Source organism: Gossypium hirsutum, chromosome A13 (assembly GCF_007990345.1).
Source record: "Gossypium hirsutum isolate 1008001.06 chromosome A13, Gossypium_hirsutum_v2.1, whole genome shotgun sequence".
In the NCBI taxonomy this organism is placed as follows: Eukaryota; Viridiplantae; Streptophyta; class Magnoliopsida; order Malvales; family Malvaceae; genus Gossypium; species Gossypium hirsutum.
In genome coordinates this window covers 110447641-110591819 of record NC_053436.1, presented here as the reverse complement: position 1 = coordinate 110591819, position 144179 = coordinate 110447641, and the positions used below count along the sequence as shown (strand labels likewise).

Genomic DNA, 144179 nt, shown 5'->3' with positions numbered 1-144179 from the left:
GGGATGGCGCAAAGAACAACAACAACGACAACAACAAAAAAAGTGAACCGGCTTGACAGCAGCCCAAGTGGTATGAATGAATGTCGTTGAGATAGCTACTGATTTCAAAGCACAGGAATGGGTTTTACAAAGAGAGAAATGATAGAAGTCCACTTAATTTGTTTGAATGTTGGGGTTTCAATTCAACGAAATGACGCCATTGTTTCTTCACTGGGAGGTTTCTGCTTAAGCCATTACCTATCTACATTGCTGAAGCAATGGACTGCCAATGTTGTTCTTCTGGTATTGGTGAAGTAAGTAATTTTCTTACCGGTTAGAAATTATGTCAAATTTTGTGTTTTGAAATCGAATAGCTATGGTGATCGATTGGTTGGTCTTGTTACGGAAATATTGAATCTTCTGATTCAGTTACTTTTTGTGTTAATTTGTGATTGGTATTAGTTTAGACTTGTGGTTTCTTTGAAGAGACAATAGGTCCATCATGAGAATTGCTTACTTGATTAATCTTTAATTACTGTTTGACTTTTTTTTAATGGAAACGATTTAAGAACCCAGAGACAAATTTGTGTTTTTTTTTTTATGTTACATACTAGTGAAAAATATTTATTCTTATTTTTAGTGGTCTCTAGTTTTTTTTGATTTGGTAGCAGAACATAATCTTTATATTTGATATTTTTTTTAATTTTTTTTTCTTTTCTTACTCAATACATGTAAAGTCCACTAGGATATACAGATAAATGCTTGTTAATAGTACTATTAAACGTGAGTTCAAGCACACTGATGGAATACATGGTATCTTATTCTTAGTTCATCAGTGACATGTGACTACTAGGGAATGGCTTAGGATATAGAGATAAATGATTGTTAATAGTAGGCTGATGGAATACATGGTATCTTATCTTAGTTCATCAATGACTTACGAGACTACTAGGGAATGGCTTAGATATATAGATAAATGTATGAAGATAAATGCTTGTTAATAGTTCAATTAAATTTGGCTAATTGAATACACAATATCTTATTCTTAGTTCATCTATGACATATGAGGCTACTAGGAATGACTTAGAGAATGGTAAAGGCAAAGGGGTAAACTCTTAGAAGAGCTATTTTACGAGCAATTCTGAAATTGACCCATCATTCATTCGTGAAGCCGATTGCTGATGATGAAGTGTTTTCACCTTCACTGACGTTTCCATCTTTGCCAGTGTCTGTGTGGGAGGATGATGAAGGAGAATAAAATGCTACAATTGCATATGAAACCTCCAACCTCTTCTACATCTTCCTCTTTGGCCTGCACTTTCTTGTCCCTCTCAGGCAATCCTGAGACCATTGGAAATGCTAACAATGGTCTAATTTTCATGATGAAGACCACTTTGCTTTCACCAACTACACTCATTGCTCTCCATGAGAAGAGCTTGGACTGGAAGGTTTATCTGGTAAATCACTAATTCGATATTTATGCCCTTGCTAGAAGCAAGGTAGTTTGGACTCCATAAATCGTGCACAAACCATTTCTGCTAACTTGAGGAAATTGTATCTGTTTGACAGGAAGATATTAGCCATTGTGATGGCAATTTATTGGAACTCTGGTACAAGGAGAGTTGCATAATCTCTTATTTATAGCGCTGTTTGAGACCAACTATTCTTAATCTTTAATACAAATTTGGAAGGTATTTTCAATATAGGAGGTATTATCAAATATGGAAGATTTCTAATATGGAAGGTATACCTTCCATATTTGATTATATCTTTTATATTTGAAAATACCTTCCAAATTTGTATTAAATGTATAATATATACCTTCCATATTTGATTATATTTTCTATATTTGAAAATACATTCCAAATTTGTATTAAATTTATACAAATATGGAAAGTTTATTAAATATAGAAAGCTTATTCAAATATAGAAGGTATATTCATGTATATCTTGATGTTTGAATATTTCCACGCGTGGTAGATCTATTTGTAGCAAATAATTGGTCTCAAACAGCTTTACAAATACAAGATCGTGCTACTCGCCTTGTATCACATTTCTAGTCAATTGACTTTCATATATGGATTTTTATGTGAAGATGCATGAATTAAATATTCGAATATTAGGTTATACATAAATATACTTTCTATATTTGAATATTTAATACTAGTATCTTTACATAAAAATCATATAAGCATAGCATAAAAACAAATCATCTAAAAGACATTTAGGAATACAGCAAAGTTTCCATACATAGAAGATGTATTAATACCTAAGCACTGCATTGTACCCAAAAGATAGAAAAGCATGGATAAAATGCTTGGTCTTCTTTTAGCAACTTGTTCTGTATGTCTATTTCTTTATGCCTATTATGGTATGTCTATAATGATTCGTATGCATGCCATATAAGCATATAAACCTTTAAACATAAATTGCAAGTCATAAATTAGATATTAGCTGGCATAGACGAACTCTAGTCTGCTTGGAACTATCCTGTGTGCTATTCAATTTATCTGGTCTAAGTAGATGGTGGCATTGTTCGGTTCCCTATCCGAGCACGTCAGCATTTTTTAATCCCTGCATAATTAGTTTTCCTACATAATATAAATATATTTCTGTTGTTTTACTACCAGTCTAGAGAACAGGACCCATAGGGAGGGGAAACAAATTATTATGGTAAAAACACCTTTATGGTCCCTCTCAATAAAATTAGAGCAATTTAATCCCTATCAATTTCGAAAGTGAGCAACTAAGGACAATTAATGATGATGTTAATGTTTTTTGCCAATAATACATAACTTTTATAGGTATAATAACAAATTTAGCCCCCAGTGTTTGTTGTTATGCATAAGTGTTAGAATCTATAAATGTTGTGGGTTAAATTTATTTATTAAGATCAAATTAACAGAACATAAACTTTGAGGGTTAAATTTGCTATTATGTCAATAAAAATATATACAATTGACGAAAAGCATTAACATTGTGATTAATTATCCTTAATTGCTCATTTTTTAAATTGACAGAGATTAAATTACTCTGATTTTTTAGAGGGACCAAATTACTCAATAACGAAATTGAGAGGGATCAAAGAGGTCTTTTTACCAATTACTTCTCTTTGGTTTTGGAGTTAAATGGACACCCTAAAACTTATGTGTAAAGTTTGAAATCCTAATGCTAACATCAAAGACAACACTTTATCCCAATTCAACAAGAACTTTTTCCATTCATATTTTACACCAAATTGAAGCAAGTGAAGGACAATAATAGTTTATTACTTTCAAGAAATCTATTAGAAATGGCATAAGTCAAGTTTCCATCATTTTGAGGTATCAAAGAATTAGTTAAATGCATAATCTAATTGGTAATAACACTATCATCATTTGACAATCTGGTTGACTAAGAATTGTTTTCTGGGGAATTCTATGAATCAATTCAAGCAGTGTGTGCAAAGAGAACCGATACTAGGAACTATTAGAGAGTTAAAGGCAGAGATTCAGCCAGAATGTACTTAGAGATAGAAAAAACACGAAGAATATGTATTCTAATTCTCTATAAATGACATGACCAGATTTTTATGTGTTGTTACCACTAACCAGTCAAGTTAAGCATAGGCATGAATACATTTTTTCTTATGTTGTCTCGCTGTGTTATTTTTATTTTAAAACAAGAAAAACAAAAAGCGACTCGGAGCTACGTACGAGAATGCTTTTGAAGGGCCATTTTCATGAAAGGAAGATCCAATTTAGTACCTCTTATATATTGTTGATATGCTTTAGTAAACTAGGTGGAGCTTGATAAAAAAATAAGTTAGCTTTACTGACCTCGTTGGATTCAGTAACTTTATGAGCAGAGCTGATCTGCTTAAATTCGGGATTATGCAGCCCAATCTTTGTGGTATTTTCTTATTTGCCTGCGCTAGAACCCGTAGGTGCACAAGTGCAAAATTTCTTGAGAAGTAAGAACTCCGGCCGACAAATAACACCTGCCAAAATTCTTATTTATAGTCGGTCATAACATTTATGGAAAGCTGCATTTGTGGATTGTGTTAACACGTCGACACTACGAAGTCTTCTATCCACGTGTAATTGTTTAGTTTACATATTGAAGTGATTTATATGGTCTAGGTAAGTGGTAGAATAATTTAGGTAATCGCTCTTTTTTGCACCATAAGTTATTACTCTCACTAATTACACTTTTATTATTATATTTATAGATAAAAGTGTTACTTGGGCCTTGCATATTACTTGTGCATACTGCATAGGCACGATCATGATGCATTAAGTGTCATGACAAAGTTATCTGTGCGTTGTAAGGTTTGACCGACTATTTGCTCATGTTTTTTGCATTTCTATTTAAATTAGTTACTTCAAATAGAAATTGCTATGCCATGCTTTCCTTCCTGTAATAGATTTAAATAGACTATATTTTTGAATCAAATGTTGGACTATGGAGTTATTGGAATCCAAGGCATTTTAACCTTACTTTATTTGAAAGCAATACTGTAGAAATTTGTTGCACAATTTTCATGCTCTAATACTATGTCTAAAGAGGTCCAATTTATCATAATTGAGCCTACATATGTTGATATGGACGTGCACGGAACAGGATCGTAAGTTTTTCCAAGTCACGGATTTGGCCTAAGGCTCTAGACGAATGAAGGAGAACTTGGAGTTTGAAACAACTTGAAATACTAAAAAAATCCAAGTCAGATTTAAGAATTAAAAAGGGCAGCAATTAAAACAAGTAATAAAAGATAGAAAAAGAATAAGGAATCCAAATTAAATATTAAAAATAATTAAATAAGATCAAAACAGAATAACAAAGAAACGAAACAAGATAGATTGAAAGTGGCGTGTAGAAGTCCTAAGGAGCCTTGGAAACCAAATGAATTCAGAACCCCCTTCAAACGGCTCTAATTTTCCCTCTAAGAAAGAAAACTTGACAAGAAAAAACTTGAAGATAATCCCATAATCTGAAAAGATTGTTAAAACTCTTTTAAAAGAATGTTAGGTTTAATTCTACAAAAAAAAAAAAAAAACCTGTTTGATGTTGGCCATTCTTTAGGGAAGTTTCCAGTGAAGCCTTGCTAGACAGTTGTGTCATTGCGAAGTATCTACATTGACATCAGTTGGCTAACCATGGACAGCCAGTGTTGATCATATGATCTTCCTAAATCAAGTAATCTTCTTAGCCTATTTGAAATTGTGTGAAATTTTTATGTTTATATAACCAATTAACTTAACTAAAAAGCTGGAGGAAAAGTATCTTAACATACAAGTTATCATCATCTACTGAGTTGGTCTTGGTTTATGGCATAATATATTGAATTCTTTTGAGTTGATTAATGCTGTTGTATCTTTATTTTGGTTTACCTTTTTCTGGTTTAAAACTTTTTATGTGCTATTATGCATACCTTTGTGATTCTTTTTGGAAGAGATAATAGCTCCATTGACCTTGATAAGAGAGAATTAGATTCAATTATTATCCCTTTACTTGACTTGATAATAAGACATTGAATGTAAAGTGGGAAAGCAATTTGAGTTCAAGGAAACCCAAAGAAGACTTGTTGTCAATTCCTTTTTGAACATAATGTTTTTGCATAAAGAACTGATTTGTCCACTATAATATGGTTTTGCTGAAAACAACATAAATGGTCTGGAATTGTTTGTATTGAGTGCAATGGCTTCTACAAAGTTGTTTGTAACTTCATCAGACAACTCAAATTATCATCTTGGGCTGGATTTTTTAACAAATTTCATGCCCCTTTTCTTGCCTTCTTTTTTTTTTTTTTTTGCTTACCATATTATTAGACTGTCATTCAAGTAGAAAAAGGATTTGATTCTATTTTATAAATGTTCTCACATTTGTGGTTCCACGATTTTGCAAAGCAGAATACTCAATGCTTGGATATTTGTTGAATTTATTTGGTTACATATTTTCTTCAATGATTCAAATATTTGTAAAGTCCCTTCGTCGACGATAATGCAGCTTAGTTCATCAATGACATATAAGGCTACTAGGGAATGGCTGAGAGAATGTTAAAGACAAAAGCTAAACTCTTGGAGGAGCTGTTTTATGGTATCTGATCCATCATTCTTTCATGAAGCAACTTGGTGAAGCTGTGAACGTATTGTCACCTTCATTGACGTTTCAATCTCGACTGCAGAGGGCCGAAGCTGCAGAAGATGAAGAAAAATATGCTATAGCTAGCCTCTTCCACGTCTTCCTCTTTGACCTTTACATGGTAGCCTTCACCATGTAATTCTGGGTTTATTGGGAACAGTAGCAATGGTCTTGTTTTCGTGATGAAGCTAACATGCCTTCACTAACTACACTCATTGTTCTCCATTAGAAATGCTTGCAGTGGTAGGTTTATCTGGTAAATCATTGATCTGATATTGATGTCATTTCAAGAAGTGATGCAGTATCTTGGACTCCATAAATTGTACCCTGAATCATTTCTACTATCTTGAGGAAATAATCTGTATGACAGGAAGAAACTGGCTATTGTGATGCCAATGTCTTACTTATAAATAAGGCCTTTTGAAACCAACTATTTCATGATTGTATCAATTTTCAGTCAGAAATGAACTGTTAATTTAGCATAAATAAATTTTCCATACATGGATTCTTAAGTAAAGATGCAAGTATTAAATATTCAAATATCACATAAGAATCCATTTACGGAAGATTTATATTTGTTGAATTAACAGTTCATTTCTAGCTGAAAATCAATGCAATCATGAAATAGTTGGTCTCAAAAAGCCCTATAAATAAGAGATTGCGCTGCTCTCCTTGTATCCAAGTTCTTATCAGATGGCATCACAATGGCCAATTTCTTCCTGCCATACAGATAGTATTTCCTCAAGATGGATGTAGCGAAGAAATAGTTGATCTCAAACAACCTTATAAATAAGAGATTGTGTTGCTCTCCTTGTATCGAATTTCCATTCAATTGGCATCATAATATTTGGATAGTTAATCCCTGCATCTTTGCATAAAAATTCATATATGGAAAACAAATTTGCTCCAAATTAACTGCCTTTTCTGACAGATAGTGCATTCACTGTATCCTAATATTTAAATTCTGACAGGAATATGCCAAAAACACTGCATTTTGTGACCCAAAAGGTAAGAAAAGCATGTGCAGTATGCATGGTCTGTCTTTTAAGGCAACTTGTGGTGTATGTCTATTTCTTTTATGCCATGTATGGTATGTCTATAATGATTCATATTACCTTCTATATAGTCATATAACACCAAAACCATATGTGTATTGCATACCATACTTATGATGGTATAAACATAAAATGGTAAGTCATAAATTAGATATTAACTAGCATAGACCAACTCTAGTCTGGTTTGAACAATCCTGTGTGCTAATTTCAATTTATCTGGTCTGAGCAGGTGGGAACATTATTCAGTTCCCTATCTGAGTCTCAAAAACTTAATTTATGCTGAACTTCGGTTTGAAATGGACACTGAAAATTTATCTGTAAGGTTTAAATCCTGGTACTAACATCCAAGGACAAAGACATTTTACCCCCAATTTGACAATAACTTTTCCTATTAGTAATAGTTTATTTCTTTCAAGAAATCAAATAGAAATGGCATAAGTTTAGTTTCCATTGTTTTATAGTTTCAAAGAATTATTTATATACACCATCATTTGACACTCTAGTTGACTGAGAATTGTTGTCTATGGAATTCTATGAATAAACTCATGAAGAGTGTGGAAAGACAGCCAGTGCTAGGAAACCGGTAGAGAGTTAAGGCAGAGATCGACCATAATATACTTAGAGATTGAATAAACACAAAGAATTTGTATTCAAGTTCTATGTTAGTGACATGATTAGTGTAACGCCCCGTACCCGAGACCGTTGCCGGAGTCGAACACGACGTGTTAATAGACTTAATTCATTACTTAAACAGCTCATACAATTCATTTTAAAATTTCCAGGCAAGCTGGCTAACTGCATCACAGTCGCTTTAAAAATCATATCTCGAGTTCCGAAACTCGAAATCCAATTCCGTAAATTAGTACAGTTTATTAGTTAAAGTCTCCCCTGTTTCAGGGTTCGACTACTCTGACCTCTGTGTATTATGAATCAGATATATCCATCTACAGAGCTTCAATGACTATGCCGTTTGTCTCTAATAAAACTAGACTCAATAAGGAATCTGTACATATAAAGCATGACTTCTAATTATCTTTGTAAAATTTATGGTGAATTTACAAAGTCAGAACAGGGGATCCAGAAATCGCTCTGGCCCTGTTTCACAAAAATTTAAACATCTCATAAAATATAGCTTATATACCTGTTTCGATTCTTCCATATGAAAATAGACTCATCAAGCTTCGATTCCATATATTATTCATCATCTGATTGTATCTCTACTATTTTTAGTGATTTTTCAAACTCACATCACTGCTGCTGTCTGAATCTATTTTATGGTAAATTTTACTTATTTCATGGTTTCCATGGATTAGCTAGCAATTTAGCATACATAACAGCAAATATGATCATGATTAGCCATTCCAATGGCTAATCATTACCAAGCATTTCCATACCACTCAATAACCATATCATAAGACCATATACACAAAATGATTATAATGCTATACATGCCATACTCAAAATATACAAGCCATTATGCCAAGATGGTATACGGATAGTGTGAGCGAGCCTCCGACCGTTCTCGATTTCCGAGCTGGCTTGTCAAAACTACAAGGAATGAAAAGGAGGGAGTAAGCATAAATGCTTAATAAGTTCACATGCAAATAGCAAGTAACATAACCATATAAGCAAACATAAAACATCATTTGCATAATCATCACCAAGACATTCATATCACATTTTCATTTATCATCTTACCATATTGTTGTTATATCGATTTTTCAACCCGAGGGTTAAGTACATACCTGTTCAAAGTACCCATTTCACAACACTTAACAATACGTCCCTTTTATCTTGAGTATTCCTCCATTTCAGTAGAACTTTACCCGTTGAACACATCGGAATATAATTCGGATACATGGAAAGTTTGCACATAAGTGCCACATATGTAGCCAAGCTACCATGTAACCCGCCCATAAGTGAACTCGGACTCAACTCAACGAGTTCGGATGCCTAGTTACATCTCACGAACTCGGACTCAACTCAACGAGTTCGGACATTTGCATCCATAAGTGAACTCGGACTCAACTCAACGAGTTCGGATGCCCAATTATCCTAGTGACATGTCACTTGTATCCTAATCTATTCCTAAGGTTCAAACGGGCGTTTTCCTCGATCACACATCTTTTCCATCTTCCACGGAATATCGAAATTGATACTTCGGTGATAGTTCATACTCATCAAGTAATTCACATAATTACATATTATTCAACAATAACCACAAAGCATAATATTTCATGATAATAATCAGCATCATATCATATAAACAACATTAAATTGCTTAAAATGACAATTATGTTACTACATTTACACATGAACTTACCTCGTATGCGAAAATGGCTACTTTTACCATTTCGTCCACAACTTGGTATTTTCCCCATTTTAGCCCGAATTTCAGTTTTCCTTGCTCTATCATTTAAAATATAGTCTAATTAGGACTCACATTATTCAAATTGACCCAAAATCATATTTTGGAAAAATTAAAATTTTCCCCTAAACTTTTGCATATTTACACTTTTGCCCCAAAGCTCGTAAATTAAACTTCAGCCTATTTTCTTATGTTTTATGACATGCTGATCATTTTTCCCTTCTATGGAAACATCAAATTTTCACTCTAACATGTACTTATGACTATTAGGTATTTTTACCAATTAAGCCCTTTTGCTCGTTTTCACTTAAAACCGAGTAGCACAAGTTGTCTAACATAATTTAAAACCTCATATTCTATCATAAAACACCAAAATACACAAATTTCACCTATTGGTATTTTTCCAAATATAAACCCTAGGTTGAATTATTGCTAGCATAAGCTTAATTAAGCTACCGGGACTCCAAAAACGTAAAAATCATTAAAAACGAGGCTAGAACGGACTTACAATCGAGCTTGGAAGCTTGAAATGTGACAGCCCAAAGTTGACCCTAGTCGGGAAGTGGTTTCGGGACCGCTAAACCGAGTCACTAAAATGTTTGAATGCGATACTTATTGTCTAGAATATGTAATAATGAATGTGTGAAAATTTCAAGCTTCAATTTGGTTGATTTCATGTGAATTTAGTTAATAGGACTTATGTGAGAAAATTCTAAAATGTGATAGGTCAATGTGTGAGGACCTATTAGTGCATGTGGACAAAGGGGGGGACTTGCATGTCAAATTTCCCCCCCTAATGAGTAGTGGCCGGCCATGACAAGGAATGATGGGCAAAACATGTCATGAAACATGTTTTGTTAGTGGAAGAATAAAATAAGGAGTATGGGTAATAAAGAAATGGAAAACAAAAGAAAAAAAAATGTGTGTGTAGTGTTTGTCCCCCCCCCCCATTGCCGTGAGCTAAAGAAGAGAAAGGGGGAATTTTGTTCATCCTTTTCTCATCTTCATGCTTGCCAAAACTAGAAAGAAAAACAAAGAAAAATTTTCTCATCCTTTGGTTCATCCTTGGCCAAAATTTTAAGGAGGAAAGAAGAAGAAAGGTGAAGAGATTCGGCCATGCATGTAGCTAGGCTAAGGTATGTTTGATGATGTTCCATGAGAGGCATGCATGTTTTAGTTGTTAGCTTGAGTTCTACCTAACCCATGGTCTAAATCTTGCTATGTGATGGAAATGGCACTTGACCATGGATGCATCATTCTTGGTTGATGTTTGATGTTGTGGTGATGAGGCATGAGGATGAGTTAAGATTCGGCCTAGGTGGAGGTTGTGTTAATGCCATTGCATGCAAAATATGAAGCTTGTTAATGATGCATGTGATGATGGCTTGATGATTCTTGAACCTCCTTTTTAGCATTTTTTTTGTGTGAGCACATATGTGCATTGGTTGCTAAATGGAGAAGAATCGGCTAGCAAGATGTGTGCTAAGGCCGAATGTAACTTTGCATGTTAATGAGCAATGCATGTGTTAAATTGATGAAAAGGGGGAGGATGCTTTGCTAGTGTGTATATGTGTGTATTAAGTGTTGAAATCGACCCCAAAAATGGACATGCATATTCGGCCAAGGGCAAAGAAATTAGCTAATATGTTGTGTTGATGCATGATTTTTGCATGTATGAGACTTTAATGTCTAATGTATAAATATGGGCTAAGTGCCTTGTGTTCATCTTTTGATGCCTAAATGATGAAATCAATTTATTTGTTTGATTAAGCTCAAGAGCAAAGGGGAAATAAAACCGATAAAGGGAAGGAAAGAGTGGTTGAATAGCTAGCGGAATCGTTCGACAACACCCGAGGTAAGTTCTTGAGTAAGAGAGCTTAAATTTCGATGTGATTAAATCATGCTCTATGTGTGGCTATTGAGCCGAATGTGCAAGGACAATATGTGCCTTGTGTTTGAGTTTCGTAAACGAAAATGAAATATGAATGTACCATGAATTATTGTTAGATGTGCATGATTAATTGAATGCTGTCCGGGCTAAGTCCCGAAGGCTTTGTGCTAAGCGAATATATCCGGACTAAGATCCGAAGGCCTTTGTGCGAGATACTAAATCCGGGTTAAGTCCCGAAGGCATTCGTGCGAGTTATTAAAGCCGGGTTAAGTCCCGAAGGCATTCGTGCGAGTTGTTAAATCCGGGTTACGTCCCGAAGGCATTGTGTGAGTTACTAAAACCGGGCTATGTCCCGAAGGCATTTGAACGAGGAGCTATATCCGGTTAAATCCCGAAGGTACGTGATTTGGTAATGAATGAGCTTGCTGTAAAATTCCAGCGAATACTCGAAAAACATCCCAATATGGGGATATGTTACGTATGTGTTGAATTTAATCGAGCCCTTACAAATAAATGTTCGCTCAGTTGATAAACGAGCTATCGGCCTTCGGCTAAGTTAGTCTATTGTGTATGTGCATAAGGGTTGTTAATGTTGTGAAGCAAGTTTAATATCGATAAATTGCGTATTATGAAATATTCCGTTTAGCTAAATGTGTGATATTCTTTGTTTATGCTGGAATTCCTTGCTCAAACTTACTAAGCATAAATTGCTTACTCGTTACATTGCTCCTCTGTTTTATAGATTTTTGGTTCTCCAGCTATCGGACTCGGGATCTTGAAGTCGAAGTCGCCCACACTATCAAAGGCTCTTTTGGGTACTATTTTGGTTGAATTTTGTTATGGCATGTATAGGACTACCCATTGTTGTCTTTCGAGTACTTTATGAAATGTATAAGTGTACAGCCATGCGAAAATGGCTTGTAGAAGTGGAGTATGGCATTAGACCATTCGTATTTATGAATGTATAGATGGTTTCATGATGTAACTATAGTTGGAATGGAAGTGTTGAGCAAATGATCAGCCACTAGAATGGCTAAGTATGATCATATGTGGGCTTATGTATGACAAGGCCCTAGTTGGTCCATGAAACCCCAAATTAGGTAAGGTTCACTTTGAAAACAGAAGCTGATAGCAGCAGTGGTGTGGATCGGAAAAATCACAAGAATTCGTAGGAGTGGAATTAAATAGTGAATAAATTATGTAATCGAACCTTGATGAATCTACTTTCATATGGAAGTAACGAAACAATTATAGGAACAGTACAGTAAGAGATATTCGGGTTCTTGTGGAACAGGGCCAGAACAGTTTCTGGATTCCCTGTTCCGCCTTTGGAAATTCACTATAAATTGACCAGAGATAATTAGGGGTCATACCATATATGTATGGATTCCTCTCTGAGTCTAGTTTCCATAGAAACAAACGGTATCAGTATTGAAGCTCTGTGCAGAGAGATATCCCAGTCGTAATGGGAAAAGGTCAGTGTAGTCGACCCCTGTAACATGGGAGACTTTGACTAATAAACTGTACTAATTGGCCCGACCAAAAATTCTAGAAAAAAATACATAGGTGGGGACATGAGTCTAGTTTCAGGGAAAAATCACAAAACTGATTTTCGAGTTGTGAAACTCAAGATATGATTTTTGAAGCGACTAGTACTCAGACTGGGCAGTGTCTGGAAAAATTTTCAAGTTTGTTAACATCTCGTGTCCGACTCCGGTGTCGGTCTCGGGTTCGGGGTGTTACATGAAAAACCCTAGCCATGGTTTCTCCTTGCTATATTCGGCCATGGGGTTGAAGATGAGCAAAATTGGCTTTTAATTTTGTATTTTAATTCATTTTACCCCTAAATGACCAAAATGCCCTTACTACTAAACTTTTCAAAAATTCCATCCATGTCCAATTTTTGTCCATAGACTTAGAAATTGGTAAAATTGCTATTTAAGACCTCCTAATTAATATTTCAAAACAATATCATACTAGAAACTTCTAGAATGCAAGTTTTGCAAATAATTTGATTTAGTCCCTAATTTCAATTTAAGCACTTTATGCATAAAATTTCTTCACGAAATTTTCACACAATCATGCAATCATATCATAGACCTTAAAATAATCATAAAATAATTATTTCTATCTCGGATTTTGTGGTCACGAAGCCACTATTCCGACTAGGCCCAAAATCAGGATATTACAATTAGGTTAGATTTTCTGCTCTTTCGCTTTCTTTGTTTATTTTTCCTCTTAAACAAGAAAAACAAAGAAAGGGCTCGGAGCTGTGAAAGAGAATGCTTACCATTTTCATGAACCAATTAGTACCTCTTATATATTGTCCATATACTTTATTAAACTAAGTGGAGCTTCATAGAAAAATAAGTTAGCTTGACTGACCTTGTTGGATTCAGTGTAAAATGTTATGAGTTTGAGCTGATCTGCTTAAATTTGGGACTATTTTTCCCATTTGTTTGCACTAGATCCTGCAGGTGCAGTAGTGCAGAATTTCTTGAATACTAGATGACTTATCTAGGATCATAAAAATTGAAGTAAAGGTTGTTTGGTTGAGAAGAAAGTAAGAATTCGAACCATTGTAAGATGGTTTTCGGCGAATTAGCACCTGCCAAAGATCTCATTTATATGGAGCTGGTCGTAACGCTAATGGACTATTGCTTCTGTGGATGGTGTTAACACGTCGACATTACAAATTCTTTTATTCACATGTAATTGTTTAGTTTATTTCCATATTAAAACGATTTATGCGCTTTCGATAATTGCTTAGTTTGGTTAACCGGTTTGTGCACTAGTTTATTACAATTAGCATTGTCACTTGGACAATGCATACTTATGCCTAAGGCATTGCCATGATGCATTGTTTTGAGTCTTGTGACAAGCCGAAATTTCCACTACAGTTTCGGATTAATCTTCTTGATTCGTGAACTTTTTCATGTGCAATCCAGTTGAATGAACAATGATTAAAAGAATTAGAGTAAAGTGATATGAAGCGTATTTTTATTAGTGGATTTAGAGATTGATATTCCGGATGCAAATTCGTATAATGGATATACTCGGATTTTCACTTTTTATTTTTTATATAATAAATATGGATATTTAACAGTTTTGGATATTAGACAGAATTTAATTGATTCGGATATATAATTAGAAAATAATACATAAATAAACAGATTAGGATTTTGAATCAAAATTGTGTAAATCGATCTTTTTAGTCTTTCTCAAATTAGACATTGAGCAATTTAATTCTTCTAAAAAAGAGTAATTTAATCTTTTTAATTTCAAAAGTAAGCAATTAAGAACAATTCATTACGACTATTAATGTTTTCTGTTAATTGTCTATAATTTTAATTGACATAATAACAAATTAAATCTTCAATGTTATATATTTTGTTAATTTGATCCTTATTTTAGAAAATAATTAAAAAATGTATAAAACCTCAAAAAATATAATAAAAAAATTAGTTTCAAATATATATATAAATAGACAAAATGTGTACATTTTAATGGATAAAATTGTTATTTTTCTAATCAAGATAATGTAAAATTGACGAAAAAATATTAATGTTGTGATTGATTGTTTTTACATACTCATTTTTGAAATTGGAAAGATTAAATTACTCTGGTTTTTTAAAGATATCAAATTTAAGAGAAGCTATTTTTACCCATTTTTTAATTCCAAATTTATAAAAATTACAAATTTCCCACCCGCTATTATCCTCGGCCAGAATGGCGGCAAAGAACAAAAGAAAGTAACACGGGCTTAACAGCAGCCCAAAGCTGGCAAAGAATTGAGAACGTTGTTGAGGACAGCTACGGATTTCAAATTACAGAAATGGGTTTTACAAAAGAGGGAAAATGATAGAAGCCCATTTAATTTGTTTGAATGTTGGGTGTTTCAATTCAACGGAAATGAATCGCCATTGTTGCTTCACGGGGAAGTTTCTGGTCATTGCGAAGTATATCTACATTGCTATTGGTCTGCCAAAACCATGGACGGCCAATTTTGTTCCTCTGATCTTGCTGAAGCAAGTAATTTTCTTGTCCTGTCTGAGATTATGTGAATTTTTTTTTTGTTTCGAAAACTTAAAAGCTATGGACATCTATTGATTGGTCTTCGTTTATGGAAGAATATATTGTTGAACTCTTTGATTTGATTAATTCTGTTATCTGCTTTTGGTTTACCTTTTTAGCAGTTGAAAATTTATGATGTGTTATTAGTGTAAGTACCTTTGTGGGTCTAATAGGTCCATTGATAAGAGAAATTAGCTTCACTTGATTAAAACCCTTAACGTGACGGGATAATTAGACTTTGTTGTGTAAAATGAAAAAACAATTTAAGGAACACCAGAAAAACAAATTCATGCTCCTTTCCTTTCCTTTTTATTGTTACGCTTTTCATAATTTTAGTCCATCATTTAAGAGAAAAAGGAATTTGATTATTATTTTGGTAGATGGTTTATATTTATGTAGTTGTGATTTGGTGAAACAGAATACTGAATGGTTGGATATTTGATGAATTTCTTTGCAAGTACATGTAAAGTCCCTTAGGATATAGAGATAAATGCTTGTTAATGGTACAATCAAATTAGCTGACGGAATATGTGGTATCTTAATCTTAGTTCATCAATGTCATATGAGGCTACAAGGGAATGGCTTAAGATATACAGATAAATGTATATAGATAAATGCTTGTTAATAATACAATTAAATTTGGCTGATGGAATACATGGTATCTTATTCTTAGTTCATCTATGACATATGAGGCTACTAGAGAATGGCTTAGAGAATGGTAAAGACAAAGGGGTAAACTCTTAGAAGAGCTATTTTACTAGCAAGTCTACAATCAGCCCATCATTCATTCATGAAGATGAAGAGGTGGCATAAGATGCTATGATTGCATATGAAACCTCCTGCCTCTTCTATATCTTCCTCTGTGACCTACCCTTGTTTGACCCTCTCACGCAATCCTGAGACCATTGGAAATACTAACAATGGTCTAATTTTTATGATGAGGCCAACTCTTACTCCATCAGCTTCTTCCATTTTTTCAAGTAAAAAGTGCCTGGAGTGGTAGGTTTATCTGGTAAATCACTGATTCGATATCAATTTCCTTGCTAGAAGCAAGGTAGTATCTTGGTCTCCATAAATCGTACCCAAACCATTTCTGCTAACTTGAGAAAATTGTATCTGTTTGGCAGAAGGAGACTGGCCATTGTAATGCCTACTGAGTGTAACTCTAGTACAAGGAGAGTTGCATAATCTCTTATTTATAGGGCCGTTTGAGACCAGCTATTCTTAATATTTAATACAAATTTGGAAGGTATTTTCAAATATAGAAGGTATATTTAATACAAAATATACCTTCTATATTTGAAAATACCTTCCAAATTTGTATTAAATTTATACAAATATAGAAAACTTATTCAGATATAGAAGGTATATTTTTATGGAAGGTATAAAATATTCAAATATGGAAAGTATTAAACAATCAAATATTCAAATATGACCATATTTGATTATACCTTCTATATTTGAAAATACCTTCCAAATTTTTATGGAAGCATATAATTGGTCTCAAACAGCTCTACAAATACAAGATTGTGCTACTTTCCTTGTATCACAGTTCCTGTCAATTGACTTTCATATATGGATTTTTATGTGAAGGTGCATGAATTAAATATACTTTCTATATTTGAATATTTAATACTTGTATCTTTGCATAAAAGTTCATATAAGCATACCTACTATACTAAGCAGTTACCATAAAAGACATTTAGAAATACAACAAAATTTTAATACATAGAAAATGCATTAATACCAAAAATACTGCATTTTTTATCCTTGCATAATTACTTTTCCTACATAAGATATATTGTATTTCTATTTGTTTTACTACCAGTCTAGAAAGCAGGACCCGTAGGGAGGGCAAACAAATTGGAAACAAATTAGTTTAGTAAAAACACTTTTATGGACCCTCTCAATTAAATATTAAGCAAATCAGTTGCTCTCAATAAAATTGGAGCAAGTTAACCCCTATCAATTCCGAAAGTGAGCAACTAAGGACAATTAATAATGATATAATGTTTTTTCTGTCAATAGTTCATAATTTTTATTGATTTAATAATAAATTTAGCCCTCGATGTTTGTTATTCAACATAAATGTTAGAATATGTAAATGTTGCAGGCTAAATTTATTAAGACCAAATTGACAAACTGCGTAAACTTTGACAGCTAAATTTTCTATTATGCCAATAAAAAATATGTAAAATTGATGAAAAACATTAACATTGTGATTAATTGTCCTTAATTGCTCATTTTTTAAATTGACAATGATTAAATTGGTCTGATTTTTTAGAGGGACCAAATTACTCAATATCGAAATTGAGAGGGACCAAAGAGGTCTTTTTACCAATTACTTCTCTTTGGTTTTGGAGTTAAATGGACACCCTGACAACTTATGTGTAAAGTTTGAAATCCTAATACTAACATCAAAGACTATGACACTTCATCCAAATTCGGGAAGAACTTTTCCCATTTGTATTTTTAACCAAATTGAAGCAAACTATTAGAAATGGCATAAGTCTAGTTTCCATTGTTTTGTAGTATCAAAGAATTAGTCAAATACATATTCTAATTGATAATAACACTATCATCATTTGACAATCTGGTTGACTGAGAATTGTTATCTAGGGAATTCTATGAATCAATTCAAGCAGAGTGTGCGAAGACAACCAATACAAGGAAACTAGTAGAGAGTAGAGGCAGAGTTCCGACCATAAGATTGAATAAACACGAAGAATATGTATTCTAATTCTCTATAAAAGACATGACCAGATTTTTACGTGTTGTTACCACTTACCAATCAAGTTAAGCATAGGCATGAATACATTTTTCCTTATGTTGTATCGCTTTCTATGTTCTGGTGTTTATTTTTATTTTAAAACAAGAAAAACAAAAAGAGACTTGGAGCTGTGAATGAAAATGCTTTTGAAGGGTCATTTTCTTGAAAGGAAGATCCAATTCAGTACCTCTTATATATTGTTGATATACTTTAGTAAACTAGGTGAAACTTGATAGAAAAATAAGTTAGCTTTACTGACCTTGTTGGATTCAGTAACATTATGAACAGAGCTGATCTGCTTAAATTCGGGATTATGCAGCCCAACCTTTGTGGTATTTTCCCATTTTCTTGCACTAGAACCCGTAGATGCACAAGTGCAAAATTTCTTGAGAAGAAAGTAAGGACTCGAGCTGGCAAATAACGCCTGCCAAAATTCTTATTTATAGAGTCGGTCATAACTTTTATAGAAAGTTGCATCTGTGGATTGTGTTAACACGTCGACACTACGAAATCATCTATCCACGTGTAATTGCTTAGTTTACATATTGAAATGATTTATATGGCCTAGGGTATTGGCGGAATAATTTGATAACCGTTCTGCTTTGCACCATAAGTTATTACTCTCGTTAATTACACTTTTATTACTATATTTATAGATATAGGTGTTACTTGGGCCTTGCATATTACCTGTGCATACTGCATAGGCACTGCCGTGATGCGTTGTCATGACAAAGTAACCATTAAGTTGCCATGTTTAGCCAACTATTTGCTTACGTTTTTTCGCATTTCTATTTTATTTGTTACATCAAATAGAAATTGCTATGCCATATTTTCCATCCTGTAATAGTTTTAAGTGGACTATATTGTTGGATCAAATGTTGGACTATGAGTTATTGGAATGCAAGACATTTTAACCTTACTTTGTTTGAAACTGATATTGAAGACATTTGTTATACAATTTTTTATGCTGTAATACTATGTCTAAAGAGGTCCAATTTACCAGAATTGAGACTACATATGTGTTACTGATTGACTGAACTTTTTACACATAATAACCTTATTTATTTAATTTCTTTTCATGTCTTATAGGTGTTTGGCTCCCCTCCATTATTTACTTTTGTGTCTATTACTATCCAATATAAGGTTAATCACCTTTTACAAATATCACTTCCACAATTCATTGATGGATCTTACACATTTGAATGGTGATGATTAGTGCATTTGAAAGTTTTAGATTAAAAAAATAATTGACTGGATCTCAACCCGTTCTATACTAACCTCAGTCCAACCCTAAGCATTCCTAAGTCTAGTTGCACAAGTCCATCTTCTTGTAGTTAACTTCAACATGGTGTGCAACTCTCTAAATATTGGTATACATATACATATATATGCCCTCTAGTTTTTGTATTGAGTTTAGCATTCTGGAATTACTGCATGTGGCTACACTATTTAATCACTCGCTTTCAGTATCCTGATATTAACAATGGCACTTTGACATCTACTGACACTTTATCCAACCATTAATTCTTGTATTTATGTCAGCAGGTAGCAATAACATTAAGATTGAAATTTTGAGTTCTTTTTTTAATGTTTTAGAAAGAAGTAAGAATGACTGCCATTAATAACTTATATTGTGAGATTGCAAGGTAGAACTTTTGCAATATCATGTGACAATCAATTCTAATTTGTTTAAGGTTGGCAAAGACTATTATTTAGACCATTAATGTGTTTCAAATATGGGTACTGATCAATATAAATATTCTAATTTGTTTTCTAAATTCTTTTTCTTGATTTGAAGAATTATACCTTTCATATCCATGTTTGGTTATATGTCAGATATAGATTTTGAATATATATACTTTTAAGGAAAAGGGAAAACTAAAAAGTCCATAAACGAAAATAGGGTGTAGATGGAGTATATTTGTCTAGGTTGATTGAAGTGCTTTGAGTGATTTGGGAGAATTACACTCTATCTACCATGTTAGCAATTATCTCCAAGGGCAACCATAGCTACCCAGAGTAGCTATTGAAAAATATGGACCATGATGAATAAGTGTGTGTTGGAAGAGCTTCGCATTAATTGTATATGTCAAATCTAGCTTCAACAATACTGAGTACTAAAATAACATGAACATGACTTGAAAAATTAGTTAAAACATAATACGAAATAGTAAAAAATTGAACAGAGCTTGGATAAATGAATATATTAAAATCGATATAAAACAGTCTTTCTTCCGGTATTTATATTGGTGCATATGTATATAAGCATGTTTCATTCTATATTTTACATTTATTAGACAAGTTACTATTAAAGAAAATATAATTCTCAAAATTCAAACTTGAAAATTTTTGACATAATATTTAAAATCACAACTTTATATATTAGTTCTTTTATTATATATCTTTTCGGATGTAGTGAGTCAAACTATGAATTGTTTTTTAGCACTCATGTTTTGATGAGTATGAATTGTTTAAGTTGCCTGGATTAATACTTCATTATATTAGTTTATGAATTATGTGGTTGCTTCTTATCTACTCATTTATAGTTTTCAACCCTGAAGGAATTTGGCATTTTTTATCTGCACTAAGCTTTAGAGTGATTCCCTTACAGAAGCTACTTCAACCAATATGGCTAACTCCTAGGAGGAAAATCATAAGTTGACCGAGACCATTGAATTCCACATTGGGCTGAAAAACAATGATCCCTTAAAAGACAAGTGTTTCAGTGTTTGTGAAGCTGCCACACACTCATTGCTCCAAAATAAAGATCTGCATGCTTGGAGATGATCAACTTTTTGAAGAGGTAAATTTGTGTCTTTCTGAGGTGAACTTGGTTTGCCTACTTTGCTAAGAAGAACATTTTATTTCTTGACCTAAGCATAAAACAGATATGGGTATGCATTTGAAATGTGCATGGTTACTTCAAGAAGAATGAAGAATCTGAGCAACATAAAAACTATGTATTTGTAACTTTTGAGTGTTTCCTTTTATGCGGTTCGATTTATATTGCAAGCTGAGAAGATTGGTTTGGATTAAATGGATGTAGAAGCATTGAAGACGCTAAACAAGAACAATAAGTTGCGCATTGAATGGGTTGATCATAGGTAAGGTGCCTTTGCTTGAGGAGTACCACGGCCCTTCAAACAGGATCTTTTGAGTTATGCATAGAGGGAAAGTTGTTGTGGAGATTAATACTGAATCCCTTTTTTTTACTCAGAATGTTTCAAAATATATGCTCTTTGATGTTGGAATTCATAGAAATTATGAATATTTGATACATTAGGAGTTTTCGTTTTGAAATGGACACCCTGAAAATAAGTTACTTCTCTTTGGGTTTGGACTTAAATGAACACCCTGAAAATTTATCTGTAGGGTTTGAGATCCTGATACTTACATCCAAGGACAAAGACAAGTTACCCCAATTTGACAAGAACTTTTCCTTTTAGTAATAGTTTATTTCTTTCAAGAAATCAAATAGAAATGGCATAAGTTTAGTTTCCATTGTTTTATGGTTTCAAAGTATTAGTTGTATACATAATCATTTGACACTCTAGTTGACTGAGAATTGTTTTCTATGGAATTCTATGAATAAACTCAAGCAGAGTAAGGAAAAAAGACCAGTGCTAGGAAACTAGTAGAGAGATTGAATAAACACATAGAATAAGTATTCAAGTTCTATATTAGTGACATGATTAGATTTTCTTTTCTGCTCTTTTGCTTTCTTTGTTTATTTTTCTTCTTAAACTAGAAAAACAAACATATAAAAGAGAATGCTTGCCATTTTCATGAACCAATTTAGTACCTCTTATATATTGTTGAGGTAGTGCTTCATAGAAAAATAAGTTACCTTGTTGGATTCAGTGTAAAATGTTATAAGTTGAGCTGATCTGCTTAAATATGGGATTATGCAGCACAATTATTGTACTATTTTCCCATTTGCCTGCACTAGATCCTGTAGGTGCTCTTAGAAAGATTGAAGTAAAGGCTGTTTGGTTGAGAAGAAAGTAAGAATTCGTACGATTGTAAGATGGGTTTTGACAATTAGCATCAGCCAAAGATCTTATTTGTATAGAGCCGGTTGTAACTCTTATGGACAATTGCATTTGTGGATCATGTTAACACGTCGACGCCATGAATTCTTCTATCCACATGTAATTGCTTAGTTTATTTCCATATTAAAGTCATTTATGCGGTCTAGGTAATCGCTTAGTTTGGTTAACCGGTTTGTGCACCGTAAGTTATTATTCTCTCTAATTTTATTACAATTAGAGTTGTTTCTGGACCATGCATTTTGAGTGCTTATGCCTAAGGCATTGTCATGATGCGTTGTTTCAAGTTGTGTCGAAATTTCAACTGTAGTTTAAGATTAATGATCTTGATTCATGAACTTGTTCCTATTACAATCCGGTTGAATGACATTTTTTTTCAACAAAAAGATTTAGATGTCTAATCAATAGATGCTCGTATCTGCAGTGTACTATTGATCTGCAAACCATTTGCTGTTGTTTCGGCAAGGCAGAGGAATCGGTTCGTTTCTGTTACCAACATGACGTTTAGCCCTTCGCTATAGAACATTTCGAAGCGTCCATTGTCTGGATTTTGTTAGCAAAATTATCCCGTTAAATGATATCCATTAAAGCAGGAGAAATGATATCCATTAAAAGCGGGAGCTTGTTCAAGGTGCTAGAAATTTTGTACTTTGACCACTTTAAACAGATCTCAAGGTGTTGTCTGGAAATTTGCCTATGGAGTCTCTGCCTGAATGTGAGTGCAAGTTCATTGGAAGGTATGTTTTACACATATATTGAAAGATTTCAAGAGAGCTTTGAATAAAATTGTACTTCTCTTATTAACTAAAGAATTGAACTTAAATAGAGAAAAAAAGTCCTAATCCTAATTAGGAAATAGTTCCCTTATTCTAATAAACTACTAAAACATAAAAGAAAATAGTTCCCTTATTCTAGTAAACTACTAAAAGATAAAATAAAAATATTTCTAGAATATGAATAAAACTTATCTACCCAAATAAGATTTATCTACCTAAATAAATTTAAAATATATACATATTTTAACACCCTCCCTCAAGTTGGTGCATATATATCAATCATGCCTAACTTGCTTACAAGAAAATCAAAGCTTGTCTTAGAGAGTCCTTTGGTGAATATGTCAGCAATCTGTTGTTTTGAAGGAACAAACGGCATGCACACTTGGCCTTCTTCAATCTTTTCCTTGATAAAGTGTATCAATCTCAACATGTTTAGTTCTGTCATGTTGGACTGGGTTGTGAGCAATGCTAATGGCAGCTTTGCTATCACAGTACAACTTCATTGGTGAAGTTATTGGTTTCCTCAACTCTTCCATAATTATTTTTAACCACACCATTTCACAAATTCCTTGAGCCATTGATCTAAATTCAGCCTTTGCACTACTTCTTGCTACAACAGTTTGTTTTTTACTTCGCCAAGTCATAAGGTTTCCCCAAACAAATGTAAAGTATCCTGTAGATCTTCTGTCTGTTATTGAGCCTGCCCAATCTGCATCTGTATAAGCTTCAATTCCTCTTTGTTCGAATTTCTTGAAGAATAAGCCCTTTCCCGGTGAACTCTTCAAGTATCTTAAAATTCGAAACACTGCTTCTTCATGTTCCTCCATTGGGGAGTGCATAAATTGACTCACTAAGCTTACTGCAAAAGCTATGTCTGGCCTTGTATGTGATAAGTAAATTAACTTACCAACTAATCTTTGGTACTGCCCTTTATCAACTAATCGACCTTCTTTATTTTCAAATTTTACATTTGGATCAATTGGTGTGTCAACTGGGCGGCAACCACTCATCCCAGCCTCTTTTAAAAGATCAATCACATTTTTTCTGAGAGACCACAAGACCCTTCTTTGATCGAGCAACTTCCATTCCAAGAAAGTATTTCAAAGGACCCTAGTCTTTGATCTCAAACTCTAATGCTAGATGCTCTTTGAGACGTCTTATTTCATCCACATCATCTCCTGTAAGAATGACATCATCGACATAAACTATAATAACAGCTATTCTACCTTTTTGTGAATGTCAATAGAACATTGTGTGATCAGCTTTCCCTTGTGAGTAACCTTGTTTTTTAACAACTTGAGTGAATCGTTCAAACCAAGCTCGAGGAGACTGCTTCAGACCGTATAAAGATTTCTTAAGTTTACATACTCGAGTTCCAAATTTTTTTTCAAAACCTGGAGGAGGATCCATGTAAACTTCTTCTTCAAGTTTTCCATTTAGGAAAACATTCTTCACATCTAGCTGCTGTAAAGACCAATCAAGATTAACAGCAATTGATAAAAGAACTCTGACGGAATTTAATTTGGCCACTGGAGCAAATGTTTCAAGATAATCTATCCCGTATGTTTAAGTGTACCCTTTTGTTACCAACCGGGCTTTGTATCTATCTAAAGATCCATCTGGTTTGAATTTGGTTGTGAACACCCATTTACAGCCCACTGTTTTTTTTCCTACGGGTAATTCCATTGTTTCCCATGTACCTGTTTTTTCAAGAGCACGTATCTCCTCTAAAATAACCTCCTTCCACTCAGGAACCTGTAAAGCATCTTTCACATTTTTTGGTATTTGGACAGTATCGAGACACGAAACAAAGGTTGAGAATGTCGAAGATAAGGCTTTATAGGATACAAAGTTAGACATGTGATATTTGACAATATTTCTAACACCTTTTCTTTTGGCAATTGGAATATCTAAATCAGAAAATTCATTGGCTGGATTATGAGCTTTACCTGGACTTTTGACAGGATCTTGCGGGTCGGATTCTTGGTGATGAATCTGGTGGATTCCACTTTCTTGATTTTGATTTCTTCTTGAGTAAACAATTAACTCCTTTGTTTGTTTTTTATTTTCATGATCAGACTCTACACCTTCATCCTCCTTTTCATTAACATTAACATCATTAATTTTTGTGTTAATTATAAATTTGCCTTCCCCATTATTAGAATCCCTGTGTTGTATATTCCTAGTCTCTTCTTGATCAATTATAGAATCTTCTTTAGTATAATTCCCTCCCTGAAGATTAGAATCAAAATAAGATTGTGTTTCAACAAATATGACATCCATGGTAACTATAATCTTCCTATCAATTGGATCATAACATTTGTAACCCTTTTTATTAGAAGCATAACCAACAAAGACACATTTTTTTACTCTAGGATCTAGTTTACCTTGGTTGTGAAGATGAACAAAAACACTACACCCAAAAACTCGGAGGGATAAATCTGTAATCAATTTAGAGTTAGGAAAGTTATCTTTAAAGAGACTAAAAGGAGTTCTATAATTTAGAATTTTACTGGGCATTCTATTAATAAGATATGTAGCTGTTAACAAGGCTTCGCCCCAAAGATAACGTGGTACTTGACTAGTGAACATCATGGCTCTAGTTACTTCCAAAAGATGTCGGTTTTTTCTTTCTGCAATCCCATTTTGTTGTGGTGTATTTGTACAAGAACTTTGGTGGACTATTCCATGTTTAGTTAAGAAAATACTTAATTGGTCGCTAAAAAATTCCCCACCATTGTCAGTTCGAAATATTTCTATTTTCACACCAAATTGTGTTTTCACCATAGCATAAAAAGACTGAAACACATTTTTAACTTCGGACTTATCTTTTAATAAAAACGCCCAACAAAGTCGAGTATGATCATCAATAAATGTGACAAACCAACGTTTTCCTGAAAAAGTCGAGACTCTTGAAGGTCCCCAAACATCACTATGAATTAACGAAAAAGGTTTGGAGGCTTTATATTTTTGAGGTGGAAAGAATGACCGATGATGTTTAGCCAATTCACAAAATTTGCAATGATATGAAGAAAGACTTTTATTTTTAAATAGATTAGGTAACAAATATCTTAAATAATAAAAATTAGGATGTCCAAGCCTATAATGCCAAATCATAACCTTATCAAAATCAGAAACAGAATTTAAACATAAAGTAGTTGTTGGTTGACTTAGATGGTCGTTTTCAAGAAAGTAAATTCCACCAAATTCTTTAGCATTGCCAATCATTCTCCCCGAGACCATGTCCTGAAACTTACACATAGAGGAGTCAAATATAACATGACAATTTGAGGACTAGGATAATTTACTGACCGATATGAGATTACAAGCTAGATTCGGCACATGTAAAACATCATGTAAAACCAATGAAGATGAAATTTTAACAGTGCCTTTCCCGACTATTGCCGAGAAGGACCCATCTACTACTTTGATCTTTTTGTTTCCAGCGCAAGGTGTGTAAGTTGAAAAAAGAAAATGACTGCTAGTCATGTAATCACTAGCTCCAGAATCAACGATCCATGCGTTTGTTTTACAAGGCTTGACACTGAAAAAAAAACAGAAAAATCAATACCTGATTGGGCAAAAGAGGAAGAAGGATTATTGGATGAGTTAGGAATAGAAGAATTATCCGAAATTGTGGTGATTGAAAAAACCTGTGTAGATGCTCTAATTGTTCCTTAGTGAATGGAGTGTTAGAAGCTCCATGGGAAACCGACAAATGGAAGGAAAAAGAATAGCAATGGTCGTGGTTCACAATCAGGGGATAGCAGAGCTTTCCAAACAACTAATGGAAATTATGAACACGTTTCACGAGTGTGCCAATATTTTTTGCAGTGATCGCACCAAGGTTTTTTCTTTTTTTCACTATCATCATTATTTTTAATAGTTACAAGAGCAGAATTATCATCATTAGCTTCAAACCCTGGCTTTAACATTACTTTTCTCCTTGTCTCCTCTCTTCTAACCTCAGAAAAAATCTCACGAAGTTTTAGAAGTGGTTTTTTCCCCAGGATCCGAGATCTCACTTCATCAAATTCTTTATTTAAACTAATCAGAAACAAATAAGCTCTTTCATTCTCTTCTTTTTTCATAGCTTTTACACCATCTCCGGGACACTCCCATTCATCATTATAACACTGATCCAGTTCTTGCCAAAGAGACATCATCTCATTATAATAAAGAGTAACTTCTTTTTCCCCTTGCCTAGCTTTCCACAGTTTTATTTTTAACTCAAAAATCTGTGAAGCGTTTTCTAAATCTGAATAGGTGTCTTTCACAGCGTCCCAAACATCTTTAGCAGTTGGGAGAAAAAGAAAAGGTTTACCTATGGAAGCTTCCATGGAATTAATAAGCCACGCAATTACCATAGAATTTTCTGACCTCCACTTGCTCATCTTTGGATCACCCACCTGTGGTTGCTCAACTTCTTCATTTAAATGACCTAGTTTGCCGCGCCCATCAATTGCTAATTTTACGGACTACGACCATTCCAGATAATTCTTGCCATTCAACTTGTGAGATGTCAGTTGAAAAGAAAGGTGAGACGCCTCTGTCCCTTGAGTCATTGTACTCTCGGTAGTTGTTTCAACTGTAGAACTTTCTTCCTCTGTTTGATTGCTGGATCTCTTATCTTCAGTGAAGACTATTTTAACCATGATGTAACTAGAGATTTTAACCTAGCTCAGATGCCATGAATGATTTTAAGAGAGCTTTGAATAAAATTGTACTTCTCTTATTAACTAAAGAATTGAACTTAAATAGAGAAAAAAAGTCCTAATCCTAATTAGGAAAATAGTTCCCTTATTCTAATAAACTACTAAAACATAAAAAGAAAATAGTTCTCTTATTCTAGTAAACTACTAAAAGATAAAATAAAAATATTTCTAGAATATGAATAAAACTTATCTACCCAAATAAGATTTATCTACCTAAATAAATTTAAAATATATACATATTTCAACATATATATTATAGTTTTTGTGTTGAGTTTATTATCCTAATATATTTTTTTATACAATATAAGTTTAAACTCACACACCTACTCACTACACTAGTATACAAGTCAATCTGTTGATCGAAACCCTAGTCACCCTAGTCACGGACATAGATAATCTGACTTCAGCCATTACTGTGTGCGGCTATACACTATTTCGTCACTTGCTTTCAATATCCAAGTATATTGATATTGGCACTTCTGAGTGTTTTTTAATTAAAATAATTTGTAACTAATTACAAAAATAGGATGGTTTTTTACAAGTAGCACCATCCTATATTTTTAAGGCGATAGCAGCGTTTATTTTTTTAAAATACCTATATTTCTTTCTAAATACAATACAAATGATATGTAAGTAACAAAAACTATTTTTTTATTTCATTTGACAGGCTGTATTGATACTTTTTTTTAAAAGATGTCTGACAGAAAATAAATTAAAAAAAGAAGTTGAAGCTGTTATAAAAAAAAAAAGTTGTCTTCTCATATTAAATCTTGTTACTGTTTTTTTTCCTTTTTTTTTTTTGGTTTGAAATAATATTAAATCATATTAAATCTGTGTGTTATTCCTTGGAAGTCACAAAACCTTTTTTTTCCGAAACTCATATGGAAATGAATTGAACTAGCTGATGGTTAGGTTAGATATATGTTTTTAGGAAATAATTGCATCATAAACTTTTTTTAATTATTATTTTGAGGGTTTTTTTTATAACATTTTCTTTTAAATTTAAACAGGTATTTCTTGACACATTAATGGGATCACCTTAGTACCACATTAAAAAAATAGTTTTTTTCTTCTCGTATAGTATTTATTTAGCATTTAGGGGGAATATTCGTATATTTTTGAGTTCCATCTGGCGGCACTACTTAGAAAAGGTTTTTTTCTTTCAGTAATGATTGAGAGGTGAGTGTGAAATTTAGGGTGGCATACCTTATACTGTTTTTGCATTTAACTTGTTTTTTTTATATTATTTTGATAGAAAAATATCTGCCATTTTTTTCTTCTTGGAACTGTGAATGTTAACATAGTTTTAAGTTTTAACCATTTTAATAGAATGATTATTGTTCTTGATTTGTTTGAATAATCAGCAAATACATTAAGAATTAAGGAATTTTTTGAGTTTGTATTATTAATAACTTTTGTGTTGTGAGATTGTAAGGCATTACATTTGTAATATCATGTGTCTATCAATTCTAAATTAAGGTTGGTGAAGACTATGTTATTTAGTTTATGTGTTCGATATGGTTAGGTGGTTGAATTTTTTATTTTTTTAAGTTTTTTCATATATATATATATCTTTCGTATCTATTCTCGTATAGACATGGGTGGATAGTAGCTTTGGTCCTCTTAAACTTTAAAATTTTTTAGGTTTTATGAAATGATGAGTTAATATAAAGTCAAAATATACCATAAATTTGTGTACTTTCACAAATTCGAAATTTAATTAATATACTTTTATTTTCAGGAATGTAGTCATTTTATGTTTTAGATTTTAAAGTTTATATCTAATTATTAATACGGTTAAATTTATTGGTGTGACATTTTAAAATTTTAAAAAAAAAATTACTTATTAGATAGTTGTGTAACTAAAAAAAATTGATGTTATAATGAATTTGAATTTTAACAATGTTAATAATTAGATATAAATTTTGAAATATGAAAATTAGATTAACTAAATTCCTAAAGTTAGAAGTATTAAGGTTAAATTCTAACTTTAGGAAATAGTATTTTTTAATACACTACTTAGAATTACACATAGTTTTTCTTCAACACTTAAATAGGAGATAAACGCGATTCAACGCACTTAAACTAATGTCTTTCCAACAAAAATTAGAAATTATGAATATAACTAAAAAAATTATATTTTTTTTCTAAGAAAATTTTTGAGTTTGATTATATGTCATAGCATATTTCGATTTAAATTCTTTGGGGGAAAATCGAATTTTTAAAATGAGAACCAAAATAATATTAACCATTGAACTTTAAACCCATGTTACCATCACAAACCTCGAAATCCAACTTTTAACTCCAAAATCATTAAACCTTAAACTCCCTCCATCATCACATTTCATCAAGACACAACCGAAAGATGCAGCAACAATCATATTAATACCCCACATTATCCGTTCTTTCTTCCTTTCTCTCCTCATTTCTTTGGTTTTCTTCAACAACTCAACTATTTATTTGGGAATGGATGAAATGCGATGATAAAAGGAGTTTAGGATTTAATAATTTTGAGGTGTAAGGTTATCGAGCTCAAAGATAATAACGAGATGTTTAGAGTTCAAAGATTTTAGGATTTAAGGGTTGATTTTGAGGTTGAATTATTTTGAAGTTTAGTGTTTGATTCCAAAGTTAGAAATGATAATAAGAGTTTATAATTAATTTTTGAATTGCTTAGTTACGTGCATAGCAAAACAGTCAATTATCCTAGTTGTCTTTCCGTTTGTACTTTAATGGAACGATGATCAAAATAAAAAAATTTACTAACGATAGTATTATATTTACAAGAGAAAAATTAGAGTGACGAAAACAAAAATGAAATAATTTTAGAGTAATTATCTGAAAATTTTATTCAAATATAATATATATATATATTTATATTTAAATTTTATTGTAGTGCAATACAATATTTAATTTATTGCATAATTGCATTTAAAATTTTTGAAGAAAACCATGGGCGTATCGTACGGCTGATTTGGAAGAATACTTCTTTATTTAATACTTATTTTTTTTTTAACTAAATGCCAAAATGTCAAATCTTTACAAAGTCACCATAGCACCTTGCCATTTGCCAAGTAGCGACCATCACGTGATATAATTTAATAATTAATCCCCAATATAAAAATATAGTTTAAATAAATATATAATAGTTTTAAAATTTCAGAACATTTTAAATGGCGTATTTGATCGCGTGACGTATTTTTTCAATTAACATTTAATATTCAAATTAGTAGTTATTGATTTAATTCATATAATAGATTCAATTAAAATGAATTTTAAAATTTAAAGATTAATTTTAAAAAAAATAATGCAATACTTGTGATAAAATATTCTTTTAAAAAAGTTAAAGAGTTATAATTATAATTAGAGAAAATTACACGTTTTGAAGTTTATGTACGTTTTAAAACCATCTAACTTAAAAAAAATTATTATATAATCGTAAATTTTATTGATTTGTATAAAATTACCATTTAATTACATTTGAAATTCACGTAATTTATTAGACTTTAATTAAAAAAACATAAAGTCAAATTTAACATTAAAGGTTTACTATTTTTTTAGTTAAATTTGGCATTAATCTTTTAAAAAAATGTGAAATAATTTTTTTAAATAAAAATATTAATTAAAACGTAAAATTTTTAAATATAACAATTAGTATAGCAACCCGTGTATATTATGCTAATTTTTTAAATTATATGAATATTTTTATAATTTTGGATTTTTTAATATTTTTTAATATTTTTACAATTTTTATATTAATGTGAAATATTATAATTAAAAAAATTAATATTTTAGTGAAAAAATGTATTTTCTTTTAAATCTATCAATCTAAAAGAGAAATTTTTTGGGGTTGATATAAAATTCTAAATTGAAAGAGAAAGTGCATTAATTGCATTGCAATAATGCAAGCAGTGTGGAATCTTAGAACCTCGAAATGGAAGAAGTCTACGAAATTTTGCACATTTTTTAAATTCTCAGACCCCCACCTACCACGTATTATTATTTATTCATTGAAATTAGAGAATTTTAATATTATATATAATTGTTTGTGATTGTGTTTGCCGTGTTGTGGATTTGTGGATGACAATTTGTGAATTATTTTATTGGATTCTTAAAATTTAATAATCAGATTTTGATACCGCTATTTTAAGGATATAAATAGGGAGGAAAAAAAGAATTGTGATCATCGTCATCATCACTGTCACTGTGTCACTGTTTAGTGCTTATTTAGGGTTTAAAGGCTTTTAAAGCTTAGATCTCTTGTTTTCTCCGCTTCCCAAATTCCTTCTGTAAGTTCTCTCTCTTTTCCTCTAGCTCTAGTTTGGGTTTTCCTTTTCTTTTTCATCATTTCTTTTTTAGTTTTGATTTTGCGTTACATTTATGTATAAGTTTGTGGATTTTGTGTTTATGATCAGTTGTTTTCAGCTTTGTTCCTTGTTTTCGGTGTTGGGTTTTTGTCTTTTTTGCTTGTTTTGGCCTTTTTCAAAGTGGTTTTTGGTTGAATTCTATGTTTTGCTTGGTTTTTTGGTATGGTTGAGCTGTGAATTTTCAGGTTTCTTATTTGGAAACCAAGAGAAAATTAAATAAACAAAAAAAAGGAATAGCTTTAGCTTTTTGTTCTTTGGATTATGAACGGTAAACTTGTCCCCCAAAGTTTAGAATTTTTTTTTTATTTTGACCAATCGTGGAGTCATCATTGTTGGAAGAGTTTTACTTGAATACCACATTGCAAGATACCTTTGATTATATCAAGAAATAGTTAACTTGTTTGAGGCAATGCCTCATTTATGGCAATTTGATTTACCTTTATAAATAAGATCATTTGTTGCATGTGGATGGTTTATATGTAAATGACCAAACGTTTTACCAAATTCACGATGGAAAAAATATGAAAGATGGTATTTAAACTTTTGCATTACAGCAACTTCATGGCCATTTGTTGATAGGAACAAGAGATGAGTTCAAATACACATCTTTTCTTGTAGTTTAGTCAGTTATGCATCTTGGGAACATTCCACATGTGTATTTTGTCATGCACGTTGATTCTTTATGCCTTTTCTGCCAAGTGTTAGAATGTGGTTCTTTGATATTTGCTTCTGGTCCTGCACAAAATGGGATAAATGAATTTGGCAATAAATAAGATCAATAAGCTTGTAAGAACATACCATGCATGCTTGTTTCTATGTTGTTTTTGGTATAAGCAAGTTGTCTATGTCTGTTTTATGATCCATGAAGACTAATTCTTTTGGTAGCTGTCCCTCTTGATTAGGGGCGGAGGGGGGCAAAGAAAAATTGTTTATATAGTCCCTTTAGTTTTTAGAAAATTACAAGTTAGTATAATGGTAAAATTGCATTTTGGCTCTTCCCAAAAAGGTTTATTTAGTTTTGGCCCTCCTAAAACAATTTCCTGGCTTTACTCCTGCTATTGATAATGCTATCTTCAGGATTCAATCTACTTAATGTCTAGCCCCACCCGTACCCCTCTTTCGAACACAAGGAAAAATATTAAGCTGAGTTCAGGAATTCGTTTTTTCTTAGCCTATATGGTTTAGGGTTGCTTGCTTGATTTGTCTTGGTTTAGTTGCCGCCTTTCATCTTTTGTCATTTGTTTCCGAATTTACGTTTTTCTTTAAATGCTTGTATGGTGCAAACTGCAAAGCCCTTATATCATTTTCCATTCTTTATCTAGGAGTCAAACCACAACGAAGGAAGAAAACAAAGATGACAACCGTCAGGAGCCTCACTTCCCCATCTATTGTTAAAGCTCCAACCCCAAACCGATTTACAAGTCCCATCGTCAGGGCCCCAACATCTCTTGGATCTGTTAAAACCATCTCTAGATCTTTCGGCTTGAAATGTTCCTCAAATCAACGAACATCAATGGCAATGTACAAGATTAAGCTCGTAGGACCAAACGGTGAAGAGAATGAGTTTGAAGTCCCCGATAACCAGTACATCTTAGAGGCAGCTGAGGCAGCAGGAGTAGAGCTGCCTTATTGTTGCAGAGCTGGAGCTTGCTCTATATGTACCGCAAAGGTCGTTTCAGGTACGGTACATCAACCAGAAGCCATCTACCTCGAGGACGATCAAATTAAGGATGGGTATATGTTGACTTGTGTTTCAAAGCCAACCTCAGATTGTGAGATTCACACTCACAAAGAACTTGATCTTTACTCTCCATCAAAATGAAAAGTTAAATATTGTTTTCAGTAATTTGGGGTTCCAGAAAAACTGAAATTAGGGTCTGGGGAGTTGTCTGAAACTTCTTTTTTTTGTCCGAGTTTGGGCCTGGGAAGTTGAGGGTATTGTAGGGGCTCTCATGGGCAATAAGTTCGACTAGTGTTTGTTTGTAATGTTCTGTTTATGAATGCCATTTTATCAGTAGTTTTAATGTACCTTGTTGATTGACTGATTGGTTCGAAAAAGGACATTGCATCAGTTAATTTGAGAATCGTTTCTTGAATTAAATTTTTCTTTTTCATGAATTTTTTAATTGATTTTTTTCATGAAATTTTTTAATTGATTTATTTAATTGAATTGAATAGATCACACCAATACATTTGCATTTGTAAGAAAAAAAGAAAGTGTATCAGTGAAATAATTAAATGAACCCAAGAGTAAAACTTCATCTTAAATTAGATTTTTTTTAAAATTAATATTAAATTGGTATAATATATAAATATTAAAATATTAATTTTAAAAATTGTCATAAAATAAAATAATTGAATGATAGAATTTTTTATTAATAATCTAACAATATTTTGTAATTTTTTATAGTTAAGTGTTTACTTATGTAAAACTTCAATTTCTTTGCCCCCACAAAATAGGTACCACAATTTTTTTTTATTCAAACAAGATACAGTAAATTCTAGTGTTTTAAAGGAACCACAATTTACATGAGACCAATGGTTTCGGTTTTGGTTTAATACTTTTTATGGCTTTAAGGTTAAAGATTATTTCAATCCAATGAGGTTTCTAACTTGACTTTTTGATTTAAATTGGTATTTGAATTTAATTTTTACTAATTATTTGAACCAATTTGAACAATTACTAATTATTTGAACCAATTTGAACAAAAAAACCCAAGTTCATATACCAAATTGAACGTTGAGACCAAGTTTAAGTGCCTAATTAGACCAAAAAGCAACCCTTTAAGTAGTAATTTGAACCTTGAACCCAAGTTCAGATGCCAAAATGTATATTTACTCTTTTTCTTCCACATCTCTATGGTTAGGTTTGGTCTAGACTTTAGAGAATATATAACACGTTGATTAATTAAACAATTAATAGTCATTTGAATGATTATTTTGATTTAACTTCAAATATATTAATAACTCAGCTCAGTCTCTTCGCAACTTACAACAACACCTATGACATGAACAAAAATGGAACAAATACAATCCTAAACCAAATTCTTAACTCTATGGTCACTGGAAATTAACATCAACACTGTTACCTTGTCCAAGTTTGAGCCCAATGAAAGGGGTGAGGAAGGATGGCAGTAAAACGTTGAACTCTCCTAAAAACTACAAACCAAGTATATCAGGAAGTACTTTGAAGTCCTCGAAACATGACAAACTTGTATATACCGTGTTTCGGTTTATATCATCTGCTGATGAAGATCGGCAGCCTGCTGAGCTAGCTCCACCACCATAGCCTCGTCGAAGAACTTGTTGATGCTCACATCTTCACTCATTCCCTAAAAGTTGACAGAAAATTAACACATTAATTTTTTTTAAAGGATCTTTGTCCATTATACAGATGGAATGCCTGCATGGCTGTGTGTGTGCATATGTAGCGTGCATAGGTAGAGAGAAGTAGCAATACCTTTCTACGCCTTGTCTTCACCATGAACTCCCGAGCAAGGTGCTGTATTGGTGCGGGTTCAAGAGGTCGCAAAACAATGCTCTTGTCCAAAGGGTCTCCAGGAACTATGGCCCAGTGGTCGAATACTGAGAGACAAAAGGCTTGACCTTGTGTGTGGTACCTCAGGTCTGTCTCAAATCCGAATGACTCTATCACAGGTAAAAATGCCTATATGGAAAAAGCAATAAGTTGAACTAGTAAGCATATAAATGGGATCAGTAGTAAGCTATTAGGCAACTTCATGAATGATAGAACTTGCCAGAAAATATCGCCTTACTAGTCAATGAAATTACGAAAGTAAAGCATGTATAATTCATGTTTACTAACTTTGATCCCTCAGTCATGCAAATATTTCTAAAAGATTTCAAGCTTAGCTTCCAAACCTTCACAATATAGGCCGGGGTTCCTGGCTGTGGCACATCAGCTGTAACATGACCACGCCTACGAGACAACACCGTGTAGATGGCAGAGACACAGTCAATTGGTGTTTGTATCTGAACATAATGTCAAGAGAAACAAGTTTGTCAACTGAGACAGTTGCATATGATTAAAAAGATGCCAGAATAATAAAACTTTCTTTAACTTTGCAGTTTCCCTTTATTGGGCCAAACTAAGCTTGCTTCCGGGTAGTATTGAACCTCTGCATAGCCTTTTCCTCATCCTAGCAGGGAGAGGATACCATTTGCTAAAGACCATAGCAACCAGAGCAAGATTTTACTTGAAATTTTAGAATTATTTTCAGTTTGTCATATGCCAAGGCAAATTAATTTATGGTTTCTATTCTTTTGTCATTAGAAGAACCACTGCATCCAGTCTACCTTGTTTTGCAACATTATTACTGTTGGTCTCTCTTGCATGTTTAATGGGGACAAGCCCCTATTTAATCGCTGAAGTGAGGGATTGATCCCTAGTTCTGGAGGATAACCCCCCCCCTCTTTCTTTTTCCTCTTCTATTCTCTTAAAACAAAAAAAATATTATGTGAGGGAATATGATAAAAGGAACATACCTCCACATAATATACAGGTTCCATAAGCCGTGGGGTCGCCATAAGGAAAGCTGAATAGGCCACACGTCGAGCTGTGGGTATGATCTGTCCAGATCCTCGATGCAATGGTTCAGATGCAATCCTTGCATCAACTATTTTGAACTTCACATTTCTAATAGGTTCATCACAGAGAGGTCCTTCTCGAGCACCCCACTGAAATCTGGCCAACAAAATATGAAATCCTTAATCAGAGGCAGTAGATTAACTGCTTAGAAGACAAGTAAAGAAGATATAATCTTACCCTTGGACAATAGAATCCCTGACAGACCCCAACAATCCCTTGTCAACCTCAGTAGGGAGTGTATCATCTAATAAAATGTTAGGTCCCTGCAAAACAATATTTGAATCAGCAGAGCTTCACCAGAGAAGCAAGGAGCCAGATATTATCAACAGGTATTTAAACAAAATTACACTTTGGTACCTGCTTATCAGGGCCAAATGCCCAGATGGAACGTGCAGCAAGCAAATCCCAGTCATATTTTGTCTTGAAGAAGTCACCAAGTTGCTTCCGACTCCAGTCAACACTTACAACACCATTCTCAATGTCCTCTGCAAGACCTCTCTCCAATGGCTCTGCAATCTAGAAAGGTATATGATACATCCTGAGAGCAAGTATACTTGTATTTATTCCTAAACGTATCCAGGTTGGAAAAAATGATGGTTGTCTTTACCATGGTTATTTTATTCTTCTTGTTGGGTGTTTCAGCAAAGCATTTCATGGATGAAGACTCCACCACTGTTTCACAGAATGAAACAACAGGATCTGCCACCTATATTTAGGAGAACCATAAGCGAAAACACACAAAAACGAAGTCGAGCAAAGCAAATATAAAAGAATAATGAGTTTCAGAAAGGAATAAAACTAGGACAGAACAAAGGGTATCACAAACTAGATACCTTAACTTCCACCTCTGAATAAAGCTCCCTAAGGTCCTTCATAATTGAGTCCAAGTACAACTCTCCAGTACCTAATATAGTGTGCTCACCAGATTCCTCAACTTTAGTAATTGCTAGAGGATAGCTTTTGCTAATCTTCCGAAGCCCCTCCACCATTTTGGGCAACTCACTAGGATTTAAAGGCTCAGTAGCTGTTTTTACAACAGGAAGAGTATTAAACTGTAACGGCCGGAAAATGTATACATCTTCATCAAGATCCATATTACAGAGGGTGGCAGTTTTCATAATTGAAGCATCAACACCTTCAATAAGAACCCAAGAACCAGGAGGAGCACTGCTTATAGGTATTCTGTATCGAGCTTGGTAGATCCATAATTTGGTTACTTCTTTTATTGTCATGTCCTCCTCGTCATCTGGTGAATAGCCTTCTCCCAGTACTCTCAAAGACTGCCCAGTTTGAATTCTACCACTGTAAACCCTACCAAAAGCATCAAAAACACTACAATCGGACTTGGGATATAGTTTGGTCACATTGACCATAAGGGGACCAGATGGATCACATTCTACCATGGCCTTGTAAATTGTAGAATGTTTAGGTCCTGTGTAAGTGTGATCAACCTTCTTAGCTGCAGCATCCTTCGGTGATGGTATGTGTTGAACCAGCAAATCAGTGAAGCCTGAGGCTGAACCAAAAACTGTGCTGCAAGCCAGCCTTAGCAAAGGCCTAACATTTAACTTGTAAGCAGCATTGCTAAGAGTGACACCCAACTCTGCGAGAGTCGACTCTACACTCTTCCTATGTTCACCAATCACCTGGCTATATATCTTATAAAGGGGTTCAAGCACAAATTCAACAAATGATCGTTCTCCTCCGCCAGCAGGGGGTTTCCTTTTAAAAGCCCTGGTATCAGGATGATAATAAATATCACCCCAAAGACGAGATGCAAACTTCTCAGCATCAAATGGAATTCCATGTAGTTTCACATATAATTTTGCAAATGACTGCAAAGTGAAGGACCATCCTGCACTTGCACTAGCAAAACAAACATTTCCAGCAGCAGGATCAATAACTGGAACATTACCAGCGGTTGTAGAGGCTGCAGATATATGGTTATTAATTACTTCCAGGGTATGCCTTAGTTTATGATAAGCATCCTTGGGGGGCAACTTAAGTTCTGTTATCAGCCGGTCAACCTTCAAAAATGAATAACATATGAGCACAAGCAAGATGCGGAAGTATGGAACATCATTTTAATCAAAGGCTTACAATATACAATATAACTTGATGAAAAGTGTTTACCTTGTTTATAACAACTACAATAGGTATGCGTTCCTGTATTGCATGGCGTATAGCCCTCTCAGTATTTACCTGTTTACAACATGAAAGCATAAGCATCATTCTCAACAGCCTTACATAGTTCATAAATTCTACAAAGGGCAGCAATCACCAAACTCAAATTCAAAGATCAGTAAAGCAGTGAATTTGGAGAAGATTTGACTAGCACAACTAAATTTAACTGCAACAGATATCAGAATACTCATTTACTTAGGAGTTCATATTTTACTATTATGCTTACCCGTAAAGTTTGATAAAACGTTTCTACTTCCAACTATAATTCAGGCTGCTCTCAAGCATAGGCATAACCAGAAGGCAAAAATAAAGGGAGCATTAATGTATAAGCTACTGTAATATACATAAAAATATATGCTTACCATCACTCCTTCAGCTGCATCAACAATTAACACGGCACCGTCAGCAAGCCTAAGAGCAGCAGTCATTTCATCAGAAAAATTCACATGACCAGGAGTGTCCATGATATTACAGAGATAGGATTTCCCATTACTGTCCTCAAGAACAAGTGACATCGGGATGGCCTTAATAGATATCCTTCTTTCTTGCTCATCAATTCTTGTATCAGTGTATCTCATGTGCTTCTCACTATTTTGATCAAACGTGTTCATATGGTGGGTTTGCTCAACCAACATGTCCATAAACACCGTCTTCCCATGCTGCAAGTGTCCAACGAGGGCAACATTGCGGATCAAACCTGGGTTTGACATCAAACCAATAAGAAACTGGGTCGACACATAAGTTGAAGAATCCTTAACTCCGACCTCAAACTTGATATTCTTAACAGGCTTGATAATAGGTTGCTCAAGAGGCTGCTCATCTTCATCCATAACCAAGGTCTCAACATCCTCACCATAAACCTCTTCCGCAGTTGGGTAATACTTCTTGTCCTCAGCAAGAACAATCTGATTATCCATATCAACATCATTAGCAGCTGTAATCCATCCATTAGACACCCCATCTGGAGCCTCCCCATCAGATTGCTCTCCCTCCTCTTGGACATGCCTGTCAGGAAGTTCTTCATCTTCTTCTTCCTCACCTTCACTCCCTTGGTCTGACTCGATATCAGGTCCAATATAGTTACCAAATTCATCATACAAGTTATCATCCATTGCTTAAAATCCAAAGTCTGCACCCAAACATATCAATTAAATCATTTAACAATTTAAACCCAAAACCAATCTTTAGTCTATTAAGATTTGGATACAATCGGACCCAAAAGGAACTTATAGTCTAAGCTGTTCGCATGCTTCAACATCAAAATCTATTAACATATATGAAATGCACAGATTCTTAAGCTTATTGGCCAAATTCAATAACAGTGAAGTCCAATATCGAAGCCTATATTGAACATATCTACATAAAATGCTCATATAATCCAAACGCAAAATTTTTATCCAGCTAAAGATCTTGTAAGCTCATAATTTTGTTATTCCATTTTCTGAATTTAATTAACAAAGTTTCAGTTTTTTTTTCCTATAAGAAAGGCCAGAAAGAAACGCAAAATCAATCTTTTTTCAGCAGAGACAAGTCGCGAATGACAAAAATGAATGGGAAAAAATTACACTAATTTCAAAGAGTTAAGTGACAAAAAAAATTAAACAAATCAACGCAGGTGAAAAGAAAAATAGAGAGAGAAGAAGGTACGTCGAAGCACTGAAGAAACAAGAAGAAAGTAGTAGAAAGAAGAAGAAAATGTATGCAAAAGCAAAGCAAGGGTTTACAGTGATAGATTCTCGATACTTCAACTCAATGAAGGCGAAAGGCGGGCGAGGGAGGGAACCACGATTTTGTGTAGTAATTGTAATGTAGTTTAATTGGTTATGGGCTTCTTTTTCTTCTCAATTTGGGTACTCTTAGTTCATTATGGATTTGGGTTTCAAAATTTATATTTATGGGTTATAAAAATACGGGATAATGCAACAATTAGTCCCTAAACTTGATAACTTTTCTTAACTTGATCCTTAGATTTGGTAATTTTTCTCAAGTTTGATTCATGTGATGATGTGACACTTTGAGATTGAGCCCTAACATCATCTGAATTTTGTTAGGTAATGAAATAGCACAATATCAGAGTGTCGCGTTATCATATGCATCAAAATTAAAAACTTTTTTGTCAAATTCAATAACTATGGACCAAAAATAAGTTGAATGACTAAATTGAGAAAAATTATTAAATTTAGGAGTTAAGTGTTGCTTTATGTAAAATTATTTATTTTCGATGCTTAGAGTTCTTGGCTAGTCACTCATATATTTTAATTTTAAAAAATTGTTGTTTTTTTTAAAAATAATTTATTTAAAGACATAATCACTCTCATAATAAAATAAAATAAGTTGGTGTTAAATTTTTTTATTTTTTTCAATTGAATTGATTTCTAATTAAACCAAGTCTCATTATTTATGAATAAATATTATCTGTTTATTTATAGATTCAAATATTAAATTTATTATTGGCAGAAAATTCAAATATTGACTTTATTGTCTGTTTCTTATATCCATTTATCTATTTAAAAATCATTTTATTTTGTATCTTATATATATATATATTCAAATATTAAATCATTTTATGTATTACACGCATGTAATGAAAAGGATAGAAAGTAAGTTAAATTTTGTTATTAACCCTTTTACTTTATAAAAATTTAAAATTTAGTTTGATCATTTTTAATTTCGTCAAATGGTAATTATTAAATTTATTGGAATAAATTCTGTTGTTTCCAAAATTTAATGCAACAAACATATTATCATGTGTAATATTATGACAATTTCAGCTTGTCATTTTCACGTATAATTGAATTAACCAATCGGATTTAATTGTCTGGGTCGAAACTGAAAATTTAAAATTTTAAAAATAGAAGGAATAAACTGATCAAATAAACGTATAGGGACTAAATCCATGGAAAATATTATCAATGTGAAGGGCTAGTCAAGGACTAAACAATGCTCAATGATGTCAATTGTCGTACACAAATTCTTCCACAATGCCAAAACATGAACATAGACTAGTGAATGACATTCTCATGAAAGAACTTCTCATTAAGTTCTTTCAGGCACTTATAGGACTCAGAATTAGTCATCGTAATCTGACTCATCTTCATCATCGTATTCTATATAAGAATTGAGGACCCTTCTGTACTTGTCGGGGCTATCGTACCATGTCGGGGTAGTGATGATTGCTTTTTCTAACCAAAACTTATCATATTCCTTCTTCTCTGTCAGCTTCTCAAAGAACTTGCTCCATTTGTACATGGTGCGCTTCAATCGAACACTTTTGCTTCCTCCGAAGAGATATTTGATGTAGTCCTTTGCCAACCGAGCAAGTTCCTCACCGTTAATAATATATACATACTGTAGCAAGTATCGTCATGTCACAAGCTTTAGAAAGATAAAGGATCAGTTGAAAACAAGAACTGAAAATTTTATCATGTCTGAGTTCAGAACATCACAGTTGCAAGATAGTAAATCGATTATTTCAAAATTTATTAATGCATGCACAGAAGCGAAGAACTTTTTACCAGGAATATGAAGCCAAGGGTTGCTAAAATCACTTGCACGGTCTCGTCTAAGATCCCAGAGAGGCCTTCATCCTCTGATTCTCCAAATCCATCGCCACCACTGCTGCCGCCGCCACCTCCACCACGTGGCGGATTTTGCCCACTGCCTTCATCATAGTAATCTTGCTTCTCAATCTGCTGCCTCAACACATCTTCGATTGATTGTTTCTTCCCAAAGTTTCCAATAGCTTTCTCGATAGATTTCCACGGTGAACCCTGTAAACAATAATACAATATTAGATCATATTCTTTTAGGTTTCCATATCAAAGTACTAAAACCGCATCACACACCTCAAAATTTGCAACAATCTAGTTTTCTATCAACCATTTCCCTCTACTTTTAAACAAAAATTCTAGAACTACATGCACCCATCATATTATCACCAGTACTAAAGATCTGTTCTTTGAGTTGACGAACGAATTGCAAAGACACCGTGAAATCAAAGGGAAGAAACAACGAGTGCATCGTAAAAGGCAGTTTCAGACAGCCATAATAACGGGATAAAAAGTACTTACCAAGATATCATCAATCACTAAACCAAAAGAAAACCTAAAGCTTTAAAAGAGAAAGGAAGCTACAATATAAGGTGTGTGGAGCACATGTATAAGGTTATTTAGTACAATCCAAGGAGTGTAAGCAAATAAACCTGTAAAGGGATTGTCGACTCTTTAGAGAAAAGTATGCAAAGTACTGGTAAAAGTATCATAGTGGCCCTTTTACTAAAAGTTGGATTACATTTTGCCCTTTCTACTCAAAATATAGGCAAATTAATCTTTGTATGTTAAATCAAAGAGCAAAATGACTCTTCCATTGAAAATTAAATCTATTTCTTCGGTTAAAAACTGATCCCTATACATTAGAATGAAGTACAAATACAAATGATATGCCACGTGTAACTGTATAATTATTTTATCAATCACGCCAGTTTTTAACAGGAAAAAAATAGATCAAATTTTTGACAGAAAAGACCACTCTTTGATCTAACAACTAAGTGGTAAAATACAATCTGACTCTTAGTATAAAAGCCTCCATGATACTCTCCCCGCAAAGTACTATCCACCTGAAACCAACAATCGGCCCCTTAATACATTCGGGATTGTCCCTGATAGGGTTTTATCCCTCTACTTCATTCAGAACCCGAATAACAATGGCGGGTTCACAAACCTGGAGCTTCTCAGGAACTACCACATTGATTTGAACCCATGCCCCATGGTGCGGGTGAGTCGCTCCACTTTGTGAACCCGTACAAGCTCTTTAGTAACTCGAGCTTTCGTACTAAAACCAATACCGAATGTATTGGAGGATCCGTTTAAAAACCCTAAACAAAACCTATAGCTCAACTTGGCAATAACTCAAAAACACAAAAGGAATCATTCTCAAAGTTCAAATGAAAACTCAAGTAACAATTCAATCTAAGTTCTTAAAAACCTAAACCCACTCAAATTAATGCTCAACAAGCAACACATTTAAACCCCAAAAAGAAAACAGAACAAGAAAACACAAAATTACAGCTTACATACAAAAACAAAACACATTTGAAGCACCAAACGCCTACCTCATTGTCACCAGCAGGCTCATCTTGGCCTCCAAATTTGCAAACAGTAGTCCCTTGCCGGCATTTCGAAACCGATATACATCTCTTGTGCTTCAATAAAGGAGCAAACTGTTGAGAACATAGTGATGAACTCGCAATCAATTTCTTGGTAACCGGAACCTTAGCGTTGAAGCAGACAAGATAAGGATAGGAAGGGAATAAGAGCTCCGGTTTTCTTGGGTTGGAGCCATTGGTACGAGGTAAGAAGAATGTATTATTAGCTTGAATCGACTTCATTTTTTATTTTTTATTTTTTATTTTTTGCTTTTGGCGTCGCTTTTCCTTGAATTACCTCATTCAAGCTTTTTCATTGATAAAGAAGAAGCAATGAAGATTGAGTGAGTTTGGGTTGGGTCGTGAGTCACAAGGAATTTGATGAAATGATCGGAGAAATGGTGGGTTTAAAAGCGGAGGAGGATAAGGCGGCTGGTGACGATGGGTCTCGAAGGCGCCGTATAAACAAAAGGCTAGTGGGCTGCCTCCATTTTAAAAGCTTGATTTACTATGAATTTGGGTTTTGATCTTTTAATTGCTTAGAAGCCCAAATTTGAAGGAAATTATTTTTTGGGTTAATTTATATTTTAGCTCCTCCACTTAACAACATGTACTTACTCAGTACTTGGGACTTAGTTGATACTTAAACTTGAAAATCATTAGTTAAGTTTGTACTTTATTTAGGTATCTAATTAACGTTATTACATTTTTTTCAATTTCAACTTATCATCTTGTGCCACTACTTTCTCTCCCCTTAGTGAAATTTAGTACTTTAAAAGTTGGATTGCATTTTGCTCCATTTGTTAAAAAAATGGACAAATTAAGCTATACCCGTTAGATGAAAAAGCAAATAGGTCCTTTTGTTTAAAAATCCATCAATTTTTGCTGTTAAAAATCAGCCCATATACATCAACATGGAATATATAACTATTTGGGTATCTCATCATCCATGTCAGTTTTTAGCAATACAATGGATGAAATTTTTAACAAAAAATACCAGTTTATTGTTTAATCTAACATACAATGACTAGTTTGTCAATTTTTTAAGTAAATGAAGCATAATGCAAATTGACTCCTAGTACGATATCTCTATAGTACTTTTATCAATAATCTCTATTTATGAAATTAAAAATACTTAAACTCAGAGGTGCCATTGAGTTACTATCTCTATTAGTAATCATTTATGAAACAATTTGATAAATAGAAAATAATTCTAAAACTCGGAAAGTATAAAGCTAAAATTGATTATTTCAAATGGTAGAGAGACTAAAATTGATCTAATTAAAATATAAAAACTAAATCTATATAAGAACTATTACAAGAATTTGATAAAAAAATGTTTGAAACATGAAAGCTTAAAGGAACGGATGAAAAATAATTATAAACTAATATACTTAAATTTAAATTTAAATTATCAATAATCTCTATAACTATGGGTGAGTTTAACCCTCAAGTCAATTTTAATCGTTGTACTTTTCAAATTTTAAAATTTGATTGAAAAACCAGAAACAGAGACTAACTTCATTAATTTTTCAAGTCGAACGATCAACTAATTGAGGTCCACAATCCTGATGTACCAACATGGCTCCATGTACTCAGAAAATGACAAACTCAAATCAATGTAGGCATATTCTAAGCAAAATGAGAAAATAGAAGCAAAAGGGTAAAGAACCAACCAGCAACTTTATCAGCCTTTTCCTCACTCATGCGGGCTTCAAATAGATCATTAGCCTTATACCAATAGATCATTTTAGATGAATCCCTGTCAAGGTCAAGGGAAGCACTTTTTAGTGTATAGCAAGCTAATACTCAATCTTCATTTAAGTCCACCAAAGAAAGATGTTTAAATACCATTTAAGCATATCTAGCAACAAAACTTTATGATAATCCCGATTTTTCTCATCTACCAAGCTTACTTCATACCACTTCCATTCTAGAATAAAAATATAAAAATATTTTTTTAAAAATGAAATGGGCTATCAAATTGGCCGGATTCGGTTCTTGATCTTTGTTGATTCATCTTAGCTCGTGGAGCTACACCATCTACAAAATCCAACCAAGATCAACTTCTGATATGCTATTTTTCAGTAAAAGTACTGTTAGAATTGTGTGACCTGTTAGAATTATGTGACCCAAATTCTAAGAGATTGCTTGCAAGTCAAGTTAAACAAAAATATATTTTCTTTCTAGAAGATTTAGTATTTATTAGTATAATATATTTAGCATTTATTAGTATAGTTTATTTGACTTACTAATTTAGCCTATAAATAGGCTCCTTTACAATCTTAGAATTAAGAGACACCCATTAGATTAGAACTCATAACACATTCAGAGAATTTTGTGTTTACGTTTGAGGGTTCTTTGTTTTTCGGTTTTTCGGGGTTTAGTTTTTATCTCCATCTTTTGTACTCTTCATTCTTTTGCCATTATAGTAAAATTATCTTTGCCCGTGGTTTTTTATCCTCTTTTGAGGGGTTTTTCCACGTTAAATTTGTGTGTTCATCTTCTCAATTTCTTCTACTATTTTTACTTGTTCGTTGCTTATTCGGGACGATCCTAACAAGTGGTATCAGAGCTAGTTTAACTTTCATAGATCAGCCCGGTCAGAGATGGCAGCAACAAGGTTTAAAATTGAGAAGTTCGGATGATGGCAATTCTAGTTCAAAATGGCTTGAAAAAGGTTGTTACAGGGAAAAAGCCTGAGAATCTAAATCAAACAGAATGGGAAGAGCTTGATGAAAAGGCCTTGTCTGCAATCCAGTTGTGCCTCGCGAATACAGTATTGCAGGAGGTATTGATGGAGAAGACCTCATTTGCCTTGTGGAAAAGGTTAGAAACTCTTTATGCGACTAAGTCTCTGGCTAACCGTTTAGTGTTGAAACAACGTCTATTTACGTTTCGCATGAACGAAGGTGAGCTTCTTAAAGATCACATCAGTCAATTCATTACTCTTTTAAATGATTTAAAGAACGTTGAGGTTCATATTGACGATGAAGATCAAGCTATGCTATTATTGTGCTCTTTACCCTCTTCATACAAGTCTTTCAGGGAGACCCTGATTTATGGCAGAGACAAACTCTCGTTCGAAGATGTGAAAGGTCATTTGTTGAGTAGAGACAAACTCGACAATGAGTTTGATTTGAATAGCAAAGCAGATAGACAAGCTTCCGTTTTGGTAGCATCAAAGAAACGAGACAAAAGGTGTCGCTATTGCAAAAAGTTAGGTCACGTCAAAGCAGATTGTTTTAAACTGCGAAATAAAAGAGCTGCTGAGAGTAACGAGGAAGATGTAGCTGGTGCTAATTTGGTCGATGAAGGCGGTGATGATTTCTTGTTAGTGTCAACGAGCGATAACTCCAAGCTTACGTCTGAGTGGATCCTAGATTCAGGATGTTCTTTCCACATGTGTCCCAATAGAGAATGGTTCTCCACATACAGTTCAGTTGAAGGTGGAGTTGTGCACATGGGAAACGATTCATCTAGTAAAATAATCGGTATTGGTACTGTTAAAATTAGGATACACGATAGGACGATTAGGACACTCTCAGATGTCAGGTATGTACCTGATTTACGAAAGAATCTCATCTCCTTGAGTATTTTAGACTTGAAAGGATGCAGAATCAACATCGAGTCGAGCGACATTAAAGTATCTCGTGGAGCTCTCGTTTTGTTAAAAGGTAAAAGAACCGGCAGTCTTTATATTCTGGAAGGTTCTACAGTGACCGGTGAAATCGGACGTCCCTCGTCCGTTACGGAGTCAAAGTCAACTCATTTGAAGCGGAGGCAACTTGGTCATAGGAGGGAAAAAGGTATGACTGTTTCGTTGAAGAGAGGTTCTCTTTTGGATGCAGGTTTTGAAAAGTTAAGGCATTGTATTCGTGAAAATCAGACCCGGGTTAGTTTTGATTTGGCAGTGCACAAGTCGAAGGCTAGAAGTCTTCCAGCTTCTAAGCATAGATTCGACTCAGTTAATTCCCTGCATAGTTCAAGATAGGCCCGTGGCGGGTTTTGGCAAAGATGGCATTGAAAGAATTCGTGTCAAGGTGGAGATTGTTAGAATTATGTGACCCAAATTCTAAGAGATTGCTTGCAAGTCAAGTTAAACAAAAATATATTTTCTTTCTAGAAGATTTAGTATTTATTAGTATAATATATTTAGCATTTATTAGTATAGTTTATTTGACTTACTAATTTAGCCTATAAATAGGCTCCTTTACAATCTTAGAATTAAGAGACACCCATTAGATTAGAACTCATAACACATTCAGAGAATTTTGTGTTTACGTTTGAGGGTTCTTTGTTTTTCGGGTTTTCGGGGTTTAGTTTTTATCTCCATCTTTTGTACTCTTCATTCTTTTGCCATTATAGTAAAATTATCTTTGCCCGTGGTTTTTTATCCTCTTTTGAGGGGTTTTTCCACGTTAAATTTGTGTGTTCATCTTCTCAATTTCTTCTACTATTTTTACTTGTTTGTTGCTTATTCGGGACGATCCTAACATGACCTAAATTCTTATTAGCAACATAATGGGATTTACAAAGTGGCATCTGTACAAAAGTTTACTTCCTCTATTTGATGTTGATTAGAATAAGGTGTTTTAATCTCATTGCATTACAAACCTATAAATAGACCTAGACCATTGTTTCGTCTAAATAATTAAAATTTAGGTGAGGTATACCTTCATTATACCTCCATTGCTCTTTGTTTTGTCTCCGCTGTGAGAGAATGCTGCCTGCCAACATAATATAGATCTCATGTCTTCCAAAAACAACATACATGATACATTCATATAAGATAAATCAAAGTAAAAAAGTCAAAAAGAAGAAAAGCATATCCATACTAGTCTTTTGTTTCTTTGGTTTTAGAAGACCATTGGAAGTTAAAGACTGGGTTCGTTTTACTTTACTAGCAACCTCTGACATTAAAAGAAAACCAATATCCTCGACTTCTTCTAATTTTTAAACAATAAAAGGAATTGGCAGAAAAATGGTCAGCTCAAAAGAAATGTATTTCTGCATAAAGAAAACTTAAAAGAGATGGAGCAGACTAAAGGAACTAACCGCTTAAGTTCTCAGCCTCATCCAACGTCAAGTAAGCATGAAAATTACAGAGGTTATGAAATTCATATATAGATGGGATTACAGACTTCTCATTGTTGAAGAGAACATAAAATTGTATCATTCAATCTGATACCAAATAATTCAATTAATAACCATAAAAAGCAATGAGCAAAATAAAAGAGGCTTCACTTACCATTTAAACACCTTTAACAACAAAGCTACCTACTCATTACGCTGACATGTCTTCTTCAATCGTACATAACACCACTATAGTTGCATGTGGTGCAACAATAAAATATTAAAAACTAGATAAAAAAGAGTAGAAAAACCTAGTTCCACTTGAAAACTAAAAGCAGCGCAAAAAATCATGTGACACACCTATTGTAACACCCCTAACCCGAATCCATCACCGGAACAGGGTTACGGAGTATTACTAGAGTTTTTAGAATAATTACAGATAATTTATATAAATTACTATTCATTTCCCGACATTAACCATAACATCCTTAGAATGGACCCTCGAGGCCCAATATGAATGTTAAGATCGAGTCAGAACTAAATCGGGAACATAGGTTATTTTTCGTGAAATTTAAAAATTTTTCTCATGTACAGGGGTCACACACCCGTGTGGGTAGGCCGTGTTGCTCGTACACAGCCAAGTGACACATGTCACATGCTGTGTCCCTAACCTGTGTAACTCTCTGACTTGCAAAACGTGAAGATGCAATTTTCACACGGCCAAGACACACGCCCATGTCTCTGCCCGTGTGCTCAATCCTGAGCATTCTGTTTCTCGAATTTAAGGTGCAGGGGACACACGGCCGACCACATGCCCATATGCTAAGCCGTGCGTCTACCCGTGTGGACGAGAATAGGCTATTTTAAGGCCACTTTTCTCACCCTTTCCACTAACAACCTGCATACATAATTTCCTTATACTAATATAGTCCATCCAAGCAACCAATTCAAGTCAAATATCAAGTTTTAAACCTAATGTGTCATCACACTACTCATTTGCATAAACCTACTATGTAATTCCATTCATTGACTACTAATAGATACTATTAAATACATGCACATAAACTAACATATATGTATAAGAGCCATTCATAACCATATTATAAGTTTACTTTCTTTTCATTACATCCTATACATGCCATATAAACTAAAAGTTGTTTTACAAAATCTACTGGTGAAATTTAGATAGTGTGGCCCGATGTGTTGATCCGATCCTCCGTACTCTTTATTAATCTACATGAACATTTAGCACACAAAAGTAAGCTTATGAAAGCTTAGTAAGTTCATAGGCTTTAAAATAAATCTTACAGAATAAATAATAACAAAACATTAAACAAAAAATTTCATTAATATTCCCTACCAATCGCAATTTCAAATGATGAATTTACTTGATTGAGCTCAATATCACAACTGATTGAATTCTATCACTTTAATTCATATAACACTTACCATTTCTTATCAAATTAGAGAACGTCTTACGGATTTGAGTACATCGTTTACTTAATGGCATAGTCCAACTATGGTCTTACACATATATTACCATGGCCTTGCCATAGTCTTGCACATATCACAATGCCATAGCCTCGCTATGGTCTTTCACTTTATTATGATGCCATAACCCAGTTATGGTCTTACACTTACACACATATATACTGCCATGGTCCAACCATGGTCTTTCGTTCACAATGCCATAATTCAGTTATGGTCTTTTCACTGAAATGCCATAGCCCAAGTATGGTTTTACATTCCACACTTTGTCATGGTCCAACCATAGTCTTATCCGTCAATTCATTACTAATCACAGAACGATTGTACTGAATCCTGCGTTCTACTCAATTTGAACTTTTGTTTCGATTTTCATTTTATCTCAATAATCGTGATTCCATAACAAAGATATGAAATAGTACATTATATAATATTTAATTTTAACAATCAATCATAAAAGTCAACCATATGAACTTACCTAGGTTAATTTGTAGAATTTGTAAAGATTTCAGGACTAGTCGAAAATTTTATTTTTTCGGCATTTATCTTCAGATTCTTGATCTATAATATAAAATTTTCAATTCATTAGCATCTAATTCAATTCTAATTCACTTCACACTTTTTCCCTTCAATTTTCAAAATTACTCTTTTACCCCAAATTTTACAATTTTTACTATTTAATTCCTAATCAATTAACCCATCAATTGAGCTTATTTTTCTCAATTGATATTCAGAATTTCAGCACTAAACCCTAATTCTCAACTTTTCACAATTAAGTCCTAAAAATCAATTTCTGTTAAAATCACTTAATAAAATCATCATATAATGAAATTAAAGTTTCAAATCCATGATAATTCATCATAAACTTCCATCACTCATCCATGGTAACTTTCAAAATCACTCATAAAATCCAAAACTAATGAATTAGTTAGTTGGACCTAATTGTAAAAGTCATAAAACATGAAAATTTCAAAGAAAAAGTAAGAATTAAACTTACATGCAACAAAAAATATGAAAAATCAGTTTAGAATGACTCTTCCACGGCTGTTTTGGATGAAGATTGATGAAGATAGCTCTAGAAATTCAATTTAGTCATCTTTTAATTTTTACTTTAATTTAAAAATAACCATTTTGCCCATTGTTCACATTAACTTTGTTATTTTCTGCATACTCATGCCTTCCAGCCCATATAATTTAGGCTCAATTGCTCTTTAAATCCCTCTTATTTAATACTTGAGCTATTTAATCACAATTTAACAAGTTTTGTACATTTTTCAATTTAGTCTTTTTTAATTAATTAACTATCAAAACGTTCAAATTTCCTAACGAAACTTTACTACTAACTCAATGACACTCCATAAATATTTCTAAAAATATTTATGGCTTGGTTTATGAATTTGAGTTCTTGATACCTAGTTTTCGACCTAATTTATCTAATAAATTCTTTTAATTCACAAAATTCACTAATTCACAATTATTTCTAAATTCACATTTGACTCATAAATATTAATTTACTAAATTTTTGAATTTACTCGTTGAATTTAGTGATCTCAAATCACTTTTTTCTGACACTACTAAAAATTACGCTGTTACACCTATTTTACTAGTTTATAGTTGGATAAATTGGAGAAACACCCGGAGTCTTGTCTGATATCATCCTCTGTCAAAGCATGTAGAAAAAAAATAAAAATTAACACAGATATTAAGTTCCAAGATACTTAACATGGTCAAGGGTAAAAGGTTATGTTGTTCTAACTCTTCATAATTCTTAAAATGTCCCTTGCATCCACATTTAACGCATATATGGATATGTAGATATGACCCTCTAAAAATCCAACAAATACATGAAAAAGCCTAGAAGAAAATTGAAAATACCCATGTCAATCCATATTAGACACTCACACATGAGTCAAAGTAAAGGTAAAGGCTAAAGCCAAATAAAATTCGTGCCAAACCAAGAGAAAAAGCTAAACACTGAATCCAAATGCATCCCCCTTTTTCTTTTAGGACCGTCTTATCTTTCCTTAGTAAATAGAAAAAGAAAAAAAAAGAAAAGAAGATGACTACAGAATTCAAGAAATACCTTTGAGTTCCTTATCTTCCCTTTCCCCTTCTCCTTTGTTGCATTCAGGTTGCTTCATCAAGCTAGAGTCTATTTCAATTGCATTTCATATGTGAAAATATTCAATCCATCAAACTAGACATCAAATACAAGGTTGCCATAGAACCCAAGGTTTGACACATGCAAAGTGGGTGGTGCTTATTCAAGCTCAAACACGGCTAAAGCCATTGACAGTGAGAAAGGGAACCAAAATTTAACATGTTGCAGCTCAAAAGACATTTATGGAAATGAGGTAAATATCATAGTTATTCTTTAAAATTAACATTATATCTTTGTTCAGGCTTTAGCCTGTTTCCAAGGGCGAAGTTGAAAAATTTTTGTAAGGGAGACCAAAATTAAATTGTAATTTTTACGATAGTAAAAATGTAATTTTTGAAAGATTAAATTACAATTTTATCATTTTTAGGGGGCAAAGTGCAATTTTATTTTTACTAATTTAAAATTTTAAAAGGCTTAAATAGAAAATTTTCTATTTTAGATGGGACTGGGCCCTGCAAACCCCTAGGCCCCTACATGTTTTTGTAATTCACCAAAAAAGAAAAAAAAAGTGATATATGAATGAAAAGTATATTGAATATAGTTTTTTCAAGTTTTAGAATTAAAATTCAAAAAATTGTGTCAAATATTGAATTAAATTTGAATAATTATGTTTACATTACTTGTTAGTGTCATTGACCATTCTATTAATGAAGATGATATCAGTTGCACCATGCATATTCAAATTTAAAAAAATTATTATAGATGAAGAAGAAAAAAATTGCTTTGAAGATAAAGAAAAAAATTGAAGAGATAAAAAAAGATATGGATCATATGGATTTGGGCCTTTTCTAGATTTGAGGCCAACTTTACAAAGGTCTCCATCTTATTCCTCATAAACAGTCTAGTAAATTTTTACTTTTTTTTTCTCTTGAAAAATAATATGATAAAAATAAAATTAATATTTCATATACATACATATAAATTATCCAAAATAATGAAAAAACTTTAAAAAGTATACCTTCTGTTACTGTTGTCTATATACTTTTGAATTTTAGTGCAATCTTTTTGCGTCACTTAAACAACAAGTCTATGAAGCTCATATGATCGAGAATTACGACATCATTTCCCTTCAAAAATGACTTATATGTCATTAAATCACTGATTCCCTTGTTGAGATCTAATTCGATCTTCATAGATTTCGCGAGATATTTTCTTACGAAGTTATATGAAGTTCTTTACTTTATCACTTAGAATTCGTGTGAAATTAGTGCGATATTCATGGGAGATGAAAGTCTCATGCACAGTTTGAATGAGAGAAAAAAGTGAGGAATCCTCTTTTATTTATGGAGTCGAGTTCTACCCTACACAAACTCTTTAGTTTATCATAGTTTCATATGTTTAGCCATTTTAAGGTACTTTTACTTGTGAACTTGCTAAAGCTTCTTGTAGTATTGGAAGTCAAAATCTAACCACAAAACAACTTTCTAATTGTTGTTGCCAAGTGATCAGGCGACACTAAAAAATATCAATATTTTGTAAATATGAAACATAAATTATACGAATACAATAAAAATATTTTTTATAGTGGTTCCTGTTGAGTATGGCTCATATTTCAATCAAAATTGAGATATAATCTCCTAGGTAAACGTTGTTTATTTGTTTCAGTCAAAATATGATTAGTCTAGATTATTTTATTATTATTTGACCTATGGATTTAGCTTTTACAACCTTCAAAAATACACCCATTAACGATTAGAACTCATAACACTTTTAGAGAATTTTGTGTTTAGTTTTAAGGATTCTTTGGTTTTAGGTTTCGAGGTTTAGTTTTTAATTACATCTTTTGTACTCTTCGTTCTTTTGCCATTATAGTAAAATTATCTTTTTCTGTGATTTTTTATCCTCTTTGGAGGGATTTTTTACACGTATTTTTTGGGTTTATAATTGGATAAATCGGAGAAACAATCAAAGTCTTGGCTGATATCATCCTTTGTTAAAGCATGTAGAAAAAAAAAATGAAAATTAACACAGATATTAAGTTCCAAGATACTTAACATGATCAAGGGTAAAAGGTTATGTTGTTCTAACTCATCATATTTCTGAAAGTGCCACTTACATCCACATCCAATGCATATATGGATATGTAGATATGACCCTCTAAAAATCTAACAAATACATGAAAAAGCCTAGAAAAAAATTGAAAATACCCATGTCGATCCATATCAGACACTCACACCTGAGTCAAAGTAAGGGTAAAGGCTAAAGCCAAATAAATTCGTGCCAAACCAAAAGAAAAAGCTAAACACTAAATCCTTTCATTTTGGACCATCTTATCTTTCATTAGTAAATAGAAAAGAAAAGAAGAAGAAGAAGAAGACTACAGAATTCAAGAATACCTTTGAGTTCCTTATCTTCCCCTTCCCCTTCTCCCTTGTTGCATTCAGGTTGCTTCATCAAGCCGGATTCTGTTTCATTTACATTTAATATGTGAAAATATTTAATCAATTGAAGAAAATAAAAAACCTAAGGCGATGGAAATAAATACATAAATAAATAAAATGATAATTCAAACCTTCTATTTTGGGGAGTTTACATTCCAATCAGTCCTCCAAAATCCAAACTAGATTATTTGAAATTAAATTTATTAGAAACAAGGCGAGGGGTAAAAGGTTATGTTGTTATAAATTTTCATATTTCTTAAAGTATCCCTCACATCCACATCTAATGCATATATCACGTGGACAACCTCTCAAACGAAATGGTTGATTTAGCGGCCCCTTATTCAATTGAGAATGACTAACCAAAACTTAATCATGGGCTAACTAAAACCAAATCATCTCAAAGCTAAACAACTTAATAATAGAAAGTTGCAAAAATAAGCCATTCAATTTTAGAAATGTATGTTTCAAAGGTTTGAGATAAAAGAAAAGCATATAAATACCATTGTTGCTCCATTTTGAACATCTCTTCTTTTGCTGGTTTCAACCAATGTTATTCTTCCGCTGGTTTCAACCATTGTTGCTCCATTTTGGACATAGCTTTTTCCACTAGTTTCAAGTTACAGCCTTTTTTTTTTGTTGGTTTCAAGTTACAACTTACAACCTTTTTTCTTTCTTCTGGTTTCAAGTTACAGTCTTTTTTTTTTTGTTGGTTTCAAGTTACAACCTTTTTTCTTGCATATTAAACACAGAGGGTGTTTTGAGGTGCCATTTCCAAGTAACAACACCATCCTTATTATAGTAGTCATCAATCGTTACATAGCATTTGTAAATGAAAGGGAACTTCTTCTGTACATATTTTGTAAATATTGTGCAAGCATGGTTTATTGTCTGAAACATACATTCTTTCACGTTGATCATTATAAATCTTTTTCTAATGTTTTTTTACCAGTTGTTGTTGCTCCAAAATTGTAATGATTCATTATACTTTATGTACTTTATTTACGTATTTTCCCTTTATAGAATATTGAAAGAAACCTCATTTACTTTTAACATGTTCAATAGGAGGTTTAAGGGAAACAAATTAAGTATTGATAAGGGATTGTGCAAGCATGGTTTACTTGGAGGAGTGTTTTGATTAAATTTTTATCACAAAATCTTCGTAATTTCACTTACATGTTGGTGAAGTTGTAGAATGTAATTTCTTCATGTTGTCTTTTAAACACATGGTGTGTTTTCATTCGTTGCTGCCTTGTAATAAACGACAAATACCAATGTTTATTGTACTTCTTCCCCTAACCTTCTAAATGTTCTACCGTGCAACCTTATTTCAGCCTTTTAGGTGCACTTAGGACAACCTACATTTGTCAGTGTTCTATTAAATATGTATTTTGAAGCTTTATCTAAACCAAACTAAAATTTAGTAAGTTAAGATCCATCCCTAAGATTTTTCTTGCTTCAATGTTTTCCTCCATTAATGTTAAATATTTCAATTCACCCTCATGGCTCAACAAATATCTTCAATACTCCTTAGGAGATATTTCTTATACTAAGCCTGGATTCATTGCTTTTAATGGATTAAAACATCCACTTCCCATTGCTGGCACAATTGCATTAGATGACTTTATCACTGAATTTGCTACAATTATTAAAAGAAAGTTTGTGCCAGATTCATACAAGATTTGTGCGAGATTCAAGCTCAAATGACATCAAATACAAGGTTTCCATGGAACCCAAGGTTTGACACATGCAAAGTGGGTGGTGCTTATTCAAGCTCAAACACGACTAAAGCCATTGACAGTGAGAAAGGGAACCAAAATTTAACATGTTGCAGCTCAAAAGACATTTATGGAAATGAGGTAAATATCATAGTTATTCTTTAAAATTAACATTATATCTTTGTTCAGGCTTTAGCCTGTTTCCAGGGGCGAAGTTGAAAAATGTTTGTAGCGGAGACCAAAATTAAATTGTAATTTTTACGATAGTAAAAATGCAATTTTTGAAAGATTAAATTAAAATTTTATCATTTTTTGGGGGAAAAGTGCAATTTTACTTTTACTAATTTAAAATTTTAAAAGGCTTAAATAGAAAATTTTCTATTTTAGATGGGACTGGGCCCTGCAAACCCCTAGGCCTCTACATGTTTTTGTAATTCACCAAAAAATAAAAAAAAACGTGATATATAAATGAAAATTATATTGAATATAGTTCTTTCAAGTTTTAGAATTAAAATTCAAAAAAATGTGTCAAATATTGAATTAAATTTGAATAATTATGTTTACATTACTTGTTAGTGTCATTGACCATTCATTAATGAAGATGATATCAGTTGCACCATGCATATTCAAATTTAAAAAAATTATTATGGACGAAAAAGAAAAAAATTACTTTGAAGATAAAGAAAAAAATTTTGGTGGAAGAACTTGTTCGTTAAGAGTTCGTGATAAACAACTTGTTTGTTGAGAATTCATGTCAAAGTGGAGATTGTTAGAATTGTGTGACCCAAATTTTTGAAGGATTAAATTAAAATCTATCATTTTAGGTGGTTAAAGTGTAATTTTACTTTTACTTATTTAAAATTTTAAAAGGTTTAAATAGAAATTTTTTCATTTTAAAGGGAACTGGGCCCCTGCAAACCCCTTAGTCCCTGCCAACCCTTAAATTCGCCCTTGCCTGTTTTTGTAATTCACCAAAAAAGAAAAGAAAAGTGATAAATGAATGAAAATTATATTGAATATAGTTTTTTCAAGTTTTAGAATTAAAATTAAAAAAATTGTGTCAAATATTGAATTAAATTTGAATAATTATGTTTATATTACTTGTTAGTGCCATTGACCATTCTATTAATGCAGATGATATCAGTTGCACCATGCATATTCAAATTTCAAAAATTTATTATGGACGAAGAAGAAAAAAATTACTTTGAAGATAAAGAAAAAAAATTTGGTGGAAGAACTTGTTCGTTAAGAGTTCGTGATAAACAACTTGTTTGTTGAGAATTCATGTCAAAGTAGAGATTGTTAGAATTGTGTGACTCAAATTTTTGTTAAAATAAAATATAAGTGGCAACATAATGGGATTTATAAGTGGCATCCTTATAAAAGTTTATTTCATCTATTTGATATTGATTAGAATAAGGTGTTTTAATCTCATTGCATTACTTCTATTTTGACTTTGATCAGAATATGGTTTTACAAACCTATAAATAGAATTGTTCCATTGCTTCATCAAGTTGGAGTCTGCTCTATTGCATTTCATATGTGAAAATATTCCATCAGTTGAAGAAAATAAAAAGCCTAAAGCGATGGAAATAAATAAATAATATGATAGTTCAGATCTTCTATCTTGGGGAGTTTACATTCCGATGGAAGAAAAACCTTAGCATTTGCTATCACATGTCTACCCTAATATAGTTTGCTTCTTTTTTTTGGTGTTGCACCAATTCTCTGTTCCACCTTTCGTTTTCTTGGCAATTCAAAATCATTTTCAAAATCATCATTTGTTTTAGGTCTCCTACAAATACAAGTATCTTAACAATTAGTTTTTGCTCAATTTTAAAGTAAGCAAAAGATATTAACGAAAAGTAAATGGATGAAATATAGATCTTACAATTCCCATGGACTCTTACTCAACATAACAGTAGGGCTTGATACAGTGATGCATTGATTTCTTCCATTGTCTTCCTTCTGTTCACGCTATATCAATGTTGCATGTGCCAATAAAAGTTGGTCTCTCAATGCCATTGAACTTCTTACTATCACCTTAAAACACTTTCTTTCCTCAATGTTGCCAAAGTTTAACACATCTGGTTCAACCGATATGTTAATATACTCTGGAAATGCTTATTGTACTTCTTCCCCTGACCTTCTAAATGTTCTATCATGCAACCTAATTTCAACTTTGTAGGTGCACTTGTGACAACCTACATTTGTCAGTGTTTTATTAAATTTGTATTTTGAAGCTTTATCCAACACTAAACTAAAATTTAGTAAGTTAAGATCCATCCCTAAGATTTTTTTTCCTTCAATGTTTTCCTCCATTAATGTTAAATATTCCAATTCACCCTCACGGCTCAACAAATATCTTCAATACTCTTTAGGTAAAATTAGGTTTTAATGGATTAAAACATCTACTTCCCATTGCTAGCACAGTTGCATTAGATGACTTTATCATTGGATTTACTGCAATTATTAAAAGAAAGTTTGTCTTAAAACTCCATAAGAATAAAAGAAAATTTCATACCATAAACTTAAACAAACTTGTAATAGTTAAAAATGTTTTAATAAAACTAATGAATGAGAAATAAATGTTCAATTACCACTAGTCATTATAGCTAATTTAATTCTTGCTATCCTCCAATCCTTGTGAAATGTCTTAATGTAGGATAGCCTGCTTGCTAGCAACAACTGCATTAGCCATTGAAGTACCACTCATCACCTGGTAATGAGCATACATATTTTGAGCATCGTATTTTTTAGCATATAAAATATCTTTTCCCGGAGCACATATATTGAGTTGTGAAGGTAGAAATCAAAATATTAATTTTATGAACAATTCCAATATATAATTAAATATTGATATAGAAATGGATAATAAACAATAAATTATGTATTCTATTAGGAGATAAAAAAGTTATAATTACCTTTAGTACATATGGATTATATGGATTTGGGCTTTTTCCAGATTTGATGCTAACTTTACAAAGGTCTCCATCTTATTCCTCATAAACAGTTCTAGTAAATTTTTACTTTTTTTTCTCTTGAAAAATAATATGATAAAAACAATATTAATATTTAATAGACATACATATAAATTATCCAAAATAATGAAACAACTTTAAAAAGTATACCTTCTGTTACTGTTGTCTATATACTTTTGAACTTTAGTGCAATCTTTTTGCGTCATGTAAACAACAGGTCTATGAAGCTCATATGATCGAGAATTACGACATCATTTCCCTTCAAAAATGATTTATATGTAATTAAATCACTGATCCCCTTATTGAGATCTAATTTGATCTTCATAGATTTCGCGAGATATTTTCTTATGAAGTTTTGTTATAGCATTTATAACTCCATCAGGTTTAGGGGACAGCCCAGCTAATAAACATCCACAAAAATTAGCTTATCAACCTCCCGAACAGTACTATAAGAATCAATACTGAACATTCCCTCCTATAATTGTACACACGCCCAAAGTAATAACATATTTAGATTCGGGCATTTGTTCATATAATCTCACTAAAGAGGGGGGTCATTTTCATTATTACTATTCCAATTGTTAAAATTAGGTTTGCCTATCTAGGACTCGATCTTGGTACCAGCACATAACGATCAAAGCTGAACCGTGAGCCTATTAATGAAGCAAATTTAATAAAGCAACAACTGGTACTATAAAGAAGCAACCATAAACTCAAGAGTCTTGACCAATTTGAAAGATCATTTAATGTAGTTGAAATAACTGAATTTCGAGGACAACCATTGATGAAGGATTCCTCGAAAGGTTAAGGATTAGTAATCCGTTTTAGAAATTGAATGGGTTCGACCTTATACATACGAGAGGAAGGTAATAGCAAAAAAAAAAAGATAAGTTATTTACTTTTATCACTTAGGAGTCGTGCGAGATTTGTACGAGATGAAAGTCTCATGCACTGTTTTGAATGAAAGAAAAAAGTGAGGAATCCTCTTTTGTTTATGGAGTCAAGTTCTACCCTACACGAACTCTTTAGTTTATCATGATTTCTCATGTTTATAGCCATTTTAAGATACTTTCACTTGTGAACTTGCTAAAGCTTTTTGTAGTATTGGAAGTCAAAATCTGACGAAAAAACAACTTTCTAATTGTTATTGCCAAGTGATCAGGCAACACTAAAAATATATCAATATTTTGTAAATACAAAACATAAACTATACGAATACGATAAAAATATTTTTTATAGTGGTTCCTGTTGATTATGCCTCATATTTCAATCAAATTTGAGAGATAATCTCCTAGTTAAGCTCTGTTTATTTGTTTCAGTCGAACTCCGATTAGTCTAGATTATTTTATTATTATTTGACTTACAGATTTAGCTTTTACATCATTAGAAAATACACCCATTAAAGATTAGAACTCATAACACTTTTGGAGAATTTTGTGTTTACGTTTTAAGGTTTCTTTGTTTTTAGGTTTCGAGGTTTAGTTTTTAATTACATCTTTTGTACATTTCGTTCTTTTGCCATTATAGTAAAATTATATTTTTTTGTGGTTTTTTATCCTCTTTGGAGGTGTTTTCCCAAGTTAAATTTGTGTGTTCAATTTCTTAAATTCTTTCGCTATTTTTGCTTGTTCATTGCTTAATCAGGTCTATCCCCAACAAGTGGTATCAGAACTAGTTTGACTTTCGTAGATTAGCACGTTTAGATATGGAAACAACAAGGTTTAACATTTAGAAGTTCGTTGGTGTCACAAATTTCAATATGTGGCAAGTTCGGATAATAGCAATTCTAGTTCAGATTGGCTTGAAAAAGGTTATTACTGCGAAAAAGCTTGAGAATCTAGATCAGAGAAAATGGGAAGAGCTTGATGAAAAGGCCCTATCTGCAATCCAGTTGTGCCTCGTGAATAAGATATTGTAGAAGGTATTGATGGAGAAAATTTCATCCACATTGTGGAAAAGGATAGAAACTCTTTATGCGACTAAATCTCTGGTTAACCGTTTAGTGTTGAAACGTCTATTTGCGTTTCACATGAACGAATGTGAGCTTCTTAGAGATCACATTAGTCAATTTATTACCCTTTTGAATGATTTTAAGAATTTTAAGGTTAAGATTGGCGATAAAGATCAGGTTATGCTATTATTGTGTTCTTTACCCCTTTCATACAAGTATTTCGGGGAGGCCCTGATTTATGGTAGAGACAAACTCTCATTCGAATATATGAAAGGTCATTTGTTGAGTAAAGACAAACTCGACAATGAGTTTGATTCAGATAGTAAGGCAGATAGGCAAGCTTCCGTTTTGGTAACATAAAAAAAGCGAGACAAAATATATCGCTATTGTAAGAAGTTAAGTCACATCAAAGCAGATTGTTATAAATTGTTAAATAAAAGGGTTGTTGAGAGTAACGAGGAATATGTAGCTAGTGCTAATTTGGCCGACGGAAACGATGATTATTTCTTGTTAATGTCAATGAGTGAAAGCTTCGAGCTTACGTCCGAGTGAATCCTAAATTTAGGATATTTTTTCTGCATGTATCCCAATAAAGAATGGTTCTCTACATACAATTCGGTTGAAGGTGGAGTTGTGCGCATGAAAAACAATTCAACCAGTAAGGTAATCGGTATTGGTACTACTAATATTATGATGCACAATGGGACAATTAAGACATTCTCAAATGTCAGGTATGTATCTGATTTACGAAATAATCTCATCTCATTGAGTATTTTAGACTTGAAAGGTTGTAGGATCAACATCGAGTCTAGTGACATTAAGGTGTCTCGTCGGGATCTCATTTTGTTAAAAGGTAAAACGACCAACAGTCTTTATATTTTGGAAGATTCTATAGTGACCAGTGAAATCAGACGTCCCTCGTCCGTTATGGAGTCGAAGTCAACTCATTTTTAGCGGAGGCAACTTGGTCGTAGGAGGAGAAAAGGTATGACCATTTCGTTGAAGAGATGTTCTCTTTTGGATGCATGTTTTGAAAAGTTAAGGCACTGTATTCGTGAAAATCAGACTTGAGTTAGTTTTAGTGATTTGATAGTTAATTAAGAAAAAAAGACTAAATTGTAAAAATAATAAAAGTTAATTGCTACAAAATTTTAATTAGTTAAAAGGACCAATTGAATATTTTGAGACGTGGGCAACTTTTATCCACCAAATTGATTAATCAAGATTAATGTTAATTAAATATTAGTGAAATTTAGTATATATATTAAGTTAAAGGAAAAATATGATTGTGACCATTAGTTGGGTTTGGTTTAAATTTATTTTATTGAAATATGGTTTTTTATAATTTTAATGTATTTTTTGTAAATATTTTTTAAATAAAGTAAATAAAAAATAATTAATATCTCTTGTTTATAAATATTTTAAAGTATTTTCATTGTTCTAAATTTAAAATATTTGTCTTCTACATCTGATTCTAATTTGCGAACCATCTAATATTATAGTTTGAACTTTTTTATAAAAAGGAAATTACTAATCTCAATTGCCGCATCATCATGCCTTAACAGAATCCAAGTTCATGATCAAATTAAAAAAAAAGCTATCAAATTTGTAGAAAAATAGTTTAAGGATCATGTTGAAAAAAAAAACAAGTTGAGGCACCAAACATTATTTTATCCTTAAATTAACCATTATTATAGATGGTCAATAATTATAGTCATAAATATAAGGAGAAAAAACGTACATAGTATTTATGAGTTTATGATCAACCGCCATGCAATTTTTCGGACGTGAGAAATAATTAAACGTATTCACATAATTTCCGATGCCAGATCCCCATGAAAGCTTCGACGATAACACGGTGGTGGCATGGTGAATTCAGCTCCAAAAAACATTGAAAAAGCTCCTGTAGTTCATCGGCGGAGTAGATATGCTTTTCCTCGATCATTTGCAGCATGGAGTGTCGAAAATCCAGGTACGGATCATGGGAATCCTTCACCACCGCGATGCTGTCCATGATTTTAGGGTTTACCATAACATTGGATGACGGTGATGATGATGATATTGTATCCATGTTGAAATTTGATGCTGGTGATGGTGATGACGGCGGCGGCGGCGGTGGGGGTGAAACTTTGAGTTTTGGTTCATGAACATGACCGTTTTTTACACCCACATCTTGCATTGGCTGTTAAGAGGGATTTCAACAGCTTTTTCTTGTTGGAAGACATTAATGAAAATATGCATAGAAAATGGTGGGATTTATAGGGTTGATGGTAAAAACAAAGGTTAAAATATGCTATAAGTCCTTATATTTTTTTAAAAATTTAGAATTAAGTCCATGTACTTTTGTTTTCAATAATTTAATCCATTCACTTTCCATATTTTGAAAATTCAAATCTAACTTTTAGAACTGTTAATTTTAAAATGTCATACCAACAAATTTAATAATATTAATAATTGAACCTAAATTTTAAAATTTGAAAAAAATAAAGAGATTAAATTTTAAATTTTAAGAGAGTAAAAAACTAATAGATATTTTAACCTAAAAACAAAGAGGATTCTTGGTATAAGTACTTTTCAACATATTTTTTTTATTCTATTGGAAATTATAGCTTTTAATAGTGGCTACAAAGATTGATTTGGATGAGAGGAATGTGATTTTGAGTAAGATTCTTTTTAGTTTTATCTCTTGAATTTATTTTATATATATATTATTCTTTGAGGTGCTTAACTTCGAGGATAAGACTTTTTTTTCCAATTATTTTATCTAATTATTGTTTTTCAATAAAAAAAACTTTTTTGGGTTTATTTTCATTCTTAAGCAATGCTTTATGTGGTAGTAATTTGGTGATAACGAATAATGATTCTAAACAAATAATTTTATTAGTAGAAATCCTTAAAAACTATTATTTACTATTTAGATATTTATCAAAGTCAAAATTGGTCCTAATTTAAGTACAAAAAATATATATTTTTTCTCCTAGCTTAAAAAAAATTGTTGATTATTAAATTAAAAAAACAAATATATCAAAACTTTAAGTCTCATTTCTTATTGTTCGATTATTATATATTGATAAAATTAAAATAAACTATACTAATAATCATTCAACCTTTAATAAATTTCTTTTTTTACCATTCAATTATGCAAAATTTCAAAATGATCACTCAATTATCCAATTTTATTTTTTGATCATCTAACTATCTTGAATTTTTGAGTTTTGAATGTTTAGATTTTTATGTTAACCAATTTGTGATAAATAAAAAACAATTGAATAGTTGGATGACAAAAAAAATAGTTATAATTGGGTTTGTAATTTACCCATAAAATTATTATTTGTGTGCTCATTTTATTTATAATATAATTATTAATATTTATATCTAAAATAATAAGATATATGTTTGTTTATTGTTCATGTAGGTCCTACTCAAAAAAGGACCAATATGATAATGTTTTGCCGTTTAGTCTCGAAATGTAGCAATTTTCTGTTTTGATCTTGATTTGAACAATACCTCAAACATTTAGGCCCAAATTTGATCATTTAGCCTTTCGATCGAGTCTGAAGGGATAGAAAGAAAACCAATTTTCAGTGAAAAATTAGCAAGAAAGACAGTCAGAGATCCCAGAAAGTTTAATTCAATTTAAAATACTTAAATCGCTTCTTTGAATCAAAAGAGGCTATTGTTTATCAATATGCCAAGGAGAACTTTTGTGTCACCCCAAAAATGGATGACGTTTCACATATTCTTGGACATTCTCTGGACCAAATTTTCTGTGATCGATCGCAAATTCAATAATTAGTAAACAAAAACATTCTAGAGGGTGAGTCGTTTTTCACAACCTGATAGGAGATGGTGGAAATCCCCATACAACCATGCCCGACTGGCCCAAATACCCGTTTCACAATTAAAAATAATTATAAACTAATATACTTCCACTGATATTCTTTAATCAACTCAGTGGGTAATATATGAGAACATATTGTAGCAGGGTTTTTTACTAAATTAGTATAAAAAAAATTCCAAAATAAGACACCGAAAAAATTAATTACGGAAATGGTATAGTCAGGGTGGTCACGCCACTCTGACAGGCGGCACCACCCTGACATGACCATCAACAGTGCACAGCAACAGTAAAAAAAAACACTGAAAACAAAAAAAAAGCTGAAAACGAAAAAAAAATAATAAAAAAGGGTCATGTAGGTGCCAGAGGCGACACCAGTGTTGCCTCTGGCAGAGGCAGCACCAGTTGTGTGGGTCCCACAGGCGGCACCTAAGCACTATAAAATTTATTTTAAAAATAAGATACGAAAAAAATACGAAAAAAGTGTCAAAATCAAGGTTATTTATTAAATTAATATAAAAAAATTTACATAATACATTTGAAATATTTTTTGCTAAAATAATATAAAAAATAAAATACGAAAATAATATATTTTAAAAAATAATATACGAAAAAATACGAATAAAGTGCTAAAATCAGGGTTATTTATTGAAAAAATATAAAAAATACTTAAATAATACATTTGAAACATTATGTACTAAAATAATATGAAGAAATAAAATATGAAAATAATATATTTTAAAAAATAAGATACGAAAAAAATACGAAGAATGTGTCAAAATCTGGGTTATTTATTAAATTAATATAAAAAACACTTACATAATACATTTGAAACATTTTTTGCTAAAATAATATAAAGAAATAAAATACAAAAATAATATATTTTAAAAAATAAGATACGAAAAAAATACGAAGAAAGTGTCAAAATCAGGGTTATTTATTAAATTAATATAAAAAAACACTTACATAATACATTTGAAACATTTTTTGTTAAAATAATATAAAAAAATAAAATACGAAAATAATATATTTTAAAAAATAATATACGAAAAAAATACGAATAAAGTGCTTAGGTGCCGCCTGTGGGACCTACACAACTGGTGCCGCCTCTGGCACCTACATGACCCTTTTTTATTATTTTTTTTCGTTTTCAGCTTTTTTTTGTTTTCAGTGTTTTTTTTACTGTTGCTGTGCACTGTTGATGGTCATGTCAGGGTGGTGCCGCCTGTCAGAGTGGCGTGACCACCCTGACTATACCATTTCCGTAATTAATTTTTTCGGTGTCTTATTTTAGAATTTTTTAATTTTTTTTATACTAATTTAGTAAAAAACCCTATTGTAGCATCAATTTAAAAAAAAAAACTTTAATTTTAACCTAAAAATTAATAGGAACCAAGCATTAATTTGGCTTTTTTCAGACCGGATTAGTAAATAAGATCGAAAGACCAGAAATAGAGACGAAGTTCATTAATTTTTCAAATGAAACGTCACCTAATTGAGTTCCATGATGTACCGACGTGGCTCCACGTACTCAACTTCTTCCAACCCTTAAAAAAAAAAAGCGAATACAGTAAACAAAAGATTAAATGTCAAGAAACAGATAGATGTTATTCTGACTTGGTATCAGACATGTCTAACATGTATTGAAATTTTTCGACAAAAAAAACACTACTCAAAATTCCTAGTTTTCTATTTTTACTGAATCGACCATAGACCAATTCCCTTTTTATTTGGGAGTATTGAATCAATACTCCCATAATTTTGAGCTTCATGTTAATCTTCCCAAGAGACATGTCAGATCCAGGGCATCCCAATTCGATTGAATGGGATGACAGTTTCTCATTCCTAATCTGTAAAATAATAATTTCAATCAAATCACACATCGGAGTATACTAGACACTCTGACAAACTCAAAAACTCAAATCAATGTAGCCATATTCTAAGCAAGGAGAAAATAGAAATGAGAGGGTAGAGAACCAACCAGCAACTTTATCAGCCTCTTCCTCACTCATGCGGGCTTCAAACAGATGATTAGCCTTATACCAATAGATGCTTTTACATGAATCCCTGTCAAGGGAAGCACTTTTCAGTGTATAGCAAGCTAATACTCAATCTTCATTAAGTCCACAAAAGAAACATGTTTAGATACCATTTAAGCACATCTAGCAGCAAAGCTTTATGATAATCCTGGTTTTTGTCATCTACCAAGCTTACTTCATACCACTGCCATTCCAGAATAAACAAAAAAGAGGCTATTGTTTATCAATAAAGGAAAATATTGCAGATATGCGATTCCAACTCCAGATCTGTTGACCCCCTTAAAAAATGGTTGCATGAACTGACTGAGCTAGCCTCTAGGTTCTAGCAACAAACTCTTCAGAAACATGAGAAATGAAAGTGAATGATGTCACAATCCTCATACCGGAGAAATGCTCCATACTCAAGAAACTACACCTAAATCAATAGATGTAAGGCCTACAACAACCTATAAAAAGTAGTAAGATGAAGCTCACATATATTCGGTTTAGAACCTGTCTAAGGACCTTGGAAAAGTTTTATTTTAATTCAAGCCGGCTTGGCTTGAATTTTCAATTAATAATAGAAATATGATTTTATTCAATTTTAATATTAAAGTATTAATATAAAAATATAGTAAAGCCAGTTTCCAATGCAAGATGGGTGTACAAGCATAATCAGATAACCATACATAACTATTTAGCCCTCAGAAATTAAAAGCAAAAAAATCAAGCAACAAACCCTTTTCCCAGATGCATCAAACCCATCATAACCCTCGTATCTGCAGGACGAACCATAATCATCGAGCAAATCATCCTCTGTTCAAGTGTTTATTACAAAAAAGAAAAAAAGAGAGAATCATCAACCAAAGCCAAAACAACAAAAAAATTGTAAGTTCCAAAATAGCGAGGCTACAAAATTAACAAAATCCACTAACACATAAAGCAGAGAGGCAGAACAAAAAAAAATCCATAATTTTTTAAGAAAAGTGGGACCTCATACCTGACAAGTCTTCCTCCTCTAAATCCTTAATGTCAGACTCTGGCTCTGGCTCAAAATCTGTTTAAAGTGAGAGAAGAGCAGGAAATCAGCACTCAAATAGTTATTGTAAAAAGTAGTCCTTAACAAGATGGCATTCACTTATTCTAAAAATGAAATTGTTAAAAATTGGTTCATTTGAGAAAAAAAAGAGAGAATCATCAAACAAAGCCAAAACAACAAAAAATATGTAAGTTCCAAAATAGCAAGGGTACAAAATTAACAAATTCCACTAACACATAAAGCAGAGAGGCAGAACAAAAAAAAATCCAAAATTTTATAAGAAAAGTCAGACCTCATACCTGACAAGTCTTCCTCCTCTAAATCCTTAATGTCAGACTCTGGCTCTGGCTCAAAATCTGTTTAAAGTGAGAGAAGAGCGGGAAATCAGCACTCAAATAGTTATTGTAAAAAGTAGTCCTTAACAAGATGGCATTCACTTATTCTAAAAAAGAAATTGTTAAAAATTGGTTCATTTGAGAAAGGAGGAAGTTGGCCTCTTATCCATCTACTAAGACAAATTTGATTGATCGGGCGAGGCACATTTGGTCAGGAGCATTCAAAGCTAGTCCGGACAACAGAAACCCACAGCCTTGTTGGGTAATGCAAATCTGATGAACACGCACACACACACACAAACTCGCTTAATAGAGGTTCTCCTCATTTTTTTTTTATTACATATATCATACTAGTTAGAAAGGAAAGAAACTATCAAACTCTCCTCCTCAATATTTGAGTATTTCACAACAACAAAAATATGCATATTGATCAACAAAAGGGATCACTTTTTAAATTCTATTATCATAATTGTATAATACTAATTGTGTGCATGTGTGTGTATGATAGAGAGAGATACCAAAACATGCACATATGGGTTATAGAGTGCACCCTTGACAGCACAATTGGGTTAAGATTTCATTGAGCATTAGAGCAGATCAAAGACTAATAGAAATACTGAGTGACATGAATTTCCACATCATAAGAATATGCCAGCTGAAAAAGCACAAACACAGAAAATATTATAGGACAATGATAAGTGACAATGATATTCACTACCAAGATACCAAACAACCAGCACCTAAACTTTCTTTCCAAAGCAGTCTCTAAATCATTTTCATTGTTTACTTAAAATCCAACTCGACAACATTTCTTTTTTCTCATCTCTTGTTGTCAAAGCATATCGCTCACTAACCCACCCACGTCTCTTCCGATCATAACATACAGAAATGACCCAAGATTTGCAAGGATTCCAAAACATTAGCAATGAAACATATAACACTCCTGGTAGAATGTGAGATACATAACACATCCAAATAATTAAAATTTAGGTGAGTCATACCTTCATTGTACCTCCATTTCTCTTTGTTTTGTCTCCGCTGCGAGAGAATGCTGCCTGCCAACATAATATAGATCTCATACTAGTCTTTTGTTTCTTTGCTTTTAGTAGACCATTGGAAGTTAAAGACCTGATTCGTTTTGCTTTCCTAGCAAGCACCGACATTGAAGGCAAACCAATTTCCTCGACTTCTTCTAATTCTTTAACAATAAAAGGAATTGGCAGAAAAAGGGTCAGCTAAAAAAAATGTATTTCTGCATAAGAAAAACTTAAAAGAGATGGAGCAGACTGAAGGAACTAACCACTTAAGTTCTCAGCCTCATCCAACGTCAAGTAAGCATGAAAAGACAAGAGGCTACGGAATTCATATATAGATGGGATTACAGACTTATCACTGTTGAAGAGAACATAAAATTCTATCATTCAATCTGATACCAAATAATTCAATTATTAACCATAAAAACCACTGAGCAAAATAAAAGAGGCTTCGCTTACCATTTAAGCACCTTTAACAACAAAGCTACCTGCTCATTACGCTGACATGTCTTCTCCAAGCGTACAAAATGCCACTGTAGTTGCATGCGGTGCAGCAATGAAATAATAAAAACCAGATAAAAAAGAGTAGAAAAAACTAGTTCCACTTGAAAACTGAAAGCAGCACAAAGAATCATGTGACACACAGATTTTACCGGTTTAGAATTGGATAAACTGGAGAAACAATCGGAGTCTTGGCTGATATCATCCTCTGTTAAAGCATGTAGGAAAGAAAAAATGAAAATTAACACAGATATTAAGTTCCAAGATACTTAACATGGCCAGGGGTAAAAGGTTATGTTGTTCTAACCCTTCATATTTCTTAAAGTATCCTTACATCCACATGCAATGCATATATGGATATGTAGATATGAGCCTCTAAAAATCCAACAAATACATGAAAATGCCCAGAAGAAAATTGAAAATACCCATGTCGATCCATCTCAGACACTCACACCTGAGTCAAAGTACGGGTAAAGGCAAAAGCCAAATAAAATTTGTGCCAAACCAAAAGAAAAAGCTAAGCACTGAATCCAAATGCCTCCCCCTTTTTCTTTTTGGACCATCTTATGAAAAAGAAAAGAAGATGACTACAAAATTCAACAAATACCTTCGAGTTCCTTATCTTCCCCTTCCCCTTCCCCTTCTCCCTTGTTGCATTCAGGTTGCTTCATCAAGCTGGAATCTGTTTCATTTGCATATCATATGTGAAAATATTCAATCAATTGAAGAAAATAAAAAACCTAAGGCGATGGAACTAAATACATAAATAAATAAAATGATAATTCAAAACTTCTATTTTGGGGAGTTTACATTAGAATCAGTCCTCCAAAATCCAAACTAGATGATTTGAAATTAAATTTATTAGAAACATGGTCAGGGGTAAAAGGTCATGTTGTTCTAATTGTCCATATTCTTAAAGTATCCCTTACATCCACATCCAATGCATATATGTATATGTAGATATGACCCTCTAAAAATCCAACAAATACATGAAAATGCCTAGAAGAAAATTGAAAATACCCATGTCGATCCATCTCAGACACTCACACCTGAGTCAAAGTAAGGGTAAAGGGCAAAAGCCAAATAAAATTCGTGCCAAACCAAAAGAAAAAGCTAAACACTGAATCCAAATGCGTCCCCGTTTTTCTTTTTGGACCATCTTATCTTTCCTTAGTAAATAGAAAAGAAAAAAAAAAGAAAAGGAAAAAGAAAAGAAGATGACTACAATTCAAGAAATACCTTTGAGTTCCTTACCTTCCCCTTCCCCTTCTCACTTGTTCAGGTTGCTTCATCAAGCTGGAGTCTGTTTCAATTGCATTTCATATGTGAAAATATACAGTCAATTGAAGAAAATGAAAAACCTAAGGCGAAAATACAGAAATAAATAAAATGATAATTCAAGACTTCTATTTTGGGGAGTTTACATTCCGACCAGTCCTCCAAAATCCAAACTAGATGATTTGAAATTAAATTTGTTAGAAACATGGCCAGGGGGAAAAGGTTATGTTGTTCTAACTCTTCATATTTCTTAAAGTATCCCTTACATCCACATCCAACGAAGTTGATAAGTAAACCCTAAAATTGATAAGTAAAGGAAAAGAAAATACCTTTAACGAAGTTGGATCGAAATGGCCAGAACGGGGCCTGGGAGATGAAGAGATTGACGAATGACCGGAGTCAGAGAGCCGTTCGAGAAAATGGGGAGTTTTTTTCCTTTAAATTATATAGCGCTTTTTTTTTGGTAAAAATCCTCTACTTTTTAAAAGTCAAAATAAAACTAGTATGAATAATTCTACATGTTGAATTGTAACCAATCCGAATTAGTATATATACAGCAAATATATTAAAGAAATTATTTTTTAATATATACGGAAAATATATTCTAGATGTTAGAATTATAACCAAACTGAATTAGTAAGAATCAAATTTTTTAATCTTTAATACTTAATCCAACTGAATTTTTTTAAAAAAATTAACTGAATTAAAATATTTCGATTAATTGATATTTATGCGTTTTGTTTTTTAGTTAAAATATCATTTGACTAAATTAGTTGAACTAACCAAACTAACTAATACATATAATATATAATATTAACTATTAAATTAGGTTAATTACCCGATTTCTAACCGAATTAATCGGTAACCGAACTTTCAAAAAATATTAACCGACATTCGACCAAATTAAATCAGTTAACCAACCGATTAACTGAACTAAATCGGTTCAGTAAGTTAATTTAGCTTTAACCGAAATTTGAACACTCTAATATTCGACATGTTCAATATTGTATTCAGTGGAAATTTTACTTTTTAATTATATAGATATTTTAAAAATTCACACGGTAACACATGCAAAATAATGACAAATTCAAAAGTTTTAATTATATAGATTATATTAATTTAAAACTTTCAAGTGATGACATGTTACAATATCAAAATTGCCACATCATTATGCCTTAACCGAATCTAAGTTTATAGATCAAATTAAAAAAAAAAACTGTTAAATTCGTAGAAATTTTTTTTTTAAGGATCATGTGGAAAAATATTATCAAATTCAGGCACCGAATATTGATTTATCCTAAACTTAACCATTATTATAGATGGTCTATAACTATAGTTATAAATACAAGGAAAAAAAACTTACATATTATTTATGAGTTTATGATGATCAACCGCCATGCAGTTTTTCGGACGTGAGAAATAATTAAACGTATTCACATAATATCCGATGCTAGATCCCCATGAAAGCTTCGACGTTAACACGGTGGTGGCATGGTGAATTCAGCTCCAAAAGACATTGAAGAAGCTCCTGTAGTTCATCGACGGAGTAGATATGCTCTTCCTCGATCATTTGCAGCATGGAGTGTCGAAAATCCAGGTACGGATCATGGGAATCGTTCACCACCACGATGTTTGTCTATTGTTCATGTAAATATTCGTGAACATTTCATTTAACTTAAACAAATGAACCTAAATATATACAAAATTTTGATATTTTTAACAAACACGAACAAACTTAAACATAAACAAACATGAACAGATGTCTATTCATTCAAGCACAATTCACTTGCGATCCTATCCAAAATCACCTCTAAAACTCGAATTTCAATATTTGCAAAAAAAAAAAATTATAGCACAATACAGTAAAAACAAGGTACCATCAGATCATTTGTTTGACATCACATGATGTCTTTATGCCCGTGAAAATATTATGACCTTACCTATGTTAGATCATTTGTATTAACTGTACAATGATTGCGCTTCCTATTCGAAGTATTCAAAGTATAAGGAACGATCTCAACGGGAAATATAAAGCCAATGACTCTTTACCTGCCGGTTGAATTACCTGGAGGCGGTACTTCAGCTGCATTTAATGGAGGTGTTTGGGGTTGTGTCGTGCTACCAGCAGCCATGCCAGTGTATTGAAGTATATCAAAATTGCTCAATTCGATGCCAGCTATATAGTCGAAAGAGTCGGGGAATATGCAAAATAATGAGCTAAAAAGAATAGTCTAATGTATTTGAGCGTGTCTCCATAGAGAGGATATGTACATTCGGTTCGCCATATGTCGGTGATGCTAACACTAGGATCCGATAAAAGCCAATAATCAGCATCATTCTGCGTAAAGAAACCAGGAATGAGTACTCGTTACCGATTTATTGGAAGAGTGTATGGATTAAAAACGTCATCGTATGAGTATTTTGAGACGATCAATGGAATATGATCTCTGAAAGACAACGTGTTTGTTTTCTGATCTTACATCAAGATCTGAGGGAACAATCTTCATGATCCAGCTTACAAAGTCCTGTGAGACATGACAATCTAAGCACATTCCATTAATATATTGGCCCTGTGTTTCGACCTCTCTGCTCTCTTCCGTTACCATACTTGCTGCTGGGTTCTCATCCAAGCCTGAAGTAGACGGTAAGTGATACGAGTCACAAAAGCCCAAATTCTTGAAGGCGAGGCCCAATAAGCAAATTCCCAGCCCAATCAAGAAATCCATCCATACTTAGTTGAAAATCAGGCCAAATTGTCAAAGTGGCCCAAGTTGTAAAGTTTTATTTTTATTTTTATTTATTTATTTATTTATTTACTTAGTTTAAATTTTTATGTCAATATTCAGTCCAAGAGTCCCAGATAAAATGACCTTTGACCGAATTTCCATATTAAAATAATTAGGAGTTTTTTTATTTTAGTTTTCTAATTAGATTAGGACTAGTTATAAGGCCTATTTAAAGGCATGGCTGTCCACCTTGTTAAACACTGATCATTATTATTAAAATTTCAGATTTGTTGAGAGCAGAATTTTCTTTGAGTTTTCTCCAAGATTTCTCTCTTGAGTTTTATTTAGAAGTTGTTTTAACAATCTTTTGATTGTGGGAGCCATCTTCAACCTTCTTCTTGCCATTGATATTCTTTGGAGGGGAGATTAGAGCCGTTTGAAGGGAGTTGTGAGATCTTTCGGGATTTCAAGGCTTCTTAGGACTTATCTTTTAATTTCTTACTGTCAATTCTTTCTTTATTTCTGCTTGTGCCGAATCTTTATCTAATTTATTTTCTGTTCTTATTGTGTTTTCAGCCTTTTTTTATCTTAAGGAATTAGCCCAAAAATCCTCAATTTCTAGGGTTCTTACCGATTCATCCATACTCTTTTTTGGGAGAAATTAGATTGCCGAAATTTGGAGAAAACTATCTGGGTGTTTAATTGGGCAGAATCGCAATCTCTTCTAGGGTTTCAAGATTCCTTATTAACACTTATTTCTATTCTCTATTTGATTCTTTACTGTTTTGGGGATTTTATTTCAGATCTGAAAATTCAAAAATCTAATCTTTTAATTTTCTGTTTCGTTTCAGATCTAATTGTTTAGGGTTTTCGTAGGAGTTTCTCGTGACTTTGCAACTCGATCTTGGTCCGCGCGCAACCCCGTATCAGTAAGTTTGATGGCAGACCAACACCTTGTATCTCTTCAAATTTCTCCGCAACTTCAATAGAATAGCACAGAGAGATAAGAGGAATTATCAGGAAAGTCTACCGCTTTAGTGCTAGGATGAACATTTATCATGCCATACGACAAGATTTATATCATACCAAACTTTAATCAACAAGAAGCCGTGGTTACCTGACAAGGTAATCATCTATAGGACCCATTGAAAATTTGAACTTCCAAGAACAATCCGGTATCTCCTTTGGAGAGAATCATCATCCTGCAATAAAAAGAAGGGTTTGCAATTAAGATCGAGCATGGACATGTCAACTGTACATTAATTCTTCAAGCCTTTGAGAATACCTCGTCAGGATCAGGGACTTCCAAAGTGGTTCCGTGCGGAGCTTTAATGGCAATCAACATTTCGTTCTAAACAGGGCAACAAAAACAGATAGTTAACAACCAAAACTAGAAAGCATCCCTAGCAATGGCATTAGCAATGCCAGGCGACCTTATACCAACTCGAAAACATTAATGAAACATTCAAGCAATAAAAAAACCTGGAAACAGGGTAAGCTCTTGATATCTTCCTCGGTAACAAAAAGCCACCTGAGACAGGGAAAGATGAAATTAAGTTGCTCTTCTGAAATCATGCAAAAACTGTAAAAATAATATCTCGAGGGTAAGTAAAGATCTACTTGTTATTAATTTTTGTCTTCACTTAGGTCCCTCAATCTTTCTTGCATCTCTCTGTATGGTATAGAAAAATCGGTAATAATTTAGCAAACGAAATCGATTTAACTGAGGTAAGAATAACAGAAGCCGTAATCGCTTTAACCTTATTTGTCCATCTAATCTCGTTCCTGATTATGAAGGTTTTCAACCTCTGCCTGCAAGGAATGTTACCGTTATGAAGCTCCCACTACAAACTTAACTGATACAAAACAAAAGATGTTTAATCCGCCATGTTCAGGTATTGTATTATTAGTCACGTAAATTAATATGACTCAACAAAGCTGTATTCCGATAAGCTAAATAGCACAAGGCTGCAAGGTGAAAACAGCACACAGATCAAACCATAACAGCTGAAGCATAATCATTAAAGTATTTGAATTTCATTAACAATTTGTTCACAGTTTCACAAATCATACCTGCAAAGCAGCAACATTCTCATCAACCTCCCCTGGCCTCGAGACATAAACCCCCCTGACATTAACTAAAAGATTTGAGTGTTTTCTTAAGTAGGAAACCGTTCAATGCCAATGAGTAGATTAGCAAGGATATATATCATACTTCCACTGAATTCTGTTCTTGAGTTTCTTTTCTATAAGACCAATTCCTTCAAGGACATTGGTTATATCATATATCCTCCTCTTTTGCACCTAGAAGAACAAAAAACCATCAAGAAACGGAATTGTACGATCAATTGAGCAAATAATGAAACAGTTACCTCTTAAGGTACCAGCAGCTTTGTTTAAATCTTGAATACCATCTTCAGCTTGTTCAATCAAATTTATGAACTTCTTTGTCAAAAGTCTTAAGTTTAAATTCAAGAATAAAGTATCTGTTTCATACAGCCACTTAAATTTTCTATAATAGTTTCATAATAAACACCTGAAAAAGAATACTCAGGGGCAACTAAGCTAATGGGGAGGAATTGCCATAACTGGTGGGGGTTTAAGCAATTTCATTCCAATGTGTAATTTGCATGTATATTACTCTTTTTCATGACTTTGTGGAATGAGGTAATTTGTTCCTACATCACCAATGGCCATGACAATAAAAGTTGTGTAGCATCTATAAATTTTCTCTAACTTGGCATGTTCTATCTCTGTAATTCATTTAGGAGTGGTGGATTGTTTGTCAATGAATCATTGGATACCATTTCACCAAAATCTAGGTATCTGGTTGAATCTATTTCTAGGTTCTATTTTATAATTTTTGGATGATTGGTAAAAGGTGAACCAAAGGACGAAATACCTTGCTTCGAGGAAAAGGTAATTAACTGCTACTGAAATACTTTGCAGACTCAATTGTATATAATTCTCGGACATCATTGATCAAGGCATATACTTGACTTATTGAAATTACTCAACTGTTCATAACTATAAGAAAACTTAATACGTAAAGCTTAAACACTTGAGCTAAAATCGAAGATCCATTAGTAATATCTTCGGTTCTCAAAAACAATAAAGCTAATGTCTCTGCAATCAAATACAAGTAATATCTTCCCTTCTCAAAAATCAGTTTAATGGTCAAATGATAGAAAAGCTGAAAGCCAAAAAAAAACTTAGCATTTGCTATCACATGTCTAACTTAATTTAATTTGCTTTTTTTTTTGTTGCACCAATTCTCTGTTCCACCTTTCATTTTCTTGGCACTTCAAAATCATCTTCGGTCTCCTACAAACACAAGTATCGTAACGATTAATTCTTACTCAATTTTAAAGTAAGCAAAAGTAAATGGATGAAATATAGATCTTACCTTTTCCATAAATTCGTGCTAAATATAATAACAGGGCTTGATACAGCGATGCCATTATCTTCCTTCTATTCGCGACATATTAATGTTACATGTGCCAATACAAGTTGGTCTCTTACTATCACCTTAAAATATTTTCTTTCCTCAAAATTGCAAAAGTTTAACACATTTTGTTCAACTGATATGTTAATATACTTTGGAAATGCTTCATCTACTTCTTCCCCTAGTCTTGAGGTATATTTTTTACCATGCAACCATATTTCAACCTTGTAGGTGCACTTGGGACAACCTACATTTGTCAGTGTTCTATTAAATATATATTCTGAAGCTTTATCCAACACCAAATTGAAATTTGGTAAGTTAACATCCATCCTAAGATTTTTTTCTTCAATGTTTTCCTCCATTAATGCTAAATATTCCAGTTCACCCTCACGGCTCAGCAAATATCTTCTATACTCTTCGGGAGATATATCATATACTGAGCCTGTAGTCATTGCTTTCAATGGATAATACATCCACTTGTCATTGCTAGCACAGCTTTATTGGATGACTTTATCACTGGATTTACTGCAATTATTAAAAGAAAGTTTGTTTCAAAGCTCCATAAGAATAATAGTTAAAAAGGTTAAGAAATAAATGTTCAATTACCACTACTCATTATAGCTGATTTAATTTTTGCTATTCTCCAATCCTTGTGAAATGTCTTAATGTAGGATAGCATGCCAACAACAACTGCAGTAGCCACTGATCACCTGGTAATGAGCATACATATTCTAAGCATCGTATTTGTTAGAACATAAAATATCTTCTCCCGGAGCACATATATCAGGCTGCAAAAGTAGAAACTAAAATATCAATTGTATGAACAATTCCAATATATAATTAAATATTGATACAAAAATGGATAATAAACAATAAATTATGTATTCTATCAAGAGATAAAAAAGATATAATTACCTTTAGTACATATGGATTTGAGCCTTTTTCGGATGTGAGGCTAACTTTACAAAGGTCCCCATCTTGTTCCTCATAAACAGTCTGGTAAATTTTTGCTTTCTTTTCTCTTGAAAAATAATATTAATATTTAATAGACATACATATAAATTATCCAAAATAATGAAACAACTTTAAAAAGTATACATTTTGTTACTGTTGTCTATATACTTCTAAATTTTAATGCTATCTTTTTCCATCACATAAACAACAGGTCTATGAAGCTCATATGATATAGAATCATGTATCTGATATACGCACAATATTTTCATTTAAAAGCACATTTATTATCTCTTTTTTTCCATCATTATAAATAATTTTCCCCTTCCCATCTTTTCGAATCTCCATTTTTTTATTTTGCAGTTGAGATGTTTCAGTTTTGGATTCAACTTCTTTTCCTTTGCTTATTCCTACAACTTCAAAAGTTTTTTTAACATATAAATAAAATTTCGTTAGTGTAATTTTTATAAACCAATATTAAAATTACAATATAATCTAAATAGAAATTTATAGGGAACATAGACCAATGAATTAGTTTTCCAATAATCTTCAACTTTATCCATAAATGAATCGAACTCCTAAATTAAAAAATATATAACAAGTTAGTACATTATCATTGAGCTAGTAATTTAATTAGAGAATGATGATTTATCTTAATTTGTATTCCACTTCCTAGCTCAACTTGTGTTATGAATATTCCACCAGAATTACATGATCCGACCTCAATAACCCAATGAGCTAATCCTCCCAATAGAGTGTAATATTTGTCACCATGATTACCCGAAGCTGTAGAAACAACTATATTTTCCCTCATTGCTAGATATCCTCACAAATTCACTGGGTCGCCGAGATAGGAAGAATTGTTTGACAAAGTATTAGTGCTCAAAGGTATCATTATTACATCTATCTTGTCCAAAGTAGCTTTCTTCATAGCATTAAGCAAAGAATTTTTTAAAACTTTAACACTTCTATCAATTATCACCATAAACTTTGTAGAATGCTATTCTGACAAAAAGGTTTGCTCCTTGTATTTTAGAATCGAAAATTCCAAAAATATCTTTCAGCCAATTTATTTCTGTTAAAGTTCCAGTGGCAATGGAAGCACGTGCAGTGCCATGACCATTAAGCTCTTCAGGAAAATTAAAATCAACAAATCCTGTCACTTTTGTCAACACTATTCATTTAATGTAATTTTCAATAGCCACATCTTTTTGCATTAAATATCAATTTAAATCATCATTTTTATTATAAAAAATAAATTAGTAATAACTGAATCAAAATACATACATTTTAAAAGGAGTATTCAAGTGGTTGGATTCCAAAATAGGAATATGTTTATCTTCAAAACATTCATGATTCACATTTATACTTGAATCAATAATCGCAATTATTGATTTCAACTTTTCTTCCATTAAAATTTTTTCTGTCTTCAAAGCAATTTTTTTTCTTCATTCATGATAAATTTTCAAAATTTGAACATGTATGGTGCAACTGATATCATCTACATTAATAGAATGGTTAGTGATCCTAACAAATTTAATTATTCAAATTTAATTCAATATTTAACACAATTTTGAATTAAAACTTGAAAAAACTATAGTCAATATACTTTTCATTCCTGTATCACTTTTCCTTCCTTTTTTGGTGAATTATAAAAGCAGGCAGGGCCGAATTCAGGGGTTGGCAGGGGCTCTGTCCCTTCTAAAATGAAAAATTTTCTATTTAAACCTTTTAAAAATTTTAAATTATTTTTACTTTTACTTTTACTTTTAAAAATAAAAAATTACTTTTACTAATTTAAAATTTTAAAATGCTTAAACAGAAATTTTTTCATTTTAGAGGGGACCGAGCCCCTGCCAACCCCTGAATTCGGCCTTACCTACTTTTTTAATTCACCAAAAAAGGAAAGAAAAGTGATATAGGAATGAAAATTATATTGAATATAGTTTTTTCAAGTTTTAGAATTAAAATTCACAAAATTGTGTTAAATATTGAATTAAATTCGAATAATTAAATTTGTTAGGATCACTAATGAATAATTAAATTCGAACCATTCTATTAATGCTGATGATATCAGTTGCACCATGCATGTTCAAATTCCAAAAATTTATCATGAATGAAGAAAAAAATTGCTTTGAAGACAGAAAAAATTTCAGTGGAAGAAAAGCCAAAATCAATAATTGCAATTATTGATTCGGGTATAAATGTGAATCATGAATGTTTTGAAGATAAACATATTCCTATTTTGGAATCCAACCATTTGAATATTCCTTTTAAAAGGTATGCATTTTGATTCAGTTATTACTAATTTATTTTTTATAATAAAAATGATGATTTAAATTGATATTTAATGTAGAAAGATTGTGGCTATTGAAAATTACACTTAATGAATAGTGTTAACTGAAGCGACAGGATTTGTTGATTGTAATTTTCCGGAAGACCTCAATGGTCATGACACTGCATGTGCTTCCATTGCTGCTGCAACTTTAATAGAAATAAATTAGCTGAAAGATATTTCTAAAGTTTTCGATTCTAAAATACAAAGAGCAAATCCTTTTGCCAGAATAGCATCCTACAAAATTTATGGTGATAAAGTGATAGTTGATAGAAGTGTTGAAGTTTTAAAAAAAAATTTACTTGATGCTATGAAGAAAGCTACTTTGGACAAGGTGGATGTAATAATGGTACCTTTGAACACTAATATTTTGTCAAACAATTCTTCGTATCTCGGTGATCCAGTGAATTTAGGAGGATATCTGGCAATGAAAGAAAATATAGTTGTTTGTACAGCTTCGGATAATCATGGTGACAAATATTACACTCTATTGGGATGGTTAGCTCCTTGTGTTATTGAGGTCGGATCATGTAATTCTGGTGGAAGATTCATAACATAAGTTGAGCTAGGAAATGGAACACAAATTAAGGTAAATCATCGTTCTTTAATTAAATTACTAGCTTAAAATAATGTACTAACTTATTATATATATTTTAATTTAGGGGTTCGCTTCATTTATGGATAAAGATGGAGATTATTGCGAACTAATTCATTGGTCTGAGTATATGCCCTATAAATTTCTATTTAGATTATATTGTAATTTTAATATTGATATATAAAAATTACACTAACGAAATATTTGTTTATATGTTAAAAGAGCTGTTGAAGTTGTAGTAACAAGCAAAGGAAAAGAAGTTGAATCCAAAACTGAAACATCTCAACTGCAAAAGAAAAAAATGGAGATTCGAAAAGATGTAAAGGGGAAAATTATTTATAATGATGGAAAAAAAGAGATAATAAATGTGCTTTTAAATGAAAATATTGTGCATATATCATATACACGATTCTATATCATATGAGCTTCATAGACCTGTTATTTACATGACGGAAAAAAGATGGCATTAAAATTCAAAAGTTTGTAGAAAATAGTAGCAGAAGGTATATTTTTTAAAGTTATTTCATTATTTTGGATAATTTATATGTATGTCTATTAAATATTAATATTATTTTTATCATATTATTTTTCAAGAGAAAAGAAAACAAAAATTTACTAGACTGTTTATGAGGAACAAAATGGAGACCTTTGTAAAGTTAACCTCACATCTAGAAAAAGCTGAAATTCATATGTACTAAAGGTAATTATATGTTTTTTATCTCTTGATAGAATTCATAATTTATTGTTTATTATCTATTTTTGTATCAATATTTAATTATATATTGGAATTGTTCATACAATTGATATTTTAGTTTCTACTTTTGCAGCCTGATATATGTGCTCCGGGAGAAGATATTTTATGTGCTAACAAATACGATGCTTAGAATATTTATACTCATTAGCAGGTGATGAGTGGTACTTCAATGGCTACTACAGTTGTTGCTGGCATGCTATCCTACATTAAGACATTTCACAATGATTGGGGAATAGCAAAAATTAAATCAGCTATAATGACTAGTGGTAATTAAACATTTATTTCTTAACCTTTTTAACTATTATTCTTATGGAGCTTTGAGACAAACTTTCTTTTAATAATTGCAGCAAATTCAATGATAAAGTCATCTAATAAAACTATGCTAGCAATGGAAAGTGGATGTATTAATCCATTGAAAGCAATAAATCCGGGCTTAGTATATGATATATCTCCCAAAAAGTACAGAAGATATTTACTGAGCCGTGAGAGTGAATTGAAATATTTAGCATTAATGGAGGAAAACATTGAAGAAGAAAAAAATCTTAGGATAGATCTTAACTTACCAAATTTCAGTTTGGTGTTGGATAAAGCTTCAGAATACATATTTAATAGAACACTGACAAATATAGGTTGTCCCAAGTGCACCTACAAGGTTGAAATATGGTTGCATGGTAAAGCATATACCTCAAGACTAGGGGAAGAAATAGATGAAACATTTCCAAAGTATATTAACATATCAATTGAACTAGATGTGTTAAACTTTAGCAACATTAAGGAAAGAAAGTGTTTTAAGGTGATAGTAAGAGACCAACTTGTATTGGCACATGCAACATTAATATGGCGCGAATAGAAGGAAGACAATAGCATCGCTGTATCAAGCCCTGTTATTATATTGAGCACGAATCTATGGAAAAGGTAAAATCTATATTTCATCCATTTACTTTTGCTTACTTTAAAATTGAGTAAGAATTAATCGTTAAAATACTTGTGTTTGTAGGAGACCTAAGATTATTTTGAAATGCCAAGAAAACGAAAGGTGGAACAAAGAATTGGTGTAACACAAAAAAAAAAAGAAAAATAAAAGCAAATTAAATTAGGCTAAACATGTGATAGCAAATGCTAAGTTTTTTTTTGTTTTTTTTAGCTTTCAGCTTTTTTATCATTTGACCATTAAACTGATTTTTGAGAAGGGAAGATATTACTTATATTTGATTGCAGAGACATTAGCTGTATTGTTTTTGAGAATCTAAGATATTACTAATGAATCTTCGATTTTAGCTCAAGTGTTTAAGCTTTACGTATTAAGTTTTCTTATAGTTATGAACAGTTGAGTAATTTCAATAACTCAAATATATGCCTTGATCAATGATGTCCAAAAATTATATACAATTGAGTCTATAAAGTATTTCAGTAACAGTTAATTATCTTTTCCTTGAAGCAAGGTATTTTGTCCTTTGGTTCACCTTTTACCAATCATCCAAAAAGTATAAAATAGAACTTAGAAATAGATTCAACCAGATACCTAGATTATGGTGAAATGGTATCCAATGATTCATTGACAAACAATCCACCACTCCTAAATGAATTACAGAGATAGAACATGCCAAGTTAGAGAAAACTTATAGATGCTACACAACATTTCTTGTCATGGCCATTGGTGATGTAGAAACAAATTACCTCATTCCACAAAGTCATGAAAAAGAATAATATACATGCAAATTACACATATACATCCAACCAAAATAATAAAGAGATAAAACAACACAAATATTGCTATAATGACTAGTGGTAATTAAACATTTATTTCTTAACTTTTTAACTAGTATTCTTATAGAGCTTTGAGACAAACTTTCTTTTAATAATTGCAGTAAATCCAATGATAAAGTCATCCAATAAAACTATGCTAGCAATGGGAAGTGGATGTATGAATCCATTGAAAGCAATGAATACAGGCTTAGTATATAATATATCTCCTGAAGAGTATAGAAGATATTTGTTGAGCCGTGAGGGTTAATTGGAATATTTAGTATTAATGGAGGAAAACATTGAAGGAGAAAAAATCTTAAATATGGATCTTAACTTACCAAATTTCAGTTTGGTGTTAGATAAAGCTTCAGAATACATATTTAATAGAACACTGACAAATGTAGGTTGTCTCAAATGCACCTATGAGGCTGAAATATGGTTGCATGGTAAAGCATATACCTCAAGGCTAAGGGAAAAAGTAGATGAAACATTTCCAAAATATATTAACATATCAGTTGAACCAAATGTGTTAAACTTTAGCAACATTGAGGAAAAAAAGTGTTTTTAAGGTGATAGTAAGAAGTGCATTGGCATTGAGAGACAACTTGTATGCAACATTAAAGTAAACTACACTAATAGTCGTCCAACCATTAATAAATTTCTTTTTTTACCATCCAGTTATGCAAAGTTTCAAAATAATCACTCAACTATCTAATTTTATTTTTTTGATCACCTAATTATCTTAGATTTTTGCGTTTTGAATGTTTAAATTTTTATATTAACCAATTTGCAACCAAAAAAAACAATTGAATAGTTGGATGACAAGAAAAAAATACTTATAATTAGGTTTGTAATTTACCCATAAAATTATTATTTGTGTGCTTATTTTATTTATAATATAATTATTAATATTTATATCTAAAATAATAAGATATATGTTTGTTTATTATTCGTGTATGTTTATGAATATGTTCGCAAACATTTCGTTTAACTTAAACAAATGAACATGAACATATACAAAATTTTGATATTATTTATGAACACGAACAAACTTAAAAATAAATAAACATGAACAGATGTCCATTCGTTCAAGCACGATTCACTTACGGTCCTATCCAAAATCACCTCTAGAACTTGAATTTCAATATTTGCAAAAAAAACTTTATAGCACAATACAGTAAAAACAAGGTATCATCAGATCATTTGTTTGACATCACATGATGTCTTTATGCCAGTGAAAATATTATGACCTTACCTATGTTAGATCATTTGTATTAACTGTACAATGATTGTGCTACCTACTTCCTATTCGAAGTAATCAAAGTATAAGGAACGATCTCAACGGGAAATATAAAGCCAAGGACTCTTTACCTGCCGGTTGAATTACCTGGAGGCGGTACTTCAGCTGCATTTAATGGAGGTGTTTGGGGTTGTGTCGTGCTACCAGCAGCCATGCCAGTGTATTGAAGTATATCAAAATTGTTCAATTCGATGCCAGCTATATAGTCGAAAGAGTCAGGGAATATGCAAAATAATGAGCTAAAGAAAATAGTTTAATGTATCTGAGTGTGTCTCCATAGAGAGGATACATTCGGTTCGCCATATGTTGGTGATGCTAACACTAGGATCCGATAAAAGCCAATAATCAGCATCATTCTGCGTAAAGAAATCAGGAAATGAGTACTCGTTACCGATTTATTGGAAGAGTGTATGAATTAGAAACATCATCATATGAGTATTTTGAGACGATCAAAGGAATATGATATCTGAAAGACAACGTGTTTGTTGTCTGATCTTACATCAAGATTTGAGGGAACAAACTTCATGATCCCGCTTACAAAGTCCTGTGAGACATGATGATCTAAGCACATTCCATTAATATATTGGCCCTGTGTTTCGACCTCTGCTGGGTTCTCATCCAAGCCTGATGTAGACGGTAAGTTTGATGGCAGACCTACACCTTGTATCTCTTCAAATTTCTCCTCTATTTGACTAGAATAGCACAGAGAGATAAGAGGAATTATCAGGACAGTTTACCGCTATAGTTCTAGGACGAACATTTATGATGCCATATGACAAGATTTATATCATACCAAACTTTAACAGACAAGAAGCCATTGTTACCTGACAAGGTAAACATCTATAGGACCCATTGAGCTTCTAAGGACAAGCCGGTATCTCCTTTGGAGAGAATCATCATCCTGCTATAAAAAGAAAGGTTTGCAATTATGATCGAGCATGAAAACATAAACCGTACATTAATTCTTCAAGCCTTTGAGAATACCTCGTCAGGATCAGGGACTTCCAAAGTGGTTCCGTGCGGAGCTTTAATGGCAATCAACATTTCGTTCTAAACAAGGCAATAAAAACAAATAGTTAACAACCGAAAGTAGAAAGCATCCCTAGCAATAGCATTAGCAATGCCAGGCGACCTTATACCAACTCGAAAACATTAATGAAACATTCAAGCAATAAAATAAACCTGGAAACAGGGTAAGCTCTTGATATCCTCTTCGGTAACAAAAAGCCACCTGAGATGGGGAAAGATGAAATTAAGTTGCTCTCCTGAAATCATGCAAAAACTGTAAAAATAATATCTCGAGGGTAAGTAAAGATTTACTTGCTATTATTTTCGTCTTCACTTAGGTCCCTCAATCTTTCTTGCGTCTTTCTGTACGGTATAGAAAAATTGGTAATAATTTAGCAAACGAAATCAATTTAACTGAGGTAAGAATAGCAGAAGCCGTAGTTGCTTTAACCTTATTTGTCCATCTAATCTGTGTTCCTGATTATGAAGGTTTTCAACCTCTGCCTGCAAGGAATGTTACCGTTATGAAGCTCACACTACAAACTTAACTGATACAAAACACAAGACGTTTAATCCGCCATGTTCAGGTATTGTATTATTAGTCACGTAAATTAATATGACTCAACAAAGCTGTGTTCCGATAAGATAAATAGCAAAAGACTACAAAGTGAAAACAGCACACAGATCAAACCATAACAGCTGAAGCACAATCATTAAAGGATCTGAATTTCATTAACAATTTGTTCACAGTTTCACAAATCATACCTGCAAAGTAGCAACATTCTCATCAACCTCCCCGGGCCTCGAGACATCAAGCCCCCTGACATTAATTAAAAGATTTGAGTGTTTTCTTAAGTAGGAAACCGTTCAATGCCAATGAGTAGATTAGCAAGGATACATATCATACTTCCACTGAATTCTGTTCTTGAGTTTCTTCTCTATAAGACCAATTCCTTCAAGGACATTGGTTATATCATATATCCTCCTCTTTTGCACCTAGAAGAACAAAAAACCATCAAGAAACGGAATTGTACGACTCAATTGAGCAAATAATGAAACAGTTACCTCTAAGGTACCAGCAGCTTTGTTTAAATCTAGACTACCATCTTCAGCTTGTTTAATCAAATTTATGAACTTTGTCAAAAGTCCTGAGTTTAAATTCAAGAATAATGTATCAGTTTCATACAGCCACTTAACTTTTCTATAATGGTTTCATAATAAACACCTGAAAAAGAATACTCAGGGGCAAAAACAATACCTAAGGAGCTATCATAACGACAAGGACCTGCAGGAGTGAGATTATTGCTAGGAGAACCTGCAAATTTTCATAAGTTCTCACTATCTATTATCCGATTTTTATTCATTTAGCTTCACTAGAACTTGGCTACATTGATACTGACCAAGAGCTGAAGAAGGAGTTTGAGGGCCAAATTTGCTGCTTTTCTGCTTTGTGGGTTGGAGAAGGTTCTTGCGAATCTCCAATGGTGGTTGTTCAAAAGCTTTTTTCTTTTCTGGATCTTTGATTCGTTTTGAGGCTCTGTTTTGCTTGGAAAGGGTTCGGCTGCTGATATTCTCTTGGGAAGTTTTGGGGAGTGGGTTTGGGGTTTGATAGTGGTTTTGATTTCTATGTGCTGTTTACCTATTTTTGCTTTGGTTTTTTCCTGCTTTATTGTTTTTGCTTTGGTTTTTTCCTGTTTTTGTTGTAGTTTCATGTTTTCCTTGGGTGACTTTTTCTGTCAGTTATTTGTCGAACCTATCCCCTCTTTAATGAATATCAGTTATTTAAAGTAAAAAAAAAAAAGAAATTACGTAAATAAATAAATTTCTTTAAGAAAATAAAAAAAAGGGTTCGAATCTGCGGTTCGCGCCTTTTGTTAATGGGTAAAGTGGCAATTATTTAGCGCACGTACGCAAGATTAGGCGCCACATTGTTAGGGCACCGTTTCATTTATGGTATGAAATTTAAATACAAGAAAATATTTAGTCCGAAAAATATATTTAAATAAAAAATAATATTTGTTTTTATTCGATCTTAATTCAAATCACATGTTTATATTTTTTTATGTATTTTTAGTTTGTTGGTAAATATTTATTTTAATATTTTTAGTGTATTATATTTTTTAAAATTTATTTTTATATAAAAATAAATTAAAAAATGTATTATAATCGGCCGAATCAAATACAAGTTTATTATTTTTAATATAGATCAGATTTGAATAAAATTATAAACTCATTTTTTCAAATCAAATTCAACCTAAAAAGTAAGCCTAAAATTTTACATAGACTCACCAATTATTAGTTTTACTATTAAAGTAACTCGAGGGTAGAATTAGAGTTTAGATGGCTTTAGTTTTGTGACAATTAAGCAATGGGATTTTTGGATGTGGGGTATTTAGGTCATTTTCTAGCAAATTAAAAAAACTGACGTATAAAGAGAAAAAGTTAATTTATATGGTTTATATATTAATGGTCTTATAAAGTTTAATAGCTTATTCAAATAAGTCCTTATATTTTTTATTCACCTATATAAATTCCTATTCTTTATAAAAACTTTTAGTTTTAATTATTTTGTTATTTTTTATGACATGAACAATAAATTGACAAAATTACATATAAATAATTTGTTTAATTACACAAATACATAAGTAAAAAAATATTTTTTTATTTTATCACAAATTTATTTGTTGTAAGAATTTCAGTATGAATGTCTACCACCAAATCTATCATAATATTCATATAAATTTGTGGATTTAAATTTGTAATAAGAAAAATGTGGCTAATTTGGGTAAAAAAAAACAAGAACTTAAAATAAGCTATTATAATTTAGGGGTAATATGCAATTTTATATATCAACTTTCTCTTTTTTTTTTTACTTGCAATTTGATCTAATTCTCCTGAATTATATTTATCTATATTATTATTAATATTTTTTTCTATGATATCTGTATTATTATTTTTTTCCAATTTAATACACATACTATACAAATATTATATATTAAGGTGCACTAAAAATCAATCTTAAAATGTGAATTAAACACTAAAAAAATTACTATACCAAAATATGTAACTTAGATCAAATATAAGTATCATATTAGACAAAAAAACACTGTTAGAGAATCAAAACGCAAACATTGAAGGATCTTTCAAATAACTTCACTTTAAACCACTTCAGAATCATTGTTATTAGATTTGCACGGCCCCCTACGCCATGGATTGTTCGTGTTTGATGTTGATGACCGAAAAGAATTTGACTGCTGCGAGCTCCTTTGCCATGTCTGTCCTCTTCCATAACCAAACATACTGCTATGGCTAGGTTCAGATATTTTCATGTCTGCAATGGCTTTAGCCGTGTTTGAGCATGAACCAGCACCACTCACTTTGCATGTGTCAAACCTTGGGTTCCATGGCAACCTTGTATTTGATGTCTGGTTCAATGGGTGAAGATCATTTCTGGTTTTTTGGATTAACTCGAACCTGATATAGGGCGGTCTTGTTCCAAGGTATTCATGCCATAGCTGAGTTTTCTGAATATCAGCTCCAGTTATGGCCTATATTCGATATAAATGTCACAATGATTATTATCGAGTAAATAATTTCTGGACAAGATTTAGGATGTTTATATTACCTTTTCGGGATATTCAACACCCTCTAGAGGGCGTGGGATATGTGGTTTTCCGATAGAGATCTTGAACGGCAACAACCTGTGATGTAAAAAGAAACGATATGAAATCCAGCCTTTCCATGATTTCTACATGCATAGGTTCGAACCGGCTTACATGATAGGTGATGATGATACATGTACTCTAACAGCACCGCTGCATTAGGTACAATGGACGGTCAGATAAATAATATAGCTAAAACCTGAAATGAAACAATCTGACGGACCAACCTGATCAGTTCGGCTTCTGTATGCAACTTTTGATTATCAGGCAAAACTGCCAAAATCTTTGATCCTAGATGTGTTGGTACAAAGAGTTTGTCAGTTTTCTCTGCATTCCTTTCTGTTTCTTCTGGCTGAAGATATTGTAAAATGCCATCTCATTGAATGCATAATAATATATACAAGTGCATGAACCAGTTCTATAGATGAAATGAAGTCTCACCATCAATTCCTTCTCAAGTCTTAGTGTCTCTGATAGAAGCCGTTCCTCATCGATAAAGGGAAGCTTGCATATGCCCTTAACAAGAAGAGCTCATGCAAAATTTTCATGCATTAATAACTGATTCTACAATAATGGGAACCATACTAGCAAGGACATATGTTTTGAGCAACCAACCTGCCATGCGTGGCGCTTTCCATCTATGTCGATTTCAAAATCTAAGAAAAATGTATGAAAAGAAAAGAGAAGACATGTTGTGAATCTGTAATAGGAACACTTATACCAGCATCCACCATCCATAACCCCAAAAACAGGACTAACCTGTAGGACAGAAGTCAATGATTTGGGAATTGGCATCGGTGATAAGTTTTGCATACAGTTTCGGAAGTGCATGAGCACTGCATAAAACCGATAACATATTACGAAAAGCGAAATATCGGAAGTTAATATCCAAATCAGAAGAGGTAATAGGGTATACCTTCTGGGTGGCAATACACTCATTAGTTGATCAAAGGGCTTAAAAGGCTGACCCTTCTGGAACTTTACACTCACTTGAGAAAGACCCTTCATGTCTGACGCAAATGGAGCATAGTAATAGGGATAGTACCTAACATTTTAATGAACCTCTCATCACGTAGCAATACTAATTGTAGAACTAATGTATGTATGTAATGAATTCCACTAGAATGGAAAATTCAGATAGCTAACCGGGACAAAGATGGTACACCAAAGAAATAGTATAAAAACAATCAGATAGCTAACTCTCAGTGTACTCAGACCATGTATGTATGTATGACACCTATGTATGTAATCAATGCCACTAGAATGGAAAATTCAGATAGCTAACCAGGACCAGAATGGTACACCAGAGAAAAATAGTATAAAAGCACCCATAGTTAGAACCTAAGAGTACTCAGAGCAGGTATGAATGTATGTATGACACCATATATGTATGTATGTATGTATGTATGTATGAAACACTATGTATGTATGACACCTTCTATGTATGTATTGAATTCCACTAGAATGGACAATTCAGATGGCAAACAGGGACTAGGATGGTACACCAGAGATAGTATAAAAGCACCCATAGTAGACCCTCAGAGTACTCAGAGCATGTATGAATGTATGTATGACACCATCGATATATGTACGCATGACACCAATTACATATGTATTAAATTCCACTAGAATGGAAAATGGAGATAGCTGACCAAGTCCACGGTGGTACACCCGAGAAATAGTACAAAAGCACCCATAATAGACCCTCACTGTACTTTTGGACCTGCATAGATAAACCAGATTACAATAACAAAATAATGCATGATCCAAATATAAAAGTGTGGATTTCATGTAAGAACACACACTATTTCCTTTCTCATTATTTCAATATCCCGATCGGTTTCTGCAGAGAATTTCAGCTTGTAGTATCTTTTTTTCCATCCAGCAAAACCTAATCTTACCTGTAAACAAAGTACAAAATAAGCAAAATGGTAAGATGAAAAGAATAATATGAAATTCCCAAAGAGATTAATGGTTCGTACCTGATCTCTAATAGTACCATTCTTGAGAAAATCAGATTGGTTCCGTAAGTTCTCTTTCAATTTTTCCTTCAATTCTTTCGTGTTTCTCAAAATCTGCGAAAGCCGTTCAAAGAGACCAAAATCGGTAGTGAAATGCAATGCAAGTGTATAGATGAACACAATGCAAGTAACAACTTACATCATTTATATCAGCCAAGGAATTCTTACTCATGTCCGTGGGAGGATCCAAGTTAAAGATCTCCGTTTCATCAGCTTGCTGCTATAAACAAGATTCAACATTAGCTTAAGGGCTGCAGTGCATACTAATGTATAAGACCGATACACATACCCTATCTGAATTCTGTCATAGTCTTCTAAGACAACGCTCGTGCAATTCAAGGCGTTTCTTGAAAATCTTTTCTTCGAATGATCCAACTAAAAGGATAAATTTCTCCACCCTTTTTAATTTTATATACCCTCCTTTCTTATCATTAATCTGTAATAGAACATGCCAAAAATTGGTTTAAAAAATAGATTTGTATTACTAGTAACAATTAAGTGAAGTTATATAAATTATGTATATTATTACCCTTTACATATCAACTAAATATCCACCAATGTTCTTGAAATTTTGCTTATAAACTGTCAATAGTAAATCCAAGGCTCCCTGTACGTATAAGAAGAGTAATACCATGTTAATATGGTTCATTGTAGAAATGGAGGAGATTTAGGGTTGAATGTATGTACCTCATGAATAGCCAAAGAGGGCATACGAGGAAGGAAGTCATTCCCAACAAAAAAGCACATGAAAATGTAATCATCAATTATTCTCTCAAGGTTGAAAGTTATGTTCTGAGGAACATCTGCGATTTTCATGTCGAGTTCAATGTATTCCCTTAAGATCCAAACATGGAGGAACTGCAAATCATAATAGAAATGATAGCAGATCTTGTTAGTCATTAACGATTCTGCTATGATATTGTCATGTAATAGGTAACAACAACGAAGAAATGGAATGGTTACCTCATAGGGCCTTTTAGCTACCGGTGCATGTTTAAGAGACTCTGATGAATACAGCTCGGTTTCTCTATTGCTTGTTGTTGAACAAGATCAGAAAGCTGGCTGTTGTTCTTGAAAGAGCACATCCTAGTAAAACAGGATTCGATTCAAAGGTTTACTTGTACTGCAAGAAATTCAGGGATTCATTTTGGAAAAGGTAAAAAACTCAAAACCTCTCTCAAAATCGAAAAATGAACTTCATGTGTTGCTAAAGCAAGCATTATTAGATCTGCATCCCGCAAAAAGAACAAAATGAATGACGAAAATGTGTAATGACCCCAAAAAATGAACATGAATTAAGTTCACAAGGCATAGTGTACCAGCCCGTATAAGCAATGGCGAGTATTGCAGTCGTATCCAGGGAGACATTGTTGGTACCGGATGAACGACATAATCTTGTGTTTGCCTTCACCAGGTACATTTGCATCAGAAACTATAACCTGATTGAATACAACAGAGAATTCAGTTCATGCATACATACAAGTAGTAGGACATTAAATTCAAACTTGAAGTCCCTTCCAGCCCGAATTACAAATTCAGTTCATACATACGTACATACACACACATGCATGCATGCATTCAAATAGGAGTAGGACATTATATTCAAACCTGGATTCCCTTCCAGCTCGAATCATCATTCATTCGTGACTCAATATAACCTTCAAGCTTCTTAGACAACCGGTACATGAACTCTGTTCCAGGTGTAATGACGTTCGAATCCTAAACTTCGCAATCTTTTTTCGGAAGGATCAGCTTACCTTCCAACTCAAATTCTCTTCGTAACCGATCCTCTTCAGCTTCCTACAATGAACACAAACGTTTAAACCATAACTAGGTTCTATGAAAGCAAATCATTATAAAAACAAACATACCGCAATCTCATCGTTCTTCGCAGTGCAAAACCTTCTTGATCGCTGTTGATTCATCTTAGCTCGTGGAGCTACACCATCTACAAAATCCAACCAAGATCAACTTCTGATACACTATTTTTCAGTAAAAGTACCATGGAGCCTCTATAAATTGCATTTTGTTCTCTCTATTAAAAAAATTGAGCAAATTAGTCCCTGAATGTTAGATAAAAAGCAAATCAATCCTTACGACTAAAAATTTCATCCATTTTTATTATTTTTATTATTAAAAATTAGGGTTGCTGACAAAATAACCCGAAAGTAATAACTCTGACGTGTTGTGTGTCGTGCTACCCTACAATAGCCAGTTCCAATCAAATTTTTAATAAAAGAACAAATTTACTCAGGACTAATTTACCTCATTTTTAGTAGAACGAGTAAGGCCTCCACACTTTTACCACTATTTATCCAATTTTATTCAAAAATAAAAAAAGCTTTACCAATTGCCATATATAACAGCTTCCTCGGTCTAACAATGTTAAAAAGGGTATCTATGTATTCACGGATACTGGTGAATACATCTTCGTATGTACTAGGTGGTATTACAGACTGCATTTAAACAAACACAAAGTAAACACTTTTTCTTATCTGTGCATATATGTGAGATTTTGAGATATATACATGGATGAACATACCTGATCTTCAGGATGAAAACATGGATGAATGATACCATTCATATCAAGATAAAGGTTATCAAACTCAATAACATTTGGATTTAAAGAGCTTGTATCGACACAATGACCATGTATATGTTCTTCAATGGCTTTTACCCTTATGTTAGGGTACTTATTCACTAACCAACGATAAAAAGATGGAACACCCATTGTTTCTTTTTGTTTTTTTTGGATGACAAGCTAAGGTGTTTGATAACAGGGAAGGGAAATGATAGTAGCTTGTTGCAGTTTTGCAGACGTTTAATAAAGAGACAAGATTGAGTGTCACTGATAGCATGGACTTGATTTGGTGACTCTTCGATATGTAAGTTGATGATTACATGCAATTAATGTTTGATGCTTTTTTTTTCAATCTTTTCCAAAACACAATGTTAAAGAATAATGACTTATTTCGTTTCTAATTTCATAAAAAAATTTAAATAAATTTTAAAAAAAATAAATTTTTTATATCTAATTGCTGACATAGCAATTCATGTTATATCCCACATCAGTAAAAATAACAAAAAGTTAATACTTTTATTAATTTGATAAATAACTCAATTTCAGAGATTAAAAAAACAAAAAATTAAATAAATTAAAATTTAAATGCAAAATGGTAAAATTTTTTGAAATATCCATGTATTATAAGGATCATATTAAATTAGCTTTCTATTATTAAATGAATTAATCTAATCTTTGTATTATTAAAAAAATTAAATAAATTTAATTTGAAATATTTTTAAAATTTTTATAGCTTTGTATAAACTACAGTTTAAAAAATAGTTTTCAAATGTTATTTAATTTATTTAATATTAAATTGATTAAGTTGGAATTTCTTAGATACTTTAACAGTTAATACATGTAATTTATGTTTGATGACTATTGGCGATTTTTTTATACGAATAATTTAAAAAAATTAATTAATTAAGTAAATAATTAAAATTAAAATTTATTTAGAAAAATAACTCGTTTTCTATAATTAAATTCGTTGTTGCCTAACTAACTATAGGCACCATCCAATTTTTCTCTCAATCATCATTTTTTTTAAAAAAAATTATGTCCTCACTGTATCAAACAATATCCATACGTATTTTTTGAAATATCTATAAAAAAAATCCGAATAAGTCGACAAAACCAGCTACCAGCTCTGCGTCTGTCTAAATTCCAACAAAAACAAGAAGTAAATAAATCTCTGTGCACTTCTCTACAGACACTTCCAATCAATCTAAACCAACTAGAAGAACTTCTTTTTCGAATCTCCCTTTGCATGTCCACCCTACGTTCCCTATTACTCCACGTGGCATTTCATCAGCTTTTCCTTATTTGTCCTTGCACCCGAAAACGCACTCCTACCCTTCCTGCTGTATGTAATTTAATTTTTTTTTAAATTAAGGTGGTACCGCCTTGCTACACTCATAATTTTTTTCGTATTTTCTAATATATATTTAAAAATACAAATATTTTTTAAAAAATTTTGCCGGGATTTATTAAAAGAATATATTTTTTTCGTTTTCTTCATGGTGAATATTTGTTCAGATTTTAAAAAATATATATGGGTTATGCCGTGACGATATCAAAAGAATTACTTTTTTAAAAAATTAAAGAAAAAATAAGTGATACTGTCAATTGATCAGGTAACATCGAATTTAACTGTAAAGCACAGATTATTTTTTAAAATAATTTTTTGCTCAATTTTTTTAATTAATTTGTTTTTTAAAATTATTATATAAAAAAGAGACCCTATTGGCTTTTCATGTTTTCCGATGGTTGATGATTTAGGCATCGAATGGATTCTTATTACGATTTGATGTGATGTTAGGAAGATACAAAAGATTTAAGAATGTATAGATTACATTGTGACAGTATCAATTATAAAGTTATAAAAATTTAATTTCTTTTTATATAAATTTTAACTAAAAATTTATTCAAGGTACACGTTATTTAGATATATAGATACATGAAAGATCTGAATTAAACATGGAAAATGAATCGATTTTAGGGTATGATTTTGATAGGCACTAATATTATAAGGGAAAATTACATCTAAAGTTATTAAATCGTTAGTTAATGGTCGCTAATCTCGAAATATTTTATTTAAGTTATTGAACTATTCAAAAAAATTTATTTAAGTCACTTGACTGTTAAGTTTTTTTTTTAAATCCGATTAAAGAACTCCAAGTGACAATTGGTACGGAAGAAGAATATATCTTATATCTAAATTGATTTAATGGTCAGTGTAAAGGATCAAAAGAGAAAACTACTTTGATTTTGGTTTTCAGATCTGTAACATTCAAAGTTGTTTCAAAAATTTTGAATATTTCAATGATCATTTTATAACTTTTTGAAATTAAGTGATTCAAACGTAAATCTACTAATAGGAGGATAAATACGCTTCAAACTTGTGTCATCTTAAACTGACAACAATACTAATGTCAATTAAACTAAGACTCAATCTGCCTTATTTTACAATTTAAAGTAAGCTTGAATAAAACTATATCTAAATACAATGAGTATCAATTTAAAAAAACTATAAAACATAGCCCTATAGAAAAAAGTAACTTAAAAAGATATAAAACAATGAATATAACAACTCAAACAACGGTGCACATTTTGGGACCGCCGGTCATCTTCCCCGATGAACCAATAACCACCACCTTTTTTTCTGGTAAAGTATTGAAATGGTTACTATTGCTTGCTATTTTGATTACTAAATTTTTAATTTTTTTAATTTAGTCACTAAACTAAATGAAATTTAGTGATTCGTTACCATCTTATTAATAAAAAAACTTCTAAACTGTTCAATTAAGTCCTTACAATTAAAAGTGAAAGCAGGTAACAATGTCCATACTAGATACTACAATTATTGTTAAAAAAAAAATTCTCTTATTTGTAATAAAGTGTCGACTATGTACAACAACAAAATGCATTTGAAAGAATAATAGTATGAGGTGAAAAATATAAGATCTAATTGTTGTATGTTTAAAATATCAAATGGAAGTGAAAGGAGAGAAGCAGATCTAACAATGTGAATGGACAAGGGAACTGAAAGCTTACCTCATGAAGAAGAAGATTTCATGAACTTCGTCCGCTATCCTCGATCATCAGTCCTTTAAGACTCTTGGCTAACCAGATAGCAGTCTCCCTTGGGGACACCTTATGTTTCCCGAATGGTTTCAAAACAACCGAGAGCTCTTCCAATCTGTTCTGTTGTAATAACTCTGCGGATAATTCGAGAAGCCCTTCGAGTGCCTCTGCTCTTTGCCTGAAAGACTTGATATCCAACGTTTCCTTTGCTGGTGTCTCTTCGTCTGTTAGAGAAGAGCTTGGCTTCGTAGGGTCTGGTGAATCCAGTTTTGGAGATGAAGAAATGGAGTTCCTGACATCCATTTCTTTAATGCCAGGATAATCTGGAACATTTGATGACCTGAGGGTCATTGGGCTTGTCACGTTTCTTGTGTCTGATTCATCCCTCACAACATTTATGAGTTTCCCAACATCTACATTTTGGACACCTGTATCTACTTTTTCCATCACTGGCTGCTCATTGCCAACTCGGAAGCTACTGTGCCTTATAACATGTATAACATTATCACATGCTTGAGGACGTGATGTTGTGGTTGGATTTGTTTCTTTATCTGGCTGTGAATTATTCTGGATAGATGAAATTGGTGAGGCAATGCAAGATGTAGAATCTACCATGGACGAGAAAAGCTCCATTACAGTGAACTTGCCATCACCACTAGATGTTGAAGAAAGATTCAAATGGAGCATTGTATCATGTCGACTACAAGGTCTGCTTGCCACAGTTTCATCCGAATGGAGCATTGTATCATTACTAGAGATGCTTATCTGACAATCTTCTCCGGTAGTTTGTCCACTTACAAGGGCATCTTCCCCAGTACCCAACCTGATTATAGGGGCATCATCCCTGCTACTTGGCCTGCTTGAAGGGGCATCATCCCTACTAATTAGCCGGCTTATGGACACATCCCTGCTACTTGTCCTGCTTAAAGGAGCATCATCCGTACTAACCGTCCTGCTTACAGAACTAGCATCTTTATGAACAGATATTTCTTCAGAATTCAGGACCGGAAGATCCAAAGGGGCACTTAAACCGACTTTTTCATTAGCTGATGCAAAATGCAGAAGATCCTGGGTTGGAACAGGTTCTTCAGTTGAACACATGACAGATTTATGATCATGCCCAAGGCTTTCTCTTTCAGGTATCTTTGATTGCAGAGAATCAGGTGAGCTAGATGCTGGATGCAATTCCAAGCTCTTTATGCCAGTGGTTATCTCATGATCATGTGTCTGTTCTGTCATGTCAATAAAAGAGGTTGTTGCATCGTCACAAATCTCAAATTCTTGAATTGAGATCGAAGATGAGACAGGGTTGTTTCTATCTGTTTGCACCCCTTTGCAAGCTCCAGTCGGAGCTATCTCAACCTCTTGTGTGACCTCCATGGAAACATTTGTATGGCAGGGCAGTTGACATGGAATAGCTTCACGGCCCGGGTTTATCTCTGTTGATCCTAACTTTGGCATGTTAAGTGCTCCATCTGAAGCATCAGTTCCTCCATGCTTCATTCTTCCCATAACTGATGATATTCTTGCAACATTGGAAGGAGGAGTTCTTAGCCGAGAATTAGAAGATAGTCCATCTTCAGCAACATGCTTCCCAGGCACAGGGGGAGGAATCCCTTCATGTCTAGGTTTAGTCTTCGGGGAGAATTCGAATAAGGGTGACTGGAGAGAAAAAAAAAACACTTGCAAAATAAGTGAATATACCAATAATGAATGAAATTAATAATAGAACAGTCAAGCCCAATTCATACCTGGAGCTTCAAATGGTGGGATCCTGGTATCCTTCTCGCCGAATCTAACGGTAATTTCACTGAAGCAGAAGTCATGGTATCTGCATTAGATTTTGAAACAGGTGTTGATGCCGGCGGTTTGAGAACTTTGGGTGATGCCTCTACATTATTTCTTTGAGTCGAGCCACCTACAGCTTTTGCACGGCTACCTCTCATTGGGGAACCGTTTTCTCTTACTTTCCCTTCTTTCAAAGCCATCATTATACTTTTGATGGTTTTTGGTTGCTTTGACTGAACATTAGATCCCTGTTCTGCATAAGAAGGTGTTCTTGTACCATTTTCATCAACTTTGCCAGAGAAAATAACGGGGCCATTCTCCTCTTCTCTCGGTGGGTGAGGCTCAGTCCCTTCTTCGTCATCATTAGAAATTGAATCTGTGTCAGTGGCCTTACTATTACTATTTGAAACCATAGTGCCAGTGTTTCTGTCACTTGAAGGTAAGCTATCTTTATCACTACATGAACTATTACTATTCTGACTCTCGGCCATATTTTTCCTATTATCACGACCAGAAGAAATATGCTTATCCGGGGAACAATTCGTTGGACAGCTGAAGGATGGACGATAGTGATCCACATATGGCTGCAAATAAGGATGCTTCAAAAGTTCCGATGCCTAAACAAGGTGAAAATTCAAATTGTTATGTTGAATCCTCCATGTGGAGAATTCTTAGAGTTGAGAGAAAAGAAATGCTTACACTGGGTCGGTGCTCTGGATTCTTTCTTAGCATGCCCTTGATAAGTGTTTTCCTACATGTGTAACATTAAACAAAGCTTATCACTACACAGATACAGATTACCTAGTCCCTTGGGATTTTAAAGTTTCCATGAAACTAGTTTCAAATTTCATACATGAGTAAGCCAGAATTTGATTTAAAAGATTTGCACATTATCCAAATATAAAAATATATATATAAAAGAAGATAGAGAACTAGGACAATGAAGAGATATTAAGGCATTAAAAAGTTCAGTAGGAGTTTGAAAAATAATGGAGAGAATACTTGATATCATGAAAACATAATGGCGAGCTCTAAAATGAGCATTAAGACTTACAAAGATGGAGAGTAGCAAGAAGGCAAAGGCCCGATAGAGGAACGATTTATCTTGCTTATTAACCCTGACATGTCCTAGAACAAGAATTTGGATAGAAATTAGCTGAATTAGATTTGTATAATTTACATGGTTAGTGGAGGCAAAAAGTAGCAGTCTTAGAAAAATTTCTAATAGACAACATATACTTTGAAAACATTGCCTAAACGAGTGAAACATAGAACACAAACTTTATAACAGTTGGCTGAAAAATCCAATATAAGATAAAAGTAAGAAAAAGAACTTATACAATTTCCAAGTTCAACATTTTAACTAATGAAATACATGCTACTTGCCAGAATAGGTTATAAAATAAGGCAAAGTTTCAACCAATAGAATTGTAAGAACTCTTACAAAAGCTTTAAAAGCAGGGCGATGAGCAGCCATCTCATAAATACAGCAGCCTGTTCAAGAAGAAGCAATTTAGAGAAAAAAAAAGGGGGGGGGGAGGGGAAGAAAGATCTGCACATATCAAATGCATACTCATTAAAAGGCATACCCAGAGACCAGATATCAGACTTGAAACCGTAAGGAATATCTGCAAGCAATTCAGGACACATGTAATTGGGAGTTCCAACCACCTGAGCCATGTACAAAACAATTAATAACTTGCACTGGAACCTGGCACATTCATGCAAGGAAGAATAACCGCAAAAATGGAAAATGATATCAAGTGCAAATGACTACAAAAAAAATGAAGTTAAATACTGTATGTATTCTTCATTTCAGAGCATTTGGGTCATCCATCACTCAGTCTGAAACACTTGGGTATCAACAGTATCTTTCTTCTTCTTCTTTTTTAGTTCTTTACTTAAAAAGTGATTGTTTAGTTAAATTTGCAGTCTTATTATAACTCTCACTTGACAATTTAGTAACAATTTGTCCTTAGCAGATAAGATTAAAATTAGAACGGAGTTTAATTGCAAGCTATGGCAGACATTATGCTTGTTCAATTTGATGCTTCTTATTATTACTATATCAGTTCCTCAGCATATTAAAATGTGAGAGCAACCTTGATAGGATGGAACATGTACTGAAGAAGCTACTTTATGAGTATTATGCTACCATGAAAGGTCTTTCAGAAAATAAACAGCAGCATTGAGGCATGTGCAAACAGACACAAAGTCTCTTATTTTGAGCTAAATAGGATTATCTTATCAACCAAGTGTAGGAAGAAAAGGAAGAGAAACAATAGCGAAAGAAAAACTCTTTCCCATCCTTGAAGATGGTTCAAAAAGATATTTTAGAGAAAAGGGTCACTAAAGATCATTTAACATATTACATACCGAAGAAGCCAAATCATCTGCCTTCAGAGTTTTGGCAAGCCCAAAATCCCCTAAACCAGTACAGATCAGAAAGAAAGTTTAAGATAATGATCCCAACATATGCAACCAAGTAGAATATCAAATATAACTCAATAATGACAAAAAATAAAAAAGGAAAAAGATAGAGAACATGTAAGAAACAAATAAGAAAAGCAAGAAGACAAACTCACCAAGGCGTACATCTTGATCTTTGGTGAGAAAGATGTTGGAACACTACCAAGAGAGTGCAATAAATCAGTCCATAAATAATTTTGTGATAGAAAGACTAATCCAATTTTACACACATACCTTCAGGTCGCGATGCAGAACAAAATTTGAATGCAAATATTCAACTGCCAGAAGCAGCTGTGCGAACCACTTGCAAAGTTTCTGTACAGTGTTCATGATCATCATTTTTAACTGTTAGTCGTAACTCAGGAAACGAACTTGTAAAATTAAGGGGTATATAGAGAAATTCAATTACCTCCTCAGGGAAATACACCCCATTTGATTTCTTCATCAATTCAGCCCTGTTAAAAAGTAATAAGAGAACAAACAATATCGACAGATTACAAAAATTGCAAAATTTTCAAAAACACACAAAAAAAAACACCTAATCAAAGTTCTCAATTCAACTTAGAAACTTACATATCTCCACCTTCACAATATCCAGTAACAATACAAACATAGCAACCCTACATTACAACAAATAATAATAAAAAACTCGATATCAAGACTAGAAAATGCAGTCACGTACATAACAAGCTACTAGTAGAAGTTCAATTTTTATTCAAGATTAATAGGCAAAAGAAAAAAAGTATGGTATCTTACTTTCTCAACCCAAGCTTCCTTAAATTCAACAATGTAAGGATGCTGAACCCGCGCAATAAGCGCCATCTACATTCCACAAATTTCAAAGACCAATTTATATAAATTGGAAATTAAACTCTATTTACAGATTAAATTGTTCTCCTTTTCTGAAAAATAAACTAACTTGTATAAATTGGAAATTAAACTCTATTTACAGATTAAATTGTTCTTCTTTTCTGAAAAATAAACTAACTTCTTGATGTGCAGATCTCCTGCAACGTTCCGTTTGTCGCGCCAATCTGATCTTCTTCAACACATACCTGAAAAAAGAATTAATACCAAAATTTTTCAAAAAAAAAATAGCGCAAAGTTACACTTCACTAAAATTTTCAAAAAAGTGAGAAATATTTAAAAAATTACTTTTTCTTCTCGGATTTATGATGAACAAGAATGGCAGCACCGAAAGCACCACGACCGATCTGTTCCATGATCTCGTAATGATCCATCCGAGACTCCATTGCTTTTAACTCTTCACTCGATCTTTTTTAATATTACAAACAGAAAATAGCAACTTAAAAAAAAGCGAAAAAATCAATTCATTTTCGTCTTGAAAATTTAATTTCTTCGGATCTCAAAAACCATTGCCGGATTCTTAACTTCAATTCCAATGCTGCTGCCAATGCGTTGTCAATAACCGAATGATGAACAGTTTTAACGAACACTCTTTAAAGCTATTGAAAATCTTCGTCTACGTTCCTCTTTGCCTTTCATTGCTGTTGTTGAGTTTCTAAAAGTTGCTCTCTTTCACAACACTCAATAGCAGGAAATTTAAAAATAAAAAAAAATAGAGCGAAATTTCTTTTTTCAGTTACGAATTTTGTAAAAAGAGAGAGTTGATTAAAATAAATGGACCGTCCGATTTCATCCTAAAGCTGTTATTCGGTGGATCTATATTATCTATTCTTTTTATTAATAAAACTAGTAAAGTTAGTACTATGAATTAATTAGACATCAATTCAATTAGGAAATTATAAAAATATTTTTTCATAATTAAAATAAATAATATTATATTTGAGATATTTTAATCTTTTCACTTAAGGGTGTTTTAGTCTTTTCACTTTAAAAAAATGAATAAAAATAAACTTTCGAGAATATCCTTTCGTAATATCGTACATATATCATTTGCTATTATGATAAAATAGTTTCAAACCATACATTTCATCATTTATTATATGTTATATGTTTTTTTAAACAAATAAAATTACTAATAGCCCCTTCCCAACTCATAAATAGGATAACAATACTCATACCAATTGAAGTAAAATTTAATTAATTATTATATGTTACTTTTAAACACACATTTATATTCTAAAAATGTGATTTTCACATGAATAAATTTTTTAATGCTACTAGTGGATCGGAATAAATTTATCTGAACAAGAATAATTAAAATTTTATTTTTACAAAGTAAATTCTTTTATTTTGAGAATTTTTTTATAACTTTTATATTAAAAATAAAAGAAAAACATGCATGTAATAAAAATTTAATTTAAGCCACTATAAATTTTAACATATTTACTTTATCATTTCAATTAAAATTTCATTTTATTTTTATTTTTTATAAACATTTATATTCATAATTTTGTTTTTTAATTACATCATGTACCATAATTTAGTATAATTAGAAAATGAATAAATTAATTAAAAATTAAAACTAATTTAAATATTTAATTTTATCGTTGAGTTACGATGTGATGCACAATCACCTATAAAAGAAAAAGCTAATACTCAACTCTAATTTTTGTCAAAGTCAAAAAAAAAATTTCAATTTTATTATGAGTGTGAAAATTATGAATAGTTAAATTTAAAGTTAAAATTAAAATTAAAATATTTTATTGGTAAATAAATGTAATCCAATGACATTAAATAACTTTATTTATTTTTATATCGAATTAATTTTTAATAAAATTTACATTTATTTTGTTATTTGGGAGACTTGGGAGTATGATCGATATTGCAGAAGAAGCTTGTGGGAATATGCTATACTCTGTGCCGACAGAACCAGCTGGGACTCAATAATTAATAAAATTATTATTTTTCTTAAAAAAATCTCTTTCATGTTATTCTTTTTTATTTTTTATTTTTTGGATTTTAATAAGGGCAAAACAAAGGCTCATAATTATTTATTGCTTTTTTTACATTTAACGTCACCATTTATTTCTATTACTATAATGATGTACTACTATTTTTCAATTTATTTACCTTATTTAGCTGAATATCTTTAAATTCTTCACCAAGAGCATTGAATTTTTATTTATTTGTTAAAAATATTTAAATATTTATAAAAATATGTAAATATTAATTTATTTTATTTTATTTTAAATAATAAAATAAATTTTCAAGTTTAACAAATGGAACTCTCATCTTGCTTAGGTAATTTTTTTACTATTTACATCTAATTTAATTAGCTTTTGAATACCTCTAATTTTACAATATTAAGAGGTCAAAGATAGGTCAGGTCTGATCAGATTTGAGTCGGTACCAAACGAATATCTAATAAGAATTTTAACCATCACTTCATGCAAATGACATATATTATTTTGTTACATAAATTATATCATTTGTAAAATGTTAAATTTTTAAATAAATATAATTTAAAATAATTCTTTAATAAATAAGGAATACTTGGCTTGATTAAGTCTTATAAATACTTTTTTTAATAATCTCATTGTAGGTTTTGATCATATCTGCTCTTTTGATGCATTGGTTAGAAATACCCATAATCCCTCTCTAACCCATAAATACGAAGAAAATATGTTTCAGCGCACTCGGACCCACGTCTTCTTACATTGACAACAATACCCATATCAATTGAGCTAATACTCAATCGACCATTTTTTTAGTACACAAAAAATAATTGTTGATACCAATGGCTTTTGCTAAATAATGCATTTAGTTGTTTTTTAAAAATTAATTATTCATTGTTTTCATTCAATAGGATACTCTATTACATTAATGGATAAATCTCAAAATTATACATAAATTCTGATTCAACATGCAATTTGATACATGAACTTAAAATTGATACAATTATACACATGAAACTTTGATTGTGATTTAAATGTATATATGAAACTTTAATTTTGATTCAATCATACACATTTTAAAAAATAATTGCATCAATTTATTTTTATATTGGATAGATACAATTATTTCTATATCCAGTATATAAAGATAAAATTATGTTATATCAGTAAATTTGTTAATAATTTGTGATAATTGAATTAAATCAAAATTCTTGTATAAAACTATACGTCAGACTAAAGTTTATATATAGCTTTGAGATTTATCTCATTTATGAATAATAACTCTAAAAAACACTTTTAAAACATTTGCTATTAGAATCAATGAAGCCAGATGGTCGAACTGATTAAATCATCGTTTGTCCGATCAGTCCGATCAATTTGTCTGGTTCTAATTAAATAAATTATTAAAAATTTATAAAAGTAAAATTTATTAAAATTTATAAAGTTCAGATCGATCGATTCAACTGATACACGAGTAAATCGAAAATTTTCTTATGCCAATCTTTTATTATAAAATTATTATTTATAAAAAAAAACTTAAAAATTAAGGATGAAACAGAAAAAGTCTGACCCCAGTTCTTAGCAAGTTGTAAAATTCCCAATGAGTTGACAAAATTGGAAACAATGATTGATTGGGGTATTTACATAAAAATCCAAAAAAAATGAAAATAGAAAGTAAATAATTGAAATTGAAAGCTCATATTGAACCACTGATTGAAAATGCAACTATTGTTTAAGCCCATGTGCTTTGCCTCCCCTCCCTGAGCTAACATGTGTTTTTTTTTTCCCAAATTTTATTTTGATTTAAATCTCTGATACTGTTGTTTAGATTTAACTTGGCTTAATTTTAGATATATTTTAGTATTCAGCAATCAATAAGGGCGAAGTTAAATTTTTTTTATGAGAGCTAAAAACTAATTTCATTATTGTATTGACTTATATCATTATAGTTTTCAAAAGGATTAAATCAAAATTCAAACATCTTTCAAAGAGTTATACTATAATTTTACCATATATTAACTTATGAACTTTTAGAGGTCTTAAAGCAAGAATTTCCTATTTTGGGAGAGCCTCTCTCCCCTCACCCTTGATAATCGGTCTGTTTATTGATTATAGTTATTCAAATAAATATTATTTGTGATTATAGTATTTTCTTTATCGAGCCAATGAAACTCTAATTTTGTCCCCGTTTAATTGGTAAATTATACTAATTAGTGAACAAAACATGTAATTAACTAATTTTAAGATAAACTATATCAATCTTATTAAACTAGTAGTGAAATTATGTTTTAGTCACTCGACTTTAAAAAAATTATAATTATTGAACAATTTGAAAATTTTTATTGAAATCATTGGGCTGTTAAAATCATTGCTATATGCCATTCTTTATTTGCACCTCTTGCACCAATAGAAACCTCTCATTCAAATCTCCAAAACTATCTTTCAAATCAACTTAGATGTAAGGCATGTTTCTATACTCGTCTATAGGTACTGATTCACTGTACAGATCACCAAATCATCACTTGAAGCTAGCTAACTGAACTTTTTAAAGAAAACTAACATGCCACTGACTTAATAAAAAATATTCAAATAATTCAGTGATTTAAATGAAAATTTTCGAATAGTTTAGTGACCCATTTTGTAACTTTTTAAAGTTGAGAGACCAAAACATAAATTTACTAATAATTTAATGACATTGAGTTTAGTTTACCCATAATTATAGGTTCTGATTATATATGCTATTTTTGATACAATGTCTAGAACTAGAACTGGAACTAAAACTAGAACTACTCATAGCTCATCTCCAACCCATAAGTAGGACAATAATATACTTCACCGTACTCGAACTCACATTTTTTGAGTATTGGCAACAATACTCATGCCAATCGAGTTAAGACTCAATCGATAATAAAATTTTTTATTAATAATAAAAAAATTACAAATTATTTGAGTTGATATTCACGTGCCTATACTTGAAGAATGAATCATTTTTTTGTTGGCTTTTCTAATTATTCTTTCCTATATAAAACAATTCTCTTACAAGTTAAAAAATTATTATTATGTTCACTCAAGTCCATTTGGAAACTTCCAAAAAAAGAAAGGCAAAAAAATAAAAATAAAAATAAAGTTCACAAATTGGATCTAAAATAAAAAACAGGTCACGTGATCATATCACTTGTTTAATGTTAGTACAGGTGACACGGAAATGGGTCGGGCCAGGTTCAAAAATACACAACAATTGAATTTCCATTTTCAACATTTAAAATATATTAATATTAATTTTGTATTCATATATTTAATTATATTTTTTAAATAGTTCGATTAAATCTTAACTCGATTAACCTAAGCAGGAAGAGGCGAGTTTGAGTGTGCTAAAGCGTATTATCCTTCTATTTATGGGTTAGGAAGGAATTATGGGTAGTTATAGATATTGTGTCAAAAAGAGCAGATATGATCAGGATTTATATTGAGATTGGTAAAAAAAAAATTAAATTCAAGTTAGAACTCTTTGACAAGTGACATAAATATAAACTCTGTAATTTCGTGTCTAATTATTGTAATGATAAAAATATATTTGATTTTGTTCACATAATAATGAACATTTCTTTTAATGTTATTTCAATTTTTTAAATTTAACAAAATAGGTATAAATTTTTTTAAAGATTGCTTCGATACTTATTGGTTATGTTCAAAACTGTCAAATTTTATTGTATTCATTGGAATCATAGTAATTAAAGGATTTTGATATTAATGAATTAATAGCAGAATTTGACATGATCGATTTAGTTGCTAAAATTTGGGGTTTGTATTGAAATTTTAAAATTTAAAAAATATAACGATTAAAATTGATTCAAAATAGAATATAGGGATTAATAGTAAAATTTGACCATTTAACAATAAATTGAGAGACAAATATGTAATTGACCCTAATAAATACTTGACTTCCCTATTTAATGTAAGCAGCACATGTGTGAGATTATTCAAGTGGAAAATATCTTCCTTAATTGAGTCAATTAAATACAAATTGGAGTATTTCATAGATTATAAACTTCAATAAGAAAACAATTTTTTGATTGATATTTCAACATATTTGTGCTATAGTCTAAGATTAATTAGTTTATATGGTTTTTTTTAATTTATTATATTATTAATATATTAACAAATTGACTATTAGATCTGATTATATTTCTCTATCAATCATAGGCTTGAAAATATTTCATTCAAATATAAGTCTAATAGTTGAATTTTTGTTTGTCAAATAAATATTAAATTTATTCAAAATTTGATATGTAAAAGTGATATAAGAATTGAATTATAAAATTTTGGAAGAGTTTAAATATAATTTTATTAATGTGTTAACTTGAAATTCGGTTGAGGGATTAAATTATAATTTTTCTATTTTAAAGGAAATTAAATTGAATTATAAATTGGAGGTGTAATTTTATTAATACATTCATTGCCAGGTAATTGCTGCCTTTTGAATATTGATGGGGCAGTTAATCTGAATTCTAACATAGCTTTCGTTGGAAGGAGGTGTTGCGGAAATCAAATGGAGAGTGAATCTTTGGATATAGTCATTATTTAGGGGTTTGTTCAATGTTTGAAGTTGAGCTCTAGAAGATTTTAGACGGCTTGGCTCTCCAACAAAAACCATTCAATATAGCCAATTGGTAAATTCGAATTCAGCCTTGGCTAGGAGGATCCTTTAATTGCTACACTACGTTGGATATTGGAGAATTAAGCATGTTCCAAGTTGGTTTAAAAAAACATTGGTTTTATGTTTTTTTAAATAATTTAATATGATTTATGGTCCCAAAATGGTAAATTTAGGTTTAGCATTTTAAAAATTGCAATTTTTTTTTTGAAGGAATAAACAATTCATTACATTAAACTAATATAAAACAAAAGTATTTATATATGTATTAGACTCCAAAAGATGTAAGAACTTCCTAGGAACCTCTTCAAAAACCTGAACGTTATGGTCTTTATCAGTTGACATTTTAGTTAGCGAATCCGTAACTCTTTAAAAAAATATACTCATCAATTTAACTAATTTGTTAAAAAAATTCGAGTTCAATCGGTTCATATTGTTTCTCAATCTAACTAGTTTAAAATTTTTCTCCAGAATAATACTTCAACTAATTCTCAATTCAAATTTGGTTTAAACATCAATGTATAAAATTATATAAATATCTATTCCCCTACCATCAATAAGATTTTAAATTTAAAAAAAAAAAGGTGTACTAAAAAATAAGAAAAGTATAAATTTTAAACCAACCAATGACAAAGCCCATTGAACCACAATCCATTGGACCAATCTTGGACCCAAAATATAGAAACTAATATTTTATTTTTAATTGATTCTATAAGTGAATTTGATGTAATTTGATTTTTTTTAAATTAAAATTATTGTTTGTGTCAAAATATAAATTTTAAAATTAAAAAAAAAATTATTAGAATTAAAAATGATCAAATTGAACAACATCAACGATTGGTACTTTAACTTGATATTTTTTTTCTTAATTTGGTATTTGAACTTGACACATTTTCCAAATTTAGTATATGAACTTGACATTTATTCCTATTTTGGTACTATCTTTTTTGGGTCTAATACTCCAATTTATTACCTGAACTTGACACTTTTTATTACTTTGGTACCTAATATTTTGTCTTGATTCGATTTGGTACTTGAATTTGTCAAATATTATATAAAATACTTCAATATATTGACAAATTTTATCTTTTTTTTATGAGGTAGCAAAAATAATTAATGTATGATTGACTATACTTTAAGCATGTAGTTCCTCTTGAATCATTTTTACCATTAATAGTGAAAATAATCTTTGCCCAAATGAAAAGTAATAATTGAGCATATTTTTTTAGCGAAACATAGAAAACTCTAAAAAAATATAATTATTCCTGCCATTAAATTTCACGTCATCGATTACATGGTAGTCATTCATCAACTATTTCTATCTCCTCATTAGAAAACCAATATCGTTAGTGTTTTGGGGTAATTTTTATTACACTTGACAAATTTAGGTATTAAATTGAAACTAAAAAAAATTAAGTACCAAATTGAAAAAAGTGCTAAATTCATGTACCTAATTGTACCTCACATGCTAATTAGAAAAAAAAAACAAATTTATAATTCAAATGTTATATTAATCCCTTTTATGCATAATGTAAATAGGAACTACATTAGAGGGGCGCTTAGCCTTTTCAAAATGAAAAATTGCTTTTTTAATCCTTTTAAAAACAATAAAATTTTAAGTTAATTTAATAGTATTTTTTTTGCATTCTAAACTTTAAAGTTCAATTTTGATCCTTAAAAAAATGAGATTTCTATAGTTTAATCCCTCAAGAAATTGTAAAGTTTTATGTTTATACATTGATAAATTTACATTTTAGCTTTTTCAATAATTTATAATTTGAATCCACTCCAAAAATAATATTTCTACCTTCGTCACTAAGTGCAAAAGTAATAACAAAAATTGGCCGATAATATTTAAAAAAATTAAAATTAGAAATTTTTTTGAAGGGATAATATCACATTTGGTACTTGAACTTTAATAAAATGTCCAATGTCGTACAAGTACTTTGAAAATATCCAATGTGGTACATGAACTATCAATTTATGTATTATTTGGGACCTGTATTTTCATAATTTATATGTGGAGCTTATACTCTAAAAATGTTCAATGTGGTACCTAAATTATTAATCTGTGTATTATTATAGTAATTGGGGTTAATGCCCAAGCTAATGGATTTTCTTTTTCCAAATCATCAATTACACATAAATGATATAACATTTTGTGAAATGATAAAAAAAAAATGGTAGTTGAAATCAAGTTATTTAACTTCCATTCAAACTCAACAAGTCAAGCAAGATAGATATATTTTGAGAAATAATGACTCGTATAAATCTCGAAAAAGATTGAAAAAGGGTTTCTAAAAAATTGAAGAAATTTCGAGTTAAAAATTGTAAGCCCAACCCTATTATTACTCGGCTTTTCAAATCTTCTCGAGACGAATATCAAGTAATGAAATTGATTTTTTTAACAGGTTTAGTTTTTTATTTTTAATTTTGCTTTATTTATCTTTTCACTTAATGTGGAATTGATGATTTAGAAACAAAATTCACATGTCACATTTTAATTGGTTGGTTTATATTTACTAAATGAGTTAACTTCAGATACCATAATAATGCACAGGTTGAAATTTTATGTACCATATTAAACATTTTCAAAATATAAGCATCACATTAAATATTTTATGAAAATACAAGTATTAAATAATACAGATATTTATAGTTTAGGTATCACGTTGAACATTTTCAAAGCACATATCACATTATGCATTTTATGAAAGTATAGGTAACGATACACAAATTGATTTAGGTACCACATTGGACATTTTTAAAGTACAAGTACTACATTGAATATTTTATGAAAGTATATGTACCAAATGTGACATTATCCCTATTTGAAAGTAACCAAATTTACGTATGAGCTTGCGAAATCGATCTTCAAAATGACATAATTAGAGTTGTCTGTCTCTAGAAATTCTGAAATTTGTAAGAAGTCAAATCTTTCATACGTTTGACTCTAAACCCCCTTTCTTTACCAGCAAGAAAGGCGAATTCTCCCTCTAATGGGAGCTTCGTCCCAATTTCAAGTATATTATTATTATTTATTGCTTTAAATTGAGCACCACCCCACCCTTTTTTGTTCCATAATCTGAACGAAAAGGGAAAAAAAGAAAAAGAAAAAAAAACTGAAGAAATTATGGAATCCGGTGGATCAAAAAGAAGGGTAGTGGTTGTCGGCGGTGGGATTGCCGGTTCTATCCTCGCCAGATCTATTCAATTCAATGCTGATCTTACGATTATCGACCCGTAAGCTTTCTTGTTTTTTTTTTTCTTGAAATGATTTGTTTTTGTTCAATTTCGATTCGTTTCTTAAGAAAAGAACTTTGAAATTCAATGTTTGATGAACCCAGCAACTGATTTTAATTTCTGGGTTTGTTTTATTTTTTAAAATAGTGTAGGATTGAAAGTAGCGTACATGCATTATGCAGGATTGGGTTTGCGAAAGTTTTTTTTTTTTGTAAAAGGATTTCTCCAGTCCCTCTTAATTTTTTGAAATTGAGCAAATTGGCCCCTATAAAAAAATTATAGCAACTTAATCTGTAAGGATTAATGACAGCGTTAATGTCTTTTATCAATTGTACATAATTTAGCATTTGATGTTCACATATTTTGTCATTTTGACCTTAATTCTATAAAAATAAAAAAATTCAGCCTCAACATCTACACAAATGTTGTGGGTTAAATTTGTTAAATTAGGACCAAATTGACAGAATAAGTAAGTTTTGAGGGCTGAATTTGTTATTATACCAATCAAAATCACATAAAATTGATCGGAAACATTAAGTTCATGATTAATTGTCGTTAGTTACTCAATTTAGAAATAGATAAGGATTAAATTGCTCTGATTTTTTTTTGAGAGGGAGCAATTTGCTTAATTTAAAAAACGAGAAGGACTGAGAGGTCTTTTTAGCAAGTTTTTTAAAATAATGCTGAGAATTTGATTGAGCTGCCATGGAGAGTGTGATTAATTGAAGGGTTTTTTGTTTTTAATCTCAGGAAGGAGTATCTTGAGATCAAATGGGCACAATTAAGGAGCAAGGTGGAACCGTCATTTGCGGAAAGAGCGGTGGTGAACTATAGAGATTTCTTTACCAATGGACGTATTGTTACGTCTACTGCGATAAACATTACCGAAAACGAAGTATTGACTGCTGATGGCCGTCATATCGGTTATGATTTTCTTGTGATTGCCACCGGACATAGTGATAATGTTCCCGTAACTAGGACGGAGAGACTTCATTACTATGATGCAGGTAAAAAAAAACTATATTTGTTAGATGTTGTCACTCGAGTGTTGTTTGGTAGTTGAGTCATTGAACATAATGCATCATTTAGGATTTCACTTATGTTATGGAATTTCAACACTGCTAGGTATAAGACTCCGATATGTCTCGTTTTACAGCGAATATTGTTATGTATGATGATATGATGAATTAAAGAACAACATACAAAATGATGTTATATTGTTTGGTTTTTGAGGATTATGTTCTGCTTAATTTACTTTTGCTGTCTTAAATGCTGACAGAAAATCAGAAGATACAATCCGCTCGATCTATTTTGATCGTCGGAGGAGGTCCGTCTGGTGTTGAACTTGCCGGAGAAATTTCCACAGACTTTCCCGATAAGAAGGTTACACTGGTTCATAAAGGACCAAGGTTGCTGGAATACATTGGACCAAAGGCATCTGATAAGGGTTTAAGTTTGCTGAGATCAAAGAAAGTCGACATAAAATTACAGCAATCGGTTGATCTGAAATCAGCTTCGGATGGGAGCCAAGTATATCGAACCTCGACCGGAGAAAGTATCAAAGCGGATTGTCATTTCCTTTGTACTAGAGTACCATTGTCTACAGCATGGCTTAATGAGACTATATTGAAGACCAACTTAGATAAAGATGGAAGGTTGATGGTTGATGAGTATTTGAGGGTGAAGGGTCGCAATAATATATTTGCAATTGGAGATATCACTGATGTTCCGGTAAGTTCTATCCCGAACTTTAATCATAATCTTGTTGAATTTGCATAGGCCAGTATGTTATTTGTATAGGTTGATGGTTGCTTATAAATATTCAGTTTTCACCTGACTAGAAGACGATAATGAACTCGAGTTTCTAGTTTGACAGATTTCTCTCCGTTTTCACTTGCGTGTTTTAGTCTATTTCCCGATACGAGCACTCTTCCATGGAAGATTGGCTAATATATGTCTAATATATACTCAATCAGTCTTGTTGGTGCTGTGTGAATAATCGTGGTTGTCGAAAATCGAACTCATTCAATTTCTAAAACAGATTACTAAGTCCTTTTGTTTATGTAATTAGTCTGATCCTTTGTAGGAACTACCCCTGATAACGAACACATATGTGTTGTGTTTCCATTTTGGCTCTCTTTTAATGTCCGGCTTGTGAATGTGGTTGGTTTTACGTACCAAATGTGTTTTGTTCCTTGCTACAATCTCTTGCTTCCCAAAGTAGTTTTAACATTTTAGAAAAAAAAAAAAATTTCAGGAACTCAAATTAGGTCATGCAGCTATACATCATGCATATTTGGTTGCTAAAAACTTGAAGCTGTTGATGGGCGGAGGAAAAGAAAGCAAAATGTCAGTGTACAAGCCTGGTCCAGAAGTTGCAATGGTTTCGCTCGGAAGGAAACACGCTGTTGCCCAATTTCCTTTTGCAACCCTCGGTGGACGTATTCCCGGCTTAATCAAATCTGGAGACGTGTTTGTAGGCAGAACTAGAAAGCATTTGGGTTTAGAACCTTAAGCTACACACACACACATATATCTATATGCCATTGTATTTCCTCATTTCCACCTTTAATTCCTTTTTGCTTATAATGTTTCATATTTTTTGCACCCCCCTGTTGGCTGTTTCAGTTGTATGTTGTTTTGCTTTGTGCTTTTAAGTAGATTCTCAATAAGATTTGATGATGGGGGCATGTATTTTTATTTGTTAGTATAGTTCAATTCTTTTACAATGAATTATTTAGACATGTTGTAAGTAAAAGTAACATGGAGGTCCTTGGTATCGGTCAAATTGTTTTTTGCCCCTTCTACTAAAAAAAAGAACAAATTAATTCTTGTACGTTAGATTAAAAAGTAAATTTATCTTTTTTTGTCAAAAATTTCATTCACTATCATTAAAAACTGATGTGGTTAAAGGGATAATTAAACAATGATACGTGATGTGCTACGTGTATTTCACGCTAACATATAAAGACTAGTTTTTCATAGTAAAAATTGATGAAATTTTTAACAAAAGGATTAATTTGCCTTTTGATTTAAGTAGAGGGAGCAAAAACAATTTAACTTGAGTATAAGGATCTTGTTTTACAACAAAATAAATAAACACAAAATCACTATAATAATAGCTTGTTGCGGTGGTTACAAGTGAAAACATATACATAAATAAAAGTTGGTTGTGGTCATGTTGGTAGTTTGCTTTTCTAGCGTGTTTGGTTTTAGTTTAGTTATCTGATATGTTCGGTTTTAGTTTCCGAGATAATAGGAAGAGATGGTGGGACTACAATGCAGTTATTAGCATTTTGCTTGAGGTGATGCATTCTCAAGCGAATTTTTTTCTATTGAAAAAACACTAGAATAAACTTGCGATCAATCAAAACCTGAAGTCAAATTTGTCGATCGACACCCATGAACATCGAAGTAGCTCATCAAAAGACAAAATTGTACAAACGAAGTAGCCCCTCAAAAGACTAAATTTTACAAACTAAGACTGGTTTAAAAAAACCTCGAATCAAACATCCTTTAACATTGGCACATTTTTCATTTGGAACTGCTTAATTGCTTCAATAACTTTTACAGCAAAAGTCTCATCTTCAGGGTAATATGCAATAGGATCAGACAACAAACGGTGGGGAAGATCGAGCACACCTTCTAGCGTCGCGTGAACGCAATAAGCCGAGTATGTAACATGGTATCCGCCTTCTTGGACGATAAGTAGCCTACTGCCGCAATGTTTATCCGCCAATCTACGAACCATCCGTCCAATCTCTCGATAACCATCCATCGTTAAGCATTGCCTTCCGTTTGGATCAAACTGCCACAATTATTTACAACAAACAACATTCGTAAAGCGATAGAGATTTCAGGTTTTGTCTAGTTACATTACTGCTTGATCACTATGATCAGTACCAAAATATGCAAATATGTACATTATAGATTCTGATCATATCTGTTCTTTTTTGACAAAATGTCTAAAATCACTCATAGTCCCTCTCAACCTTTAACTAGGAGAATAATATGCTTCAGTACACTCAAACACACGCTCTATTGCATTAGTAACAATACCATGTCAATTGAAATAAGACTCAATTGGCTAAAAAGTACGGATATCTCAAGACATCAAATCAGAATATGCAAATACGTATGGAGCCTTTTAACTATGTAAGAACAATTTGGTAGAGTTTGATAGGATTCAAACTCACAACATTCAGCTTTGAACTGGCTCAGAAACAGTGTATACGAGCAGTCTTAAACACGTACCATTTTATCCCTTAGACAGCCCTTCGTATGTTTCGGTTTTTTCACATATTTACTCTTTTAAGGCAAATCAACATGCCACCTCTGGCTAGACAACATTCAGCTTCAAAAATTGACACAATAATTAACTATTTATGAAAATGATAAAGTCAAAAATTATGTACGGGAATGACTTATTCTCTACAGTGACCGTTAGTGCCGTCTAACACATCGGTAGCACCATCCCCTCATCATTAGCCAAACATTGACTTTTTAAAGAAAAATAATTTTTTGGGTGCCGCCATTGGAGTATGTATTTTTCCAAATACTCGTTAAAAATACAAATTTTCACATATTCACGGTGGAGAAAAAAAGAAAAAAAATTAATGGATGCCGTCAGTTTGTCAGGTGGCATCGGGAAATTTAAAAAAAAAATAGTGTCGCCAATATGTCATGCGACACTTGTTACAATTTTTAAAATTTCTTTTTAGGTCTCGTCGTCGTGTCAGGCAACATTGACAATATTTAAAGAAAAACCATTGTAAAAAGAGTAGTTCGAAGCTTAGGTCATTTTAAAAGATTTGGAGTCGACTACTAGGAGATTTGAACCATAGAAGTCAATTAGGAAGAAGAAGTCTCTTCTTTGGTTTCAAAATTGGCACAAAAGGCCATCGTAAATGATGACATTAGTGGTTATTGAGTATGACAACTAGGTTTTTCAATTGAAAAAAAAGAAGGGAAAACAAAAAAAACACACAAAAAAAACTGAATACGACATCTAGGGTATTCAATTGAGAAGAAAATAGGAAATTTGAATTGAAAAAAAAAACATTGGTCACGGGCTTTCTCTTTTATTTTTTTTTTCAACCGTTTAATTTCAATTTTTTTTTTAAATTTCCATCGGTGGTGCTTGATATATTGACTACAAAAAAAAAACATTTCTTTTCAAATTTATTGACTAGTGCCGCCTAACACACCAACGACACCAAAATTTTTTCATTCCTTGAATACCTGTATTCTTAACGTATATTTTGAAAAATATGTACTAGTACCGCCTGACATAGTAGTGACACTTAAAAAATTTATATTTTTTTAAAAAGCCAATGATTGGCTATTACTGGAGGGACAATGCTCCTGATTTGTCCAGCATCAACAGTCATTCACATACATAATTTTTTACTTGAATCATTTTTATAAATAATTAATTATTTTAGCTCAGTTGAGTAAAAAAATCCTATATTTACTCCCTTTTAAGGCAATTTAAATTGGCAGTACTATAACATGCTACTTCTATACAAACAAGCTCTAAACAGACAACATTCAGCATCGAGGCTTGGAACAATATATATGAGCAGTTTTAAGGTGGGTTTGGATGAATAGTGTGTTTACTTACGGTTAGTGTAAAAGTAACAGTGACAATAGGGGCGAAACCAAAATTTTTTTTTAAAAAGAGCTGAAATTAAATTGTAATTTTTACGATAAAAAAAAAATACAATTACACCATTTTAATAGACTATATCTTTATAAATTTTAAAAAATTAAATTAAATTAAATTTTTTTATCTTCAGAGGGTTCAAAGTGTAAATATACCTTTATTAATTTAAAATTTTAAAAATTTTAAAGAAGTCATAAAAAAATTTTCATTTAAAGGGGGGCCGAGGCCCCTACCAACCTACTAGTTTTGTCACTGGTGGCAATGAGATTAAATACTATAATAATACTGTAGCGTGAGACAAACAACGAGTTAAATACACCGCACCGCACCCCTCCACCTACTCAAACTCACCCTTAAACATGACCCATTTTATCCTTTAGACAGCTACTCTCCAAACTACCCAAAACCCTAAACTCCACACATTCAAATTCATATTCTACTATATTGACAATAATATACATTCTAATCGAGCTAATACTTAATCACCCTTCGGAAGACAATAACATGCTACTTCTATGCAAACAACCTCAATGAAATTCACAATATTAAATTAGAAACAAAAGGATTGACTTACAGCACTCGAGTCTTGACCGATAACCAGGACCATCATATCTGGCTCGAACTTCTCAACAGCCGGGATAACCACCTCCCTCATCGCATAACCATATCCCTCGTCACCACTCCCATTCGGCAAAGGCACATTCAAATTATACCCAAACCCTTCACCTTCACCCAGTTCATCCACTGTTCCGTTTTGGGGATGAGAAGGACCCATGAACCATGATTCATATGAAGCGAAACCGTAAGGACTTTATCCGAACGGTAAAACCCTTCGGCGGTCCCATTACCGTAATGAACATCGATATCCAAAACCAAAACCTTTTTACAACCCGAATCTAAAGCCAATTGAACAGCAAGCCCCGCATTGTTGAAAAAACAATAGCCATCAGCTTGAGTAGGTTGAGCATGGTGACCAGGTGGTCTAACCAATGCATAAGCAAGTTCACCGTAGCCATCAAGTATATATTTCATAGCAGATAATGTAGTACCAGCAGCTAAAAGTGCAGCATTAAATGAACCAGGGTTTAAAAAGGTTCCACAACAAATTTCTTTATTACCACCATTTTTATCAGCTTCAATTAACATATCAACGTATTCTGGGGCAAAAAAAAACCCAAATTAATTGCAAATTAAAGTCAAATTAAAAAAAAGGGTACCTTGAGAATGAAAAGATAAAAGCTGATGTATAGTTGCAGGTGAACCAGAGTGCCAAGAGATGTAAGAAGAGATGGGTCCTTTGCTAAGGATTGAAACTATGTTTCTAATCCTGTCTGAATTTTCTGGGTGCTTTTCTAACACTTCCAAGAAACCAGGGTTCATCCCTGTATCGAACACACCTTTGCCTGTGTCGTGATTTAACATCCCATCGTGCCAAAACACGTTGATTCGACAAGATGTTGAGGGAGCAGACATTTTTCTGTTTTGGGGAACTCACGATGAGTGGCTGAGTTCACTTGGTTTCTCTTCTCCTCTTTTATGCCTTTTTTTTTCTTTGGGTTTAACTCGCCCAAGGTCCAACTCATCTTGGGCCTCCTTGGCATAATTCACAAAGGCCTAGTCTCACTTATAAATCTTATATTTATATTTGGCTTGAATAATGAAAAGAGATCGTATGAAACTATGATTCCATGTTATTCTTATCTATTTTTAATAGAAGAATAATAAATTATATTTTTATTTCTAATTTTTAGTATTTTTAGTTGGATTTGAATTTTTTGTAGAAGGAAAAAATTGAAAATCAGGAAAAAAAAAATCTGATTTGCTATTCTCCTACTGGAAAGGGATAGAGATGGCATGAAATTATAGTTTCATACAATCTTTTCTCATCGGATAAGAATGACGTGGAATCGTAGTTTCATATGATTCTTTCTCATTGAATCTTTATCTAAAGTTATTCTAATTTATTTTAAGGTTAAATCATTTTTTGATATCTGAACTTAATAATTATTTTTTTTGGGGTTTGAATTTTTTAACTTGGTAATTATTCTCATATTAGGCCCTGAATTTTGTTGTCAAAGTTATGCTTTGAATTATTTTTTTGGTCCAACTTAATCCTTAAGCTTGGCAATTGATCTTATATTGATATTTGAATAAGATAATTGAGTCTACATTAGGGCCTATACTTTAGGGTTTTCGGGGAAATATCAAGACTAACTTGAACCAAAAAAAGTTCAAGTCCCAATTTGGGAATAATTGTTGAGTTCAAAGTCCTAATGTAAAAATAATTGCCAAATTTAAGGCTTATCTTGGATTAAAAAAAAGTTTAAGCCCTAATGTTAAAATAGTTACCAGGTTGAAACCCCCAAAAGTGATTTAACCTTTTATTCTATTTGTAGAAAAGTTGTGTTGAGGTTCATAGATGCAAAGTAATTTATAATTCGAATACAGTCAAATTTAATTCTCCATATTTACATTTTTTTGGGTTAATTTGATATTTATTCGTTTTTAGTTAATTTTGACTCTTAACCTTTAAAAGAGAGTAGGTTCCTTTTTTTTTAACGAAAATTGTTGACTAAAATATCAATTTTTTAATGCAACTTGATGGTAGTTCAAATGTACTCCATGTTGATATAATACTATTTGTCTTATATGCTACATTGACAAATAATTTAAAAAATTATAAAAATATTAAAAATTTCAAATTTAAAAATAAGAAAAAAGTATGAAGTATATGTGGATTGACATGTGGGTTGCCATGTTTAAAGTTTTAATGTTTTATTCAGTATTTCTATTAAAATGCAATAATTTAACTCTTTTTAAAAAGTTGATGATCAAATTTAACTGTTTAAAAAAAATGAAGATTCAATTTGACTCAAAAAAATAATAAGAACTAAATTTACAAAATATGTAACGTTGAAGGTTAAATTTGATATTACGCGTGAATTAGACAAGGTAACCTTTGCTTTGATTGAACTGATAATGGGAGGTAAGAGACTAGGCGATCCTATTGGTGTTTTATTGCGATTGCATTACACAATATGAGGCTGTCCATCCCCGTGATGACTATACTTCCTTAACAAGCCATCGATGCCCACAACTACCAAAATGAAGTCACCATTAGCTATAATGTTCATTCGTTGTTCCATGGATAACAACACCATGCATGTGCCGGTGAGCTAGCAGTTCGTTTTGCTGATCCTTAAACCACTTTACCCGCCGCCAGACAATCAACAACTACGTTCTAAACATTGTGACTTGTACTTCTTCAAATTCTGCGTTTAATCTTTCAGGACTGTCACCTCGTTGGTCATTGATTCTTGCAATAACAATAGTTCTGAACTTGTGATTTGTTCTCACATACCTCCTTCCTTACCATTGGCTGTATATTCCTTGTATCCAATCCATGAACGTTCCAAGAAGGCATCTTCGTCATGCAATCCTAGCACCCCTCTACTCTTCCATACTACCACCTCATCAATCATCACTCGCAAACCTATCCGCTTTCCAAGATTTCAAAACATATGTATAATCTCCTCCGGAGTTGCATCTTTTCCGGTAAAATATGGACCAACAGTGTTATCACTCATGTATTTGGTCCAATTATATGGGTTTGTTGTATTTTTTATCTAATACTTTATAAATCAATCCAATACTTATTTTTTATTTCTTAAAATAAATAAATAAAAATTAATTAATTAAATCAAATTTTCAATTAAATAATTTTTTCAACCCAATTTTTATTTCGTCAAAGTTATGACAATTTTACTGTAAAAAATTCTACAAGGAAATATATTTTATTTTCATATTTAACGGATTCATAATAACTAATTAATTTTATTTTATTTTCAAACATCAATTATTTAATTATAATTAATTAAATAATAATTCGAAAACCTTAATTCACAAGTCATATCTATACTCAGTGAGAAAATGTATTTATTTGTGGATGTAATCTATTTCTCTAACTTTATCATTTCCATTCATTTTTGTTCATTTGATTTCACGTATAATTCATTTTTTGTTTGAATGAGCTAACAAAAGAACTAATTGGATATACATAATTAAAGCTTAAATAAGTTATAATTAAGTTCCAATTTTTTCCCTTTTGACTAGACTTTTTCCTCATTGATTTCCTCAAACTTTTAATTATTATTTTCTTTGCTTTGATTTTCTAAAATTTCCTCGCATATTTATTTTACTCATTTTATTCAAGAAATAAAATTATTACCGATCTCTATGAATATAACTCTACTTGCTAATATCTACTAATTTATATTTTCAAGTAGGGTTTGTTTTTGTAGATCTCTACCACCTGAGTAAATTTATTTACAAGGAGAATCATTAATGGGCATAAATGAATTTATTTATTTTAGTTACAAAAATGGAAGTTGAGTTTAAAGTCTCAACCAAAACCAAAATTACTACTTAACGCTGATCTCGTAACAAAATATCTTGCACTACTGAAAGTGCCTGAGTGAATACGTGCAACTCGATTACACGATCTCTAACGCATTTAGACATTGCATCTGTCACCATGTTTATCGTCCTTGTCACATCCTTGATTTGAACCTGCCAATGAGACATTTTATTTTCACATGACATTTTATTCACATTTTATTGGCAAAGTTGAAATGAGACACAAAAAATTTAAAATTTATGTGCTCCCATGCATGTCTGGTCTTCCATTGATTGGACCCATGTTCTTAATAGCTCGGTTGCTAAAATTAAAATAGATACCAAGACCTTCAAACTCTCCAACATTAGGATCAAACAACAATAGTTCATTATTCGAGCCAGAAAAAAACAATCCACCATTTTTCCAAAACCCCATGGGATAATCAACTCCATAAATAGATTCAATATTTAACACTTTACTCCATGATTCTTTCATTACCCAAAATTCAAAATTGCATTTAGCTCTACGATCTATTCTGAAAATAAAACCAAGTGATCCATAAATGTCGAAAAAATTCCATTTATGTATTAGAAAGCAATCATGGTATGGAGCAAGGAGTGTTGAAAACTTTTCATCTGCCAAGTCGAATTAAAGAACATGCAAGTCAAAATCTCCGACTAGCATCCAATAAAAACACCCATTTATGCAGTCATCATAGATATAACTATACGTAGGAAAACCAGAAGACATCGGAATCTCCTTCCAGGAATCCGTTTTAAGAAAATACAAGTGAGCATGGTCGACAACAACTTGTGTGGAGAAATTTTCAGTTTGGAACATCCTCAGCACTTTGTAGTCATTCGTTTTATAATCAAACCCAATATTCAAAAAATTTACATCATAAACAGGATCGAGTTGCAAAGGGGGTGGCGGAAGGATTTTAATTTCCCTTGTTCATGGGTTCCAAATGGCAATATCATCATGGTTGTGCAAACACAACAGCCCATTACATTGACCATGAATAGAATATTGATCCTTAATATTCTCAAAGTAGGGAATATGAATGTTTCGTTTCACCCAAAACTTTTCACTCTTTTCAGTTGAAAGTTCAGAGAAATAAGTGGTTTTAGAATGGGCACTTTGATGGTAGCGTTTGATGAGGAGTCGGAGCTTGTTGCTTTTGAGACCATTGTGTTGATGTTGAGTCCAAAAATAAGGAGTTGGAAGAGAAGAACGCCAACATTTACAAACGTTCATGAAGCGTATCACAGACTTACTTTCAAGTTTTGAAAGGATTTTCATTAACACCATATCTGCTACTTCATTTCTACTTTGCATTTTCCTTCTCTATTTATGATTGTTACTGATTTTATTTGAAATTTATCTGATGAATTTTGGGAAATTTTCAACACCAGCTCCACAAAATGGGAATATCAGAAATGGTAATCTCACGCAATACGTGGTGGGTAATTAGTTTGCATACCTGTGCTACGGGCAGCTTTCGATAGTGTCCTAGTACATACCTTAACCAATGGATCAGTCCAACAACTGCCCATTGTGTACCCAAAAAATGCAAATGCGTTTTTATAGAAATACTACCAAGAGAAGTTGAGACGGGTACACATTTTTATTAAGAGATTCTAATTACCATAATTAAAGGTAATGTAAAATATTTATTTAGAATAAATTATTTTTGAATGAGAAAATTCTCATTAAAAAAATATTTTAAATATTTAAGAAAAGGATAATTCGGTCATAATAAAAAAGTTAATTTTTTTTATAAAATATATTTATTAATGAAAATAAATAATAAATATATTCAATAAACCATATATATCTTGATCAAATATTGTTATTAAATATCTGTAAAAAAATTATTTTTATTAAATAATAAGACTGATATGCTTGATTTAGTAATGTAACATATCTAAATTGAAAATCTAAAATTTATGTGAATCAATTTAATAGAATTGAACAAATTTTAAGGATTAAATTGAACAAAAATTAAAAACATATGATAAGAATAATCATGATCCTAAAATTTTGCTTACCACAAGTAATTATGTACAAAGATTCCTAAAAATTAGCTTGAAAAGTTATAAGTCTTAATGTTATTTACTATTTTTTATTTTTCAGCTCCTGGTGTTACGACTTGGCACCACAATGGTTAAGATCTTTTAGCCTTGGTGACTGTCTTCAATGTTGTGACTTTAACAACATGCTGTCGCGATTTGTAGACATTGGTGTTGTGACTTTGTCACCAGTCCACCTGTAGTGTTGTTGTTGCTCGAAGTTCAATTTCTAAGTTGGTGATCAGCTTCAATGTCGCAACTCTAAATATATGGTGTCGCGGCATCAACGGCAGTCTAAAAGTTCCTTTGTATCTTTGCCTAAGTCACCTCCTGCACAAGGTACAATTGATCATTAAAGCTCAAAAGGTAAGATTTTGTGTAATTGGTCACAAGACACTTCAAATACACGTACAAATTATTTATTTAAGGAGAAATTTAACAACTGATTAAAAAAGAACTTGATTTATCATATCATTGTAGCAAATTAGTCGTACCTTCATAAGCAATCTACACTATATGTCATGCTCACTTAGCCATAGTTCATGTGACAATTCTCTTGAATTCCTATAGATCCACTCCACAAAAAATAACTTTGCTTTGTTGTTAGCATTGGCTAGCATTTTTTTCCTCAATGGTCCACTGGACTTTTCGCTTAACTACTCTTCCATTTTCAACATCCATCTTTGGTGGCTGTTAACTAGTCAACACAGCACGTCGTGCCTTTTCATCAATAGACTTTATGTATGCCTTCATCTGTGCTTTCCAATAAGCATAGTTTTCAACTTCCAGCATATGGGACAAGATGTAGAAGAACTTTCCATAGCTTAATTCTAGCAACATTTAGGATCTTCACTACTTACTTTAAGTTGATAGCTTTGATACAAATTAAAACTATTAAATTGTTGCTAGCAAACTACACAAAGTGCTAGAAAGGAGTGTAAGGGAAGTGGGTACTTTTTTGGCACCAAACAGGGAATAGTAAACAAATCAAACACATAGGGATTGTTGACGTAAGTCAATTTTTCTATCACACACCTCATTATAATTCTCCTCACTTTTGAACCTTCATGATCAATACTCTCACCACTAAGTTTACCTATTTGAACTCAGCAAATAAAACCACAACATAAATGGTTTTACTATCAAAGTGCACTCTTAAGAAAAGTTCCTTATATGAACATAATAATTGCTTAAACCCTCAATACAATAACCTATATAAGTCTCTCCATTAAATAGATTATGTTCGAGACTTGCTTATATAGAAGATTCTCCAACAAAAAAAAAAGACTTTCCAACAAAGGTTTTTTTAAAAAAAGAAATTGAATCGGTAGACAAATCGGTCAGGCCACAAGTTTATCGGTCTGATAAAAAAGTTATTAAAACGAATGACTACAAGGTGTTGAGGATGTTCCGAGCTGAAAGTTTCTGGACTGAAGTTATTCTCTACCATGCTCACTTGTATTCTGTTAAAACAGATTCCTGGAAGGAGATTCTGATATCTTTTGAAGGTGATCCTATGTATAGTTATATCTGTAACGATTGCATAAAAGGGTGCTTTTATTCGATGCTAGTGACTTGCATGTTCTTTCATTCGACTTGGCATATGAAAAGTTTTCAGTACTCCCTGCTCCATACCATAATGACTTTCTACCAATACATAAATGGAATTTTTTTCGACTTTTATAAATCGCCTGGTGTTATTTTCAGAATAAAAAAGGCAATTTTGAATTTTGGGTAATGAAATAAACATGGAGTAAAGTTTTTAATATTGAATCTATTTATGGAGTTGATTATTCTATGGTGTTTTAGAAAAAAGGTGAATTATTTTTTTCTAGCTCAAATAAGGAACTATTGTTGTTTGATCCTAATGTCAGAGTTTGAAGGTCTTGGTATCTATTTTAATTATGACAACCGAGTTATTATCTTCGTTGAGAATATGGTTCCAATCAATGGAAGACCAGACATGCATGGGAGCACATAAATTTTAAATTATTTTGTCTATGATCATAAAATGTGAATATATAAATTATTATTCAAATTTTCCTATATAAAATTATATAAAATCAAAATTCACGTGTAACATTATACATTAAACTAAAATTGATATATAATTTTAAAATTTATCCTTAATTGTATTATATTTATTGTAGTGAAACTTTAAAAATATATATAGTAAAAATTGTTGATGCTAAAATTAAACAAGACAGAGATAGCAATAATTATCGACGGTTCGCATCACTTAAAGTATGGCGAAGAGCCACAATGTACGGTGGTTAAATAATAGTGGTGATAGAGTCCAATGAAGGGGGTGCATAGAGAAAGTCCCCTTTTCAATCATGGTTAAGGATTTACATGCCCTCAACCATATCCCGAGGTAACACGAGTCGTCTCCCCTCATGTGGAGCAAGAGCAAGTTGGCCAAGTTGTGATTCAATTAACGTATGGTGACATAGTACTCTAAAACTGTATCATGTCATTACCAAATTTTAAAAAATAATAATAATTTTTAAAATTTATATATAATTTTAAAATTTTGATGCGATTATTTAGCACAATTTTATAATGCCACATCAACACACCTTAACAGAATCTAAGGGATCAAATTGGGAAAAAAAATTGTCAAGTTTCGAGACTAGTATGGATAAAAAAATATTTTTTAAAGGAAAAACACTTAAAAGATGGACTAAAATATTGAGGTTAATACAAGCAGGGTTATACATATAATCACAAAACTATACAAAATTCCATGTGGTTTATTGCAAAAGAATTGGAAGCAAATTCTCTTAATACCATACCCTGCTATTTTTCAGTACCCTTTGGCTCTCTCTCTATATCTTGTACATTCTTCTTACTTTTTTGAATATGTCAGATACGGATCCTGTGCTATTGTCAAAACATCCGGCCTTTCTGCTTGATTATACGTTAGACATCGACGTATCAAATCCTGCATGGATACAGGAAATCAGATTACACGGTATATCGTCATTTCATGATAGTCCCAAACTGGTAAAATACAATACTGAAACCCAGAAACTCTGCAGCATATGTACAGATACAAAGAACCAAAGTTTTCGGAACCAGATCAGTGGTTGAACCAAGTCACTGGTTCACCGGTCAAATCAGTCTGTAAAAAAAATTCGATTCAACCACCCAGTTCAACCAATACATACTGATTCTTTGGTCAACCGGTCTAATGGCCTTCTCTGAACTAATTTCCCAGCCAGTTCCCAGTCCAACTGGCAAGTCCAATCCAGTTCAAACATCATTGCAAATAACAAATGCCCTTGAACCTATAATTTATCTTTAATTGATTTATATAGTAATCCTACGAGAAGCGGCATCTAGCAAGTCCGGAGCTCAAATCCTGGCACCTGCAATCCCTTCCCTTATCCCGACAGCCTCTTTTTTTACTGAAGTAAAATAACAAATACCCTTATTGTTCATGTCTCATGTCATTGAACTATAAACTCTAAATTGGATTACCACTTAGAGGAAGTATTTTCTTAAAAAGAGATTCTCTACAATAAACAATCAAAACATTGAGTCAAAGTCAAACCGTTGTACTGAAATGACCATAATTTTACAACTCTCTGGCTTTTGATGCTAATGTAATACAAATGTTTTATCCATCAAGGAAAAGCAGTAAAAACTATCAAAGATAAATAGAACAAACCTTTGCCTCATTGGAGACCGTTGGCCTTGATGGGAATTCGACTTTACGAGCTTTGATAATTGTGTCCTCACGCAATATTCGTTCTTGCGTTTGGTCGTGCCCAAAGGGGCGTTTACCAAAAAGCATTTGGTAAAGTAGAACACCAGCTGACCAAACATCCACCTGTTTTTAATGGAATACCACAATCAAAAGAAGATTTGAAGACAAATAACGAACCATTTGCAACAACAGTGAATGGATCAACTGATCTGACACATGGTAATCAAACATCTGCTAATCAAGTTTCATATATGGCCTCAATTTCAATTAGCAAGGAAAAAAGAGCGAGAAGGAAGAAATGGGGGATGTTGTCACCAACCTTCGATGAAATCAGAGGCGTTCTACTGAGCTCAAAGCATTCCGGGGGCAAGTACCTGAAATCACAAAACAAAAGGAGATACAACCACACACTATAGAACCAAGCACGAAATAGAAAGAATAGGTTATATACAAACATAGAAAATTAGAATCACCTACTAATTCAATAAGCCTACATGCAATAATTAGAGTAGAATAATGAGTCCGTTGATATGGAAAGAAAGCCTATTTTAACACCAACTGAACACCGATATAAACCAAACCCCGTTTGAAGGACATATAGTAGAATGCACTATTTTTCAACATAAAATATATAGCGCAATGTAACAAATCAGAGAATTTTCTTTCCGATAATTTATCCTCATAAGGATATTAACAAAAATTGTGCCCAAGAACACGGACACTCCTGTTTCAGATAATGTTTCATGTCTTCAGGTCATTTCTACAGCATTAAATTCAACAACATGCAATTTCTAAATATGTTAAACTTAGCAGATAACTGGGATAAGATATGAGGAAATTGCAGCAAAAATGGGGAGAAAATGCAGCAAAGATAGATTTTTTCAAGGAAGGACATCAAACTGTTTACTTACCAATATGTTCCAGCTCCCTGGGATGTAAGTTCCATACCCTGGGATCCAACATCATCTTCTACTATTTTGCTAAGACCAAAATCAGTCACTTTTGCTACACCTAACTCATCAAAGAGAACATTGCCAGGCTTCAGATCATAATGAATAATCTTTTGTGCTCTTTTGTTCAAGTATACAAGGCCTTGGAATATTTGGACTATGATTATCCTAGCTTCTTTCTCAGGCAATACTGGTGTTGCTTTCAAAACAGCATCGAGGTCTTTGCCTGGAAGCAATGAAAGAAATCAAAAGACAATGAAATTAAACATGCAAGGTAGATTTATCAAACCATCATCCAGAGAATTTGGAGGTTTTTTCTACTAAGAAACTAAATCAAAAATGGCTCCCAGACAAATGAAGTGGTTCAGATAGCTTACCGCTACAGTACTCTAAGACAGTGCAGAAGGTATTCTGGTCAATCTCAAAAATGTCCCAAAGCCGAACAATGTGATGGTGCACCAATGTCTTGTGAATGTTGTACTCTCGAATTGCATGCCGTATGTAACTTTGCTTCTTATCCTCACTCCACTGAGCATTCAGACCATGAAGCTTACATGCAACGTATCTATGTTCTACCAAGTCATAAGCCTGCCGGAAATTTCTCACTTCAAATCACTGCAAAAAGATATATTTTCACAATTGCCAATTTTGGCAAAGGAATTCCAGACTTTTGACGTATTTAATAGGCCAAGTTTAAACATGCTAAGCAAAACATTTCAAATATATAAGCTTGCCAGAGTTCTGACCTTATAAACCTCACTGAATCCTCCTTTGCCAAGAAGATTTAAAAGGGCATATCTATTATTCAGTATTTGAAAATTGTTAAAACGAGAACCATCCTCATCCCGAATGCGCTTCATTTCACGTATAAGCCTTCCCTTATCTAGTTCATAGCGATCTCTTTCACGGAGAAGACTTTCCTCCTCCTAAAGAAAAACCATAACTCAATCATGAAGGATGTGCAAGGAAAACTCAACATAACAGTTATGCTCTTTAAGAATATCAGATAAGGCAATCACTTGTAGAGATAAACTTACACGTTTTATAGAGGCTAGACGTGACTTGTATATCTCATCCTGGATTAGGATATCTTCTTCTTGTGTACTAGATTCTGCATCACTAGCATCACCCTTGTCTTCAAACAAAACATAAAATTGTTGTTCTTTAGAAGTATACTCCTTTATAAATTTCTGTCTGAGTCATGCTGGCTGTGCATGTGTGTGTGCACTACAATATTTGTTTATGTTCCATTATTAAAGAGTGTGCTCATCTACAACAGTGTATGTGCATGAGTATATAAAAAATTAGGGGCATATACAATGAGTAAAGTCTTCAAGTAAATGTCACCACTCATGACTCCCCAATGCCAGCTCAATTAGTCAAATTGTGGTCAAAATCCTTTCAACATGCACCTTGTGCAGAGAATGGCTAAAACACATAATAGTATAAATGTTAGATATACAGCCAGACTCCTGGTTAGCACATGATTTTCTAATGAGTTGACTCAAAATAGTACATCTTTTACAAAATTGAAGCTTGTAGGCTGGCAGCATGCAATAAATTGTTCTCTAGAGCATGGCAACCATTTGGTCATATAATCACTAACCAAAATCTTATTTTACTTCTTTGGGATTGAGTCATTAAGATATTAGTAAAATAGTAGTCTGCTATAAATATCCCAACTGATATTAACAAATTTGCTTTTCTTTGTTTCGGTAAGTGCTACCTAATTATGATTATTTTATATTGATACTTGTGTAATTGTGATTCTAACTTATGTTTGAATTCAGCCTAAATGATAAATTAACTTTCTTTTAAGAGATTGACTCTCAAAAGGTTTATGCCTCTTTGAGGCTTACTCTTTGTGTCATAAAAGGCAAAAATTCTCCTAGTCTAATGCTCATTATACTTTTATTGTGTATCATAATTGTTGTTGATCTCATATGCACTCTACTTAAATATACATATTTGGTAAGCATTTTGAACATGAAATTAAGCATTACCAGACTGTCGCTTCTTCAACTGTTTCCTCTGTCGTTCAACGGCCTCCTTAGCTTCCAGCAATTGTCTCTAAAAAGAAAATGAAGGAAGATGTATTAAAATTAAAAATAATCATGAGAGTACACTAAAAACGGGAGAATCCTCCAGCCTAAATTGTTATATCAACTAACTTTTCCTTTTATGTTTACATAGACAATGTGGAAAGAAGAACATACAAGATGAGCATTTAGATCTTTCAGTGCTTGACCATCCTCCCAAGTCTCAGATATGACTGTTCCAGCTCTGAAGGCAAAAGAGTATGGGGTAAATTCATTAATCAAGAGATATGATGAATTGTAAAACTGTGATGCCACATTAACATGAATAATGTACATGATGCAGAAAGAACAACATTAAACCAAGCAGCTTGTAAAAAAAGCAGCTTGTACAGAGAATTATAAAGAAATATTGCATTTGCATGTTTCACCAAAAAATCCCCACCCACCCCCAACTTATGTTTAACATCAAAGTTGCCCGTTTTATTAATATCAAGGAATTGTGGACAACATGATAACTTCCTATTTCAATTTATGATGTGCAACACAGTTATATTATTTTTGCAAGGAAAACTAGCAATGCATTATTTTAGTACAGGTTATAACAATCATAACAAACTGTGTGATAATGTTCTTAAATAACATGTAGCAGCTTTATGCTGGCTGAGTCTTAGCTCAGTGCCAACCATTGTTGTTACAGCAACCTGAAGGTCATGAGTTGTAGTGCGCTTACGCAAATAATATCCTCCAATTTATTAGTTTTGAGGTTTGGGGGTTTATGGATAGTTTAGGAAATGTATCAAGAAAAACATGTAGCAGCTTTATGAGTCCATCTATATCAATACATTCTTAAATTGAACATTTTAAACTACTTAAAATAATCATCTTCTTTTCTATTCTTTTCTTTTCTTTTCTTTTTGGTGCTATTTCGATCATACAATCAAATATAACAACATTCTAAAGAATTTTCTTTTTCTCACTCACCAAGAACTACATCAAACATGGAGGATACAAAGCAAGCACATTATCTAAAACGTTTTGGGTTCTTTTTTTAATTACACAACATTTTAGGTCAGAAGGTTGCAGCGTACATTCTTTTATTGAAACACAGGTACACACTTAATACAGTCATCATTTGTTTGCTCTCGGTATATGCAATTTTCCAGCATTTAACATAATTTTCTTCTATTAGCTTTTTCTCTCAGACTAAGCAACATGTCATGCACGAAGAATCTGTTTCAACCACATAAACTAAATATCAGAAGCTCGTTGATCTTGATATACCTGATTACTCCCACATTTCCGAGTCTCAAGGAATCCTGCCGTACTTTCATCCTAGCTTCTTGTCTCTCAGCTTTCGAAACAGCTATCAACAGATCAGATATCATTTTTATTCTCTGAATAACAATCCAATAAGAAGCCCAGAATTAAAACTAACACCATAAATTGCTATCAAGCAGAGTTAATAAACATACTTGCCTTCTAGTACTTTTCATTATCATTTTCCTGTTTAGGTATGGGTGACATATTTATAACATTTTATATTCTGCCTCATGAAACGAACAACATTTTTAGAAGTTCAATTATGTGCATAAAGTTAACTGTCCACAAGAATATTACAAAAACAGGCTTCCTCGGAAGACACATGGCTTATGGAAATATAAGCAACTTTATATATCAGATTGAAGCAAAGAACAAGCCTCCATCATAGCGAATAACAAAAATCTGGGTGCTTTAGATTCCATTATAGCATAAACATGTAAGTTCCATCAGAAATGAGTCAAATTATGTTGACGTAAGTGTTGTTTTTTCCTTGTTTGGTAACATTGCCTAAAAAGACAAATTCCAGGCATTAAAGGGCTTCTAGTCAAGGACGCCTGTTCACTATAACTTTAGTTTACATATACAAGATTTAGCTGCTTTTAATAACAGAACGACATGAAAACCATAGACAGTCACCATCCCATCTAAAATATGTTAATTTTATCTGAAAATGGATTACTGTAATGTAGTTGCCTCTGAGCTTGAATAAAAATTATAATTAAAAAAAAAAAGAGGATCCCTTCCTGGATTTAGTTAAAGACGTGAATAGAAATTTTATATGTTTCTTACTTGAAGCATTATAATCCTTTCTTCCCCCTCTTTGAGGAGGGAAAAAACCAGAAGAAAAATCTTGTTTATCTAAGATCTGCACTATAAATGTACTAGAGGTGTGATATAAGCTCATATCAATGGCGATTGAATAAGGTTAGAACTTTCAGTATATCTAGATCCATCAATTAAGTGTAACAAACACCTTTGGCTTCATTTGCTGGTCATAATCTTTAATATCTTTCAATTCCTGCCAAAACACAATAAACACTAAAAGGTAAGTAGTAAGTAAATAAAGACAGTTTGCAATGCATATTAGCAGAGGCACTTGAAAACCTTCTCTAGTTGCCGACAAAGATTTTGATAGTCAGAGGCTTCCTGACGACATTTCCGTAGGTCCTCCTCCAAGGCTGAAACTTTTGCACGTAAAGATGTTACCTCTTCCTAAGTTAGGTTGCCAACCAAAAGGATTAGAACTGAAGCATAAAAATCAGCTGCACCTCTAAGAAAATGACCCGGATATATATTTTAGAAAAGAAATTTTAAACTGGTTGCAAAGGAAAATCATAGTCCTTTTTCCTTCACATTTCCGAACTAAAATAAATAAAATCCAATTTGTTGCCTAAAAATTGAAGAAATTATCTAAATAGTTAAAATGAAGAAATACTTTACGAAAATACATACCTCCAATGAAGTGCGCTGATCAGTCCGGAACTGCTCTTTAGGCTTATCCTGAGAGGTTATATAAATATCAAACTGCCTTAAAGTGTGTGTGATTTGACTTATATAACTAATCTTTTATAATAGTTATCTAGTTTTACCAACTAGTCTGCTATGCCATAAAGGAAGAGAAAAAAAATAAATCTCTTGTTTTCCTAGTAGTCCTCTTATCTGTATCCAATTTAAGAAAGGAAAATTTCTTCTTATATTTTCTTTCACAATAAACCAGTTAGTGTAGAAGGAAAATAAAATGAAAACAAGGACATTCCCACAGGTTTAAATATACACTATAAGCATTATTTCTTATCAATATAGACCTTACTTTTTAATTTTCCCTCATATCTCTCTTTCCTCAAGAACAGTGTAGACCATGTAGAGTAATATAAAGAACTCCAGAGAATAAGTTTAACCACTGAAACAGAAGGAAAAATATGCAAGCCAAGTCTTCAAGATTAGTTTATTTTCCTTCTGTTTTCACCTTTACCTTTTAAACTTTAAAACTTTGACCTTGAACTGCCCCAATCTTGGCCCATATGGCACTAAAATGAATAGTCCAACAAACCAAAAACTAAAAGGTTGCTAGATAATAATATAATGTGCAATTTTGGTGTTGGCAACTTTAACAATAAACAGGAACAGAATAAAAAAGCATAACATTCAATGGAAGTAAAGGCACACCTTGTGGAAAGAGTTCTCAAGTTGACCATTTGAAGGTGTTACAGTCGAACTAGACATTTGTTTTGTCTGATCGTTAGCTCTAGAACCACGGCCTCTGCTTGAAATAGAGTGACCCCTTCCACGGCCTTGTTTTCTCCTATTTCCTTCGGAACTTGCCTTGGATTCCATAGGCTCCACAATCTTTTGCGTCCCTTCAGTAGCCGCCTAACCGATTTTTCATGATAAAAAAATTTATAGAACGTAAAAGAAAAAGTTACAGTGCAAAAGAGAAGTAAAAAGAGACAATTACACAAAGCTGTCCAACAAATTGCTTCAGTAAAAATGCCATTAAATTACGTTGAATAGCTCAAAAGCAAAGAGATTGCTTCCGAACCTCCAACAACATAAACTCGTGAATCATGAACCTACCTCAACATGCTCAAAAACTGGCAAGTTACCATCTCCTTGAATTTTCTGGCGCTTCGATGTGTTGGCTTGTATTAAAAACTCTCCTCCGTTCTAGCATCATAAGATTTATATAAACAGACATTAATTCAGTTCTCAATACTTGAAACGATAACGATGAACTAAACAATCCAAGACAGGACAATGGGGTTCACGTAATCCAAATTTACATAGAAATGGTACAAAATTTACTCAAAATCTTGGTGACAACTTCAAATGCTGAAAAAAAAAACAAGTTATTAAACCGAATATTCGATCAATTCCAATGATCCACCTTAACTAAATAAAACTTCAATTCATTTACACCCATCATTTCAACAAGCCGTGTTGTATCTCGACACAAAAGTGAGCCACTGCCAAGCTAACCACTACTTTCCAAAGAAATAAACAATTAAACATAAGAACACCCAAAATCGCAATCGTTCCATCTACCTAGAATATAAAGTGCTGCTGGAACATGTGCCCCAAAACCAAACAACATTTGAAAGAAATGTAAGAGCTTTTTACCTCATCATCGGAATCACTTGAACTAGAAGCCTCCGACAAGTCCTCAGCAGAAACGAATTTCGAAGCCGACGATAGAGAAGCCCAAACCGGCTGTTGCTGTTGCAGTAGTTGTTGAGTTTGCGGCGGCTGCTGAGAACCAGTGGCTGAAGAAACCTTGCCTACTAAGCGAGCTTCAAGCTTAGCCATCTTTGTAGGCAAAGAATTGTCCGATTGGTTTGAGGAATTAGAAGAGAAATGTAACAACATATCATCCGACATTGCGGGACCAAACTCGATCCAACAAAAAACACAACAGAATAAGTGATCAATACATTAAGGAACTGTGAAAAAAAAGACAAGATCCTAAAAGAAATTGTTTAGGGTTTTGAGGGGATAGAATCAAATAAGGAGTACGGCTTGCGGTGAGATTTTCCTTTTTTAGTTTTGGGGTTTTTCTATCAGAGGTTTTTGGGTTTTTTGAAGTTCCGAGATTGGGGCAAATGGAAGAGAAAAAATTCAAGAGATTTTCCAAGAAAAATATTAGAATTTTCAATGGGGATGTTTGATTTGGAAGTTGGGGTCTATATTTGGATGTAACAAGGCCTTCACTAACATTGAAATAAGTAAATAAAATAGGGATAAACTTCTATTGAGGTCACTAAACTATTATTAAGTTTACATTTTGGTTATTTAATTTAAAAAATTATAAAATCATCACTGAATCACTCAAAAAAATTTATTTAAGCCACTATACTATTAAGTTTTTTTTTTCTAGTGAGCTCCAAATGACGATTCAACTATCGTTACGTTAGATCAGTATTCGTCGACAAATAGAATGACATGTCTTAAATTCAAGTTGATCTTACAATTAGTGTCGAAGATCATAAAAAAAATTGTTTAGATTTTGGTTCGCAAATATGTGACATATAAAGCTATTTCATGGGGGTTGAATTGTAAAAAAATGGGAAAAAAGGAGCTATCGATTGGTGCAATCGATGTGAATAGAGAAAGTCATACAACAATGATTTTAACAACCTAACGTGAAAACTTTCAAATAGTTTAATAATTAATTTGTAACTTTTTAAAATTGAGTGATTAATATATAAATTTATTAATAACTTAGTGACATTTGATGTAATTTACCTGTAAAGTAATGGCAAGAGTGTTGGCAAAAGTCTAAGTACACTATGAGTATCCAAGTTCGAGTCAATAAGATCTTATTTGTTGATTAAGACAAAAGTTCCGAGTCTATAAGTACCTTCGAGTCTTGTTATGTATAATTGTGACTGATTTTTCGTCCATTGTATTTTGTATTAGCTTAATTTTATATTGTAGTTGGCTAAAAATATATATATACTTGTGAATGTATTGTATCTGTAATAGTGAAACTTTCAAATAAAAAAATTCAAGTTTCATGGTTGTTCATCTTAACAACATCGTCTCCAATATTCGAACTTGAATTCTCTTTTTGAGAGTAAAAATGTAAAAAAATAATAATATGTGATTTTGCTTATCTCTTTAATTTAAGATTGAGAAAACTTGAACCATCTAATAATTTTTGTATGAAAAAAACATGTTTTTTTAACTCTTGAAAAATCTTCAAAGATTCCTTTTAAGTTTCATATTTTGGAGGTGATTTATCATGCAATGTTTCAAGTTATTTTTTATCTATGCTTAAAAAAAAAAGCATAATGTCAACTCTAGTTCTTGATTTTTACTATTTTTTGTCAATTTAGATATTTTTCGTTTATTGGGTTAAATTTGGCTATTAGCTATTTAAAAGATTTAAATCGTTTTTTCAAACGAAAATAGTAACTAAAACATTAATTTTTTAATGATGTAGACGTGGCAACCCATGTGACAGTTCATTTGTACTTTATGCTCACATTGTATTATTTATCTTATATGCTATATCAACAAATTATTTAAAATTATAAACTATTCAAAAATAAAAGAATTTCAATATTAAAAAAATCAAATATAAAATTTCAAGATAAAAATAAAATAAAATACATGTGGATTGCCATACGAGTTGTCATGTTTAAAATTTTAATAGTCAAAATTTTTATTAAAAAAACGATTCAACTCCTTTTTTCTGAAAGTTTTATTGTCAAATCCGACTATTATTAATAAATTAATTAACAAAATATGTAAATGTTAAGGACTAAATTTGACATTATGCCTTAATTTTTTTTAAATACTTGACAATGTGAGATCATCGTCTCATAAGAATGTTTCAAATCCAATTACGGCAATCATATTTCTAGAATATTACATTACCATCGAAAATATAAGATTTCGTGAACCAAATGTCCCTTAAGTTTTTTAAAGCTATCCACTTCTATTCAATAGTGTAATCGAGTCGAGTTAGAATACTGGCAAGCTCAAGCTTGACACTAGACTGAAACTCTAATGGCAAATCTTGGAATTAAGTTTTAGAAGGGTTTAACTAGAATTTTCAAAATAAATTAAGAGATTAACAAGATTTTTTTTAGAAAATTGGGGTTTAAAAGGAATAATGAAAATTTCCAAAAATTAAGAGGGCAAATTAAAATTTTCAATAAATTTCAAGGTAAAAATTAAAATTTTCAAAAATTTTGTGGGGCCAAGGCCCATTGGCTTCCATTATGGTGTGCCTTTGTCGAGCTTGATCAAACATTTATTTCTAAGCTCGAGCTCGATTAAACTCGTTTATTAATTTTCTTATTCAAGCTTAAAATTGAGCTCGACTAAGTTCATATGTACTCAAACTCAAACTCAGCTTAATAATTAAGTTTAGATTAATAATATATATTAAAGATGATAATGTGATGTAATAATATAAACATTTAAAATACATTAAAAATAAAATGCTCAACAAAGCTCACTAATTGAGCCAAATCTGATCAGGGACAACACCAAATGGCTGACAAGGACTTTGGACTCCACGAATGGTATTATTATTATTTAATTCCTCTAAAATTTTAAGTTAATATAATGATTAAGTTGCATTTTAACCCTTTAATATGGTAATTTTTTTATAGTCACTTTAAAAATTATGAAATAATATGTTAATACAATGATAAAATTATAGTTTGACCTCTTTTAAAAAAATTATTTCCTAATCCTTTGCGTGGGCTCATTAATGGATAAATGTTGGCCACAAGTTTTAAATTTGCTTCATATCCAATGCGATGATCAAATACTTGACCACTAGTTAAGATAGGAGAGACTCTTGTCATATTATCTAACTTTATTGTTTATTTTTTTAATCATTCATTGTTTTATTTAGGGATGAAATCGGCTCAGTTTTTAAATTTTTTGAATGGCTCATCATGATTTGGACCAGGTTCGATTCTCTTTTTTTATGTTATTATTTATTTATTTAAAAGATGTTTTTTTATATCTTTTAGATATATTATTTGGTAAAGTTTCATAGTTTTTTTTAATAAATATTTATAAAAAATTTGTTTAAGCACATAAAATTAATTAATAACTTTTATATGGTTACCTTTTAAAAGGGGATTTTTTTTTATATTTTAAGTTATTTTCACAAATTTAAATATAAAAAATTTATTTTACATATTAAAATTAATTATAAATTAAATAAAATGTAACATTCAATTCAATTCAATTCAAGCAACGGTAATTTTTTAACTTTTATTCAATAAAGCATCCAAACACCTTGATCGGAACAATTTTCAATTCCTTAAAATTTCATGCTCAACCCCATTTTATCATCTTATATTATATGTTTTACGAAAGAGCAACTTAAAGTTCAAGTAACAACAAGAGAAAATTTACGATAACTTTTATCAAAACAATTAAAAGTTAATGAAAATATTATCGAGTCATTAAATGGTAAAAATAGAAAATGTGACAATCTATGTGGCATTAACTTCGCATTAGAAAGTATTTTTTAGTTCATGTATTTATTAGATTAAAATTCGGTTGGTATATCGACCTAGATAAAAAGATTGAATCGATTTTTAGGTAATCGCTTGATATCGATAAAAAATAAAATTCGAGATAAGAAATAAATGGTTGACGATATTTTTAAAGAACCAAGCTATTGATATTTGATTGTACATACCAATGATATTCCTTGGGGTTATTCAGATATCGAATTCGAAATTAATATCAACTGAAGTTTGAAAAGTATAGGAATTTTAAATAACCAAACTTTTGATATTTTCATGTACACACTATCATTTGCATCAAGTCCAAAATTTCAAAATTTGAAAAGTATAGGGACTTTAAATGAACCAATTAGAGTATATAGGCCAAATCAACAACTATAAACATAGTAAATGATTAGTAATTAAATTCAACCAAATGAAAATAATTACTACTATATAAACTAGGACTAAAATTTCAAAATTAAAAAAGTGGAAAAATTAAAATTAATTAGATTAAAGTAAAAGGACTAAATTCAAAATTTTCCATATAATTTATACATAATCTAATTTATAATAAGTGGTTGTATTACAAAAACTAAAGTGAGCAAATGCGAGCGGATAGAGACAATTAGATGCCTTAATTTGTGTTGGGCCTAATTTTGGGCCCTTTATATAAAGGCTTGCATTTCCCCTCCTTTCTATATTTTCCACATTTCCCACCTCGCACGTTGTCTTCATTTTCCTCCTCGAATTTTCTCTCTCCCCAAATACCATAATCTTTCCGAGAAAATAGTACAAAGAAAAGAAAATGGCCGATCAGCTTACCGACGAACAGATCTCTGAGTTCAAGGAGGCTTTTAGCCTCTTCGACAAGGATGGCGATGGTCCTATATCTTTCTCTTTATTTAATTTTTTTTGCTTAACTTCTTCATGTTTTTTTCTTCCTTTTTTTAAATCATTTTTTATCGAATTTCTTCATTCGATTCAGCTCCGATTCATAGATCTAAGCTTCGTTTTTTTTGGATGCATAATTTTTTGTTGTTTAATTATGCGGTCCTTTTCGTTTGCGATTCGAATGATGTGACGGACCTAGCTTTCCTATTTATGAATTTACAAGCCTGTTCTTCTTGTTTTGTGATTTCGTTTCCTTTATTTGATATTGCTTTTAAGTTTTATTTGCTCTCTTTCATTTTCAATTATTGTTAACCTTTCGGGTCGTCTCATTGATGTCATTTATTTGACTTTTTTTGGATGCAAACATGAATCAGTTTAGATTATCATTTATGTTTGAGATTTCGATTTGCTCGTTTTATTTGATTTTCGACATATACTTTCTGTAAAATCTTAATCTTCTCAGCGAAGCTTTCATTACTGTTGGATTTGATTCCCTTTAATTGAACTTGCATCATTAATATATACTGAAATGTATGATCTCTTTTAGTACTTTAATGGACATGCATATTGATGGTAAAAGTCACTGGATCATTGTTCCATTTTGAACATCAACTTCTATGTTTCTATTTAGTGTGCTTGAAGCTTAATACAGCCGAATCCGGGATTATTCTATAGGTTAATACTCATGAAAATTCAAGACATGTTGTGAATGATTCTATTGATTATTTTCGTGACATGTTATCCTAATCGATGAAATATGATGTCTCGCTCTACGTTAAGGAAATGGAATTCATCTATGATGGGAAAACATGTATAGTTTTTTTGTGTAATTACTTGTATGGTATTTATTATCTAATCTGTGATTTATCGAGCTTGGATGTTCATGCCGTGAAACTTATCAGTGGTTAGATTCTGGTAATTTGATAAATTAGATTAAATTCATCGATGCTTTCCTTTGGCACATAGAAAACCGGTTTACCATCCTCTTCATTTCTTGTTTGGCTGTTTAAGTCTTTCTGAATTATCTTTTAACGTGAAATCTTACTGCTATGTTGCTCAAATTTTTCGTTTTTTCTTGAAGTATCCATGTCCGGTGCTCATATTTTGACTCATATGTGTACATGGGTATGTGGATATGACCTTCTACTAATCCCGTCCTGGCCAAATGTAGTTAGTGGTGTTGGTTGTTTACCAATATCACAGTATTCGTTTGTTGCATTTATTCTTATCCTTGCTGCAGGGTGCATTACTACCAAGGAGCTGGGAACCGTGATGCGATCACTTGGGCAGAACCCAACTGAGGCAGAACTTCAAGATATGATTAACGAAGTTGACGCCGATGGAAATGGGACCATTGATTTCCCGGAATTCCTTAACCTGATGGCAAGAAAGATGAAAGATACTGACTCAGAAGAGGAACTTAAAGAAGCATTCAGGGTGTTCGACAAGGACCAGAATGGTTTCATATCCGCTGCCGAGCTCCGTCATGTCATGACAAATCTTGGTGAAAAGCTTACAGATGAGGAAGTTGATGAGATGATCCGTGAAGCTGATGTTGATGGTGATGGGCAGATCAACTACGATGAGTTCGTCAAGGTCATGATGGCCAAGTAAGAACCTCTCTCTCTAACCATAATCGAGCCAAAACCGGTGAAAACCCAAAAAAAAAAAAAAAAAAAAAAACAGGGCAGATCAGTTTGCTAAAATTTATATTTCCTTGGTAGGACATAAATGTTTTTATTGTACTAGTTTTTGATTGTGGGTTTCATGTTTACATACTATTTCTTACTTGTTTGCCCTGTATTTTTTTGTTCATTACTGTCCCTATCATTATACATTTGGTGCTTTTATTTCTATTCTTGGTGCCATTAAAAATTAAATTAGAACAATTTGGAAGAGAATTGAATGTTTCTTCTTTATGATTCCAATCTATCCCACTTGATTGTAAAATTACATATTTGTAAGGTTAATATTCTAATATTCCACATCATATGGATTGTTATATGAAATAAATAGTTAAACATCTTAAATTTATTCAAAATTCAATGTGCATAATTTATGATGATCAAAAGATGAAATATGATTTTGGATTGTTCAAATAATTTTACATGTAAATCAATCTTTTCTTATATATTTAAACTCAATCAAATTTTGTAATTTTTTGTTTTCAATATAACTTATATGTATCACGTGTGTAATATTTCAAGTCAGTTCACATTGATTGAGAATGATGTCTTTGTTAATATATTTCTCATATACATTGTTGAGCAATTCTTTTTAATTTACTGTTTTGGCATGGGATTATTAAAATATTAATAGTATAAAAAGTTACAAATGAATATAATTATGTGTAATATAAAAAAAACACATGCATATAAATTAACAGTATTTAATGGAAATTATGGATAACAGGTGAAATGTACCATCAACATTTTCAGTAAAAAATGGACCAAAATTAAAATATTTCATTAGTTTGCCCCTAAAAAGCAAAACTTTAAACAAATCCCCAGATATGTTCATGAGTTACTGTAAGCTTTTCTGGCTCAAGGGCTTGAACACATGCATATAAATTAACAGTATTTAATGGAAATTATGGATAACGGATGAAATGTACCATCAATTTTAACCATCGTTTTTTGAATTGGATTGTAAATTTATTGGAGTGTTAATCTGAACCGGTTGATCCGGATATTAAGTGGGCCGATTGATTTGAGTGGTTGAATCAAATTTTTTTAATATTTTTTTTTAATTTTATATTTTTTTAATAATTTAGTGGGCCGATTAAATTGAGTGGTTGAATCAATTTTTTTAATTTTTATATTTTTTAATTATTTATTTAATCGAATTTGACGAAACAGTCAAACTAATCAAACTAATTGGATCGTCAAACAGACGAATTGGTGGACAGACCGTTTTAACCACCAATCCAATTTTAAAAATACTTATTTGAATAGACTTGAAGATTCTAGCTCAATGTTAAGCTCATGTCTCATCTTAACTCTACCCAACCCAATTGGCCGAAAGGAAACAAATGATATATAAAAGAATGCATAGATATTTGAATTTCATTTCTTCAAATTCTATTTTTATTTTCATTATGG

At 32.0% G+C, this 144179-nt stretch overlaps 11 protein-coding genes, 2 long non-coding RNA genes and 2 pseudogenes across 26 annotated transcripts; 6 read left to right on the top strand and 9 right to left on the bottom strand.

The window, feature by feature from the left end:
• Nucleotides 1–199: 199 nt before the first annotated feature.
• Nucleotides 200–1664, top strand: LOC121212667 (uncharacterized). The gene is made up of 3 exons (XM_041085904.1): nucleotides 200–293; nucleotides 1206–1436; nucleotides 1549–1664. Exons 1-3 carry the CDS (start codon nucleotides 258–260, stop codon nucleotides 1621–1623), a joined length of 342 nt encoding a protein of 113 aa, XP_040941838.1. The 5' UTR covers nucleotides 200–257; the 3' UTR covers nucleotides 1624–1664.
• Nucleotides 1665–3132: 1468 nt separating this feature from the next.
• On the top strand, nucleotides 3133–6958 carry LOC121212668 (uncharacterized). Its single transcript, XR_005907923.1, has 2 exons — nucleotides 3133–5154; nucleotides 5868–6958. It is a non-coding gene; the product is annotated as an uncharacterized lncRNA (long non-coding RNA).
• Nucleotides 6959–15157: 8199 nt separating this feature from the next.
• Nucleotides 15158–23038, top strand: LOC107941264 (uncharacterized). The gene is made up of 3 exons (XR_001695570.2): nucleotides 15158–15445; nucleotides 20869–21060; nucleotides 22731–23038. It is a non-coding gene; the product is annotated as an uncharacterized lncRNA (long non-coding RNA).
• Nucleotides 23039–31680: 8642 nt separating this feature from the next.
• On the top strand, nucleotides 31681–34188 carry LOC107941275 (ferredoxin, root R-B2). Of its 2 annotated transcripts, none has more exons than XM_016874834.2 (2): nucleotides 31681–31790; nucleotides 33487–34188. In XM_016874834.2, the coding sequence occupies exons 1-2, from the start codon at nucleotides 31700–31702 to the stop codon at nucleotides 33984–33986; spliced, it is 591 nt and encodes a 196-aa protein (XP_016730323.1). In that variant the 5' UTR covers nucleotides 31681–31699; the 3' UTR covers nucleotides 33987–34188. The 2 variants fall into 2 exon arrangements, with proteins under 2 accessions (XP_016730323.1, XP_016730324.1); XM_016874835.2 differs by lacking the exon at nucleotides 31681–31790 and adding an exon at nucleotides 31837–32086.
• A 914-nt stretch (nucleotides 34189–35102) lies between these two features.
• Nucleotides 35103–40823, bottom strand: LOC107941271 (110 kDa U5 small nuclear ribonucleoprotein component CLO). Of its 2 annotated transcripts, none has more exons than XM_016874827.2 (11): nucleotides 40682–40823; nucleotides 39320–40086; nucleotides 38907–38975; nucleotides 37607–38800; nucleotides 37381–37479; nucleotides 37131–37289; nucleotides 36951–37036; nucleotides 36671–36869; nucleotides 36047–36157; nucleotides 35625–35831; nucleotides 35103–35496 (listed from the first exon to the last, which is right to left on the bottom strand). In XM_016874827.2, exons 2-11 carry the CDS (start codon nucleotides 40067–40069, stop codon nucleotides 35398–35400), a joined length of 2973 nt encoding a protein of 990 aa, XP_016730316.1. In that variant the 5' UTR covers nucleotides 40070–40086; nucleotides 40682–40823; the 3' UTR covers nucleotides 35103–35397. The 2 variants fall into 2 exon arrangements, with proteins under 2 accessions (XP_016730316.1, XP_016730317.1); XM_016874828.2 differs by having other exon boundaries at nucleotides 40605–40723.
• A 1016-nt stretch (nucleotides 40824–41839) lies between these two features.
• LOC107941258 (uncharacterized) lies at nucleotides 41840–44597 on the bottom strand. Of its 2 annotated transcripts, none has more exons than XM_016874815.2 (3): nucleotides 44068–44597; nucleotides 42473–42727; nucleotides 41840–42305 (listed from the first exon to the last, which is right to left on the bottom strand). In XM_016874815.2, the coding sequence occupies exons 1-3, from the start codon at nucleotides 44341–44343 to the stop codon at nucleotides 42027–42029; spliced, it is 810 nt and encodes a 269-aa protein (XP_016730304.1). In that variant the 5' UTR covers nucleotides 44344–44597; the 3' UTR covers nucleotides 41840–42026. The 2 variants fall into 2 exon arrangements, with proteins under 2 accessions (XP_016730304.1, XP_016730305.1); XM_016874816.2 differs by having other exon boundaries at nucleotides 41840–42332; nucleotides 44068–44562.
• Nucleotides 44598–63425: 18828 nt separating this feature from the next.
• Nucleotides 63426–64142, bottom strand: LOC107940773 (transcription repressor OFP6). Its single transcript, XM_016874222.2, has one exon. It carries the CDS (start codon nucleotides 64027–64029, stop codon nucleotides 63649–63651), a length of 381 nt encoding a protein of 126 aa, XP_016729711.1. The 5' UTR covers nucleotides 64030–64142; the 3' UTR covers nucleotides 63426–63648.
• A 2900-nt stretch (nucleotides 64143–67042) lies between these two features.
• Nucleotides 67043–74211, bottom strand: LOC107940774 (uncharacterized). Of its 8 annotated transcripts, none has more exons than XM_041085900.1 (15): nucleotides 73959–74211; nucleotides 73257–73529; nucleotides 72223–72259; nucleotides 71870–71918; nucleotides 71223–71297; nucleotides 70768–70823; nucleotides 70574–70647; nucleotides 70381–70472; nucleotides 70093–70278; nucleotides 69045–69101; nucleotides 68707–68763; nucleotides 68446–68522; nucleotides 67838–67911; nucleotides 67670–67755; nucleotides 67043–67235 (listed from the first exon to the last, which is right to left on the bottom strand). In XM_041085900.1, the coding sequence occupies exons 5-15, from the start codon at nucleotides 71284–71286 to the stop codon at nucleotides 67180–67182; spliced, it is 879 nt and encodes a 292-aa protein (XP_040941834.1). In that variant the 5' UTR covers nucleotides 71287–71297; nucleotides 71870–71918; nucleotides 72223–72259; nucleotides 73257–73529; nucleotides 73959–74211; the 3' UTR covers nucleotides 67043–67179. The 8 variants fall into 8 exon arrangements, with proteins under 8 accessions (XP_040941834.1, XP_016729712.1, XP_040941833.1 ...); XM_016874223.2 differs by having other exon boundaries at nucleotides 71855–71918; nucleotides 73943–74198; XM_041085899.1 differs by lacking the exon at nucleotides 72223–72259 and having other exon boundaries at nucleotides 71855–71918.
• On the bottom strand, nucleotides 73959–88388 carry LOC107940771 (transcription factor E2FB; the record flags this gene model as incomplete). The annotated part of the gene is made up of 17 exons (XM_041084847.1): nucleotides 73959–74231; nucleotides 75737–75821; nucleotides 75905–75970; nucleotides 76102–76150; nucleotides 85817–85943; nucleotides 86035–86101; nucleotides 86245–86437; nucleotides 86570–86649; nucleotides 86730–86795; nucleotides 86928–86976; nucleotides 87066–87116; nucleotides 87205–87257; nucleotides 87519–87573; nucleotides 87661–87749; nucleotides 87819–87901; nucleotides 88012–88068; nucleotides 88154–88388. Coding segments are annotated over 16 exons (1389 nt in total), but the record flags the coding sequence as incomplete, so codon positions are not given.
• Nucleotides 88389–89911: 1523 nt separating this feature from the next.
• On the bottom strand, nucleotides 89912–95167 carry LOC107940770 (5'-3' exoribonuclease 3-like; annotated as a pseudogene).
• Nucleotides 95168–98050: 2883 nt separating this feature from the next.
• LOC107940780 (serine/threonine-protein kinase Nek5) lies at nucleotides 98051–103995 on the bottom strand. Of its 3 annotated transcripts, XM_016874230.2 has the most exons (14): nucleotides 103493–103995; nucleotides 103326–103392; nucleotides 103094–103159; nucleotides 102911–102957; nucleotides 102747–102792; nucleotides 102572–102652; nucleotides 102454–102496; nucleotides 102245–102294; nucleotides 101458–101539; nucleotides 101313–101362; nucleotides 100923–100996; nucleotides 100568–100619; nucleotides 99832–100485; nucleotides 98051–99742 (listed from the first exon to the last, which is right to left on the bottom strand). In XM_016874230.2, the coding sequence occupies exons 1-14, from the start codon at nucleotides 103588–103590 to the stop codon at nucleotides 98069–98071; spliced, it is 3084 nt and encodes a 1027-aa protein (XP_016729719.1). In that variant the 5' UTR covers nucleotides 103591–103995; the 3' UTR covers nucleotides 98051–98068. The 3 variants fall into 3 exon arrangements, with proteins under 3 accessions (XP_016729719.1, XP_040941832.1, XP_040941831.1); XM_041085898.1 differs by lacking the exons at nucleotides 102245–102294; nucleotides 103326–103392; nucleotides 103493–103995 and having other exon boundaries at nucleotides 103094–103130; XM_041085897.1 differs by lacking the exons at nucleotides 102911–102957; nucleotides 103094–103159; nucleotides 103326–103392; nucleotides 103493–103995 and having other exon boundaries at nucleotides 101442–101539.
• Nucleotides 103996–112695: 8700 nt separating this feature from the next.
• On the top strand, nucleotides 112696–115789 carry LOC107940777 (apoptosis-inducing factor homolog A). The gene is made up of 4 exons (XM_016874226.2): nucleotides 112696–113056; nucleotides 113807–114063; nucleotides 114336–114787; nucleotides 115314–115789. Exons 1-4 carry the CDS (start codon nucleotides 112947–112949, stop codon nucleotides 115569–115571), a joined length of 1077 nt encoding a protein of 358 aa, XP_016729715.1. The 5' UTR covers nucleotides 112696–112946; the 3' UTR covers nucleotides 115572–115789.
• A 642-nt stretch (nucleotides 115790–116431) lies between these two features.
• LOC107940776 (histone deacetylase 8-like) lies at nucleotides 116432–120244 on the bottom strand (annotated as a pseudogene).
• Nucleotides 120245–127827: 7583 nt separating this feature from the next.
• Nucleotides 127828–136886, bottom strand: LOC107940779 (serine/threonine-protein kinase TOUSLED). 2 transcript variants are annotated; one of them, XM_016874229.2, is made up of 16 exons: nucleotides 136328–136886; nucleotides 135785–135874; nucleotides 135377–135580; nucleotides 134663–134710; nucleotides 134315–134422; nucleotides 134184–134228; nucleotides 133172–133284; nucleotides 132068–132134; nucleotides 131855–131921; nucleotides 130889–130986; nucleotides 130598–130777; nucleotides 130229–130439; nucleotides 129813–130077; nucleotides 129221–129275; nucleotides 128863–129024; nucleotides 127828–128133 (listed from the first exon to the last, which is right to left on the bottom strand). In XM_016874229.2, the coding sequence occupies exons 1-16, from the start codon at nucleotides 136583–136585 to the stop codon at nucleotides 128038–128040; spliced, it is 2067 nt and encodes a 688-aa protein (XP_016729718.1). In that variant the 5' UTR covers nucleotides 136586–136886; the 3' UTR covers nucleotides 127828–128037. The 2 variants fall into 2 exon arrangements, with proteins under 2 accessions (XP_016729718.1, XP_040941830.1); XM_041085896.1 differs by having other exon boundaries at nucleotides 134663–134712; nucleotides 135394–135580.
• A 3983-nt stretch (nucleotides 136887–140869) lies between these two features.
• LOC107940778 (calmodulin) lies at nucleotides 140870–142594 on the top strand (the record flags this gene model as incomplete). Its single annotated transcript, XM_016874228.2, is given in 2 exon segments — nucleotides 140870–141068; nucleotides 142319–142594. Coding segments are annotated over 2 exon segments (352 nt in total), but the record flags the coding sequence as incomplete, so codon positions are not given.
• Nucleotides 142595–144179: the final 1585 nt, after the last annotated feature.

Coding starts and splice junctions, on each gene's coding strand:
- LOC107940779 (XM_016874229.2), bottom strand. CDS start 136,585: ATGTCGGATGATATGTTGTTACATTTCTCTTCTAATTCCTCAAACCAA. Junction 130,440..130,597: donor GATTCAGTGAGGTTTATAAG/GTCAGAACTCTG, acceptor AATTTCCGGCAG/GCTTATGACTTGGTAGAACA. Junction 129,276..129,812: donor CAGGGAGCTGGAACATATTG/GTAAGTAAACAG, acceptor TTGTGATTTCAG/GTACTTGCCCCCGGAATGCT.
- LOC107940780 (XM_016874230.2), bottom strand. CDS start 103,590: ATGGAGTCTCGGATGGATCATTACGAGATCATGGAACAGATCGGTCGT. Junction 102,653..102,746: donor GGGTGTATTTCCCTGAGGAG/GTAATTGAATTT, acceptor AACACTGTACAG/AAACTTTGCAAGTGGTTCGC. Junction 99,743..99,831: donor CCCACCATTTGAAGCTCCAG/GTATGAATTGGG, acceptor TTTTCTCTCCAG/TCACCCTTATTCGAATTCTC.
- LOC107941271 (XM_016874827.2), bottom strand. CDS start 40,069: ATGGATGATAACTTGTATGATGAATTTGGTAACTATATTGGACCTGAT. Junction 36,870..36,950: donor AGGGATTCTATTGTCCAAGG/GTAAGATTATAT, acceptor TTTGTTGGCCAG/ATTTCAGTGGGGTGCTCGAG. Junction 36,158..36,670: donor AACCTGTATATTATGTGGAG/GTATGTTCCTTT, acceptor CATTATGTTCAG/ATACAAACACCAATTGACTG.
- LOC107941275 (XM_016874834.2), top strand. CDS start 31,700: ATGCAAGCAGTGTGGAATCTTAGAACCTCGAAATGGAAGAAGTCTACG. Junction 31,791..33,486: donor CTCAGACCCCCACCTACCAC/GTATTATTATTT, acceptor TTCTTTATCTAG/GAGTCAAACCACAACGAAGG.
- LOC107940777 (XM_016874226.2), top strand. CDS start 112,947: ATGGAATCCGGTGGATCAAAAAGAAGGGTAGTGGTTGTCGGCGGTGGG. Junction 113,057..113,806: donor GATCTTACGATTATCGACCC/GTAAGCTTTCTT, acceptor TTTTAATCTCAG/GAAGGAGTATCTTGAGATCA. Junction 114,064..114,335: donor ACTTCATTACTATGATGCAG/GTAAAAAAAAAC, acceptor AAATGCTGACAG/AAAATCAGAAGATACAATCC.
- LOC107940774 (XM_041085900.1), bottom strand. CDS start 71,286: ATGAAGCAACCTGAATGCAACAAGGGAGAAGGGGAAGGGGAAGGGGAA. Junction 70,279..70,380: donor TGAGGCTGAGAACTTAAGTG/GTTAGTTCCTTC, acceptor TTATTGTTAAAG/AATTAGAAGAAGTCGAGGAA. Junction 69,102..70,092: donor CAAAACAAAGAGAAATGGAG/GTACAATGAAGG, acceptor CACTTTAAACAG/ATTTTGAGCCAGAGCCAGAG.
- LOC107941258 (XM_016874815.2), bottom strand. CDS start 44,343: ATGAAGTCGATTCAAGCTAATAATACATTCTTCTTACCTCGTACCAAT. Junction 42,728..44,067: donor AGCCTGCTGGTGACAATGAG/GTAGGCGTTTGG, acceptor TATTGTTTACAG/GGTTCACCGTGGAAATCTAT. Junction 42,306..42,472: donor CCCTTGGCTTCATATTCCTG/GTAAAAAGTTCT, acceptor TACTTGCTACAG/TATGTATATATTATTAACGG.
- LOC107940773 (XM_016874222.2), bottom strand. CDS start 64,029: ATGCAAGATGTGGGTGTAAAAAACGGTCATGTTCATGAACCAAAACTC.
- LOC121212667 (XM_041085904.1), top strand. CDS start 258: ATGGACTGCCAATGTTGTTCTTCTGGTATTGGTGAA. Junction 294..1,205: donor GTTCTTCTGGTATTGGTGAA/GTAAGTAATTTT, acceptor CATCTTTGCCAG/TGTCTGTGTGGGAGGATGAT. Junction 1,437..1,548: donor TGGACTGGAAGGTTTATCTG/GTAAATCACTAA, acceptor TCTGTTTGACAG/GAAGATATTAGCCATTGTGA.